At 41.4% G+C, this 144,179-nt stretch overlaps 3 protein-coding genes and 1 long non-coding RNA gene across 5 annotated transcripts in view; 1 reads left to right on the top strand and 3 right to left on the bottom strand.

The window, feature by feature from the left end:
• Nucleotides 1-21,258, top strand: part of cfap44 (cilia and flagella associated protein 44) — a 22,947-nt gene extending 1,689 nt beyond the window's left edge. The window contains exons 3-34 of the mRNA XM_028025812.1: nucleotides 1-93; nucleotides 934-1,036; nucleotides 1,100-1,316; nucleotides 2,166-2,280; nucleotides 2,851-3,015; nucleotides 3,086-3,244; nucleotides 3,329-3,376; nucleotides 4,247-4,346; nucleotides 4,449-4,543; nucleotides 5,520-5,726; nucleotides 6,043-6,153; nucleotides 6,224-6,376; nucleotides 6,465-6,686; nucleotides 7,062-7,210; nucleotides 8,673-8,949; nucleotides 9,103-9,158; nucleotides 10,110-10,272; nucleotides 10,772-10,902; nucleotides 11,592-11,803; nucleotides 11,873-12,020; nucleotides 12,628-12,781; nucleotides 13,437-13,678; nucleotides 14,847-15,060; nucleotides 15,133-15,336; nucleotides 16,674-16,869; nucleotides 16,941-17,054; nucleotides 18,118-18,248; nucleotides 18,343-18,459; nucleotides 19,173-19,374; nucleotides 19,442-19,602; nucleotides 19,693-19,827; nucleotides 20,675-21,258. The exon at nucleotides 1-93 is cut by the window's left edge and continues 70 nt beyond it. Coding sequence (XP_027881613.1) covers nucleotides 1-93; nucleotides 934-1,036; nucleotides 1,100-1,316; nucleotides 2,166-2,280; nucleotides 2,851-3,015; nucleotides 3,086-3,244; nucleotides 3,329-3,376; nucleotides 4,247-4,346; nucleotides 4,449-4,543; nucleotides 5,520-5,726; nucleotides 6,043-6,153; nucleotides 6,224-6,376; nucleotides 6,465-6,686; nucleotides 7,062-7,210; nucleotides 8,673-8,949; nucleotides 9,103-9,158; nucleotides 10,110-10,272; nucleotides 10,772-10,902; nucleotides 11,592-11,803; nucleotides 11,873-12,020; nucleotides 12,628-12,781; nucleotides 13,437-13,678; nucleotides 14,847-15,060; nucleotides 15,133-15,336; nucleotides 16,674-16,869; nucleotides 16,941-17,054; nucleotides 18,118-18,248; nucleotides 18,343-18,459; nucleotides 19,173-19,374; nucleotides 19,442-19,602; nucleotides 19,693-19,827; nucleotides 20,675-20,929 — 5,049 coding nt within the window. The 3' untranslated portion in view covers nucleotides 20,930-21,258. The remainder of the gene's footprint in view (nucleotides 94-933; nucleotides 1,037-1,099; nucleotides 1,317-2,165; nucleotides 2,281-2,850; nucleotides 3,016-3,085; nucleotides 3,245-3,328; nucleotides 3,377-4,246; nucleotides 4,347-4,448; nucleotides 4,544-5,519; nucleotides 5,727-6,042; nucleotides 6,154-6,223; nucleotides 6,377-6,464; nucleotides 6,687-7,061; nucleotides 7,211-8,672; nucleotides 8,950-9,102; nucleotides 9,159-10,109; nucleotides 10,273-10,771; nucleotides 10,903-11,591; nucleotides 11,804-11,872; nucleotides 12,021-12,627; nucleotides 12,782-13,436; nucleotides 13,679-14,846; nucleotides 15,061-15,132; nucleotides 15,337-16,673; nucleotides 16,870-16,940; nucleotides 17,055-18,117; nucleotides 18,249-18,342; nucleotides 18,460-19,172; nucleotides 19,375-19,441; nucleotides 19,603-19,692; nucleotides 19,828-20,674) is intronic.
• A 6,542-nt stretch (nucleotides 21,259-27,800) lies between these two features.
• LOC114149763 (NACHT, LRR and PYD domains-containing protein 12-like) lies at nucleotides 27,801-137,448 on the bottom strand. 2 transcript variants are annotated; one of them, XM_028025846.1, is made up of 14 exons: nucleotides 137,400-137,448; nucleotides 137,140-137,265; nucleotides 108,863-108,879; nucleotides 46,734-46,830; nucleotides 42,614-42,692; nucleotides 42,228-42,456; nucleotides 40,312-42,088; nucleotides 39,685-39,858; nucleotides 38,246-38,419; nucleotides 37,525-37,698; nucleotides 32,970-33,143; nucleotides 32,619-32,792; nucleotides 28,595-28,641; nucleotides 27,801-28,445 (listed from the first exon to the last, which is right to left on the bottom strand). In XM_028025846.1, the coding sequence occupies exons 2-14, from the start codon at nucleotides 137,193-137,195 to the stop codon at nucleotides 27,922-27,924; spliced, it is 3,696 nt and encodes a 1,231-aa protein (XP_027881647.1). In that variant the 5' UTR covers nucleotides 137,196-137,265; nucleotides 137,400-137,448; the 3' UTR covers nucleotides 27,801-27,921. The 2 variants fall into 2 exon arrangements, with proteins under 2 accessions (XP_027881647.1, XP_027881646.1); XM_028025845.1 differs by lacking the exons at nucleotides 32,970-33,143; nucleotides 38,246-38,419.
• Nucleotides 47,093-51,310, bottom strand: LOC114149843 (uncharacterized). The gene is made up of 3 exons (XR_003596609.1): nucleotides 51,300-51,310; nucleotides 47,999-48,090; nucleotides 47,093-47,144 (listed from the first exon to the last, which is right to left on the bottom strand). It is a non-coding gene; the product is annotated as an uncharacterized LOC114149843 (long non-coding RNA).
• LOC114149820 (protein NLRC3-like) lies at nucleotides 70,689-72,887 on the bottom strand. Its single transcript, XM_028025934.1, has 2 exons — nucleotides 72,608-72,887; nucleotides 70,689-72,468 (listed from the first exon to the last, which is right to left on the bottom strand). The coding sequence occupies exons 1-2, from the start codon at nucleotides 72,714-72,716 to the stop codon at nucleotides 71,018-71,020; spliced, it is 1,560 nt and encodes a 519-aa protein (XP_027881735.1). The 5' UTR covers nucleotides 72,717-72,887; the 3' UTR covers nucleotides 70,689-71,017.
• Nucleotides 137,449-144,179: the final 6,731 nt, after the last annotated feature.

The following is a 144,179-nucleotide window of genomic DNA, read 5'->3' as shown; positions in this document are numbered from 1 at the left end:
ATCGCAGGAAACCTGCTGGTGGTGCTGGAGATCTCCACCAGGCAGCAGACGTACCTGCGCTCCTGCAGCGGCGGAGGAATCGGCGGCATCGCCGTGAGGAAACTAGAATACAGCACGTTAACCTTCTTATGGATGTAAACTGTTTTAACTTAACAGAAAGAAAATCACATTTTCACATGGTTCTGCTTTTAAGTATCTTAAGTTTTATAGTGAAATGAATCAATTCAGGATTCCCAGGACTAACGATTGAATCGTTTATTTTAGTCATGAACCCAGTTACAGATTTCACTGCCTAAAATACTGTGAAATACAGAAAATATTAGGGCCATTATAGATATAAAAAACAGGACTAAATTTATGCCAAATATCTAGAATTTGGTGGAAAAAAAAGTCTGAAGTTTTTAGGTTAATCTCTCAAATTTTCGAGGAAAAAATTGGAAATTTCTCAGCCTGAAAAGTAAAACATTTGCTGGAAAAAACTCTGAAACTCAGATTAATCTCAGAAATTTTCTAGAAAAACATTCAGGTTACAACTTTACAATGTTTGAAATTTCAAAAGTTGTAAATTTTCTAGAAAAAAACTACTCAAAGGGTTATTGTTCTGAGATTAATCTAAAAAATTTTGTAAAAAAAATAAAGAAATCTGTCAGTTTGAAATACCAAAAAATTACTAGAAAAAAAAAAATTCTTTTTAAGAATAATTTCAGAAATTTTGTAGAAAGAACAAGAAAATTTCAGAACTCCAAAAGTCAGTCTTTTTTTTCTTCTGGACATTTTCTGAGTTTCAAAAATTGTTTTCTAAAGAACTTTTGAGATTAATTTCAAAATGACTGAGTTTGTTGATGAAATTTTACTCTTTTTCTTTCTATCTACAACATCCCTGATTCGCCGTCGTATAAAAACCCAAACTAAATCTGTTCTGTGTGTTTGCAGGTTCATCCGGCCGGACAGCTCTTTGCTGTGGCAGAGAAAGGAAAATATCCGTTCATCATAATCTATGGATATCCCTCACTAAGGCCGCAACACATCCTCAGAGGTAAACATGTCCATACTTTCCCATAATCCTCCCTGTGGCGGCGCTCAGTGTGAACGTGTCCAGGCGGAACGGAGCGCATGTTCAGCTTCGTGGACTTCAACCCGGACGGCAGCCTGCTGGCCAGCGTGGGCGGCGCCCCCGACTACATGCTGACGGTGTGGAACTGGAGGCAGGAGGAGGTGATGCTGAGCTGCAAGGCCGTCTCCCAGGAGGTTTACCGGGTCAGCTTCTCCCCACACAACCCGGGTCTGCTCACCTCCTCCGGCTCCGGACACATCAAGTACGCAGCAGACCCGACCCGCTCACAGCGCAGTTCAGCTTCCTGCCTCTAGGCGGCTTTCAAAGGACAACACAGGCTATTTTAACGAGAAAAACAAAAATAATTCAGAATCTAATGCGAATATTTAAAAACCAAGTTATAGAAAATGAATAGATTAATTGATGCAGGAACATTTTCACAGATTTCAATAAAGTTTTCAGATTTTGATGACTGGAAAAATCAGAAATCAACATGTTTTATGATTAATGTTTTCCGAACCACACAAAAGAACGCAAATAGAAATATGCTTAGAGAAATAAAAGGAAGGGAAACCAAAATAAATAAATATGAATTTAAATAAAACACAATTATTCAGTTCAAAATAAAATATATATAAGATAATTGTTTTAATTTTCATAATGGCATTCTATATTTTTTTATGTTAACGTTAAAATTAACATTTATGCATTACATTCAAATGAAAAATTACATTTAAATATTAATATTTAATATATATAATATTTAATGTTTACATATAAATATTTGAATTTAAATTAATATTTAAATATAGAAACATTTATTTATTTATTTATTTATTTATTCCTCTGTTAGCCTTCATCTCTTACCACAGACTGAGGATCTCTGCAGCTCCTCCAGAGTTTCAATAAGCACTTTGAAATGCCTTGCTGCTGAAATGTGCTATACAAATAAAATTTGATTGATTGATTGATTGATTGATTGAATAAGAAAACAAAGAATTTAGTTCAGATTAGAAAGTTGTTCTGTTTTCCTCTGAGACAGAAAGAATCCCAGCAACAATCAGCAACGATCCACGTTTGATTTGTTTGTTGCTTTGTTTCTTTCTGTCAGGTTTTGGAAAATGGCGGAAACCTTCACAGGTCTCAAACTGCAAGGAATTATGGGACATTTTGGGAAAACCACAGCGACCGACATTGAGGGCTACGTGGAACTTCCAGATGGAAAGGTGAGGATGTCGCTCCTGGAAGATCCTGGAATTCTGTCTTGGTTCCTTAAAAGCGTGGGTTTCTACTGATCCTGAAAACAGCTCAAGCTCTTACAAACACCATCCAGGCACTTTTGGCAATAAGTTAATTTTAAGATTTTTTTTTTCTTTGTCTTGGTGTTTGGAAAATGAGCCATTTCAGAAACCTCCTGATTGTAAGACTCCAGCTCGTTACCCAACAACCGAAGCTGAGTTCTGTTTGGACAGCTGGTTTTATGCACTGTACAATGGCTGCTGGAAAATACAAGTGTTTTGTTGTAGACTTACCATCCAGAAACCACTTGCTGCATGCTTGTTGGTTGTGCAGGAGGCTCCATTTCTGCTTTTCAAGAATGTACAGTTAAATGTTAAGCAGTCGTGTATTTGGATTTAAAGCAACAAGGTGCTGTAAAGCAGATCAAAATGCAGAACTGAGTAAACTAAAATCTCATTATCTAAGAATGATTTTGTACAAGAAATGTAATAAACATGTTTAAACAAATTATTTAGGATGGTGAAGCCATCTTCAAGAAGAGTGTGTCTTCCTATCAGGTGATCTCAGGCACAGAATGGGGCAACCTGTTGCTGTGGGAGGGCAACACCATCCGGGTGGAGATCACCCGTAAGGAGGGGCGGAGCTGCCACGTCGGGGTGGTCCAGCCCTTCACCCTGGAGGACGGGCAGCTGATGACGTTCGGTGCGGATGGAGCCGTGCGGGTAAAACGGGCGTGGAGGTAAACCCGGTCAGGGGGCGATCAGACGGGTGACGCTGCGTCTCTGACTGCAGAGCTGGGACTTTGAGAAGATCAACATGGCCACCATGAGCGACAGCAGCAGCAGCAGGTTCGAGGTGGAGCCCATCAACGAGCTGCTGGTCGGCTACAACGTCTGCCTGACCTCCGTGGTCCGGACCTGCGTGCCCGACTCCTTCATGTGGTTCGCTCAGGTCCGACCGCGCAGCTGTGGCATCCAGGGTAACCATAGCAACACTCAGGTGCACTCAGTGCTCTATGTCTCTGCTGCTTCACAGGATTCCAACGGAACCATCTGGAAACTGGACCTGTCCTTCACCAACACCGTGAGCTCGTCATCCATCCATCCATCCATCCATCCATCCATCCATCCATCCATCCATCTATTGTGCTAAAAGAAGAGCTAACGTTACATTTAGTGTTTTGCTAACTTTAAAAATGTTTAGTGCTCTTAGTTTCCCCTAAATCAGGGGTGTCAAACTCCAGGCCTCGAGGGCCGCTGTCCTACAGCTTTTAGATGTGCCACAGGTACAAAACACTGGAATGAAATGGCTTAATTACCTCCTCCTTGTTCCCCCAGCCTTGCTAATGACCTAATTATTCTATTCAGGTGTGGTGCAGCAGAGGCACATCTAAAAGTTGCAGGACTGCGGCCCTCGAAGACTGGAGTTTGAGACCTCTGATCTAAATACATTTCAATTCTAAATTCCAAAGTGCTAATTTTGTTGCCTGTTTTGTAAACTTCCACTTGAATAAAGTTCAATGTCTGTGTTGGAGTTTTGCTTATTAACTGTTAAGAATTGTTTAAGTATTTAGACGTTTATATTAATGCTCTTATTTTGAAGGGGTTGTCTTGTACTCAGAAAGCATCGATGTAGAACGAAAACATTTTAAAATCTCCTGATGTCCTAAATGTTTTCTGACTGAAGCCCCACAGCAAAACTCAACAACTATGAAACTGAAACTATGAGAATTTAGCACATTAGCATTAGCAGAACTAAAGTTTATGATTAGCACTTTAGGGTTAGCACAGCCAACATTTTAGTACGTGGTCCCAAGCAGTCCATTCAGCCATTTCCTTCCTTCTAAATCAAACCTATGTTTAAATATCTGCAATAAAAACTTTTTGAACTTTTATTTTAATTCTTCAGAATTTGAACTTGAAACTTGAATCCTGACAGTTTCTGTCTGTGTAGGCTGCAGATCCAGAGTGTCTGTTCTTCTTCCACGCCGGGGTGATCCAGGGGATGGACGTGTCCAAGAAATCCCACCTGATGGCCACCACCACTCTGGACCGTGAGCCCAACGTTGCTTCGCCTTCACACCGAATGTCAACACACGTAAAAACACAAAAACTATCAAACAGAATCTTTAGCTGCTCGTTTCCCTTCTCTTCAGGTTCAGTCAGAGTGTTTGACTTCGTGGCTAATAAAGAAGTTGCAATAAGCCGCTTCAATCAGGGAGGAACCATGGTCTGCTGGGCTCCACCGCTGGTGAGAGTTATCATGTTTTATCTATGGGTGATATGGGCGGTGGCTCAGGGCAGCATTAGGAAGGGGAGAGTAAAAATCACAGTTAGTGAGACTGAAAGGTTTTGTCTAATCAGGTGCTCAGGAGCACCACAGGGATCTGTTCTCTCACCATTCATTTGTTGACTTCAGACTTCCTGCATGAATCAGACTCAGACGACTCAGCAGTCGTCAGGTAGATTAGAGATGGACAAGAAGCTGAATATAGAAAACAATCAAATTATCACTGCAAAAACCCCCAAAAATCTTATCAAGTGCTTTTAGTCTAGTTTCTAGTACCAATATCGTACACTTAAAATAAGAGATAAAGATTAAATATCTTTGCTTTTCAGCAAGACATAGGGACTTGTTTGAAGTCCACAATAATTTAAGTGGACAGGGTTTGTTATGTACTGGAGAATTTGTTTAACTTATGATAAGACATTTTCCCATGGTATAAAGGAAATAATTTGCCAATGAAAATAGAACTTTAAAAAATCCATAATAAAACATTATTAACCTAAAATAAGCTGTATTTCTTCCTGCAACGTTATTTGAAAGTTAGTTTTGCTTTAATTCAAGTTTACTAAGATATTTACACTAGAAACTGGACAAAAATACTTTATAAGATTTTGTGATTTTGCAGGGTATAGACAACTCTCTTTATGAGTGTCTTCAGTCAGAGGGTTCTTCAGTAATACAGACTGCTACAGGAGCCATCAGCATCAACAACTCTTAGAAGAATCTTGAATAACACCAAGTTAAAATAAATGTTAATTTCCATGTGGGGGTCAATATTTTTTATTTTATTTATTTGATTAAATTTAAATAAATACGTCACTGAAATATGTCACAGGGTGTTGTAGGGGGTCAGCAGAAGGAGGGGCCCGCCCGGGGCCTCATTAGTGCTAGAGCCGCCAGAGAAGCGGCTCCTTCAGTAACTGGTTCTGTTTTCTCCCAGGTCAACCAGAGCGGAGGTTTGCTGGTGACGGGTTTTGAGGACGGAGTGGTGCGTATGCTGGAGCTGTTCAACCCGCAGCGGCTGCCGACGCCGAGCCGGGGCCCCGTGATGGACGCCGAGCTGCGCCTCAACCAGGCCTTCAAGCCTCACAACGCCCCCGTCACCGCCGTGGCGTACGACCGAAACGGAGAGATCCTGGCCACAGGGGTGAGTCGGTCCAGGGTTAGGGTTTCACAGATTCTGACTCATAAACTGTCACGACATGGTGACAGTTTTGACAGATATATAAAAATATCTACTTTTTAATAAAAGTGACATCCTGCAGCTTTAGAGTGGACTGAACAGAGCTGGTGGGAATCCATCCAGGTAACCTTAGATGTCAACAATCACTTTGTACACATTTAAGGTCATTTAAGTTCCTGAATGTCAGATCCTTTAAATCCGTTTTCAGGTCTCTGTGTTGGATGAATAAAGAGGCATGTTTACAGTTCTAATCTTTTTAAATCTCCTCTTTCCTGTTCAGAGTTTAGACTGCACCGTTTTCTTCTTCACGGTCAGTGAGAAGTACAGCCCCATCGGCTTCATCCTGGTCCCTGGTCCAGTCAAAGCCCTGGAGTGGTCTCCTCACTTCCACGTAGGTCTCAGCTCCTTCGCCTCGTTCTGCTGCAGCTGGACGCTCCTGCTGATGAAAGCTTCTGTTTCAGAGCGAGAACCGGCTGCTCATCCTGTGCCAGTCCGGCCACGCCGTGGAGGTTCCCTGCCCCGACCCGGAGGACCACGAGTCGACCAAAACCTTCCAGCTCCAGAACCTGCCCAGGAGCTCCTTCAGGTTCAAGAGCATCAAGTCCAAAATCAAGGTGTGGAAACTAACCGTTCGCCGCTGTGATCCACTGCAGGGCGGTTCTGATCCACTGCAGGGCAGTTCTGATCCGGCTCTGTTTTCAGAGAGACGAGGAGATAAGAAGACGGCAGGCGGTGAAGGACAAGAAGAGGAAAGAGCGAGAAGAGAAGATTAAAGAGCTGAAGAAGGCGGGGATTACGGTTCCTGAAGAAGAGGAGGAGGAGGAGGAAGAGGAGGAAGAGCTGCCTCCCATCTTCATCCCAAAGCCTCCCAGTCCTCTCTGCTGCGGCTTCTACTCACAGCCGGGACAGTTCTGGCTCTCAATGGTACAAACGGATCGAAACGATTCATATTCTAATTATTCTGGATAAAATCAGAAACAAACCGTCAGCTTTATCCACAGTTCATAAGTCAAACCGAAGATGCTTCAGCGACAGTAAAATACTAAAAACCCAGGGTGTCTGCGCGTCCTTAAAAAGTCTTAAATTTGCATCTAAAATTAAGACCTTAAAAAGTCTTACATTTGTTAAAAATGTAAGTTTATTTTAAATAAATTTTCAATTTTATTGTAGCAGGATTATTTGATGTATTTTGCTCTCATGACTTTTCTGTTGGGAAAATGTTATTCAAGGTGGCATTAAAAAGGTTTTAAAAAGTCTTAACTTGACTCTGAAACCTGAAGCATCTAATTGTTCCTGCAGGGAGGCTTCGACGCAGGTTTCCTGTATCACTGCAAACTGTTAGAGGATCAGGAAGAGGATGATGATGCTGCGCAGCGACAGGACGAACCCTTCGCTTTCCTACAAATCAACGACGCCGACAACGATCCGTTCTGCTCCATGACTTTCAGGTCAGGTTTTACTTCACGCTTCATCACTGTTGGTACTTTTTGTACTTCCTTTTGGGTTTCTACACGCAGCTGTTTTTTGGCATTTACATTTTTTGAAAAAATACTCAGTGTCTCTGTTTCCTTTGACCATATAACTGTGAAAATTGGAATTATGAAAGTAAGTTTGCTTTATGGAAAAACACCAATTCCAAATAAACTCACGTTTTTTTCTATAAAATAATTTGGTGGTAGGATGAGGTGGGTTTTTCAGCTGTACTGAAATTATTGTATCTCATAAAACTGAATCATGAGTCTCATGATCAGCCAGTTACTACTGGCAGAAAGGATGAAGAAGACGACGACAGGAAGTGGAAGTGAATGATGGCGCTGCTTGTTTTTTATTAACATAGTATGTAAGGCAAGGCAAGGCAAGGCAAGGCAAGGCAAGTTTATTTATATAGCACTTTAAAACAGTACCACTGACCAAAGTGCTGTACAATCACAAGATTAAACAAATAAAAATCAAAATTAAAACACATAAAAACCAACAATGCAGTGACGTAAAACACTCTATATAATACATAAACATACCCAGATAAATACAGAAAAGCAGCATCTCAAACTGAATCAAAGGCCAACCGAAAAAGGTAAGTCTTAAGAGCAGATTTAAAAATTGCTAAAGAGGGGGCCTGTTTTACCAACATAGGTAAAGAATTCCGAAGTTTGGGAGCTGCAACAGAAAACGCCCTGTCTCCTCTCTGCCTCCTGGAAGTCCTCGGCACCTCCAGGTTCATTTGGCTCGCTGATCTAAGAGCTCGAGGAGGACAGTGTATATGTAGCAGCTCAGAGAGATAGGAGGGAGCAAGGCCATTTAAAGATTTAAATACAAATAAAAGAATCTTAAACAATCCTCTATGTTTAAGATTCACCTCTATGAAGGCTTACTGGGCTCTGAATCGTAAACAAACTTATTCAAGTATTGGTTTAACTAGAAACGCCACAATTGTGAAATTGTGTGTTTTGGACATTAGCAGAATATTGAGAACAAGTGTCTTCTTCAGAGGTTTCTTTGCTGTTTCCTTCAGTGGGTCTTGGTGTAGCGCCCCTGCAGGCCAGGAGGGGACAGGTTGCTCAAAGGGTTTAGTTGGTTTGACTCAAAGCAGAGAGAAAGAGAACCACAGCAGCTGCAGATGGAACAGATGATGAAGTTTTGATCCTGAGCCGGTAGGACTATCAGGTGGAAAAACACCTGTAGTCAAATGAAATGTTTCCCTGTTCTGCAGAAGTGTTTCTTTCTGGGTATCCCTAACCCTACCCTAATCCTTCCAGAACCTCAGCTCTGTTAATTAGAAACATGCTTTTGTCCCAAATAAAACATTTTAATACCTTCATTGCACTCCTACATCCTCCAGACAGCATCCATTTGGTGACATTTTCCTGCACTGCTCTAGTGTTTATGATGGTATTCCCTCATGTTTACCAGCTCTGAAAGGAAGCTGATGCTCTGCGGCATGCATTCCGGCGCCATCAGGATCTACTTTCTGCAGCCTGAAGACTACGACCTCACCTCTATGAAGGCTTACTGGGCTCTGAGCGTCCATGACAACCAGTATGGACATCTGCGACACCTGCGCTGCAGTTTCGACGACCTGTATGTGCTGACGGCCGGAGACGACGGGAACATCTTCTCCTTCTGCCTGCTTCCACCTGAAGAGCTGCAGAAAACTCTGGACAAAGTGGCCAAGATTCCTTCACCTCGGGTCGGTTCACATTCCCTTCATGATGTTCTTATAAAGTGAAGCTGAAATCCTGCATTTACTGATACTCTGCTCTCAATCTGATGAATGAACATGTAACCATGAAATAAAGGACGTCAACATGAAAAGTGCTGCTGTTTTTCATGTAAAATGTAGGCGGGTGTGGAAACCGAGCCGTTTGCTCTGGACATCGAAGACCCAGCAGCTTACAGGTGAGTATAATTTAACTTGTTTATCATGCTCTCTTTTTTCATGGGTTGGTTGACTGGATAATTGTTTTTCTGAATAGTTTTTTAGCTACTGGCTCCCAGTATTGGGATCTGTTTACTAAAACGTTAGCTTTGCTAACCATAAAGCGCTAAGTGCTATAAGCCTTAGTTCAGTTGATGCTAAAATACTATAACAAACATGGTATTTAGTGAAAGCTGATGCTAAAACACTATACCAATACAATAGTTAGCAGAAGCTAATACTGAAGTGTTTACCATCATAGTAATTAGCAGAAGTTAATGCTAAAATGCTATACCTATGCAATATTTAATGGATGGTAATGCCAAATCTATTTAGAAATATGGTATTTAGCAGAAGCTAATGCTAAGCGCCATACCGACACAGTATTTAATAGACGCTAATGGTAAAGCGCAATACCAGCAGTATTATGGTGGAAACATGACAACATGGTATTTAGTGGAAGCTAAAGTGCAAAATTCAGCCATTTTGATAGTCGCCATGAGTCTGTGATACAACATGTGCTACAACATAACATATTGCCCTCAACAGGATTACATTTTTTATTCCACACCTTCCTGTGCAGCTTCTGCTTCAGGAAGGGATCTTTAAGCAAACCTTTCACTCATGGTTTCAGTTTTACAGTTGTTGAGTTTTGTTAACGTTGCTGCTGTTTTGGCACACAGGACATTCCTTCTATAAGAAATAATAATTGATAATAATAATAATAATAATGGAGAATAGTAACTTTATGATATTAGCATATTATTATAGCTTTATTGCTCACATATTAACCCTCTAACTACAGAGCAGCAGTAGGAGTCGGTGCTGTTTTCTCCGTTTATTTACATGTTCTTGATTTCTGAGTTTTAAACCTGGAAGAAGCTGTGGTAGCTGTTTGTCTCTCAGCCAACCTCCACCTTCACTCCACCCAGCATCGAGACGGCCAAGCAGAAGACCGAGAAAGACAGCCTGCGTCGGGAGGCCGAGCAGAAGGAAGCAGAGATGCTGAAACACCTGCTGGAGCTTCAGAAGACATTCAAAGAGATCCAGAGCGACAACGAGAGTCTGCCTGAGCACATCCTGCTGAAGCCACAGGTACTGGAACCAGCAGCAGAATTCAGCTGCAGTACCACCCTTCAACACAAAGAGGGCAGCACTGAGACAGCTTCAGGTCAAGATATCGCAGAACTAAACAAATGTACACAAAAATGTCACAATTATCTCAGAAATATAAAGATATCACCTTTAATGACCAATTTAGATTTTATTTTGGGTTAAGTGTGCCTGAATACAAATGCACACCACACTTTTCATATTTTAATTTGCGCATCTGTTTGCAGCCATTTTTACTTGTAAGTTGGGGTTTGTGATGCTGCAAAACAGTTAATTTTGACCTTAACAGACTAAAATCTCATTATCTAAATATACAATTGTGCAAAGTTAAAATTAATGAGCATGTTTTGAATAGGCCGTAGACTTATCCTAACCCGTTCAAGAAAGCATCTTCTATCAGCTTTAAACCTGTTTCCACGGCGGTGTTGTTGATTTACTGCAGTTTGTTTCTGTGCATTTGCCTGGGTTTATGTTTGTCCAGGAACTGGTGGTGGACCGGCAGTTCTACGAAGAAGAAGAGAAGGAGATAGCGCTGAGGCTGGTGGAGGTCCGGAAGCAGATGGCCTGGGAGCAGGGGCGCTGCATCATCGCGCTGAAGAAGCCGAAGGAATGGTACGCAAACAGAACCAGCACCAGGCTGTTAGACCACAAATCATCCTGGAAAAATCACCGGGAAACAAACAACTTTGGTCTTCTTAAAGAGTTCAGGTTGCGTTCACACCAGCTCAGTTCAGTTCGCTTTAATCCGACTCCAGTTCAGTTGCTAAGAAAGTCCGGTTTGTTTTGTGGGGTGTGAATTCGTAATCAATCTCTTTGGTCTGGGTTTAGTTGAAGTGAACTCTTGGTGTGGTTTAATGTAAATGTGAACACCAAGCGGACTGGAGACTGCTCCAAAAACTGGAAGTGGACTACAGAGCAGTGCATTCTGGGTAAATGCAACCAAAGCAAATGTGCTGTCATGGTGCCAGCGAGAGAAAGGGCTTGAGAAACAACTGCTAAAATCTGACGCCACTCCATTTGTTTCCATTTCAAGAATAAGGAAGTTGTGTTCAGTGTCTTTTTTGGAAGTATTTGTGTTGTTTCCTTGAGTGGTTCTTGGAGCAGCGCCCCCACAGGCGAGGAGGGGAACAGGTTGTTCAAAGGTTTTGGTTTGTTTGACTCAGAGCAGCGTGAATGTGAACTACAGCAGCTGAAAATGTAACAAACGTTGCCATGTTAATCCCAGATCAGTTTGAAAACACAGTTAGATGCAGCAAATCACATATAAAAACACCTGAATTTTAAAAGTCTGTGTGTTTCAGGTCTGACAGGTCCGTGCAGGTCGACCTCATCAGTGTTTCTGCGATACACAGCAACCACAAAGTCACAACGTACCCTCTCCCAGAGTTCCCAAAGCCTTTAACTCCAGAAGAAAATCCTCGGGTGGAGCGCAGGGTCAGCATAGCCATAGAAGCTCTCCCAGAGCGGAGGAAGCTCAGATCGGAGTCAAGCAGAGACGTGCGTCCACCAGAGGGTCGGTAGCGTCAGGCTGATGGTTATATCTCCATGTTTCAGCCTGCAGTAACGCGCTCTCTCCCTGTAGAGAAGCCGATACCGCGGCCCACCTTGACCTTGACCAAATCCAAGATCAAACTGGGAGACCGGGAGGAAGAGAAGCTCCGAAAGGCTGCAGAGAAAGCAGAGGAAGCTCGAGCCAAAATACTGAGGAGGAGGGAGGAGTGGGCCCGAATGTGAGTCAAAAATCAGGTTTCTGCTTCCGTCTGTTTACTGCAGAGCCGGAAGAAACAACTTTAAATGGGCAGTATTACATAAAATCGACATTTTTCAGCTTCCCATCATGTTCTAATGTTATTTCCCCATCAATAACATTTGATTCTTTCATGCATGTTTAAGAAATCCTTAAATCTGCATGGCCACGATTCACGTCGTCCCGCCTTCGAGTCTCAGCTCCTCCCCCATTCAGCTCCTTCAGACTAGCCAGCAGCAATTAGCAAACACCTGCTGAGCTCATTATAGGAGCTACTGCTCAGAGAAACGCTGGTAGAAACTTTGTTAAAGGGTTAATAGAGGAGAGATGTTGGGATAACGTCCTGAAGGCAGAGCTTCAGAAGGAGCAGGAGCTTCTTAAAGAGACAGAGGCCCAATTTCAAGGCATTAAATTACAAAGTCAATTGTTTTTCAGTCATATCTGATATATGCAGCATTTTTATAACAACTGAAGGTAACATAGTTACTCAAATATGCTACAAAATGGCACTTTGTGCCTAATGCTGCCCCTTTTAATCATTGGATTTATATTTGTTTTACTGATGAAAAATCAGCTTTTTGGTGTCTCAGTTACGCAGATAAGCCGGAGGAGGACTATATGGACACACAGCATGTTCAGGCCATTCAGGAGGACAAAGACAACATCAGGGACTTCATCAGGGGGAAGCAGCTGAGGGTGAACGCCGAGCAGAAGAAGAGAGAGCTGGTGGTTCTGAACGAGGAAGTACAAAAACGCTCAAACTTTATCTTTATGCACCGTTTCAGGCTTTATGAGCCAAACCATGGTTTCATTTGTCCCAAAAACAGATTTATTTTACTATTTACTGAACTTAAATAGTAAAATATGATAAAGTATTAAATTATTATAGATAGTTTAAATTTCTCCAAAATTGTATTATTTAAAATGAAAAGGTAAATAAAAAGAATACCTTTTTTAAATAAAAAATATTATATATTAACATATCATTTTATCTCCAAAATGAGGTTCTGTAAAAGTTTGAAAACTTAGAAAATGCTTGAATTTCACTGTGAGAAAAGTTTACGAACCTTGTATTTTTCTATTTAGGCAAGTTTTTTTCTGATCTGAAATTATTTTATTAAAAAAATCACATTTTTAAAAAAGTAATGTTTCTTTTACATATGTGTCAAAAATAATTTATTCCCTTCTCATGAATCAAAATTTAAAAAAATCTAACCCCTACTTTTCCTCTGGTATTTTGAAAAATTGTTTTGCTGAAATTTTTCGAGATCCCAATAAGTTTTTTAAAATAAGGGCTGGTTTTTTAAGTTTTCATTGTTAGATTTTTTTACAAAATGATTTATTTTTATTCTTAACATTAATTTCAGCTCATTATTTGATTCTGAGCTTTTTTCCCCAGATTTATGAGAAGCAGGATGAGAAGAACGAGCAGATCGTGGAGGTGCGAGACATCAAGGTCCAGCTGGTGTCGTGGACGAAGGCTCAGGCCCGGCAGCTCCACCAGGTCCATCATGCTCTGCCTGCCGACCTGCGCCTGCCGTCTCCCTCGTCCGTCTCCATGCTGCCTGAAGAAACGCCGGAGAAGAAGCTGCAGGTCAGCCAGGCCACGCTGGAGCGATACCGCGTCCTGAGACAGGAAAGGTACGCAGCAGGGCTGGATCTAAAGGGGGACCAGAGGGCACCGTGAAAATAAACAATATTTAAAGGTGACCTATTATGTTTCCTTGGACAGGTTAGGATAAGTCTATGGGTAAACAAAACATGTTCACTACATTTTCTGCATAAAATTATTATTAGAAAATGAGATTTTAGTTGTTTTAGGGCATCTTGTGACTTTAAATCCAAATAAACTCTTATGTTTACAATCACACATGAAAATGGCTGCAAACAGATCTGCAATTATACAACTGTACATCTTTCAAAAGTTGGAGCGAAGCCTCCTGCACAACCAACAAGAATGCAGCAAGTTGTTTCTGGATGGAAAGTCAACAAAAGAACACTTGTCTTTTCCAGTAGCCATTATGCAGAGCATACAGTGGTAAAACCAGCTGACCAAACATGCTGGAACCAAACTTGGGTTGCTAGGTAACGGGCGGGGTTCTTACAGTCGAGAGACTTTTCAGAGGGCTCATTTTCCAGACACCAAAAAACATGAACCTAGAAAACGGCTGGTTGTGATTTTTTTAAGTGCTTGGATTGTTTTTAGAATCAGTTGAGACGCAAATGGAAGCATAAAAACCTGCAAAATGTAAATTATTCATAGCAGGTCCCCTTTATAATATTTACCACAAAGTAGGATGTTCATATTTCCAGTCTGGAGAGTATAAAATATGGCAACTAACTAAATTAGTGTCAGTGGTACTGCTAACAAAAAGTTAGCGGTGCTAACACTAAAGCAGTAGTTATAAGTATTAGCACTGCTAATGCTAAATGCTACACCAGAGTTCTGCAACCCTTAGAATCCAAAGAGACATTTTTGTTCTCAGTCCAGCTAAATAACAACAATTACCAGAAGTTTTGAATCTTGTGTTTTCCTTGAATGTATCCATTACATTTTCTATTTTTGTTGTTTTCTTTGCTTATCTAATTGGTTATTTTTAGATGAATATCTCTGTTTGCTAGTCTGTAATGTTTGTCTCTTATTGGTGAACAAATTGAATAAAATATACAATTAAAATGCAGTAATAAATGTGTTTCTCCCTCATAAAGCTGATTTATTTCAAACTGAAGGAGAATCTGTTTTCCTCTCTTTTTCAGATTACATTTGAATCAATCTTCTCAGTTTATTTATGTTTCTTTTCTCAAACAGAATGAAGACTCTGCATCTGGGAGAGGAGGACGACTCTGAGGGTTTACTGGAGCAGCTGGAGAAAGAAAGAAAGCTGGAGGAGGAGAGAGAAAGGGACAAGGAAGAGGAGGAGTTCCACCTGGCTTTAGTAGAGACCACTGATGATGAGGATGAGAAGAGTGAGCAGGAGAAGAAGATGTGGCTGCTGCATGAGCAGGACTGTCTGCTCCACCAGGTCCATCTTTAATAACTCTCCTCTGAGTGGAGAACAGAGCAGGGTGTTTGACTTCTGTGTGTTTTCCTTCAGATGGAGAGCTCGGTCAGCCGGTTCGACAAGAAGCTGTTGCAGCTGCACTCCAAAAAGCAGCAGCTGGACAGCCAGCTGAAGCTGGCCGACCTGCGGCTGCTGACGCTGGTGCAGGAGGTGCTGCTCCTCAAGCAGTTCGACAAGAGGGAGGGCGTTGTGCAGGACAAGCTGGACGGCTTCGTGCTGGAGGAGATGAACATCATGGTGAAGGAAACACACAACCACACTGATCCCACTTCTCACTTTAAAACTGAATGAAAGCTAAAAAATATATATGTTTTCATAATTTAAAAATGTTAATATATGCAAGCTGCATATCTTAGTCTGATAATTTTCAGTAAGTTGTACTGACATAATTTAATTCTACTGTAAAACCTAATTAGCTGTAAAAATAAATGCAAACTCGTTGCCTCAAAATGTTTGTCTTGATTAAATTAACTGATTTATTAACATTAAAATAATAAATCTAAATTACCTAAACACCCAAAGTTTATTTTCTTAACCAGAAGTTACGTCTATAAAAAGAAAAATTTAGTATTTTTCTTTTTATACAGTTATTGAAACTGTTTTTCTGCCTCCTGCTTCTTATTTGTTTCTCTGCTCAAACTTACATTAAAAAGTCACATTAACTCATCAACTGACATATTTAAACCAAGTAGAAGTAATTAACTTATTATCACTACTTCAATCAGAAACTCAAACCGGTAACTGATTAACTAATGACCCAATTAACTCGATCAATAACTAATAAACTCACCTGGTAAATTATTCACACTAAGAAACTAATTTATTAACTCACTCACTAACCTACTAACTTACCCACAAACATCTCAACTAATTTACAGTTATTTCACTTGCCAACTAAATAACTTCTAACTTAAGATTAAAACTAACTCACCTGTTAACCGCTCACGTTAACTAATTACTAACCTATCAGTCACCAAGCTCACAGTTGAGTCCCTAACTAAATCATTTTTACACTGAACCAATAAATAACACATTAATCCACTTACTAAATCACTAAAACAAATTTTCAGTAACTACCCTAAAGCAATTCACACAAACTAACTAACTAACTAACTAACTGCTCACACTTACAAATTAGGTCACTAGCTAAATAATTCAAACATTTAATTTACGCAAATTTACAAAAATTTACACTAACTGCTCCCAATCTCATAACACAATACTGTCTTTGCCTTAACTCTCTCTTACTAAATTATTTATTAGTTAATTTAGTTAATATAATAAGTTGTATTAACTAACTACCTCAATAACTAACTAACTCACTCACATTATTTCACTAACTAACCCATTATTCTAATAAACTCACACTAAATCTCACAGTATAAATTACTAACTCAGCGACTGGCTCAAACTCATTTTCACTATTAACTCACTAAATTAACCAACACATTATTTTTCTGTCTATAGAACTAACTCACAATAACTCATTAACGCACTAACTCTGCCTCCCAGGTGAGTCAGTTACCTGAAGCAGAGAGTTGTTCAGTGTCTGGACTTTGTTTCTGCTCCGCCAGTCGAAGCTGGACGAATACAGCGACGTTCTGGAGATGAAGAGGGAAAACATCGCCGGGCTGCAGGAGAGAGAGAAGGCGCTGGCCGCCACCTTCAAGGCGTCGCTCGGGGAAAACAACCCGTTCCAGGACTTCCTCACCAAAGTCTTCAAGAAGAAGGTGAAGCGGGTGAGGAAGAAGGAGACGACTGGAGAGGAAGGTGATGGAAAACGATGAACCTGCAGGATTCGTTTTGATCAGGCGTCCATCTTAACTCTGGTTTGTTTGTAGGACAAGAGAAAGACAGTGACGAGAGCTCCGAGTCTGAGAGCGAGTCTGATGAAGACTACGACAGCGAGTCTGAGGAGGACGGAGCTGCTTTCGACGACACCGTTTGTCCCATCGGTCAGCAGCAAAACAACCTTTGGTCTTTCTCTACTCCGTCCGTTTCTCATATCAAATCAGATTTATGATTCTAATCGATTTCTGTTTCTTCTCGCTTTCTTTTCTAAAAAAGAAATTAGAAATGACAGGAAATATCTTCAAAAAGTGGCTTTTATTTCTGAGAGTTGTAAGATGGAGTTTTAGGGCCTGGCTACAAGAATTTCTGTTTCATTACAAGAAAATAGTTATAATATTAACAGAATTAAGACAAAACCAGAAGAAAGTCTTAAGATAAAAGGGGCCCTATTGTGAAAATTCATATTTAGCATGTTTGTTTTACTTTAATTTGGGTCATAACTGCTTCTAAAAACACACTGATTCGGTTTTTGGCAATAAATTAATGTTTTTGTGTATCTGGAAAACGAGCCGTTTCAAAAACCTCCAGAAGGTCACATTCAGCGGGTTCTGTGCCGTTACTGAGCAAACCCAGACACTTCTGCCAAAAAACCCCACAAATTTTGAGATGAATCTATGAAATCTTACAGGAAAAAACATGTAAACTTCTGAGATCCAAGATAAAAAATGTGACTTTTGAAACTCGGAAATTAACTTTTTTCGACAATTTTCTTGTTTTCTGAGTTTTTTGGCAGGAATATTTATTTAACGTAAAACCTGTCTACAAAAGTTAAACATTTTCAACTTTTAATACAGTTTTTTCTAGAACATTTCTGAGATTGGTCCAAAAAATTTTGAGTTCATTCTAGCAAATTTTCCATTTTTGGAGCTCAGAAACTTTCTTGTTTTAGCGGAAATGTTAGTCTACAATACTAATTCGCTGTTGTACATATGACTTTTTTTATAATACAAAAAAATTTGCCTATCTCTAACACTTTATTGTAGAGCTGCGCTGAATTCAAAGTCCAAATAAACATAAGCTGCCAAACAAGATGGCCGCCCTGAGTGCGTTGACATCGCGGTGAACCCAAGAAGTTCATCGGTGGAAAATAAATCCAGATTTTCCAAACCTTAACTCTTCCAACCTTTTATTTTCCGCCCTGACCTGTTGTGTGTCTGTGCGCCTCAGGCTGCGACCAGGAGCTGTTTGAAAGCACGCTGGAGCTGCGGGAGCATCGGCTGGATGTGGAGGATCTGCTGATGGAGGAGAAGAGGCTCATCGAGTCTCTGAGGAAGGAGAACGATCTGGTCATGAAGAAGGTCAGCGATGGCTGTCTTCAGTTCTGCTGCGTCTCTGCGACGCTCTGCTGATCGTCTCGGTGTTTCCGTCGGGTTTTGGTTTCTGTATTTGCAGAACAAAGTGGTAAAGAACAGCCGGAAGGCGCTGGAGGACGACATGGAGCTCATCAACAAGGAGAAGCAGATGAAAATGAACGAACTGGACGTGGTGGTTCCTCTCAGGCTGCATCAGGTGAAGAGAAGCTTCATTCACCAAGAAAACATGATGTTATGACAGTTTTATTAAGAGCTACGAGAGTAAAATGTGATAAAAAGTGTTTTATAAATCTATTTGAAAAATGATTTTAAAAAAGCCCAGTGGTGCTCTTTTTTTTCTTCCACTTCATATTTAAGCACTAATGTGACAAAATGTGAAAAGGTAAAATCATCCAAGTCAAAAGAAAACAGATTATTTTTTTAAAAATACAGTAGAATAAATATATTTTATTATTTAACAAGCTTTTAAAAAATAAAACCAAAACAGCAATAATATAAATAGATTTAGGCCGGGACAGATTAATTTTGATTAATTAATTGCAAAGATTTTAATGCGTTAAAAATTTTAACTCTTCTAATTGCTTTTTCACATACCAAAGGTTCAAGCAGAATCTTTGTTTTATGTTTCTGGTATATTATGTTGCTGATAAATCTGACGCACAAAAAACATCCACTGACAGCAGCGATGGATGATGGAGCCGCTTCTCTTGGCCATGTTGCTTTAGCATTAGCTTCTGCTAACTACCATGTAGGTGTAGCCCTTTAGCTTTAGCAAAGCTAATAATTAAGTTTAGTGCTTTAAATTCAGCATGACAAATTTTTTTAGTTAGCTGTGATAACTTCTAAATCATTTTCTTCGTCCATTTTCTCCATTCTATTTCTGTACTTGTTTCTAATTGTCCTAACCAGATAGCGTATCTCGTCGACGACTCGATGCCCTCTGACCTGAGCGAGGCGCTGGTGCTGTACCGCACCGAGCTGCACAAGCTGCAGCAGCGCGTCCACCAGCTGGAGGCGGAGAAGGTGAATGAGAGGAACCTGCACCGTCTGGCTCGCCAGCAGAGGAACAAGCTGGTCAATGAGGGCAGGGACAAGAACGGCAAGATCCAAGGTGAGCTCTTTAGCTCTCCGGAAACAGAAACATGTTTACTATCAGTCTGAACGGCGTGTCGATGCAGAGCTGGAGAGGGATTTCAACGAGCTGCAGATGACGAAGTTCGGCCGGCTGGTGGATCTGGAGACTCTGCAGATGATGACGGGCAGCAGGAAGCTGGAGGAGCTGAAGCAGGAGAAGCTGCACTTAGAATCAATTCAAGCCAAGGATGTGCAAGAATGGGAGGCAAGTTCTCCAGAAACAGAACCATCTCTCTGTCATTTAGGAACTGAAACTGCTAAGACAAGCTCTGCTAACGTTTGCTGTAAAATCCAGGCCAAGATAGAGGAGAGGCTGGAGGCTCTAACGGCAGAGATGAAGAACAGCAACGAGCATCTCTTCAACATGACGAGTCTGTGGGAGCAGAAGAAAGGGCTGGAGCCCAAACTCAACGCCAGGCAGAAGAAAATAGTCAGTTTCTCACACAGATTACATTAGCTGGGTTTCCAGCAACAACTTTTAATCCACATTCTGAAACAGTTGATGAAAAGGGGAAAATTCAAAATAACTTCCTCCATCTTGTAAAACAGTTTCCACACTAGCTTGAAATGGTTTCTGGCTAAAGGGGAGATGGACACACATGTGGTGAATAATTTCTGACATAGCGCCTTACCAGAGCCACAAACAATGAAAATTTTCATTCACTCAAGATTTGCATGACAATATGATGGAAACATGGCTACTGTGGGCAAGTACAAGGTAACAGCTTACCATATTAGCCATGTTTCTCTCAATGTTTTTTTCTGCGTATTTTGAAATATTGCATTAGAAAAGGTTGATTCAAACTTTAAAAAATCTAAATAACTTCCTCAGTTTTTATACTTGCTTGATGTAGATTTGGGCTTTTCTGGAAAAGAGTTCATGCACTAAAGGCGAGATGGAAACACTTTGTCGAATAATCTCTGACGTAACGGGTCAGCGCCTTACCAGAGGCATGAAACTCAAAAAATGTCCAAACCTCCAGCTGGGAGAGGAGGACATGTTTGCCAAACAAGATGGCCGCCATTGGCGTGCCAACATCACTCTGAAGTATGGAAACCCAAAGAGTGTATTGGTGAAAAAATATCCAGATTTTCCTTAAATTGAATCTTCAAAGACAACATTTTTTATTATTTGATAAATTGATCATCTGCGACCAAAATGACGATTTTATGCTTTGATTTTGGGTTTTCTTGACCTTTTAACCTAGCGGTAGGTTTGAGATCCAGCCAGGAAGGTTGCTGGTTCGGTTCTTAACGTCTGGTTTGTGTTCCTGCAGGGCAGACAGCAGTTCCAGGACCACCGGAGACGGATGGACCAGGACGCCATCTGGCAGTACCAGGAGCTGATAGTGAGGCAGACGCAGCAGGTTGACGCTATGTGGAGCGACATCAACCTCCTGTCCACCAGCGGGGGAAACGTGTTGCCCAATAACTGCCTCCTGCTGCCTCCCACCACCCTGCTGCCCACACCCATCGCTGACCAGACAGAAATCAACAAAAATATACCAGCAGAGGGCGCTGGTCTACTGTAGACAGCAAGATGAAGCTACAAAGCAGCACAGCTGGGGCTGCAGTGTTTTCTGTATCAATTAGAGAGATGCATACGGAAGAAGATTAGGGCCAATGTTTTAAAAAAATTTAAGAATTCTGAATTTAATCTCAAAATTCTGACTTTTGATCTCAAAAGATTAAAGTCAGAATTGTTTTTTTTTCCAGGGGCACTAATCCTCTTCCGTAGATACATGAACAAAATGAGACACATTTAACTTTTCTTGGGATTTAATGTGTGTTATTTTTTCACAAAAACTGCTGTAATTTTTATAAATAGTTATAAGTTATGAGGATTAAAGGGTTCCCACAATTCAAGTCTTCCAGCTTCTGTTTCTTACCTGTAAACAGCCCAGTTTTAGTCCATGTTCATATCATCCATGAAGTTTATGCTGGTTAGTGATGTAAAAGAGGCTCTTTGTTCTCCAATGTAATGCTAATATTTAGGTTGCTGTGCTTGTAATACTTTGCTGCCATAAGGTACTTTTTTATTTTGAGCACTATCTCAGTGAAACTTGAAGGGCTTTTGTCAGACCTGAGGAACTCCAATGCGTTTTCCACATTGTTGCAGTTCATTTTTGTTGCTGGGAACAGAACGACTCCTGTGGGGTTGGGCCCAAATCAACAGCACTCAGACTGGAGGTGTAAGCAGCGTGTCGGCGCATCCTCAAAAAGTCTTAAATTCATATTAAAAATGTAAGTTAGCCTGAAATATGTTGTTTAAAGGTCTTAATGCTTTTTCTTCAATAACTTTTTTTGTCAGGAAAAAGTTTGAGTCATGCACAGACATCTTCAGCTCTGTGAGGTGGTAGAGGCTACTGCTAACTAGCTGCTAATATACCCTTAGCTTTTTTGCTGTATGTTATTTGATCATAAAAAGTTAATATTTTTGTAAAGACTGTCACCGGTTCTGTAAGAAGGAATGGACCAGAACTCCAGCAATGCATCATGAAAACCTTGTGGAAGGAAACCAGAACATTTGACCCAAATTAGACTGAAGGAGATTCTGACCAAACCTGAGGAGATGGAAGCAAACTTCTGAATATTAAGTTATGAAACTGTCTCCAATATATATTTTTATATAACTATTCTCTTTCTTATTTCTGAATCATGAGGCTTTTCACATTCCTGGGTAAAAGTTACTCAAGACATCAAAATGTACAAATAATATGAATTCTGATTGACTAGAAGTTACCTGTGGAAAACCACAAGGGTCAGAACTGGGTCCTAAACTTTTCTTACTTTACATAAATGATTTATGCAATGAATCTAATTTGTTAACATTTACTTTATTTGCTGATACATTATTTTGATCTGGTCAGTTTGGAGCAGCAACAGTTTAATGGAAGGAGAATTACAAATATTAATTATGTGACAAAAATAGATTAACACTAAATTATGGAAAAAGTTGTAATATTTAGGAACAAGAAAATAAAAATGAAAAATATCACTTGACAAAAAATTACATTCTAATGCTTTTATTGATAAGGTAAAATCTAGAATGTAAAAATCTTGCAATAGTTTCCACAATCAGTTTTTCTGAACAAGAAATCACTTTACATGTTTTAATGTTGCCTAATTCTTCCATAAATTAATTATTGTGTGTAGATCCGGGGAAACTCACATAAAACCAACACAAACCTCCAGAAGAAAATGATTTTCTCCAAAGAGAAAAATGTTCTGCAGGTTCAGAGTTTCAGGAAGAAGTTCTGAATGAAGAATTAAGATTTTCCCACCGTATGCTTTAAAGCATTGACCTCTGACCTTCATGGGATGGGAATGTTTTACTTTAAATCAGGACTTTCTGTAAGGCAGAGTTGATGAAAAAATCTTTTTAATGCAAATATTTAAATTTGAACAGGAAAAGAACAGAATGAGCAGCAAATGAACCAAATGCAGAAGAAAAATGTTTTTATTTAAAACACATGAAGAAAAACTGCAGCAAATTTACAAAAGGAAGATTTAATATTAAAATCTGACATGTTGAGAAAAATAGGAGCCAATAGAACTTTCAATCAATTAAACAGCTGCAGCTGATCTAGAATGCTGCTGCTGGCGTTCTCACTAAAACCAGGAAGATAGAGCACATAACACCAGTTTTAAAGTCCCTCCACTGGCTCCCTGTAGCTCAAAGAATAGACTTTAAAATACTGTTGTTAGTTTATAAATCACTGAACGGCTTAGCACCACAATACATTAAAGATCTGCTGTTGTTGTATCAACCTTCCAGACCTCTCAGGTTCCGGTTCTGGTTCTGCTCTGCATCCCCAGAACCAGAACCAAACGAGGAGAAGCAGCATTCAGCTTCTATGCACCACAAATTTGGAACAAACTTCCAGAAAACTGTAAAACAGCTGAAACACTGACTTCTTTTAAATCTCAACTAAAAACCCACCTGTTTAGGATTGTATTTGAAACGTAATCAATTACAAATTTATTGATGGAACTTGACTTAATGTTGTGTTTTGATTGTTGATTCTATGTTGCTTTGTGTTTCTGTGTGTCAAGAAAATCCGAGCTCATCCCACTTCCCCATGCTGGAGATTTTAGTTTAACAGTAATAATAAATAAAGTTATCTTTAAAATGAATCACTCAAGTGACATCAAGGCCCAGCAGTAGACTTAAGTGTCAATAAAATAAATCTGGTTGTGTGTGTTGTTTTTGTCTCATGCAAACTTTGCTTTAATTCTACTTTTTTCTATCTAATCATAAGAAATCATAGTCAGACAGAGAGAGTCATGAAACAGGAAAAGCAGGTTTCCTGGAAAAAGAGGAAGTATGTTTCCAGCCTGCAGATTTATAAAAATAGCTGAGACTATTTTAAAGTATGAAAGTTTAAAAAAATTAAATCTAAACATTTTGAGTAATTTGATAAGATTCAAAGTAAAATACTTATATTAATATTGATTTACTTGTAATAATACTTACACTTACATTTGTGGGAACACTTATAAGAAAAACAAGCAAACGTAACTTTGGTATCAAATAATTAGAATAATAGATTATTCTTGGTTTCTTTTCAGAAAACATCTGTAATAACTCACATTAAGATTATAATAAGAATAATTAATAAGTTATGGTTATAAAATTATAAATGAATGCTAAATCAGAGAAGCTAAAGAAAATAAATGTGATATAAATGTGATTTTGACATTGAACTTGAAATGGTGTAAAAGGTTATAAAACTGCAATTAAACATCACTTATATGTTGGAGGTAGATGGTAGGTGAAAGGTGACAGGCTTAGGGAAAAAGGGGAACTAACAGGAGAGCAGAGATGATCAGCACCTTATTTGGACATAGGAGGTTGAGTAACCCTGAGACATTAGCACAGACATCATGACATGATGTCTCTTAAGACAGTGACGGATATGAGATCATCTGTCTAAGCAGACAGATAAACCCTATATAAGGTGGGTGCAAAAGAGGAACCTTCAGTTGGATCCTCCGGGCAGCTTCGAGCCAAGATCGAGATGGACAAAGAACTCTGCAGCTGAAGAAGAGCCGGGGCCACAGAGCCGGAGACTGTCCTGTGCATGCATGGGGACCAACCCGTCTGGCCCACAATCTGTGGCTTCGAATCGCACTTCTCTCATCGGCTGGGTTCTGACCCCAAAGACAAAGATGAAGACAAAGACAAGGAAGAAGAACTGGTGCCTTTTTTTCTGCCAGCACCAAGTCCTGTGTGACCTCACCATCCATGCGGAGAAGAAGCTCATCAGACCTACAGAGATCCCTGCCTTCGTCGATCAACTTCTTCCTCCTGCTGCAGCATCTTCTTCATCATCAAGCCAGGTCTGGGGTTCGAAACACCAAACTCTGTCCGTCTCCCTCAAAGGTTCCCTTTTTTAGTTCTCAGTGTCAGCAGTAGGGAAAGATAGACTAGATGATTGATTTTACTTATTTGATTATTTCTGCTACTGAATTAAGCTGTACTGACCCTTGCAAAAATGCCTTACTAATAAAATATTTAGCATAAAGAAAATCTAAAGATGTTGTGGACATTCAGTTAATGAGTCACCTTAAAGTTCTTTGATGGTTGTAAAATAGCTGTGATGTTTGATTCTGGAGAGGAAAAAGTGGAAAATGTTTTTAGGTTGCTGGTAGCCCATATGTAAAACATCATCCTTGGGACTCGCCCGAGTCACTAAAACCTACCTGGTTCAATAACAAATGCAAGCTGTAAAATAGAGAACGAGCGACCGTTAACAGGTGTGCTCTGTGAAACTAGTTGGCTGTAGGCTGCTCAGTCTGGCTAATTCACAGGGGGAAGAAGGGTGGGACACCTGGATGTAGGCCGTCAGATAACCAGGCGAATCGTTTCTCGAAACCAGCTTAAACAGAGTTTACTTCAGTTCTGGACAGGGTAAATCAAGTCAACAACAAGTGGCGCCACAACACGTTGGGCGCCACTTGTTGTTGCGCCACACCCCCCCCTCCTTTCTGTCTCTACTCTCTCACTCTCGTACTTCCTCTTCTGAGAGGGGAGATGTGCTACCAGCTCTCCTTCTAACGGGTTAATTGAGTTTCCTAAATCTGCTGGGATTTACCCTGTCCAGAACTGAAGTAAACTCTGTTTAAGCTGGTTTCGAGAAACGATTCGCCTGGTTATCTGACGGCCTACATCCAGGTGTCCCACCCTTCTTCCCCCTGTGAATTAGCCAGACTGAGCAGCCTATAGCCAACTAGTTTCACAGAGCACACCTGTTAACGGTCGCTCGTTCTCTATTTTACAACTTGCATTTGTTATTGAACCAGGTAGGTTTTAGTGACTCGGGCGAGTCCCAAGGATGATGTTTTACATATGGGCTGCCAGCAACCTAAAAACATTTTCCACTTTTTCCTCTCCAGAATCAAACATCACAGCTATTTTACAACCATCAAAGAACTTTAAGGTGACTCATTAACTGAATGTCCACAACATCTTTAGATTTTCTTTATGCTAAATATTTTATTAGTAAGGCATTTTTGCAAGGGTCAGTACAGCTTAATTCAGTAGCAGAAATAATCAAATAAGTAAAATCAATCATCTAGTCTATCTTTCCCTACTGCTGACACTGAGAACTAAAAAAGGGAACCTTTGAGGGAGACGGACGGAGTTTGGTGTTTCGAACCCCAGACCTGGCTTGATGATGAAGAAGATGCTGCAGCAGGAGGAAGAAGTTGATCGACGAAGGCAGGGATCTCTGTAGGTCTGATGAGCTTCTTCTCCGCATGGATGGTGAGGTCACACAGGACTTGGTGCTGGCAGGAAAAAAGGCACCAGTTCTTCTTCCTTGTCTTTGTCTTCATCTTTGTCTTTGGGGTCAGAACCCAGCCGATGAGAGAAGTGCGATTCGAAGCCACAGATTGTGGGCCAGACGGGTTGGTCCCCATGCATGCACAGGACAGTCTCCGGCTCTGTGGCCCCGGCTCTTCTTCAGCTGCAGAGTTCTTTGTCCATCTCGATCTTGGCTCGAAGCTGCCCGGAGGATCCAACTGAAGGTTCCTCTTTTGCACCCACCTTATATAGGGTTTATCTGTCTGCTTAGACAGATGATCTCATATCCGTCACTGTCTTAAGAGACATCATGTCATGATGTCTGTGCTAATGTCTCAGGGTTACTCAACCTCCTATGTCCAAATAAGGTGCTGATCATCTCTGCTCTCCTGTTAGTTCCCCTTTTTCCCTTAGCCTGTCACCTTTCACCTACCATCTACCTCCAACATATAAGTGATGTTTAATTGCAGTTTTATAACCTTTTACACCATTTCAAGTTCAATGTCAAAATCACATTTATATCACATTTATTTTCTTTAGCTTCTCTGATTTAGCATTCATTTATAATTTTATAACCATAACTTAATTATTCTTATTATAATCTTAATGTGAGTTATTACAGATGTTTTCTGAAAAGAAACCAAGAATAATCTATTATTCTAATTATTTGATACCAAAGTTACATTTGCTTGTTTTTCTTATAAGTGTTCCCACAAATGTAAGTGTAAGTATTATTACAAGTAAATCAATATTAATATAAGTATTTTACTTTGAATCTTATCAAATTACTCAAAATGTTTAGATTTAATTTTTTTAAACTTTCATGCTTTAAAATAGTCTCAGCTATTTTTATAAATCTGCAGGCTGGAAACATACTTCCTCTTTTTCCAGGAAACCTGCTTTTCCTGTTTAATGACTCTCTCTGACTGACTATGATTTCTTATGATTAGATAGAAAAAAGTAGAATTAAAGCAAAGTTTGCATGAGACAAAAACAACACACACAACCAGATTTATTTTATTGACACTTAAGTCTACTGCTGGGCCTTGATGTCACTTGAGTGATTCATTTTAAAGATAACTTTATTTATTATTACTGTTAAACTAAAATCTCCAGCATGGGGAAGTGGGATGAGCTCGGATTTTCTTGACACCCCCTCCACGAGGTCAGACCTTTCACATGCTGGGAGTCCATCACCCTCCTGCAGTTCACCGTCCTCAACCCTGGAAAGAGAAGATGTTCGTCTGGGATGTGAAGATGCAGATTCTTCATCCTCAGTTTTCACAGAGGGCTCAGTGTAGTCATCAAAACTCCACTTCTCTTGACATGTGTTTGTAATGATGTAAAGCACTTTGAAATGCCTTGCTGCTGAAATGTGCTATACAAATAAAATTTGATTGATTGATAGAAACAGAAAATGTTCAGTGATTGAGAAAAACTGATCAACATTTCAATAAAATCTGATGCATGAAAGGAAAAAATAAGAGAAACATCTTGATATTCAGTGAGAAGCTTTGACTGGAAACAAACAGGAAAACATGAGGATCCTGGAATAATCCCAGTTTCAAACTTCACAGGATGGGACGAAGGAAAAGTTTCCAAGGATTCAATCAGAATTGTTTCACCAAGAAATAGATTGTAGAGACTGAACTATCTGTTCAACAGTGAGAAAGTTTCTCTGACAGGAGGAAAATCTTTAGACTCTTTAGACTCAACTCAGCACAGAAACACTGAAGAAACAGAGCTGAACCAGAATCCAGGAATCAGAGGTTCAGTGAATGTGGTGTCGAAGGTGTGGAGGAGGATCAGTGAGTCAGAGGAAACTCTGTAGAAGGACAGAATGCCAGCAGGACAGTCCACATACACTGCTACTCTGTTAGAGACAGAGGAGGAGGAGAGACGAGTTACTCTTTCATTGTGCCTGACAGAGTAACCGTCAACATCACAGCAGATCAGACTCCAGGAATGATCATTCCATCCAAACACACAATCTCTACAGTCTCCTTTCCTCCTGATTCTTCTGTAACTCACTGATATATCAACTCTTCCTCTCCACTCAACCTCCCAGTAACAGCGACCAGTCAGACCAGTTCTACACAGCAGCTGAGGCCAAACATCAAATCTGTCTGGATGATCAGGATATGACTGAAGCTCCTCCAAATGTGTCACCTTCCTGTTGTCTTCAGACAGTTTGATCTCTCTGCTCACTGTGTTTGTGTCGATGGTGAGTTGACAGGAATCTGATGGAGAGAACAAACACAATCCAGCTGCAGTTATTGATCATTTATTGACACTTTGATGATGACTCCTGAATGAGTGATGTGACAGTTTGAAGATGGTTGAATGTGAGCTGCTTTGTTGTCATGAATCAGATGAAAAACACACTTACACTTCCTCAGACCTGGTGTCAAGAATGGGACTCCAGCAGGCTCCACCCTGAAAGGAGGAGGGGGGTCAGACCATCAGTCTCTTTCAGCAGCAAACATGGACATTACATGTCTCTCAGACACACATTGTCCTCCACTGAGACAGGAACAGTCCAACATTTGGATTGCAAACTGCAGTGGATGTAGGAAGGACAGTTGGTGCTGCTGCAGCACAACTCATTTCTCCAAAAACAGGAAAAGCTCCAACAGAGAGGAGAAAGGGAATCCCTCAGTAACAACCTGAAGAAACTCACTGAAGCCTAAAAGGACATCAGGAAACTAAGGAAACATTTCTGGAAGCTCAACCTGATTTAATAATCAGCATTAAAATACAATCAATCCAAACTCTAACACAACACCTGGATACCTGTTCCATCCACACTCCCACACACAGATGAAGGAATGAAACACTAAACAGCCCTGCTGCTGAAAACCTGCTGTGGCCTCACTGTAATATCCAGAAATACAAACATTAAAAAGGAGAAACTGCATCACATTCAACAAAGAGTTCAACAAGAATCAAAGATTTGATCTCTGAGCTCAGACTCACAAACCAGGGAGAGGCTTCCATCATCACATACCTCTGACAAACACCTCCAACCTTTCAGCACTTCCTCTACCAACCAACACCACCAGGTGGCGCTGCTGCACACATTTACAATTAGACCAAGAAGAAGCAGCATCCTGAATCCAGCAGCTGCAGTAATGGCTTGTGAAAGTGTCCAAGGAGCATCTGGAACCAGAACCAGCAGATCCAACAGTCCAGAGAGTCTTTGTTTGCATCTTTCCTCTCAGATTTCCAAGCTGCTCTGAGAGGGAAATGACATCATCATTCTACTGATGATGTCACGCTCTGATGTCACTGATCAGGAGCTGCTGGACTTGTACATTTCCAGCATGGAGGACAGAGAAGATCTCAGCTCTGATGAGGAGCTGGCCTGCCTTCAACCTGATTCAGGGTCAAAGAAATATTTCCAGATGAAGTCAGACTAAAATGTTGGATTGTCCTGCTGTTGCAATCAGAGGCCAAGAAGAAGCTTCAAGTTCTTCTCCTGTTCAGCTCTACGTTCCTGTCAGAGACTTCAGCTCCTCATGAGGAGAACAACTAAAGCCTGGAACAGACTGACACTAACATCCTGACATCTCATCCCTGAACAAAGCTTTGCAGCATCAAGGTGACTCTTAGCGCCATATATGGACAGATTTCCTCTAAAGGGGGCGGAGCCTGGATTGGAGGAACCAGCAGCAGCTTCCAGGAACAAACCTTGGGAACCTCTGGAGGAGAACATGGAGATGAGATTCCTGCTTTAATCAGTGGATTCATTGATAGAAAACATGATGACTGAAATATCTGAGAGCTGCAGCTCCATTTTCTACAGATCTGCTGGAACATCAGATAGAAATGAAGAATTTCATCATTTCACATCAAATCTGTTCATCTTCCACAGAAACAACTGAATTATTGACCTGAACTGGTTCTAAAGGTCTGGATGGTAAAAACATCCATTGTTTTTATGTCTCATTAGTTTCCAGAAAGAGTTGAAATGTTTCAGAAGCTTTTATCCAGCAGCTCAGTAAAGATCTCTCCTCTTTCCAACCTGATTTAGTCCATGAAGCAGAACATCTCTGCTGCTGCAGCAACAGGAGGAAACTTCTCCAGCTCTCAACTTCTACACTCTGACTGCTTGGAAACAGATCAGGGAGGAACAGCCTTTTCTCCAGGCTGCCTCCTCCTGACTCTAGCGCCACCTACTGGCTGTTCACCAGAGGTGGAGAAAGAACTCAAACAATGTACTGAAGTAAAAGTACAAATAAACAGACAAAAAAGTTCTCTAGTAAAAGAACCACATTAACATTTTACTTGAATATTTAAAAATACTTAAATTATTAAAAGTAAAAGTACTTGCTGAATGTATTAACTAATGGTTAATACAATATCATTAAGATTAACTATCATATTTAACTGCAATACATCAGTAATGAGCCATTTAATGATCAATGCTGCAGATAAATGATGTTTTATTGTGTTTACTCTCTGTGACAGTTTAGATTTCTGATCCATCTGACCAACATGAAGTTACTTTTCTTCTCATCTTTGCTTCTTGGTGCTGATTGGTCTGGAGCTCCATCAAATATTGTTTTAAAGTCCTTTCTGCCATTAGTAGATCATCATGGAAATCTAACTGAACTTCTATTTTATTAATTTAGTCAACTATTAAACTCTATTAAACCCATCTAACTCTTTAATTTTCCTTGTGAGCCGTTCTTAGTCAGGAGAATATTCCAGAAAACTGGGTAATGATCTCAGCCTCCAGATGAGGCGTCTAATAAATCTCATTTCACAATCAGCTGAAATCTTCCTGGACACTAGAGTTAAATCAAGGACTGATCCATTTCCTGGATCAACATCTGTTCTTGTCTCTTGTGCTGGCAGTAATTCTTCCCAGCCAGCAGGTTGTGGTGCTTTAATGTTAAGTTTGTTATTGAACAGTATAATGATTTCAGAAACACATGCATAATTGTTAGGTGAAATATATTATCATATATTTGTTGTTTCATTTATAACAATAGCGTTACTTATATGATGTTCCGTCTTATATGCCTTAATTGTTTTCTTTTCCTTCAGCATAAATAATGTTTCTGTATTGTTTGATTTACTTTATTTCCGTTTTACAAGAGGCCTCCCTGAAGGGAAGCAGTGACAACTGTGCTCACAGGGTTTATTGCTCAGCAGGACTGCTTCTTGCTTTGACCTGTTAGATAGCTGTAGAACCGTCGCCTTGAAGATGTACGACCTGTTCTGTTTTTACTCTGTCTTAATGCAAGATAACATGTGTTCAGTTAGTGATTGTCATTAGCACTGCAACTAAGTAATGAAATGTTTTGTCCCCACCCCTTAGAGTTGCAGTGTTCTCTGTGATAGGGACTCTGAAAGTAATAAAAAGAGAGGAGCAGACAAATGTGTTTCAGAGCGGTTGGAGATTTGTAACTGGAAACACATCTCTGTCCGTTCTCCTCGCGAGATCAAAAGAATCTAACTCTCTTGTCTTTTCTGTGTTTGTTCAATTTGTCTTTAATAGGTGTCAAACCTGACAATAATCTTTGACACAGGCAGTTTATCAGTCTTCATTTAATCATTCTTCATCCTGTTTTGTTGGTTAGAGAAAGTACTGCTTGTAAGTATTTTGTTTTATTTTATTATATCTGAGACAACACTGAGCTAAATTTGTGGGCATTTATGTTGCAAAAGGTTGATGTTTGTAAAGCTGATTGTGACATGTTGTTTACACAGTATTAAGTATTTGTGCCTTTGCCATTTGTATGATTTGACTACTGTTGTATTCTAAATCATGTTTTTCATCTTTATTTGCAGTTTCACTCTTATGGCATTGAAAGCAACGTCAATTAAAGTGACATATGCCTGTCAATCATCTAAGAGTTTATCTATCTGCACAACTGTTACTTGGAAACACAGTGGGAGCAGAACGTCTCTCTTAAACCATCCAGACATCATCAGTTCTTAACCTCTAAATATTCTTCTGCTGTAGAAGTTCTGACAAACTGAACTCTGATAGGAAACAGTTTCAAACTGATTTTCTCTCTCCAACCTCTTGGTTCCACATGGAGCTATATTTGGCCCCCTGCTGCTCTGACTACCATCTCATTGTGGTTCCAGTAGATGGGTCGGTTTCCCAGGTTCATTCAGCACCATGTGAAAGATTAATACAGTTTAAATGGGCGGCTGATTGCAAAGTTACCCAGTCAAAATTAACAGAAAAAACTTGAGTTATTTAGCTTGTCATAAGAGACAAAATGAGGTTAAAATTTTATCCATTAATTTATAAATGTCATGGTTGTAAACTAGATACTTAATTATCAAACTATTTAGCTTCAAACTAAATGTTTTCCAGCAGACTGACTAAAGACATTTCTCCCTCTTCCTCCTCTATCAGACCTTCTCTGGTCCTGCAGCAGGTTCCTCCATACCTGAGAGCTTCCAGTCTCCAGTGTGGATCCTTCAGTCCAGCCCACAGCAGCTTCACTCCTGAGTCTCCTGGATGATTGTAGCTCAGGTCCAACTCTTTCAGATGGGAGGGGTTGGAGGTCAGAGCTGAGGCCAGAGAAGCACAGCCTTTCTCTGAGACCAAACAGCCTGATAAGCTGCAGACACACAATTCATCACATGATGAGAATATGAGAACATTGAGGTGGAACCTAAGGTCTGAACTGATCGCTGGCTGATGGATGGATGGATTTGTAACATGTGGAATAAATAAGAAAGTCAATTAACTGCTGGGATCCGTAAGATGCAGTAATTTGTCAAGTGTCCAGAGTTACCTGAGAGTTTCCAGGTTGCAGTTTGGTCTCTTCAGTCCAGCAGAGAGAAGCTTCACTCCTGAATCCTGCAGGTTGTTGTTACTCAGGTCCAGTTCTCTGAGTCTGGAGGACTGGGAGCTGAGAACTGAGGACAGAGCTTTACAGCTTCTCTCTGAGAGGTTACAGCCACTCAGTCTGAGGAGACAGGGAGAAAATTTATTAAACAATTCTTCAAAATGTGTCTTTTTTCCTGTCAACAATGTTCCTCTTTACTGATTTAAGGTTTTATATATAATTATGTTGCCTTTTGTTGTGAACTGGTTCAGTCTATAGATGGGCCTCCAGCCATGAAGGACTGAACAAAAGGCAACAAGGAGGCTGGCAAGAGAAATATTAAATTCCTCTATGAACTAAATTAATCCCATCTCAGTTTTAACAGAAAGAGTCCAATGAAGCCTGAGAATCAAGGCTGGGCTGAAGAACAGCATCAGGCTTAGTTTGAGGATCAGCATCAGAGCTGGTTTTTTAGGTATTAATGACTGTTTAGGTTGAAAGATCTCTTGTGGTCTGTATGACAGTGAATTTTAAGAAGATTCTGACTTTGTATTATATATATTCTAGATAAATTCCTCTATTTGTTTCTCTGAATATAGATGATTATTTTAACATGTTGCTCATCCTCTTCCTGTTACTGAAACATTTCCACTTATTCTAGAATCTATAATTAATCTCAGCCATATCTCTTCAATGCCAATAATATCTGTTAATGTAATTTATCTGAACAGTCTAACTTCCTGTGCATCAGCCAATCAGCTTGTATTTTCTCAGTAGATCCATCAGTGGAAGCCCCGCCCAGCCCATGATGCTCCTGGTTTGTGAAGACAGAGAGACAAACTGAACTCTGATAGGAAACAGTTTCAAACTGATTTTCTCTCTCCAACCTCTTGGTTCCACATGGAGCTATATTTGGCCCCCTGCTGCTCTGACTACCATGTCATTGTGGTTCCAGTAGATGGGTCGGTTTCCCAGGTTCATACAGGACCATGTGGAAAATGGTGCTACATGCTAATAGGCTGTTCTTTGCAAAGTTATACAGTCAAAATTAACAGAAATAATTTTAGTTATTCAACTGTCATTAGAGACAAACAGATCTTCAGAATATCAAGTTATATTTTCACCATGTTATTCATTCACCTATAAATCTCATTGTTCCAAACTAAATATTTAATTATCAAACTACAAATTCAGCTTCAAACTAAATGTTTCCCAGCAGACTGACTAAAGACATTTCTCCCTCTTCCTCCTCTATCAGACCTTCTCTGCTCCTGCAGCAGGTTCCTCCATACCTGAGAGCTTCCAGTTCTGTAGGTGATAAAAATCAACATCAGTCACATGTACAATGGATTAGGAAGTCTAACAATTGCTGGGAGGGAGGATCTACAATAATGCTCCTTGTGTGCATCATGATGCAGCAATCTGTCAAATATCCAGAGCTACATTATCAATGTTAGCCTGAACCCAACCTTTCTAAATATCTCTCTTCTTGGTTCATTCAGGCTGCAGTAAAGGAAAACCAGCCATGTTTGTGTGTGGAGACTGAGCATGGTTACCTATCTCACAGGAAGACATCTATAACAAAAAAGAAGGAGGTGTGGCTTCAATATTTAAGAATACCATAAATTGTAGTAAAATCTCTTTGGGTCACTTCACCTCTTTTAAGTATCTTGGAATTGAGGTAAAAGGCCACAAACGAACTTTGACAGTAACTCTATACAAAACTCCAACTTTTGTGGAAAATTTCTTTACTGACTTGAATGAGCTTCTATCTCTTATATGTATTGATTATGATTGTTTAATAATTGTTGGTGATTTCAACATTCATGTTGACAACCCCCAAGACAGAGGGGCAAAAAAGCTTGCTAATATTTTAGAGACTTTTGGTCTAACACAACATGTCGAACAAGCAACACACACTCAAGGACACACACTGGACCTGGTTATCAGTAAGGGTGTGAATATTTCCAATGTCTCTGTAACTGATGTCGCCTGTCACATCACTTCCTGTTATCTTTGAAAGTTCTTTATCTTTTAACCCATTTGGACAAACAGCAACCATCACAAAACGTTCTCTCACTGAAAACACAGCAGAAACTTTTAATCAAATCTACTCTTCTTCCTCACCCTTAAGCTGTAATGACATAGATAAGTTGGTAAATGATTTTCAGTCTAAAGTCTCAGATATCATTGATTCCATTGCCCCAATTAAAATGAAGGTTGTGTCTGATAAAAAGAAATCTCCATGGAGAAATACACAAACAGTTAGATCTGCAAGACAACTCTGCCGCAGGGCAGAACGAAAATGGCGTAAAACTCAACTCCACGTTCATTGTGACATCTATAAAGAAAAACTACGTAACTATCATTTAACACTAAAACATGCAAGAGAGGCTTTCTTTGCGGATGTCAAAAACAAAAACATTAACAATGCTCCAGCTTTATTTGCAACAGTTGACAGAATCACAAACCCTCCTGTGACGTTACCGCCTGAATTCCAATGTTTTGCCGCCTGCAACCAGTTTTCCAGCTTCTTTTCAGAGAAAATTTTAAAAAATCAAAGCATTAATCTGTACATCCACTATAAAGTCAGTACCAATGCTGTGCCCAAACAAAACAAATACAGGAAAAATGACCCAATTCCAACTACTTAATTATAAAACCCTACAGGAAGTTATAAGTCAACTAAGCTCCAGTTCCTGCTGTCTGGATGTCCTAGATCTATAACTCTAGAACATTTCTTTAAGAAAGTCCTGCCTGTTGTTGCTGCTGATCTGATCCAGATAGTAACTCATCGCTCTCATCAGGCGTTTTCCCCCAGGCTTTGAAAACAGCAGTAATCAAACCACTGATAAAAAAGAACAATCTGGACAAATCACTACTGCAGAATTACAGGCCGACCTCTGACCTCTGACCTCTCATTCATCAGCAAAGTTATTGAAAAAGCTGTTTAAACAATTAACTAGCTTCCTAACTATAACCAACCTCTTTGACTCCTTCCAGTCTGGTTTTCATGCTCACCACAGCACAGAGACCGCCCTCGTAAAAGTGTTCAATGACATCCATATAAATACGGACTGTGGGAGAACCACAGTGCTGGTTCTGTTGGACCTCAGTGCAGCTTTTGACACTGTTGATCATGATATATTACTGAATCGACTGGAGAGTTGGGTCGGACTCTCCGGTCCAGTGCTTAACTGGTTTGAATCTTACATAAAGAACAGGGATTTCTTTGTTTCAATTGAAAACTTCTCATCAAAGAGGTCATAGGTCACATGTGGGATACCCCAAGGTTCAATCCTAGGACCCCTTTTATTCAATATTTATATGCTCCCACTAGCTCAGGTTATAACAGGAAATAATATTAGCTACCATAACTATGCAGATGACACACAGCTCTACATTACGATGTCACCAGGTGACCTTTGACCCCATCCAATCACTGAACAGATGCTTAGAACAGATAAATGTGTGGATGTGCCAAAACTTTCTCCAGCTGAACAGAAACAAAACTGAAGTTATTATTTTTGGATCTAAAGAGGAACGATCTAGAGTTATAGATCTAGAGTCATAGATCTAGAGTTATAGATCTAGAGTAATAGATCTAGAGTCAATGCACAGCTTCAGTTATTAAACTGAAAACCAGCGATCAGCCCGAAACCTGGGAGTAGTGATGGACTCTGACCTGAACCTCCAGAGCCACATAAAGACAGTTACAAAGTCGGCCTTCTATCACCTGAAGAACATTTCCAGGATTAAAGGACTAATGTCTCAGCCAGATCTAGAGAAACTCATCCATGCCTTCATCTTCAGTCGTATTGATTATTGCAACAGCGTCTTCACAGGTCTGTCCAACAAATCAATCAAACAGCTGCAGCTGATCCAGAATGCTGCTGCAGGCGTTCTCACTAAAACCAGGAAGATAGAGCACATAGCACAAGTTTTAAAGTCCCTCCACTGGCTCCCTGTAGCTCAAAGAATAGACTTTAAAATACTGTTGTTAGTTTATAAATCACTGAACGGCTTAGCACCACAATACATTAAAGATCTGCTGTTGTTGTATCAACCTTCCAGACCTCTCAGGTTCTGGTTCTGGTTCTGCTCTGCATCCCCAGAACCAGAACCAAACGAGGAGAAGCAGCATTCAGCTTCTATGCACCACAAATTTGGAACAAACTTCCAGAAAACTGTAAAACAGCTGAAACACTGACTTCTTTTAAATCTCAACTAAAAACCCACCTGTTTAAGATTGTATTTGAAATGTAATCAATTACAAATTTATTGATGGAACTTGACTTAATATCGTGTTTTGATTGTTGATTCTATGTTGCTTTGTGTTTCTGTGTTTGTAATGATGTAAAGCACTTTAAAATGCCTTGCTGCTGAAATGTGCTATACAAATAAAATGTGATTGATTGATTGATATAATTATTTTACTCTACTATTGCAAAAACATTTACATCCTAACTGATAGAATGTAATGGACAGAAATCTGGTTTCACCAGAATTGAGGACATTTTACCTGAGAGTTTCCAGGTTGCAGTTTGGACTCTTCAGTCCAGCAGAGAGAAGCTTCACTCCTGAATCCTGCAGGTTGTTGTTACTCAGGTCCAGTTCTCTGAGACTGGAGGACTGGGAGCTGAGAACTGAGGACAGAGCTTCACAGCTTCTCTCTGAGAGGTTACAGTCACTCAGTCTGAGGAGACAGGCAGAAAAACTCTGTTATTCAGCAAATGACAAAAAATTATTTCTTTATTTCAAGTCAAGAATGTTCTTCTTGGAAAGATTGAAAGGACTTTTAACTTCATATATTTTTATGTTGACTTTTATTGTGAATTGGCTCATTTTGTAGATGGTTCTCCTGTCTTGAAGGATTGAACAACAGACAACAAGGAGGGTGGCAAGAGAAATATTACAATCCACCATGAACTAAATTTCAGTGTCAGTTTTAACAGAAAGAGTCCAGTAGAAATCTAGGCTGAAGAAAAGCATCAGGGCTGGTTTGAGGGAAAACACCAGCTTCAAGCAAAGCAGAGAGAATCTCAGATTTCATCTTATCCTTTTTGAACTGCTTTGATACAGAGATGGAAAACTGAGCAGCAACTGACAAAAGCTGTTCCTTTGAGCAACAAGCTAACTATTCAACTTCAAACTAAATGTTTCCCAGCAGACTGACTAAAGACGTTTCTCCCTCTTCCTCCTCTATCAGACCTTCTCTGCTCCTGCAGCAGGTTCCTCCATACCTGAGAGCTTCCAGTCTCCAGTGTGGATCCTTCAGTCCAGCCGACAGCAGCTTCACTCCTGAGTCTCCTGGATGATTGTAGCTCAGGTCCAACTCTTTCAGATGGGAGGGGTTGGAGGTCAGAGCTGAGGCCAGAGAAGCACAGCCTTCCTCTGAGACCAAACAGCCTGATAAGCTGCAGACACACAATTCATCACATGATGAGAACATTGAGGTAGAACCCAAGGTCTGAAATGGTCATCTTTACAAAAGGAAAAAAGTCAATAAATTAACCTGAGAACATGAAGTAACACCCTTATTCCGTTACATGAGTAATAAAAATCAACACTTGTCACCTGAAGAACGGATCAGAACAGAAACATCTTTCATTTTTCCACAGCAGGGAGTTCAGGTTTACCAGCAACAAGTTTAAGGTAAATGGAAAAATCAGATATTCAAGATAAAGGTAAAAACAAAAATAATAGGAGACTGTAGAGTAAGGACACATTTACAATAGAGGAATAACAATGCTGTACATTTACTAAAAACAGCATAATCAGTTTGAAAAATGTGCAGCTGAGCAGGGCAATTTATAATAATATGTAAGATGTGTATATTTGTATGTTGAAACAGCAATAGACTATTTAAAAGACATTTAAAAAGACTGCGTGTAACAGCTCTGCAGAACAATCAAAAAACCCTCCAGTAAGTAAATACTTAAAGCAAAAGACATGTAACACTTTTTATTTACTTTCACTGCTCAATAGGAAGAAACACACTAACAAAAATCAGACCACAGTTTGTTCATTTCATTACTTCGGCTGAATCTTGATAAACTGCATTGTTATGCCTTAAATCAAAACTGGCTACATTGATTTCATAGACTTAGCTTCTTTTTCTATTGAATGTGGCCAATATTTCAATTATATTTAGCTCTCTAACTCTTACTGTAATAAAAAGAGTTTGAAACTGGAGGGGCTGAGTGTTACCACTAGCCGACAGCTCCGTATGTGAGCCGAGAGCAGAGGGGTTATTGAAGCTGATAGTAATAGAAAATAAAGTATGTCTTTATTTATTATCATCTTCAGTGTACAACCTTTAAAACCACAAAATAAAATTGAAAATGTTTCTATAAAACTCTGGTGCTCAGCCTTACGTTTAAGTTATGATACTTCCCAAATACTTAATTTGTACTTATTTATAGGTTCTCAGCCATCCAGGACATGAAAAAAAAACCACTTATTGCACATCCTATCACAGTTCCACTCTGAAATTAAGTGAGTTCCTGATAGCAACCCATCATTTCACAAATGTTTTTAAAAACAGTCTACATGTCTAGGTGCTTACTTTGGAAGTTATTGGAACACCTGATTTTGATCATTTGGATGGGTGGTCAAATACTTTTGGCAATCTCTACTAGCAACTAGTGGATAGAAATCACTAGGATTGAGAACATTTTACCTGAGAGTTTCCAGGTTGCAGTTTCTACTTTTCAGTCCAGCAGAGAGAAGCTTCACTCCTGAATCCTGCAGGTTGTTGTTACTCAGGTCCAGTTCTCTGAGACTTGAGGACTGGGAGCTGAGAACTGAGGACAGAGCTTCACAGCTTCTCTCTGAGAGGTTACAGTCACTCAGTCTGAGGAGACAGAGAAAAGTCTGTTATGAAACAATTCCTCAAAATTTATGTTCTATCAAATCAGCGATGTTTTTATTGGACAGAGAAGGAACTATATTATTATACACGAACTTTGTATTTGTTGTGAACTGGTTCATTCTACAGTTGGACCTCCAGCCTTAAAGGACAGAACTACAGGTAACAAGGAGGTTGGAAAGAGAATTATAAAATTCCACAATTAACTATATTAATCCAATTTCAATTTTAACATAAAGTGGAGGAGTTTTGCTGCTTGAATATGTAAAATTATGCTCAGCTTCTGAACTAAGTTTGTTACTTTTTTGCGCATCCACCCCAATGGGACACTTTAAAGAGACAATGCAGCAATATATAAACTGAAACATGAGTATTTACCTCATAATTAGCAGATTTCTATCTATCAAATATAAATGCAGTAACAATCTGTGACCTTACAGAGCTTTGTTGGAGGCTTTAACCACTGGCAGCAGCCTCAGAAGAACCTCCTCTGAAGCAGAGTATTTCTTCAGGTCAAACACATCCAGATCTTTTCCTGATGACAATAAGATGAAACCCAGAGCTGACCACTGAGCAGGAGACAGTTTATCTGTGGAGAGACTTCCTGAACTCAGAGACTCAACTAGAGAACGATCATTCAGTTCATTCAGACAGTGGAACAGATTGATGCTTTTCTCTGCAAATCCATTCTCTCTTATCTTCTCCTTGATATATTGAACTGTTTCCTGATTGGTCTGTGAACGATTTCCTGTCTGTGTCAGCAGACCTTTTAGGAGTCTCTGATTGGACTGCAATGAAACTCCCAGGAGGAACCGGAGGAACAAGTCCAGGTGTCCATTTGGACTCTGTAAGGCCTGGTTAACTGCTCTCTGATGGAGATAATTTATATTTGATCTGTTAAATGTAGAGAAATATGATGGTGTATTTTCTTCCATCAGGTTGACACCAGAGTTGATGAAAGTCAGATGAACATGAAGAGCAGCCAGAAACTCCTGAACACTCAGATGGATGAAGCAGAACACCTTGTCCTGGTACAGCCCTCTCTCCTCTTTAAAGATCTCTGTGAACACTCCTGAGTACACTGAGGCTGCTCTGATATCGATGCCACACTCTGTCAGGTCTGATTCATAGAAGATCAGGTTTCCTTTCTGCAGTTGATCAAAAGCCAGTTTTCCCAGAGACTCAATCATCTTCCTGCTCTCTGGGCTCCAGTGTGGATCTGTTTCAGCTCCTTCATCATACTTGACCTTCATCACTTTGGTCTGAACCACCAGGAAGAAGATGTACATCTCAGTCAAGGTGCTGGGCAGCTCTCCTCCCTCTCTGGTCTCCAACACATCCTCCAGAACTGTAGCAGTGATCCAGCAGAAAACTGGGATGTGGCACATGATGTGGAGGCTTCGTGATGTCTTCATGTGGGAGATGATCCTGCTGGCCTGCTCCTCATCCCTGAATCTCTTCCTGAAGTACTCCTCCTTCTGTGGGTCATTGAACCCTCTGACCTCTGTCACCATGCCAACACACTGAGGAGGGATTTGATTGGCTGCTGCAGGTCGTGTGGTTATCCAGAGGAGAGCTGAGGGAAGCAGTTTCCCCCTGATGAGGTTTGTCAGCAGAACATCCACTGAGGTGGACTCTGTAGCATCAGTCAGGATCTCCTTGTTGTGGAAGTCCAGAGGAAGTCGACTCTCATCCAGGCCATCAAAGATGAAAAGAACTTGGAAGTGTTCAAAACTGCAGATTTCTTTGGTTTCACTAAAGAAATGATGAACAAGTTCCACCAAACTGAACTTTTTCTCTTTCAGCACATTCAGCTCTCTGAAAGTGAATGGAAATATGAACTGGATGTTCTGGTGGGCTTTGCCTTCAGCCCAGTCCAGAGTGAACTTCTGTGTTAAGACTGTTTTCCCAATGCCAGCCACTCCCTTTGTCATCACTGTTCTGATTGGTTGATCTCTTCCAGGTGGGACTTTAAAGATGTCTTCTTGTCTGATTGTTGTTTCTGGTCTGTGTGTTTTCCTGGATGCTGTTTCAATCTGTCTGAATTCATGTTCATCATTGACCCCTCCAGTCCCTCCCTCTGTGATGTAGAGTTCTGTGTAGATCTGGTTCAGAAGGGTTGGACTTCCTGCTTTAGCAATCCCCTCAAACACAGACTGGAATTTCTTCTTCAGAGCAGATTTAAGTTGATGGTGACAAACTGCAGCAAGATGTTCTACGTTAAAAAAACAGACATCACAAACAAATCAAAATCATATTCTGAAGAGGTTTGAATAAATGTGATTCCATCTCTTCATACATCAGTAAATGTGTGATTTATCCATCAGGTTAAATCTTTGTAGAAATCCTCTTACTGATCTGCAGACAGTCAGCCAGCTCCTCCTTCTTCATCCTCCTCAGGAAGTTCAGTGTGATCTTCATCACTGCCTCTCTGCTGATCCTTGTCTGTTCTTCATCATCACCTTCCAACACCTCATCATCTTCTCTCTGACTCTCTGAGCATTCTGGGTAATCTGGATTCAGAACCTTCTGGATTTTCTTCAGCTCGTTCTTCACAAAAGTGACAATGTTGTTCTCCAGTAGCTGGAACATAATAATAGATTAAGGTAAAAGACTGACATCATGGAGCCAAACACCAGATGGATGTTGAACAGACTGACAGTCCTCTGGTCTACAAATGCAGCATGGAGGTGACTGTTAACAGGACCCATGGAAAAGTAGTTCTTCTACATGTACAGACCATAAATATGGAATCCAGCTTTGTTTGATGTTGCTGGGCAGACGGACCACTGGCAAACTCTGAGCTCTGCTGGTCCACTCTGTGGAGGAACCAGGAACAATAAGACAGTTAGGAAATATTCATCCAACAGTATTCACAGAGGAAATAACAATAACAGTTTTGCAATAAGACTACTTAAAGCAGAAGAACAGAGCATCACATGAACAAAATACAAAGAATTTAGAAAGATGAAGATGAACTACAATGATGAAGACCAGCAACACCAGAATCACCCAGTAGACATTTTAAAATGTTGGTGCTGAACTTTGGCTTCAAACATTCCACACTTTCAGCAGATCTGATGCTGGTGGAGACAGTTTCCCAGAGCTTGGGAACAGTGGAAGTGAAGGCTCTTTCCACACAGGTCTTCAGGACAGTGTGGGACATCCATCAAGTTCTGATGACTAGATCTGAGGTGATGTGAACATGGAGGAGGTCTGAGATATGTGGGCGTGTGTCCATGTGGGATCCTCTCTTGGATGTTATAGAGAGGATTTAAAATGGATCCTGTAGATCGGTGGAAGCCAATGAGTTCACATTGCATCTGTCCACACAGAGACAATTAGAAGTTAAAGGTCCATGAAGTGATATCTGAATACTGATCCCGCCACTGGCCCATCCATCTGTCTGGGCCATCAAGAGTCACTCTCATCTCATCAGTCCATAAAACCTTTGAAAAATATGACTTCAGATATGTTATAGGCCCGTCTTGATGTTTCAACTTATGTGTCTTGTTCAGTAGTGGTCTGATTTCAACCTTCCCTACCTTGGCTATGTCGCTGAGTTCTGAACATCTTGTACTTCTGGGTGCTCAAGGTTGGAGGTCTCGAATATGATGGCTTCAGGAAGATAATGGCTTCCTGGTAGCTTCACGTTTGATTTTTCTCAAATTTTTGGCAGTTAATTTACATCTTTTTTTTCTCAACATGTTTCTTGCGACCCTGTTTACTATTTGGAGCAATACATTTGATGTGATAATGCCCCAATATCTTAGCAATTTCAAGAGTGCTGCATTCTTCTGAAAGACTTTTACAATTTTGGACTTTTCAGAGTAACTTAAATCTATTTTTTGGCCCATTTTGCTTGAAGAAAAGAAGCTTTCTAACAATTATGCACACCTTGATATAGGGCAGTGCTTCTCAATTCCAGTCGTCAGACCCCTCTACTCTGCATGTTTCAGTATATTTCAGAACAGCTGATTCAGATGATTGCATGGCATCTTCTTAAGCCATCAAATACCATAGAAGGCTGTTAATCACCCATAGATTCAATCCAGGTGTGTGGCAGAAGGGGAAAATGCCCAAAACATGCAAGGCAGGGGGGAACTTAGGACCAGAATTGAGAAACACTGATATAGGGTGTTGATCTCCTTAGGCCCCATCCTTCCTCATTAAACAAATACACATTAGCTGATATTCAATAAGCATTCCATGTTTACTGCTAGGAGTTGAAATATGTGCATAAAAATGATATGATCAAAACTAAAACTTGCCTAATAATTGTGCACACAGTGTAGGTATAGTGAAGCATTCAGACCAGAGAGTTTCTAAACTCGTCATTAATTTGTTCAGCTCTGCAATGTTGTCTGAAGCTCAAATGAGATATTTTGAATCCAATTATATATTTAAAAAGAAAATGCTGCACCTTTAAACTCATGTAATGAAATAACCCCAAGTCACTGGTTAAGTACATGTAATTGTTTGAAAATTGTGAAAACTGGTATAGAGGGGTGAGATCTCTCCAGTAAATGCCGAAAACAGATCATAAGGGCCTGAGAGATATAAGTAATCTTGCATTTTGATTTACTAATGATTATAAATCACGTATTCTTGTATGTTAGGACGTGGAATTGTCCTAAAAGTTAGGACAATTCCAAGGGCCCCTGGCCAACAGGGGGGCCCCCCCAACAATAATTATAATTTTTTTGTTCATATAAATAAAAAAATGGGGCCCCATCAACTATAAAATTAATTATGTTGTGTTTTCTGAAATAGTTTTTAGCAGTAAAAATTAAATGTTACCACTCCCAGACCTAAAAACACACATCCACATTTTCCCTGAACCCCCCTGGATCTGCATGAAATGGTTCATTCCTGCTTAGCACTCTTGACAGTTTTCAGCAGCAGACAGTGGAAGACAAGAGTGACTGTGGCAGTTACTGTGCTGCCAATAAAAATTATAAAATCAGGTTTTCAAAAAAAAAAAAACAGAGAGGGAGAGAGAAAAAGGTAAAAGTGTCATTTTGTAACCCAGTTTTTCTCAGAGAGGTGGGTAGACTGTGAGAGATTATCACCCATTTAGCATAATTAGCTTAGCTACAGACTGTTTGCCTCCATTTCACTAGCATTTAATGAATAAAGGAAAAAAATTACCAACATATTCATATATTTAACTGGTACCTGTACATTTTATTATTATTGTGTGTTTGTTTATTTTATTTATTGTATATATTTGACTTTTTGCACGGGAGTTGCAATAAAAATTTCGTTGAATTCTGTTCAATGACAATAAATGCTATCTATCTATCTATCTATCTATCTATCTATCTATCTATCTATCTATCTATCTATCTATCTATCTATCTATCTACTTAACAGATGAGTCAATCAGTAGCAGCTCTAACCCACGTTCCTCCTGACCTGCCCTCTCCTAAGTGAAATTAAAGGTGCAGTATGAGACTTTAAAAAATATATATTTTTACATATTTGTTAAAACTGTCATTATGTTGTGACAGTATGGTATGAAAGATAATCTGTGAAAAATCTATTTCCCCTGTCTTTTCCCATTCACATTTTATCTGTTTCATAGCAAACTGTCACGACATGGTGACAGCTTTAACAAATATGGAGAAAACATATTTTTGATTAAACTTATATATTGCACCTTGAATAAAATGCAACTACACAGCATTTTTTTGAGAAGTCTGGAATGTATATTTTGCATGTTGTCTGTGACTGTTGTTCATGGGGAGAGACATTTCAATAATCTAAAATTAATAGAAAAAATTTAAGCAACCTACTTGCAGATTGTTGCATGTAAAATTCATGAGCAGTAAATATTGTGCTAGTATCAGTTTTGGACCAAAGAAAGCAAGGCAGTTACAAGCCTTTAATATTGTGACGCTTTTTATGGGTCAAATAGACTCAAAAAATTGTAACAGCAGCTGCATGGGGGGCCCAATCTAATTTTTTGTCATGGGGCCCAAGATTCCTGGTGACGCCCCTGCAGACAGATCCAAATGACTGATGAACTTGTGTAGATTTCTCTGCAGATGCGACCAGGAGGAATTTGTGAGGCTGTATGTTCAGACCCAGCAGCTGAAGTTCTGGTATTTTCAGTGCAGTCGTTTGATTTAATTTATTGTAAGTTATTGAGGCCACAGTCAGTGGTTTTTCTCACTGAGGAGAAAAAGTTAGAAGTTCATCTGCTATATGTGTGATTGGATCTGGATTCACGGTTCAACTAAGTGAATATTAACTAAATCATGCGGCTGAATAGCTCATGTTAACATGATTATAATTTAACAGGTAAAAATAATACATGACATGTTTCAAAAACATGTCATGTCATTGATCCTCCTGAATAATGTCCAGCCTTGTTTAAAGAGCAGTAAAATCTGTTTCTGAAACAAACATGGTGGTTTGAAATGACTGAGAGAAGTTTGGTGATGTTAGTGTTGAGCTCTGACATGGAGAAGAACCAGGAATCATTTCCACTCTGACCATCCAAGGAGGATCTGATCAGAACCAGATGGTCCGTTAGAGACCGTCTGGTTCTGAAAGATATCCACATGAGATATTTTTTTTAGATTAACTGTGGAAATTGTTAATAATTCACTACGTTGGATGATGTTTGAACCACAGAAATGAAACTGGAATCATGAAATTAATTCATAAAAGCCTTTTTCTTTCAGCATTACTTTGTCTGGAAAATAAATTAAATTTAGATTTAGAGAACAATCCAGATGTCAATCTAGAAATTAAACTCACTTCTGCCTTTTGTGTTTGTGTGTTAAATTAATATTGGATGGTCATAATAACAGATATAAACAGAACAGTTACAGTAGTTAGAAACAGCTCACCTCTCTGATGGTGGAGATCCAGGAGATTTAAAGTCAATGAAATCTTCCTTTGACCTGTCGCTCTTAAAGGACACACAGCTGGGTTCTGGTTCTGGTTCTGGTTCTGGTTTGAGTCTCTGATGTAACCTGACAGAAACATGATGATTAAAAGTTAATCTGTTCAGTCTGGATGAAGCAGCAAAGAGGAGCAGCAGCAGCTTCATCACCACGTCTGTTCTGGCCTGATATAGTGAACGCTGTGTGAAAAGGGCTGTGGACAGTTAGAGATGGTGACCTCACCTCTGACCTTTGCTCTGGCTCTCATCTTCCCCACACAGAGTGGTTTTAGAGGGAGGGACTCCCTCCTCTCTGTCCTCACACTGATCCATGCTGCTGAATTCACATCAGCTCACACACACTTTCTACCTTCACCTGCAGAGGAAACACACATCATTCATCTGCACATCAACTCTGATCATCCTTTACATCATTAGAGCTGGAAAAAGATCAGCTGCTCCTCCTCTGATTGGCTCTTCTTCTCTGCTTCATATCAGTGTCAGGTGAATGCAGTCAGACAGCAGAGAGGCAGAGGAAGCTGCCATCAGCTGCTGCACTTCTACTATCAGTCCACTAGATGGAGACATGGAGCAACATTTACATTCACTGATTCAACCTGAACAACAAGAAGTATTTTAGTTAATTATTAATAAACTCTATAAGTGGATTATATGTTCCATCAAACATTAGATATTTAATAATCAGGCTGAATCAAAGACTAAGACTAAACATTAAAAATAATATTTCATTTTAAATGTAAGCAACAAGAAATTGTTGTTTCTAACTTCAATGGTGGAGACCAGAGTTTGATACCATGAAATAAAATTATGAAGCAGTTTGTCCAGAGACGAAAAGAAAGAAACATCAGCTGTTTGTCGTATTTGATTTTAGTTCATCAATAATTTATTAATCCTGTAGATTAACCTTCAAACAGAAGAGAGATGAAACTTTGAGCTGAAATCAGAAGTTAACATCAGAGAGCAAAAACAAACATGAAAAGTCCTGTAGACAAAATAGAAGTAGGAAAAGAAGCAAACTTACAGTTTGTTCAAATGACCCAAAGAGTTAAAGAAGAACAACACATTGAGACCCAACCGAATCACAGAACCAGAATTGTGCCACACCTGAACAGAGACACAGAAGAACTGGACTTTTAAATGACCTGAACAACTCAGAGTTCAAAGTCAAGGTGTTATAAATGTTGAATAACTGATTATGTGACAGCTCACCTGGTTTGTAGTTTCTTCTTTCAGAGCAGCAGAAGGTTTGCTGTAAAATCAGAGGCAGGTTGATAAAATCTTCATGAGGAAGGAGAGAAGTTCTGATGAAAATGTTTCATGATGGTTATTGATGATAATTCTGCTACCACTTGATTGTTTTTCTTTGTGCTAATATTTTATTATGTTCTTAAGTTTTTTTAATCTTGTGTTTTCATGGTTGTTATTTATGCAACATAATTTGAGGAGAAATGAGTCCAGAGAAAAAAGCAGCTGGTTGATTCCTGCTGCAGTAACTGGTCTGACTATAAATACAGTCAGAATATGAACAAAACATTAAACAATCTAAACTGTAGTCCTTAACATCACCACAGTACTGCAGCTAAAACCACACATTGTTCTAATGTAGATTATTCCTAAAGCTCCTATATAATCATTGATCATTATGTTAGTGTGGTGAGCAGAGTGAGGACAGTCTCTGTTTAAAACCAGGATCAGCTGAGGAGATTCTGCTGATCCAGGTTGAAACCCTGATTTCATTTCAATCATCAACCTGAATTTAAAGTCAGAGTCAGATCAAGCAGCAGAGAGGTGGCAGCTTGTTCCAGACTCATTATTTACACATGCAGCTGTTTTCCAGCTGTTCTCCACAGCTGGAGGGAGGGGGGATGTTTGGGAGGAGAGAACCTGAACATTCAACCTCCAGGTTTCACAGCTGGATTCTGACCTCAGCAGCTGGAACAATGACACAGATGAAACCAGTGACTCCTGAAAAATGGGATGTTTGGATCTGAGCAGGTCTGCAGATTCCACTGACTGGGATTTATTCAGAAAATGTCTCAGAGCTGAGAAGAGCTGAGCTTCTTTAGACTGAATGCTGAATGTTCCATACATCCGTTTTAGTTTATATTAGTTTAGAAAATAACATAATTAATATATTAAACTAATGATTGTTGCTTCAGAATAACAAGTTTACACAGTTTAATTTGTTATAAAGAGCAGCAATTTTTAAAATTTAAGATGGCGAATTTACTCAATTAACAGCAGAAGTACTATTACCACTGTTAGTGGACTAAATTGCTGATGTTTCCAATTGTTTTTAAAGCTCAGAACCTGAACATCACTGAATGGGAGGAGAGCAGATTTCCCAGCATTCAGACTTGACTTTGAACTCATGTGGTTTATGTCAGGTAAAAGTCCAGTTCTGTTTTGTCTCTGTACAGGTGTGGCATTATTTTGGTTCTCCTGTGGTTCTGTTGGGTCTCAGTCTGTTGTTCAGATGTTCTTCAACTCTTTGGATCATTTGAACAAACTGTAAATTTGCTTTGTTTTCTACTTGAAGTTTGTCCACTGGAACTTTCCAACTTCTTTCTGTTTTATGATGTTTGGAGAAAATGTTCACTTCTAAATTCAGCTCAAAGATTCTTCTTCCTGCTGCTGGAAAGTTAATCTGCAGGATTACTAAATTATTGATAATGTGGAAGAAAAGATAACATGAGGAACAGATAATGTTCCTTTATTTTCTTCTCTAAACAAACTGCTTCATGATTTTATTTCAATAAATCAAACTCCAGTCTCAACCAGTAATGTCAAACCCAACAGTTTTTTGCTGCTTCATTTCAAAATAAAATATTTTTCTTAAAATGTCTTTGATTCAGTCAGATTATTAAATAGTTACCATTTGATGCAGCAGATAATCCACTTGTAGAGATTAATAATTAACTAATTAAAATACTTCCTGTTGTTCAGGTTGAATCAGTGAATGTAAATGTTGCTCCATGTCGCCATCTAGTGGACTGATAGTAGAAGTGCAGCAGCTGATGGCAGCTTCCTCTGCCTCTCTGCTGTCTGATCAATCCAGAAATGTTTAGCAGAGGGGCATTGGCTTGATTTGGGGGTGCAGGTAAGGGGGCAGACTAAACTAGCTATTACTTTAATATAAAAACATAAACAAATAATATAAGTATAGATATTTATGGAACATTTCAAATAAAACAACTATGTTTAATACCACAAAAATAAGAATATAAACAGTGACATGTTTAATGTTGAATAATTAAGCTGAAATTAGCATAAACAGCTCATATGTTACTGAAATCTAAGGTTTCCAATTTCTTGAGTCTATTTCTTTGAATGCAAAATCAATCTATTCAAGAGAAGAAATAATATTACTCAAGTACAAGAAAAATAAAAACAGTTCAGTAAAACTAATCTTATAAGTACCTTTTTCCCAAAAAAAGTTACTCAAGTACATGTAACCAATACAATCCATTTTTGAACATAGATAACAACAATATTAGTCTATTTTTGTTAAGAAGCAAAGTGGCGGCTACAGAATGATTTTCTGCAGGTGCTAAGGGGGAGCTAAGCATTTTACTGAGGAAGCTATGAAGGATCTATTTATAGTTATCAACACACAGGCATTAGTATTGTTATTTTAATCAGACTGATTTGTGTTTATTTGATGCTTAGACATCAGCATGAAGCCTTGAGCCATTAGCCAGATTACTTCCAGATAATATTACATTGTTTAGGTTAAAACAGCATTTATGGCAAAGGGGAAACCCAAGTATTGACCCTTTGCAACTACGTCACTTAACCATTCGAAGCGCCATGATGTAGATCGGAAGTGAGAATCTGGAGTATTGAACTAAACGGATGAAGTTGTTTTCCCAAGTTGTTTTTGTCAGTTTATTTCTGGTTTCTACTTGTTGGAGTTGAGCTAATCTGTCTGTGAACGTAACACACCTGGTTGGGGTATTTACAGAAGCCTGAAACAGCTAGCTTACAAACCGACCCAAACCTCCTCCCTCCTGACGTGTTGATCAAATTACCAAGTTTGCCTGAATTCACACCACATGATTTATGTCACTGTGTCATAAACAGCGTTTCCCCTTAAACCGGAGCAGCCTTAAAAACGTACAGAAGACGAAACGCTAATCATTTTTTTCAATACATGCTAGGCTACATGATGGCGTGGCATTGTTTCCATGGTTACTGATGGTTAGATGCTACCTTCTCCATAATGTGACATTTGATATCTTTCTAATCATACTTACTAATACAGTATATGAACGTTAATCTTCTGACCTTGTATAAAGTGTTGGCTGTAAATCCGTGGTCACACCGAGAGCTGCCAGTCATTATGATTGACGGCTGCTATCCATCGCTGCATCTTTCCTTGTTAAAATAAAATGACGAGCTTGGTTTGGACCAGAAACCAAGGTACAGAAAGAGCAGCAACGTTCTGTATCCTTGTGCAGGTTTTGTTTTGCAGGGTAGCACCGCTGGAGAAGTTTGAAGCAAACATCACCAGGTTTGTTCGTAATGAAGGATTTGGAGGGCAGAGTCCAAACCGTTGTCCATTTGAGATCAGAAACAAACTGTCTCCAGTAGTGGGTCACATAAGGTGTAGTAGCAATGTCCTTCTGAAATAAGGATCTTATATTCCTGTTTCTAGTGGAGGGTTTAGAGGAGGAACAAATTTTACCCACAGCAGATTCAGAAACAGAACAATGTATGTCTGCAGCTCTGTTCTCCCCAGAATGATGATGGACCTTAAAGAGCAGAACTTCTTTAGGAACGGCATCCAGAACAATAGCAAATTCCCTGGAGGGAACTGGGATCCAGTAGGTGGATAAAAATTCAGAGTAAGACTTTAGGTACCCGAAAGAGTTAAATAATTGTTTTACAAAAGTAATATTATTATTAAACCACTTAGGGAAAAACAGAGATTGGTTTTTGTAAAGAATATTTCAGTTATTCCAGATGAGAAATGTGTGAGGGGAGAAAAAATGTTTATAAATTAGAGACCAAGCAAGGAGCATCTGTTTGTGATAAGTGGCTAGTTTTAGTTAGACTAAATAGTAATATAGAGTAGTTTAGTTAACCACCAAGTTTAGAGAAAATATAATCAAGGATAAAATTCCACAAAGAGTTCAATAAAACATTTCTGATCCAATTGATTTTAAATGTGTGATTTAAAGATGAGAAATCTAAAAAGTTTAGACCACCTGAGTCTACAGGGTTTAGGAACACAGAGTCTTTGATGTAATGTGTTTTATTCTTGAAGATAAAATTGTAGAGCATTTTATCAATAGTTTTACAGGTAGCAGTATCAACATTTAACGTTAATGCAGCATAAGTTAGTCTGGATATTCCTTCAGCTTTAGATAACAATATTCTTCCTCTTAAAGATAAATCTATTTGAAGCCAGTGGTTTAATTTCTTTTTGGTTTTATCAATTGTAGGGTCAAAGTTAAGCTTGCATCTTTCTTTGGCATCTTTTGTGATAATTACCCCAAGATATGAAACTTGTGTTTTAACAGGAATGTTGTAAAGATGGGATTCGCTACAAGATGATATGAGAAGAAATTCACATTTGTTTAAATGAAGTTTGAGGCCTGAAGCATCAGAGAAAGTTTGGATGAGCTTAATAACAGGAATCTGGTCAGCATCTCTCAGAAACAGTGTTGCGTCATCAGCAAATTGACTAATACAAATTTCTCTATCAGCAGCTGAGATACCACAGATATTGTTTTCCAGAATAAATGTTGCAAGATGTTGAGCTGCAATCAGGAATAAATGAGGGGAAACGGGGCAAACCTGTCTCACTCCTCTGGATACTGGAAATCTGGGACAGGAGCCATGCTTCAGTTTAATACAGCAGTTACCTTTCTGGTAAAGAGTCTGAATAGATTTTATTGAATATTGCCCAAAAACAAAATTATCTAAGGCCCGATACTTAAAGCCATGATCTATAGAGTCACAAGCCTTATAAAAGCCTAAAAACCAAATAAAGCTGTTATCATTTATTAGTTGTGAATAGTCTAGTAGATCCAGCACAAGCCTTAAGTTGTTTGTGTTTGTGGGACATGAAACCTGATTGAGATTCATCAATAATAGAACTGAAGGTTTGTTTAATTCTTCTGGCCAAAATAACAGTAAAAACTTTATATTCATTGTTCAGTAAGCAAATAGGTCTCCAGTTGTCAATGAGTAATTTGTCTTTGCCAGCTGTTGGGATCAGAGTAATAAGGCCTTGTGTTAAAGTAGGAGGCAATTCTCCACGACCAATAATTTCTGAAAGAGAGCTGAGAATAAAGGGACTAAGATCTTTGACACATTTCTTATAAAGCTCACTTGACAGCCCATCACTACCTGGTGATTTGTTGTTTTGAAGACTTAAAATAGCCTCTTCTACTTCCTGTACAGTGAGGTTAGCATCACACATTTTGTTATCAGCCTCAGATAAAACTTTACAATGTTTCATGGAGTCAATCAGTAAAGAAGCTTTTTCATCTGAGTATTTAGAAGAATAGAGGTTGTTGTAAAAATTGGAACAAAATGAACCAAGAGTTTTATGATCTGATACAATCTTGTCATTAACTTTAAATGTGTCTAAAGTATTATGAAGTTTAGATTTTTCTAAACCAGAAAAGTAGGAAGAACACTGCTCCACTTCCTCCAACCATCTCGCTCTAGACCTGACAAACGCGCCTCGAGCTTCTGTTTATATATTTCATCAAGTTTAGTTTGACATTCACTAAAGAGAGAAAGGTCATCATCTTTAAGGTTATTATGGCTAATCCTGGATAAAGAAGCTATCTGAGAGCAAAGACTTTCTGCCTCTTGCCTTCTCTTTTTTGCAAGGTTACTACGAAAGGATCTCATAAATTTTCCTATGTCATATTTTAACAGTTCCCAAAAAGGACTAAAGGAGTTTTGTCTCCAGGCTTCCTCCCAGCGGGATTTAATCAGGGATCTGATGGTTTCAATAACATCCTCATATGAGAGACTGTTGTTCATCTTCCAACAGACAGCTCTAGGAATGCCGGGCGCCGAGAGTGAAAGGCTTAACATGATTATTTTATGGTCAGAGAAAGGAGCAGGGTGCGTATCAATATTAACAGCAGCAGAATCGACTTGCTTTGATACCAGCCAAAAGTCAATACTGGACTTTTTAGAAAGATCTTTGGTAGGGAGGCTCCCATCAGGGTTATTGCTGCCGATTCCGATTCCGATCACCCATGAGGCCGATCTTTGCTGATCGCCTGGATTGACTGTTTATTTTTTGCATTAGTTATAAATGATACTATGTGATGTGGAAAATTAAAAAATGATCTGGTTATAAATTCACCTAATTAACATAAACATACAACAAACTTGCAGGAACAATACAGCAGCTACTCAGTCAGAAGAACAAGTGAAAAACCTGCAACCAGTTAAACAACATTTAACAGTAAAGTTCTCTGGACCATAAATTATACATGAGTCAAATAAATCTCACAACACTGAAAATAACAAATAATGTCTAGTAAAAGAGGGAAACATTCATTCAAAGTCAAATGCAGGTTGCATGAAAATAAACAATCCTAAGTTACTGAATCAAAACTTCCTAAGAGCAGCTAGTTGATTAATTCTGGTTCTGATTGTTTCTGACTGAGCCGAGTTATTCTGCAGAACACAGGAGGAGGGAGATGAGATCAATTATTATTTATTTATAAATTATCTCTCATGTTTGGACATAGCAAAAGTTTTAATATGTGAAATCTTTGTTGTTGTTTACGTTAGTATTTAATCCTCTTGTCTCTGTTAGGTGGACAGTGGAGAAAAAGAAGCAGAAAAAAGCAGAACTAAGAACTGGGACATGATGGAAACCAGAACTTTCTGACCTCAGATCTGGAAAACAAACTTTAACTGAGACGTTACTGAAGCTTGATGTTCAGTTGATCCAAATCTAAAGCTGGTCTGCAGGGACGACTTTAGGGTTTGTTTGTTTCTGCTCACCTGGAGCACCAGCCGGGTGGAGTCAGTCTGAGTTCCTTCATCATCTAAAGAGAGCTGGAGAACATTGAAGATCCTCCTGGAAAAAATGGGAGCTTTGGAAAGAAATGAGCAGGAAGAGAAAGAAAAATGGATCTTCATCACTTCTGAAGTGGACGACATCAGAGTTGGATTCAGTGGAGTCACATGAAGAACAGAACACTGAGGCTAGAATAATAAACATCATGCTAAATATTAGCTGCAGCTCTGTCAGAAGAAGCTTCAGGTTGAATCTAAAGGAGGCTGAAGATCTCAAAGTGGATGAGAGGAAACCTGATGAGCTCTACAGTCCACTAGATCCAGATCAGAACCTGGAGAACATCTACGCTGGAAGCAGAACCACAAGCTAGAAAAATATCCAGGTTTCTATCCAACCTGAACACAGGAAGTCCTTTCTTCTTCTGCTGCAGCTGAGAAGGTCCTGCTGCAGAACTGAAGCCACACAGTTCCTCCACAGCAGAACAGAGGAGGTTCTGGAGGAGACCAGGGTCCACATCTGGACTCAGAGTTCTCCTGAGCTTCAGCAGAGCTGCTGGGTTTGGTTCTGATCCGCCTCTGTTCTGGTGTCTGATCTTCAGAGACCATCTGAACCGACCCATCAGAACTCAGTTGAGGTGGTGGAGGATGAGGATGGGGCGCGGCGAGGAGGAGGAGGAGGAGGAGGAGGAGGAGGAGGAGGAGGAAGAGGAAGAGTGCCATAATCCATCTCTCTGCTGTGGAGAACCTGTTTGTCACTGATTTCACCTTCTTGCCTGTTTGGCTCTTTTTTTCAGCCAGCATTAAAATGCCGCTAATTCAGTTTGGTATTCAGTCAGCACTATTATTATTTCAACATTATGATGGTCCCAAACCTATCAGTTCTTCTACTATTCTGGCTGCATACAACTTCCTTGTTCTGAGGACATTGAGTCTGTGAAAAGCATTAAGACAAACAGACAAATAAGAGAAACTTTTGTGAGGAGATTCAGAGTGCAGTGGAAGAAGGAGAACAAAACAGAGACAATGTGATTGATGAATGTTGGATTCTTGCTCCTGAACCTGAAGCTGTAAAATTACAGTGTGATGAGAATCTGAGAGATATTCTGATGAGGACAAAGAACAGGATATTGCCCCCGACTACAGTCATCAGTCTGATGCTGGAACAGAAGTCAGAGTCATCAGGGAACAGCCTTCAATTGATCCAGCTGTGTTACGCACAATTGATCAGAACCTGAACCAGAACCAGAACCAGAACCAGGCCTGTGTGTTCTATGCAGTAAGAGACTGGTGTATTCAGTGTTTCTGTGCTTTGAACCCTCATCCATTTTACTTCTATGTCAACGGTGGAGCAGGAAGTGGAAAATCCCACCTGATTAAATGTATTGACTCTGAAGCAAGCACTGCTCTGGATCATCAGATCCATCAGTAGCCTCTTCTACTGATGGAGAGGAGGCTGACATATCAAATCAAACTGTCATGTTGACTTCATTTACAGGAACAGCAGCTTTTTCTATCAATGGCTGTTTGTTACATTCACTGCTCAAACTACCCAGGAGTCTAAAACCTCCCATTCAAGGACTTGATACTCAACTAGATGAAGTCAGATTTGAGCTTTTAAATGCTGAAATTATTGCTACTGATGATATTTCAGTGCTTTCAAAACCTCTTTCTACTGATGTGGATGCAAGACTGAAAGAAAAGGAAATCACTGAGATTTTGGAGGAACGTCTGTTTCAGGGTCGTTGACGTATCAGGATTTCCATCAGGGGAAATTAAACATGTAAAAATATGTTTATCCATTGCAATTATTAGAACATTTCAAATGTTGTAAATACAGAAATTATAATTAAAAATTAAAATTAGATGTTTTCAGAGGTTTTTTATCAATATGATTCAGCTGTGGTCTTAAAAAATGTCATGTGGTGCGACCGTGATTTATCTTAAAATAAAGTATTTTCCATCATTTATTTATTTATTTACTTTGTATTTTTCTGATAATTATGACAGTTTTTCCCCAAAAAATGAACCAGTTTTATTTATAATTGTCTTATATTTTTCTTCACCATTTCATCAAACTGTGTTAAAAATAAATAAACTCCAGTCACTTGAGGAAACTGTATTAGTGATTAATATTTCTGCTCCAGAAATTAGATATTCCATTTTTAGTTCAATACATTTACTTTTTAATTGGTCACCAAATGATTTATAGAATAAATGTCGGCCAGTAAACGGGTCAAAATCCTTTAAAAAATAAAAATAGTATTACATCCAGTAACAGTTCATTACTAAAAACACAAATTAAACACACCAATTTAATTCAAATCAAAATTAATGCAATAATCAACTTTGTAACAAACATTTCAAACAGATCCTCATAAAATCAGAAAGTTCAGTAGATTGATTTTATTTTCTGAACTTTTTCAAAGTTTTATGTTAAAAACTTAATAAAAACAGAAATGTTCAATCTCCCAAATGTAAGAACAATAATGACAATAGAATAATTCAGTTGAATTGAATTATTTTAAGCAGAACCAAGTATGATAAATAATGTAATCATTCACAAGTTCCCCAAATGTGAGCTTCTTTCAAAACGGAAAAGATTTCAATGAACTTCTAAACCATCATATTACTCCTGGGTAGAGACGCTCCCATCAGGGTTTTTCCTGCCGGTTCTGATCACCATGAGGTCCGATCACTGCCGATCACAGATACCGATCACATGGATTGGCTGTTAATGTTTGGCTTTAGGTAGAAATGCTACTATGTGATCTGGCAAAATGGAGCCATAAAATCACCTCATTTAGACAAAAACATGTCCAATACTTGCAGGCTCACGGCTAATTGTTCTGGTTCTGATGGCTTGTTTCTGACCCAGTAGAGTAATTCAGCAGAACACAGGGAGGAGGCAGAGGAACTCCATTTGTTCTCTCAGATTATCTCATGTTAGGACATAGAGAAAGTTACATTAAAACTTTTTTAAAGTTTCCTCCTCAGTACCGCGTAGCGATGGTCCAACAAAGAATTATTGTGATGATTAATCAGGTTAAAAATTGGCTCATTCTGAAGATTTTTAACCATTTACACCGTTTTATACAGTTTTATACATTAAAAGATACAAAAACAGATGATTAAATCACTTATTAGAATATATTTACAAAGTTTTTCCATCTATTTTTAAACTTTCTAACTTCTTTTCTGCAGTTCCAGGGTGAGTCTTTCTTCATGACTCTTTAAGGAATGAGAAGCTCAGCTCAATGTTTTTATCCAACCTTGTTATTAATCAGTGAAATAAGTTGGAGGAGAGACGTTTGGTTCCTGTTGCAGCTCAGTGTTAATCTGGTTAATCTGAGAGATGAGCTCCAGTCTAACACTGCAGTGAGGATTAAAACCGGCCAGACAAGGTGAGGGACGGAGGAGAGGTCACCATCAGGAAGTTTGAACCTCTGCAACAAACTGCATTTTAATCACAACCAGCTGCTGATTTTACTGGGTTTTGCTTTTTCCAATTAAATCCTTTATTTTCCGGTTTGGGTTGAATCAGGTGTGGCCCACGTTGGCGCTGTGGCGGGTCATATCCATGTTGGTTTATTCACTAAAAACAGGTTTACTTTTTGTTATCAGATTTAAATGTAAAATATAGCAGAGATGCAGCGATCAGACCTTTTCTGTCCAACACTGATCTCCAGTTTTCATTCTGCTCTGATCTTCCAGTTCCTGGGATTTTTTCTCCAAAGAGAAAAATGTTCTGCAGGTTCTGAGTTTCAGGTAGAAGTTCTGAATGAAACAGAAAATATGAAGATTTTCCCACTTTAGGCTTCAAAGCATTGACCTCTGACCTTCATGGGATGGGAATGTTTTACTTTAAATCAGGACTTTCTGGAAGGCAGAGTTGATGAAAAAATCTTTTTAATGCAAATATTTAAATTTGACCAGGAAAAGAACAGAATGAGCAGCAAATGAACCAAATGCAGAAGAAAAATGTTTTTATTTAAAACACATGAAGAAAAACTGCAGCAAATTTACAAAAGGAAGATTTAATATTTAAATCTGACATGTTGAGAAAAATAGGAGCCGATAGAAACAGAAAATGTTCAGTGATTGAGAAAAACTGATCAACATTTCAATGAAATCTGATGAATGAAAGGAAAAAATAATAGAAACAACATCTTGATATTCAGTGTGAAGCTTTGACTGGAAACAAACAGAAAAACATGAGGATCCTGGAATATTCCTGGAATAATCCTGGAATATTTCTAGCTTCCATCTTTATGGGACGGGAAGAAGAAAAAGTTTCCAAGGATTCAATCACAATTGTTTCACCAAGAAATAGATTGTAGAGACTGAACTATCTGTTCAACAGTGAGAAAGTTTCTCTGACAGGAGGAAAATCTTTAGACTCTTTAGACTGAACTCAGCAGGGAAAAACTGAGGAACCATAAGAACAGAACCCAAATCCAGGAATCAGAGGTTCAGTGAATGTGGTGTTGAAGGTGTGGAGGAGGATCAGTGAATCAGAGGAAACTCTGTAGAAGGACAGAATGCCAGCAGGACAGTCCACATACACTGCTACTCTGTTAGAGACAGAGGAGGAGGAGAGAAGAGTTTGTCTGTTATTGTGACAGACAGAGTAACCAACATCATCAGAGCATCTCAGACTCCAGGAATGATCATTATATCCAAACCAACAGTCTCTACTGATTCCTGTCCTAATGATTCTTCTGTAACTCACTGATATCTCAACTCCTCCTCTCCACTCAACCTCCCAGTAACAGCGACCAGTCAGACCAGTTCTACACAGCAGCTGATTCCAGTCATCAAATCTGTCTGGATGATCAGGATATGACTGAAGCTCCTTCACACATGTCACCTTCCTGTTGTCTTCAGACAGTTTGATCTCTCTGCTCACTGTGTTTGTGTCGATGGTGAGATGACAGGAATCTGATGGAGAGAACAAACACAATCCAGCTGCAGTTATTGATCATTTATTGACACTTTGATGATGACTCCTGAATGAGTGATGTGACAGTTTGAAGATGATTGAATGTGAGCTGCTTTGTTGTCATGAATCAGATGAAAAACACACTTACACTTCCTCAGACCTGGTGTCAAGAATGGGACTCCAGCAGGCTCCACCCTGAAAGGAGGAGGGGGGTCAGACCATCAGTCTCTTTCAGCAGCAAACATGGACATTACATGTCTCTCAGACACACATTGTCCTCCACTGAGACAGGAACAGTCCAACATTTGGATTGCAAACTGCAGTGGATGTAGGAAGGACAGTTGGTGCTGCTGCAGCACAACTCATTTCTCCAAACACAGGAAAAGCTCCAACAGAGAGGAGAAAGGAAATCCCTCAGTAACAACCTGAAGAAACTCACTGAAGCCTAAAAGGACATCAGGAAACTAAGGAAACATTTCTGGAAGCTCAACCTGATTTAATAATCAGCATTAAAATACAATCAATCTAAACTCTGACACAACACCTGGATACCTGTTCCATCCACACTCCCACACACAGATGAAGGAATGAAACACTAAACAGCCCTGCTGCTGAAAACCTGCTGTGGCCTCACTGTAATATCCAGAAATACAAACATTAAAAAGGAGAAGCTGCATCACATTCAACAAAGAGTTCAACAAGAATCAAAGATTTGATCTCTGAGCTCAGACTCACAAACCAGGGAGAGGCTTCCATCATCACACACCTCTGACAAACACCTCCAACCTTTCAGCACTTCCTCTACCAACCAACACCACCAGGTGGCGCTGCACACATTTACAATGAGACCAAGAAGAAGAAGCAGCATCCTGAATCCAGCAGCTGCAGTAATGGCTTGTGAAAGTGTCCAAGGAGCATCTGGAACCAGAACCAGCAGATCCAACAGTCCAGAGAGTCTTTGTTTGCATCTTTCCTCTCAGATTTCCAAGCTGCTCTGAGAGGGAAATGACATCATCATTCTACTGATGATGTCACGCTCTGATGTCACTGATCAGGAGCTGCTGGACTTGTACATTTCCAGCATGGAGGACAGAGAAGATCTCAGCTCTGATGAGGAGCTGGCCTGCCTTCAACCTGATTCAGGGTCAAAGAAATATTTCCAGATGAAGTCAGACTAAAATGTTGGATTGTCCTGCTGTTGCAATCAGAGGCCAAGAAGAAGCTTCAAGTTCTTCTCCTGTTCAGCTCTACGTTCCTGTCAGAGACTTCAGCTCCTCATGAGGAGAACAACTAAAGCCTGGAACAGACTGACACTAACATCCTGACATCTCATCCCTGAACAAAGCTTTGCAGCATCAAGGTGACTCTTAGCGCCATATATGGACAGATTTCCTATAAAGGGGGCGGAGCCTGGATTGGAGGAACCAGCAGCAGCTTCCAGGAACAAACCTTGGGAACCTCTGGAGGAGAACATGGAGATGAGATTCCTGCTTTAATCAGTGGATTCATTGATAGAAAACATGACGACTGAAATATCTGAGAGCTGCAGCTCCATTTTCTACAGATCTGCTGGAACATCAGATAGAAATGAAGAATTTCATCATTTCACATCAAATCTGTTCATCTTCCACAGATACAACTGAATTATTGACCTGAACTGGTTCTAAAGGTCTGGATGGTAAAAACATCCATTGTTTTTATGTCTCATTAGTTTCCAGAAAGAGTTGAAATGTTTCAGAAGCTTTTATCCAGCAGCTCAGTAAAGATCTCTCCTCTTTCCAACCTGATTTAGTCCATGAAGCAGAACATCTCTGCTGCTGCAGCAACAGGAGGAAACTTCTCCAGCTCTCAACTTCTACACTCTGACTGCTTGGAAACAGATCATGGAGGAACAGCCTTTTCTCCAGGCTGCCTCCTCCTGACTCTAGCGCCACCTACTGGCTGTTCACCAGAGGTGGAGAAAGTAGTCAAACAATTTACTTTTAAGAATAATTATATATTGTTATTCTTACATTAGCAGTTTTACTAGTTTGTTTTTCATTCATAAGTTTAGTATTCACACCCTAGAGAGGAGGAATTTGTTAAACCGTGTGAAAGACAAAACTTGCTTTTTCTCCTAAACCTTGAACCTGCAGTTGCTTCTTATCTTGGGATACTCCTTAAACTGCTTGTGTGTAGAATGTAGTTTCTATGTTCCTTCTTCCTTGTTCAGAATAGCCCCCTTCTTTTATTTATTACTCTGTCACATTACACTCTCAACTCCCTTCTTTTCTCCTTTTTAATAAAGACAGGCTCTTCTGCAGAGTCAGAACGCATGGCAAACACTTTGGAGAAGTGGTTTACTATGTTTTCTCCTTTTGCAAAAGACTTGATTGAAAACTAAAACATTGTCTGTGGTTCTTTTTTAATGAAGGTTGAGAAAATACCTATCATCTCGGTGCCATGACCCAGATCTCACCATACCTGTTTGCTGACAGACAAAGAACGACGCGCTGAAAACAGTGCACGGCCACAGTCAACAGGACTTGGAAACAAAGTCCTGGGAAGTAACGTCTTCACTGTGTCTGTCAACGGCGGGTTGATGAGATCCGAACGGACAAGATGAACCGACAGAAACGTGAGTTGACATAGTGCTATTAATTGGGTTATAGTCCCTAAAATTATGGCAAACAAATAGGTATTTTTACTCTTTTTTTTTTCACCTAAAGAAAGAAAGTAAATGTCCAAGAGAGGAGTGGGTTTGAGTGCCCTCCTCCCCTTGGAGCCGGCAAGAAATGTGTGTGTGGACGTGTGCATAGTGCCTTATTCTCTGGGAGTAAAACTTTCTGTTATTGGAATTAGAATCCAAAGTAAAAGTCGGTCAAACTTAGTTTGACCTAGAAGCCTATTCTTAAGCACTCACCTAGAGCACTTTCTTTGAAGAAACAACACAAAATACCTACATTAAGCTAAATCACAAGGTACTAAAATAATGGGAAATAAGAGTTGTTGTAATTCCTCACTTGCTGAGGATCCCGAAGTGGTTCCGGAACCTCAAAGGAACTTTCCTTTGTAGCAGCCTGACTGTTTTGCATGCTCACAATGGAATTATGACTTTCCTAAAGAGAAAAGCTGAAGCGTAAATTAATTTTAACAGGTGCAAAAACAACTTGATGAGAAATGGAAAGAAACAATAAATAAAAAACAAAAACATTTTCTCAGAGAACAATGTTTTTTAATGTATTGATTACAAAATCAGTACATTAAATCTAATGTATTGATTACAAAAGATTATAACACCATCTTGGTGCTATGATCCTTTGGCTGTATGTCTAGAGGGGTCAGCGATCAGAGTTTGGTTCAAAGTAATTCATTGGTCTCTGATGAAATGTTTACTCAGACTAAGTTAATTTAAACTTAAATTAACTTACATTCTACATTTTAAAATCTAACATGGCAAAAAATAAAGAGACTACGGGTTTAACATGTTTCATGTTTATATGTGTTTCAATTAGTAATTGATTTATGACTTCTAAATAAAAATGTTGGGTAATAAGTGGCTACAACTATACAATCAAAAGAGAGAAAAGTTATATATGAAATAGATTTAGAAATAAAAAACACAGAAAGAAAGACAAACCCTAATTGACTCCTATTTGCTTCTTTCCTTTTTCCTCTGTCTGAGCCTCGCTGCGGTGCGTCTGACCTCTGACCTCAACTCGAACCTGTCCTGCCATGGATCAGATGAAGTCTCTTCCTCATCACCAGCTAATGACAGCGATCAAGAAGACAAAGAAGAGTTTCATAACCTCCAGACACTGAAGTGTCTGATGATCTTAATTTCCTGACAACTGGGAACTGCCATTCAGCAAATTACTGCATGGTGTCCTGCTGGACATTGGACTGAAACTACATTCCTGTGTTTGGATGCAACTGAACTCTTACAACCTCCGCTGATCTACTCCCTGACATCAGCATGGAGAAGGGAAGGATAACGTGCTTCAGGGATGAAGACAACAAACTGAACTATTTGACGCTTGTTTCATTTGTGGACAACATGGACATTAACTGAGGGACAGTCTGGACAACTCAAAGATCCAATACCAGCACCAGTTGGACTGACAGGAAACTGGAGAGAGAGGAGGAGTTAGGACTACACCCCAGCGACGCCGGCAGCAGGAGCAGGAGGGAGAAGTAAAGACAGAAACATCCAAGATAAGTTTATACACACAGCTGTACATATCCACACTGCTGCTACAATGAAGACTTGTTTGCTTGCTAACCCAGTTTACATATTATCTAGCCAGAAAAGGAAGTCTTAGAGGCTTTTATGTTCAAGATAGACAAATTCTCTTAGTTTGTCCCTGTTAACTCTGAGTCCTGAACAGCAGGACCACTGCTAAGGATCCTCTTAGGGCCCACGTGTCGGGCGCCTCTGCCATTACCTGCTAGTTCCTCCGCTCCGCTCTAGATGTCCTCAGAGAGCAGGATGGATCTGAACCTCCTCGATCCTCCTCTGCACACCTGCAAGCTTTTTCCCCTCATCAGCGGGCGCATAAGAAGAGCCGGCGACCGATCCTCTGATGCCAGAGTGTCCGCTTATGTGGTAACTCCTGCCCCTCGGTGTCTCAGGTCTCGTCTGTAAGTCTTTCAGTTTTCTGCTTATTGATACTTGTGTCCTGCCTTCCTAGGAATTCTCCAACGCCGGATTCCCGTCTGATCATGTGGTCCGTCCTCTTGTTTGGAGCGTCCCTTGGCAGATCTTAGCCCCGCTGGTTACCTCTCTACACTCTGTGTTGTCGCTTTCTGGCTGACGGCTCCCCGGCTGCTGGTTCCATCGTCCCCTAGTGCACTTCTCCTCCCGCTTCGAGCACCCAGATTTTCCCAGAATTAGAACCGTTGTAAATAAAGGAAAGTACTGCTTTCACTCCTGATGGTTTTTTCTTCATGTGGGTTAGACGAATTCCCAAAACCATGACACCACGAGCCATAGGTTGGGAAACCGTGAAGGGAAAACTGCAATCACTAAAAGTTGAGCTAAGAACTAATGAAAATTATGCCACAAAATTACACCAACTAAAATTTATTAAAGATTCTAAGCTAATAATGATTTGCAATTTTTTTTTTTTCCTTTTTAAAGAACTATCCTGGTAATACATGCTAGTTTGGATTTAAAATTAAATATCTCTAAATGTTAAAACTAATATCTATCTATCTATCTATCTATCTATACTGTATATATATATATATATATATATATATATATATATATATATATAATTGATACTGCAGTGTTTGTATACCATGAGTATTTGTTGCAGTTACATTGAACAGTTAATTTAGAGTTTACTTTTTCAATGAACTTACATTTTATGGAAATGGGTGAAGTGTTCCAGCAGCAAGAAGTTCAGTTATTGCTGGATTCTAACATATGTCTGAGATAGCTCTTTTAAAATGTGCATGTTACCTAAAACAGTTTTGTGCTACCCTCCGATCTGTCAGACCTCTTTTGTTTCGGCATCTGCTGATGTCAACCAGCGGGTGACCCATCAGCTGTTCAGTTAGTGAAACCACAAAACAGCTAATAAACCAGCGACCTGCCAGAACCGTGCACACTGTAAAAAGCTCAGGCAGGCTCTTAGAACTACGGGAGGTTCAAACTCCACTCATTCATGTCTAGCTTACAGAAAAACGCCAACCCATGAAAAAAAACAAAAGTAAACTGACCAATAAGATTTCAGCTTTGGCGTGCCCCACCTCGCCCATCACGGACTGTACACAGCAGTGTGTACAATATCTTTTGACACAAAATATCTTTTTTTCTCCACAATTTTGCTAATAGTAAAGAGGGTTAGAAAATAAAACATGCAATAACTATTCTTTTATTTTTTTATTTAAAGGAAAATCTCTAGGTACTCACAGTGCTTACAGCCGTGCAGCTGCAGGCGTTACTGCACCAATCCAGACTCTCAGTCACTTGTGGAGAATTTAGAATCACATAGAAAACCTCCAAAAGGGAATGAAACTTAAAACTCTGTGAACTAAGAACGTCTGATCACATAATAGCAATTAACCTTAGGTGTCCATACTGATAACTATTGTGAGTAGTTCATAACATTAATATGACCAGGCAGCATGTAATCATATATACATATACAGTACAGACCAAAAGTTTGGACACACCTTTTAATTCTATGAGTTTCCTTTATTTTTATGACTATTGACATTGTAGATTCACACTGAAGGCATCAAAACTATGAATAACTTATGTGGAAATATGCACTAAACAAAAAAGTGTAAAACAACTGAAAATAGCCCTTATATTCTAGTTTCTTCAAAGTAGCAACCTTTTGCTGTGATTACTGCTTTGCACACACTCTGCATTTTCTTGATGAGCTTCAAGAGGTCGTCACCTGAAATGGTTTTCACTTCATAGGTCAACCTGCCCTGTCAGGTTAATAAGTGGGATTTATTGCCTTATAAATAGTCATGAAAATAAAGAAAACCCATTGAATTAGAAAGGTGTGTCCAAACTTTTGGTCTGTACTGTATATGTATATATGATTACATGCTGCCTGGTCATATTAATGTTATGAACTACTCACAATAGTTATCAGTATGGACACCTAAGGTTAATTGCTATTATGTGATCAGACGTTCTTAGTTCACAGAGTTTTAAGTTTCATTCCCTTTTGGAGGTTTTCTATGTGATTCTAAATTCTCCACAAGTGACTAAGAGTCTGGATTGGTGCAGTAACGCCTGCAGCTGCACGCCTGTAAGCACTGTGAGTACCTAGAGATTTTCCTTTAAATAAAAAAATAAAAGAATAGTTATTGCATGTTTTATTTTGGGTTTTCTCCGTAGGGTGTCTGAGCTCTCCCTTAGAGATGGGGTGAGAAGCTCAGTCATCCGGGAGGGACTCAAAGTAGAGCCGCTGCTCCTTCACATCGAGAGGAGCCAGTTGAGGTTGCTCGGGTATCTGGTCAGGATGCTTCCTGGATTCCTCCCTGGTGAGGTGTTCCGGGCACGTCCCACCGGGAAGAGGCCCCGGGGAAGACCCAGGACACGCTGGAGGGACTATGTTTCTAGGCTGGCCTGGAAATGCCTTGGGATTACCCCAGAGGAGCTGGAACAAGTGGCTGGGAAGAAAGAAGTCTGGGCCTCCCTTCTGAAGAAAATGGATGGCTGGATGGACTTTGCGTGCCCTTCTCAAATTTTGATTGTGTCATTTTTCTGATTCAATGCAACGCAACGGCGCCTGTGGCTCTTGCCGTGGCGCGCACAGTAAGTCACGTGATGTCCACTCCACTAGATCACTGAGCAGACTTACCATTTATGTTTTACAAAGGAATTTTAAAAAGCATTACCTGGCTGTTAATGCTTAGAATACAATGTGCAGCTGCTGTCGAGTTACATAGATGGAGGCACATAAAGACAAAAAAAGGTGCAGGAAATATTGGTGGGGACTGTCCCCTTAATACCAGAGTTGGTGGGGACATGTCCACACCAGTACTTCAGGAAATTACGCTATGGGTATAGGAGACTAAGTGGTCTGAAAAACAACCATTGGGTGGCGGAATGGTTCGGTGGCCAGAACCAAGAAGCAAGACGGAGCGTCCCAGTGGTCTGCCCTCTGAAGTAAGTAGAAGTTAAACCTACAGGCTTTGCTCTCCAATTATAATGAGACATGGAGTAATTATAAATAATTTCAGATTACGTTTTATATGTCTGGTATTTTGATAATCTGTCCTCCTCATATGTTTCTGTTAGTGTGAGCTAATGTTTATGTGAGCTATGCTACTTTAGCTGTTTGCAGTTAAGTCCGTGTATTTTTAGTGTCACACTCAGCACAGTTTGAGAGTCTATCTTCAGTCTTAACTTTAACCCAGTTTGATCTAGTTTAATGATGCTGAAGTCAGCAAGCATCTTCAGGAGATTATGGCAGTTATGGATATTGGTCACTATCACTGAAACCGTATTTTGTTGCTTAAGCAGAATGGAGGGTAGACCTGCTCCTGCAGGAACATCGTCTGCTTCTAGACTTTATTCATGAGAACAAACAGAAAGGTTCTTCATTTATGTTGACTTCTCGACATATTTAAGGATTTACTCTAATGTTCACACATAGACCTGTCACAATAATCAATACATCAATTAATCGGATAATAAATTAAAACAAACTCAATCATTTCCATTGGCCTGATTAATTGTTTCTATTGTTTTCTTTCTTTCTACCAAAAACTGGATGATAAAAGTCTTCAGTCTGGTACTTTGGTCTCAAGTAGCCCTTATTTTGAAAGGCAATTTTGTTTTACAAAGACTTCAAATTTAGTTGTTTTATTTATTTTGGATATTAAAAATGTTTTCCAGTTCCAGTGTTAAATGTTCATTAGAATTTAAAGTTTAATGACCTTTGAGAAGGTGTTCTTTCATTATTTCGTCATTACCATTATATTAATTAAAACATTGTCTTTCAAATGTCTTTCAGATCAATTTGATTAGGAATTTTGATCATATTTCACATCTTATTGTGTCATGTAGCACGGAGCGCTGGTCTTGGTCTTGATTTGGTCTCGGAGCCTAAAAGTCTTGGTCTTGTCTTGGTCTCGGGTTAGGTGATCTTGACTACAATGTTCAGCACCATGTGAAAGATTCTTACAATTTAAATGGGCTGCAGTTTGCAAAGTTACAAAGCAAATATTACCAGAAATAATATGTGTAATTGAAATTACTACAGGAGACAACAGGGGGTTCAAAATAGGATTATAAATGCTATGGTTGTAAACCAAATATTTAATTAACAAGCTAACTATTCAGCTTCATACTAAATGTTTCCCAGCAGACTGACTAAAGACATTTCTCCCTCTTCCTCCTCTATCAGACCTTCTCTGCTCCTGCAGAAGGTTCCTCCATACCTGAGAGCTTCCAGTCTCCAGTGTGGATCCTTCAGTCCAGCCGACAGCAGCTTCACTCCTGAGTCTCCTGGATGATTGTAGCTCAGGTCCAACTCTTTCAGATGGGAGGGGTTGGAGGTCAGAGCTGAGGCCAGAGAAGCACAGCCTTCCTCTGAGACCAAACAGCCTGATAAGCTGCAGACACACAATTCATCATATGATGAGAATATGAGAACATTGAGGTAGAACCCAAGGTCTGAACTGGACATTTTAATGTAAGGAAAAACATCAATAAATTGTGCTTAACCTGTCAATTAGATGAAAGAAAAATAATGCTCTAATTTTGTTTCTCTGAGTAATAAAAATCAACATTTGTCACATGTAGAGTGGATTAGAAGAGAAATATCATTCATTGTTCCACAGCAGAGAGTTCAGGTTTACCAGCAACAAGTTTAAGGTACATGGAAGAATCAGATATTCAAAAATAATAGGAGACTGTAGAGTAAGGACACATTTAGAACAGATGAATAATAATGCTGTACATTTAATAAAGACAGCATAATTAGTTTGACAGATATACCCGTTGCAAAAAAGGACGATGGAGTCCTGCGAGAACAGGCGCTTATATTCCGTGACAAAATTGTATTTGAAATGTAATCAATTACAAATTTATGGATGGAACTTGACTTAATGCTTTGTTTTGATTATTGATTCTATATTGCATTGTGTTTCTGTGTTTGTAATGATGTAAAGCACTTTGAAATGTCTTGCTGCTGAAATGTGCTATACAAATAAAATTTGATTGATTGATTGATATGCAGCTGAGTAGGGCAATTTATAATCATGTATAAGATGTGTATATTTGTGTACAGAAAGAGCAATAGACTATTTAAAAGAAATTTAAAAAGTTATAACAGTTAAAGTTATAGCATATAACAGCCAGGATGTATATAATTATTGCGTTTGTTAGGAGCAGTTTTGGTTAGAAAGTCTTACAACTGCAGGACGAAGGATCTGCAATGATTCTCATTTGTGCACCGAGGATGCAGCAATCTGTCAACTATCCAGAGTTCACTGGAACTCAATCAATGGAAGCCTGACCGTTGCTTTTCTAAATATTCCTCTTTTCTAGGTCCTTTCAGCCTGGAGTAAATGAAAGCTAGCAACATTTATGTGAAGAAACTTGTTAGCCACATGTTAGTGATAGGAAGCTTGTTGCACATCCTATTCACTTAGTTCCTAAAAGAAACCCATTCTTTCACAATTGTTTGTAAAAACATTCTGCATGTCTAGAGGCTTACTTTCATACACCTGTAGCCATGGAAGTTATTAGAGCATCTGATTCTCATCACTTGGATGGGTGGTCAAATACTTTTGGAAGTATAGCTAGTGGACAGAAATATGGCTTCAATAGCATTCAAAACATTTTACCTGAGAGTTTCCAGGTTGCAGTTTGGACTCTTCAGTCCAGCAGAGAGACGCTTCACTCCTGAATCCTGCAGGTTGTTGTTACTCAGGTCCAGTTCTCTAAGACTGGAGGACTGGGAGCTGAGAACTGAGGACAGAGCTTCACAGCTTCTCTCTGAGAGGTTACAGTCACTCAGTCTGAGAGAGAGAGAAAAATCTGTTGTTAATCACTTCTTAAAAATGTATATTTTTCAATGTTTTTCTTGGACATAGAAGGAAAAATCTTATTTTACACATATTTATGTTGCCTTTTGGTGTGAAATGGTTCATTCTATAGTTAGTCTTCCAGCCTTATAGTTTAGAACTACAGACAACAAGGAGGTTGGAAAAAGAATTATAAAATTCCACAAATAACTAAATTAATACAAATTAAATTTTAACATAAAGAGGATGAGTTTTGCTGCTTTATTATGTAATAGTATGTCCAGCTGCTGAAGTACAGTAAGTCTTTGTCTCCTTTACACATCCCCCCAGTGAGACACTTTGAAGAGACTATGCATCAATATAGTCTCATGACTATATTCATGAAACATGAATATATATTTACCTTATCATGAGCATATTTCTATCTAAAAAAATAACTGCAATAACAATCTATGTCCTTACAGAGCTTTGTTGGAGGCTTTAACCACAGGCAGCAGCCTCAGAAGAACCTCCTCTGAAGCAGAGTATTTCTTCAGGTCAAACACATCCAGATCTTTTCCTGATGACACTAAGATGAAACCCAGAGCTGACCACTGAGCAGGAGACATTTTATCTGTGGAGAGCCTTCCTGAACTCAGAGACTGTTGGATCTCCTCCACTAGAGAGCGATCATTCAGTTCATTCAGACAGTGGAACAGATTGATGCTTTTCTCTGCAGACAGATTCTCACTGATTTTCTCCTTAATATACTGTACTGTTTCCTGATTTGTCTGTGAGCTACTTCCTGTCTGTTTCACCAGACCTTATAGGAGTCTCTCATTGGTCTGCAGTGAAAGTCCCAGGAGGAAGCGAAGGAACAAGTCCAGGTGTCCATTTGGACTCTGTAAGGCCTGGTCGACAGCTCTCTGATGGAGAGATTTAAGGTCAGATTTATTAAGTAATGGAGACTTCTCCGATCTTTGCGTTTCTTTCATCACATAAGAACCAGAGTTGATAAAGGTCAGATGAACATGAAGAGCAGCCAGAAACTCCTGAACACTCAGATGGATGAAGCAGAACACCTTGTCCTGGTACAGCCCTCTCTCCTCCCTAAAGATCTGTGTGAACACTCCTGAGTACACTGAAGCTGCTCTGATATCGATGCCACACTCTGTCAGGTCTGATTCATAGAAGATCAAGTTTCCTTTCTGCAGCTGATCAAAAGCCAGTTTTCCCAGAGACTCAATCATCTTCCTGCTCTCTGGACTCCAGTGTGGATCTGTTTCAGCTCCTCCATCATACTTGACCTTCTTCACTTTGGTCTGAACCACCAGGAAGTGGATATACATCTCAGTCAGGGTGCTGGGCAGTTCTCCTCCCTCTCTGGTCTTCAACTCATCCTCCAGAACTGTAGCAGTGATCCAGCAGAACACTGGGATGTGGCACATGATGTGGAGGTTTCGTGATGTCTTCATGTGGGAGATGATCCTGGTGGCCTGCTCCTCATCTCTGAATCTCTTCCTGAAGTACTCCTCCTTCTGGGGGTCATTGAACCCTCTGACCTCTGTCACCATGTCCATACAATGAGGAGGGATCTGATTGGCTGCTGCAGGTCGTGTGGTTATCCAGAGGAGAGCAGAGGGAAGCAGTTTCCCCCTGATGAGGTTTGTCAGCAGAACATCCACTGAGGTGGACTCTGTAGCATCAGTCAGGATCTCCTTGTTGTGGAAGTCCAGAGGAAGTCGACTCTCATCCAGACCATCAAAGATGAACAGAACCTGGAAGTGTTCAAAGCTCCAGATTTCTTTGGTTTCACTAAAGAAATGATGAACAAGTTCCACCAAGCTGAACTTTTTCTCTTTCAGCACATTCAGCTCTCTGAACGTGAATGGAAATATGAACTGGATGTTCTGGTGGGCTTTGTCTTCAGCCCAGTCCAGAGTGAACTTCTGTGTTAAGACAGTTTTCCCAATGCCAGCCACTCCCTTTGTCATCACTGTTCTGATTGGTTGATCTCTTCCAGGTGGGACTTTAAAGATGTCTTCTTGTCTGATTGTTGTTTCTGGTCTGTGTGGTTTCCTGGATGCTGTTTCAATCTGTCTGACCTCATGTTCATCATTGACCTCTCCAGTCCCTCCCTCTGTGATGTAGAGCTCTGTGTAGATCTGGTTCAGAAGGGTTGGACTTCCTGCTTTAGAAATCCCCTCAAACACAGACTGGAACTTCTTCTTGAGACCAGATTTAAGTTGATGTTGACAAGCTCCAAGAAAAATTTCTAAAATAACACAAAGTTAAATTCAGGAACTAAATCATTGTCTAAAGATTAAGTGAATGAATGTGATTCCATTTCTTCATACATCCAAAAATGTGTGATTCATGCATCAGCTTAAATTTTAATCTAGAAATCATCTTACTCTGCAGATGGTCAGCCAGGTCCTCCTGCTTCATCCTCCTCAGGAAGTTCAGTGTGATCTTCAGCACTGCCTCTCTGCTGCTCCTCCTCTGCTCTTCATTCTCACCCATCAACACCTCATCATCTTCTCTCTGACTCTCTGAACATTCTGGGTAATCTGGATTCAAAACTTTCTGGATCTTCTTCAGCTCGTTCTTCACAAAAGTGACAATGTTGTTCTCCAGTAGCTGGAACAGAATAATAGATTAAGAAAACAGACTGAAATCATGGAGCTAAACACCAAAAGGATGTTGGACAGACTGACAGTCCTCTGGTCTAAAAAGTGCAGTATGGAGAAGACTGTGAACAAGTCGTTGTACATGTACAGACCCTAAATATGAAGTCCAGCTGTGTTTGATGGTGCTGGGCAGACGGACAACTGGGAACCTCTGAGCTCTGCTGATCCATTCTATGGAACAATTAGGAAGTCAGGAAATATTAATCCAGCAGTATTCACAGAGCAAATAAGAGTTTCACAAGAACAGAGCATCACATAAACAAAATGTTAGAAAAATTATCTAAGTTCATTTACTTATGAGTTTATTTGAAAGGTTATGTTTTCATATTATTATTCTGTGTGTTGTTTACTTGGCTCCATTCTCTTGTGGTACATTATTAACTGTTTTTTGGATATTTGCCTGAAGGCTAGAAACATTTACACATTCCTGTGTTAACAGCTTCCTGATGAAGCTGATTTGTAACAGTCAGCCATGTGCCCTTGTAATGGCATGTCCATAAAAGCTTCCAGAACATCTTGTGGTAAAGGTCTTTGATCAATTGTTTGTGTGACTGTGTGGAAAAGCACAACCTCTTTCCTTGTAATCATAATAAAAGGCATTTGGGGACTGAGAGCCGGCTGACTTGACCCCAGACAGTATTTGATGGCGGTTCTCTGCATCTGGCTCTGCTCTCCTCTTCTGCAGAAAAGCAATTTGTGTTTTTGGTTGATTCCTAACAGGTTAGGAACTAAAACAGACCCAACAAAATACAAAGAAGTTAGAAAGAGGAAGATGAACTACAATGATGATGACCAGTAACACCACAATCACCCAGTAGATATTTTACAAAGTTGGTGCTGAACTTGGACTCCAAACATTCCACACGTCAGCAGATCTGATGCTGATGGAGACAGTTTCCCAGAGCTTGGGGACAGTAGAAGTGAAGGCTCTGTCCACACACATCTTGAGGATAGTGTGGGACATCCATCAGGTTCTGATGACTAGATCTGAGGTGATGTGGGCATGGAGGAGGTCTGAGATATGTGGACATGTGTCCATGTGGGATCCTCTCCTGTATGCAAACTTTTTCCTACACTACTGCATGAAAAAACTGTCTTCTAAAAACTGACAGTAGGTTTGGGAGTTGATTTTGAATCCATCTTCAACCTAAAAAGGTCCAACCAACTTGTGTTTAATAACACCAGCCCAGACTAGTACCTTGCTGGTGTCTGATGTGAAGTGGAGATCTGTGGCCATTACTGATCCATCTACAGGCCCATCCATCCATCTGGGCCATTAAGAGTCACTCTCATCTCATCAGTTCATGAAACCTTTGAAACATCTGCTTTCAGATATGTTGTGGCCCCGTCCTGATGTTTCAACTTTGTGTCTTGTTCAGTAGTGGTCGGGTTTCAGCCTTTCTTACCTTGGCTATGTCTCTGAGTTCTGAAAATCCTGTACTTCTGGGTGCTCAAGGTTGGAGTTCTGGAATATGATAGCACTACAAGATAATGGCTTCCTGGTAGCTTCAAGTTTGATTCTTCTCAAATTTTTTGCAGTTAATTTACATCTTTTTTTTCTCAACATGTTTCTTGCAACCCTGTTTACTATTTGCAGTAATGTTTCTGTGATAATGTCCCAATATCTAGGCAATTTCAAGATTGCTGCATCCTTCTGAAAGACTTTTTACAATTTTGGACTTTTCAGAGTAACTTAAATAAATTTTTTTGGCCTATTTTGCTTGAGGAAAATAAACTTTTGAACTTTTGAACCTTGATATAGGGCAGTGCTTCTCAATTCCAGTCCTCGAGCCCCCCTGCTCTGCATGTTTTGGTATAATCTGACTCAGCTGTTCAATTTCAAAACAGCTGATTCAGATGATTGCATGCCCTCTTTGTAGAGGAATATAATTATATTAATAATTAAAAATTATGTTGTTTGGTTGGTTTGCACTAAGATATGTTTTAACCTAAAAGAAATGTACTGTGTCAAATTGACTGAGTCAATCTGACCTAGAAGTCAGGAAGGTTTTCAGATTTTTAAAGATGTAGAATAACAATCACTTAAGAAAGGAAAGATGTTAGTTGGGGCCAGCCCATAACAATACATAGGGAGAGCAGTGACTGACATGCAAAGCAAGTCAGTCACTGCCTCCATGCATTGCATGGCAGGCACCTATTGTTCTACACCCAGTAGAACATCTCTCTATTTATTTATTTTTCTTCCATCACAGTTAATGCAGCTCATACTGCTGCATGCACCCCCACAAAAGTGGCATCAAAATGCGCAGCTCTATCCCAGGAAGGGAGCTATTATTAAAATGTGCATTATTAAAAATGAGAGTTTATTAAAAATGGGCCTAAAAATGATATGGTCAAAACTAAAACTTGCCAAATAATTGTGCACACAGTGTACAGTAGGTGTAGTGAAGCAATCAGACCAGATAGATTCTAAACTCGTTGTCATTAGTTTGGTCAGTTCTGCAATGTTGTCTGAAGCTCAAATGAGATGTTTTGAATCCAATTATATATATATAAGAAGAAAATGCTGCACCTTTAAACTCATGTAATGAAACAACCCTAAGTCACTGGATAAGTATGTGTGATTTTTCCAACTACTGGTCAGTAGTTTGCAAATAAATCTTTAAGCAGATCTCCTGAGAGTATCTTTGCATGTGGGTTCTGAGAGTTCAAAACAACATGACATGTATAAGATAAACAACTTTGGTCCCAGTACTGAGCCTTAGGGAACACCACAAACAATGTCCAGGCATGAGGACTGGAAATCACCCAATTGTACAAATTGTTGCCTGTTGCTGAGATAACTTTTCATCTACTGAAAAACTACTCCTCTTAAACCATAGTGCTTGAGTTTATTGATGAGTATTTCATGAACAATTGTATCAAATGCTTTTTTAAGTCAATAAATACCCCAACAGCAGGTTTCTTTTTATCTAATGCACTGGTCACCTCTTCTATTAAATGAATAACTGCCAACGCTGTGGATCTTTGTGACCTAAATCCATACTGACTTTTAGTGAGTACTTGGTGTTTACTAACAAATCTATCCAATTTAGCAACAATTTTTTTCCAAAATTTTGGAGCCTTGTGGAAGTAATGAAACAGGCCTGTAATTTGTGAAATTATATCTATTCCCAGGTTTATATAGTGGGATGACTTTTGCAATTTTCATTTTTGTGGAAATATACCTGTTTGAATTGACAGATTACAAATATGGTAGCGGCTGAATATTTTCTACAATTACCTTCTTTATTATTATCATGTCAATACCATTGCAGTCAGTTGACCTTTTATTTTTACATTTATTTACTATATCTATAATTTATTTTCTTTCCACTGCTGTGACAAACATGGAATCTGGATTTCTACTAACTAATGTGTCATTTAGTGTTTCGTATACTGTGGGCTGCGGGATTTCCTCAGCCAATTTAGGCCAAACACCTACAAAATATTTATTAAAATTATGAACTATCTCTTCTATGCTATTAAGGTTTTTATCACGATTTGTATCAATCAATCAATCAATCAAATTTTATTTGTATAGCACATTTCAGCAGCAAGGCATTTCAAAGTGCTTTACATCATATCAAACACAGAAACACAAAGCAACATAGAATCAACAATCAAAACACAACATTAATTCAGGTTCCATCAATAAATTTGTAATTATTACGTTTCAAATACAATCCTAAACAGGTGGGTTTTTAGTCGAGTTTGCATCCATAGAAGGTTTACCTGTTACACTCCTACTGTGTTATATGGAACAAAATACCTGTTGCTATTTTAATTCCCACTCACGCTCACAATCACACAGTTTAAAATGATGTAGACGCATTTTAATGGGTTTCTGGCACAAGGCTCCGTACACCTCTTTCACAGAATTTCGCTCTCGGACTCCGCCGTCCCTCACAGATTTTTGTGCAATTCTATGGTACCTCTTAGTGTCTAGAATTTACAGGGTTTGTGTTACGCACAGTGATCCTCAGTCACTCGCCATTTTTCTTCTGGCACCAGGCTCCATACACCTCTCACGGAATTTTCTCTCTGGGATTCCTATGTCCCAGAGCGAATTGTAGTGTTTATTAAATTTGTAAATATATTATCCATTAATGTAGTGCTGTTAGATGTGATTCAGCTAGGTCTTGTAATTTGAGGGAAAAGGCTCAGACTGCTTATAGTGTTAATAAACTCTTCAGTCAATTTGTGATTGTTTACATTCAGCAGATCAATATCAAAGTCCCCACAGATAAAATAGTTCATTGGAGTAGTAGTTGTGTAGGTTTTCTCAAGCCATTCTGTAAAGAGGTCCATATTAGAACCAGGAGCCCTATATATACAGCTAACAATTACATTTGTAATTTTGTCCATATATATTTCAACTGTTATACACTCAAAATAATGTTTAACCACATTAGTCATGTTTTCAATTGTATTATATGTATATAAAACTGCTGTCCACATATACAGCTACTCCTCCACCAGTCTTCCTCTCTCTATTAATATAGCTGAATTCATAACCATCTAGTTCAAAATCTGCTCCCTTCTCAGAATTAAGCCAGGTTTCAGAGATAGTTATGACACTGAAAGGTTGATTAAACTGGCTTAAACAGTCTTTGATGTGGTTAAAATGTGCATATAAGCTTCTACTGTTGAAATGTATAATGGAAAATTTATTGTCTGCTTTAACTGTCGAGTTGTATTGCTGAGTAGAGTAGTAGCAACAGCTGTTCACAATGTTATAGAAGAAGTTATTTTCTGGATCCAAATCATTTTCCTTGTCTTGATTTTTATATTCAGTGTAGTCAAATGTTTTCAGTTCCAGGTAATCGACATTAGAAGAGGTGTTAATGTTGTGTTCATAGTTGATGAAGACAAAATCTTGTTTAATTGAGACATGGTGACTGTGTGCCATGTGCGATCCCCTGGGCTCCCAATTGTCATTCATAGCATTCAGTTGTAATTGTCCAGTTCAGCAATGTCCCGAACAACCAGAACCTTTGCCTCCTCCGGAGCTCCATTCGATTTGATAAAGACCTTACAATTTGTTGTCCAAGTTGACTGAATCTTTTTCTGCTAACAAACTTGTATTTCCTCTTTGTAAATCTCATGATAATGGCAGGTTTATCTTCTTCTTTTCCCCTTCTCGGAAGCGGGTGGCATGCTTCCACAGTGTCGCAGTCCACCTCTATGCCCTTGGTCCGGAGGAAAGAAGCCACCTGTTTCTCTGTGAAGTCAAGCACTTCAACTGATGGTACACCAGCATTACTGGGTGCAGCCACTGCGTTGGCATACGTACAGGGCTTGACTCTAAGTCCAATGATGATCACATCATTTATCCTATTGTATTGCTCCAAAGCGGCCACTTGGTTCTCCAATACCGCAATCCGTTTGTCCTTTTCCTCATTAAGAAGTCTCAACAACTTCACTTCTTTTACCAGGTCCAAAATGTTTTTTGATGGAGCCGTAAGCTGCCACTTCCTCAGAAAGAAAATCCAAGGATCTCTTATGTGATCAAGATCCTTCAATGCTTGAGGTGGGTGGGTGAAGTGTCTCTCCTAAGGAGACAACAGAGGAAGGTGGAGCAGGGATTGAACCAGCAACCTGCCAATTGTCACTACGATTGCCCTGAGAGAGGTGAACTGAGCCATCAATGCTGTGGTTCTGGAGAACGCCCCATACACACCATTTCACACAGGGGTGCAAAAAATGAATATGCAGTGTATGCAACGCATAGGGGCGCTGCACTAGAGGGGACGCAAAAATGATGTGGGGAATTTTTTTTTCTGGTCAGCATTTTATGTACTTAGCAGCTGTTTGTGTATGAAATGATCAATAACAGAGGATAATATAGGATAATATAACAGAGGATTAGCACTGATTAGGCACCCCTCCCCTCCTGCCAGCCACTCTCACCTCCCATACAGGAAGCTTGAGGACGTGTCCCTTCCAGAACGTGCTGAGGCGCGTTTTTTTTTATTAGGCCCGAGCAGCAAAGCGCTGCGAAGGCCTATTGTATCTGTGCTGTTTATTATTATTAGGCCCGAGCAGCAAAGCGCTGCGAAGGCCTATTGTATCTGTACTGTTTATTATTAGGCCCGAGCAGCAAAGCGCTGCGAAGGCCTATTGTATCTGTACTGTTTTATTAGGCCCGAGCAGCAAAGCGCTGCGAAGGCCTATTGTATCTGTGCTGTTTATTAGGCCCGAGCAGCAAAGCGCTGCGAAGGCCTATTGTATCTGTACTGTTTATTATTAGGCCCGAGCAGCAAAGCGCTGCGAAGGCCTATTGTATCTGTACTGTTTATTAGGCCCGAGCAGCAAAGCGCTGCGAAGGCCTATTGTATCTGTACTGTTTTATTATTATTCTTCCCACCTCTTCGTGTGCCTTTTTGGGGGCTTTATCATATTCAAAAACTCACCAAACTTGGCGGTCGCGACTAGAAAAATTCAAAATTTTGAATTTTAAGGTTGTCGCAAAAATCGCAAAAGAAATTGCTCAACGCCGGCAACTAGCAATTTTCTGTTGACACAATGGTATGAACGTACTTCATCGTAGAGACATGAAATTTGGTACACTTGTAGAGCTCACCAAAAGACTCAGAACTTACATTTAATGTTATAAGCCAACTATCACAGGAAGTCGGCCATGTTGTATTGAACGTCCATTTTTTACCTCGATTTTGACGTTTACAGCCTTCGTATTTGATCGAACTCCTCCTAGGGATTTCGATTGATCGGCTTCAAACTCGGTCAGTCTGATCATAAGGCATGTCTGATTTAAAGTTATCAAATTGGTGAGTTTTGGAGCATGTTGAAGGGGGGTTAGCAGGGGTCAAAGTTCACCTACTCGCCATGAAACACGAAACTCGTATATTTCCTATACAAAAGCACATAGAGGGACCAAACTTTCAGAGATTGATGGTCATTGGGTGTCCTAAAATACCCTGTGGTAAAATGATGACATCACTTAGGCCACGAACCCTGAGAACAGGAAGTGTCATGTTTTACTGTGAACGGTCGCTATCTTAGCCCTTTGACCTAATCAACATGAAGCTGTGTCCAGAGACAGAAGACATGTTGGTGTGTTGAGTATTCCAACCCCGACCGGCTGCGATGAAGCAGGTGGGCGTGGCGGCGTTGCGAACGCCGTCGAATTTCGTTTGGCTCTGAATTCCACAATTTCGGGCCCAGCTGCTCCAAACTCACTAGGATGGATCCTTATCCACCCACCGACAGGAATTCATAACAAAATTTGGTGGGCGTGGCCTAATTTCTCTATATCGATCCCTAGAGTATTTTAAATGAACAGCCCCAAGTCATGCTGTATCCTAGAATTACGAAACTTGGTACACATGTGTATCTTGTCAGGACGTACAAAAAAGTCTATTAGAGCCATGGTCGAAACCCAACAGGAAGTCGGCCATTTTGTATTGAAGGTCCATTTTGGACCCCGATTTTGACGTTTACAGCCTTCATATTTGATCGAACTCCTCCTAGGGATTTCGATTGATCGGCTTCAAACTCGGTCAGTCTGATCATAAGGCATGTCTGATTTAAAGTTATCAAATTGGTGACTGTATGAGCTTGTTGAAGGGGGGTTAGCAGGGGTCAAAGTACACCTACTCGCCATGAAACACGAAACTCTTATATTTCCTATACAAAAACACATAGAGGCACCAAACGTTCAGTGATTGATCGTCATTGGGTGTCCTAAAATACCCTGTGGTGAAATGATGACATCACTTAGGCCACGCCCCCTGAGAACAGTAAGTGTCATGTTTTACTGTGAACGGTCGCTATCTTAGCCCTTTGACCTAATCAACATGAAACTGTGTCCAGAGACAGAAAACATGTTGGTGTGTTGTGGATTCAAGCCCTGACCGGCTGCGATGAAGCAGGTGGGCGTGGCGGCGTTGCGAACGCTGTCGAATTTCGTTTGGCTCTGAATTCCACAATTTCGGGCCCAGCTGCTCCAAACTCACTAGGATGGATCCTTATCCACCCACCGACAGGAATTCATAACAAAATTTGGTGGGCGTGGCCTAATTTCTCTATATCGATCCCTAGAGTATTTTAAATGAACAGCCCCAAGTCATGCTGTATCCTAGAATTACGAAACTTGGTACACATGTGTATCTTGTCAGGACGTACAAAAAAGTCTATTAGAGCCATGGTCGAAACCCAACAGGAAGTCGGCCATTTTGTATTGAAGGTCCATTTTGGACCCCGATTTTGACGTTTACAGCCTTCATATTTGATCGAACTCCTCCTAGGGATTTCGATTGATCGGCTTCAAACTCGGTCAGTCTGATCATAAGGCATGTCTGATTTAAAGTTATCAAATTGGTGACTGTATGAGCTTGTTGAAGGGGGGTTAGCAGGGGTCAAAGTACACCTACTCGCCATGAAACACGAAACTCTTATATTTCCTATACAAAAACACATAGAGGCACCAAACGTTCAGTGATTGATCGTCATTGGGTGTCCTAAAATACCCTGTGGTGAAATGATGACATCACTTAGGCCACGCCCCCTGAGAACAGTAAGTGTCATGTTTTACTGTGAACGGTCGCTATCTTAGCCCTTTGACCTAATCAACATGAAACTGTGTCCAGAGACAGAAAACATGTTGGTGTGTTGTGGATTCAAGCCCTGACCGGCTGCGATGAAGCAGGTGGGCGTGGCGGCGTTGCGAACGCTGTCGAATTTCGTTTGGCTCTGAATTCCACAGTTTCGGGCTGAGCTGCTCCAAACTCACTAGGAGGGATCCTTATCTATCCTCAAATAGGAATCCACAGCGAACCTTCGAGGGCGTGGCCTAATTTCTCTACATTGCCCCATAGAATATTTTAAAAAATCAGCCCCAAGACATGCTTTAAGTTAGAATTACGAAACTTGGTACACATGTGTATCTTGTCAGGACGTACAAAAAAGTCTCTTAGAGCCATGCTCTAAACCCAACAGGAAGTCGGCCATTTTAGATTGAAGTTCATTTGACCTCGATTTTGACGTTTACAGCCTTCGTATTTGATCAAACTCCTCCTAGGGATTTCGATTGATCGACTTCAAACTTGGTCAGTCTGATCATAAGGCATGTTTGATTTAAAGTTATCAAATTGGTGAGTTTTGGAGCATGTTGAAGGGGGGTTAGCAAGGCTCAAAGTTCCCCTGTAATCGACTGTGTAATACAAAGGGCTTTGTCATGTGTAGGGCAATGCTGCCCTCTGGTGTCGAATTACTGAAATAATGAAACCATTTCAGTAATTTCAGTAATTCGACACCAGAGGGCAGCATTGCCCTACGGAATGACAGTTCAATGTTGAATTGAACAGGAAAAAATTAAATAATTTGTAATTCTAACACAAAAAATCACAGAGACACCAAACTTTCAGCCGTGGATAATCATGGGGTGTGCAATAATATCCAATGGTCAAAAGATGACATCACTTAGGCCACGCCCCCTGACAACAGGAAGTCTCGTATTTTACTGTGAACGGTCGATAGCTTCTGCACCAAACTTTGCCTGAGTGAATCTGGTGGGATGCTCGTCGGACCTACGTCATCATATTATGACGTCATCTAAGCCCCGCCCCCTCGGAACAGGAAGTGCCTTTTTTTTCCTTGGATAGCTCTGTTTATGGCTCTCTTGACCTAATCAAGGTGATTCTGTGTTGGATGACAGATAGGAAGTTGGTCTCGCTTGCTTTAAAGTGCCAAGAGTTTTCAATGGCGGCAACGCCGTTCGTATACGTTTGCCTCTACATTCCACATATTTTGACCGAGCTGCATCAGACTTGGCCTGAGTGATCCGGGTGGGATGCCCGTCGATCCTACGTCATCATATTATGACGTCATCTAAGCCCCGCCCCCTCGGAACAGGAAGTGTCTTTTTTTTCCTTGGAAAGCTACGTTTATGGCACTCTTGACCTAATCAAGATGATTCGGATGATGAGCTCTGTCAATGCTCGCTTCTGGCTGAACCGGGTGGGCGTGGCCAAATGGCGAATATCAGTCCCTCGCCATATTCATACGTTTGGCTCTAATTCACACATAGATCATCCGATGGGCGCCAAACTGGATATGTATGACCTTTGTTCACCTCTAAAGAGCCCAACGAGTTTGAAATGTAATTTGGCTCCACTGCGCCCCCTAAGTTAATTCATCGGCCGTGTCTCCTCGATGCATCGACCAATCTGCACCAGATTTTTTGACGGTCGTCGGGGAGCGCCGCCTAACGCATTCACGCGTGTGGCCCAGTGGACGGGCGGGTAAAATGCGCGACAGCTCCTGCGGCGGCTAGCGGGCGGCGGTGCCGGAAACTGCGGCAGAGCTTCCGCGGTGGGGAGCGGGCTGCGGCTCTGGAAAACGCGCGAGAGCTTCTGCGGTGGCCGGAACCCCCGCGGTGGCCAATAGGCCGGAGCGGCGCTTGCTGCGAGGGCCGCCCGAGGCTGCTTGCAGCTTTAATTATTATTATTATTCTTATTTTTCTGCCCCCCCAAAGAGGCGCCTTTTTGGGGGCTTTATCATATTCAAAAACTCACCAAACTTGGCGGTCGCGACTAGAAAAATTCAAAATTTTGAATTTTAAGGTTGTCGCAAAAATTGCAAAAAAAATTGCTCAACGGCGCCAACTAGCAATTTTATGTTGACACAATGGTATGAACGTATTTCATCGTAGAGACATGAAATTTGGTACACTTGTAGAGCTCACCAAAAGACTCAGAACTTACATTTAATGTTATAAGCCAACTATCACAGGAAGTCGGCCATTTTGTATTGAAAGTCCATTTTTTACCTCGATTTTGACGTTTACAGCCTTCGTATTTGATCGAACTCCTCCTAGGGATTTCGATTGATCGGCTTCAAACTTGGTCAGTCTGATCATAAGGCATGTCTAATTTAAAGTTATCAAATTGGTGAGTTTTGGAGCATGTTGAAGGGGGGTTAGCAGAGGTCAAAGTTCACCTACTCGCCATGAAACACGAAACTCTTATATTTCCTATACAAAATCACATAGAGGGACCAAACTTTCAGAGATTGATGGTCATCGGGTGTCCTAAAATACCCTGTGGTGAAATTATTTTTTTAAGTAGGCCACGCCCCCTGAGAACAGGAAGTGTCATGTTTTACTGTGAACGGTCGCTATCTTAGCCCTTTGACCTAATCAACATGAAACTGTGTCCAGAGACAGAAGACATGTTGGTGTGTTGAGTATTCCAACCCTGACCGGCTGCGATGAAGCAGGTGGGCGTGGCGGCGTTGCGAACGCCGTCGAATTTCGTTTGGCTCTGAATTCCACAATTTCGGGCCCAGCTGCTCCAAACTCACTAGGAGGGATCCTTGTACACCCACCGACAGGAATTCATAACAAAATTTGGTGGGCGTGGCCTAATTTCTCTATATCGACCCCTAGAGTATTTTAAATGAACAGCCCCATGCCATGCTTTGTCCTAGAATTACGAAACTTGGTACATATGTGTATCTTGTCAGGTCGTACAAAAAAGTCTATTAGAGCCATGGTCGAAACCCAACAGGAAGTCGGCCATTTTGTATTGAAGGTCCATTTTGGACCTCGAGTTTGACGTTTACAGCCTTTGCATTTGATCGAACTCCTCCTAGGGATTTCGATTGATCGGCTTCAAACTCGGTCAGTCTGGTCATAAGGCATGTCTGATTTAAAGTTATCAAATTGGTGACTGTATGAGCTTGCTGAAGTGGGGTTACCAGGGGTCAAATTTCACCTACTCGCCATGAAACACGAAACTCTTATATATCCTGCACAGAAACTCACAGAGACACCAAACGATCAGTGATTGATCATCAATAGGTGCCTTAAAATACCCTGTGGTGAAATTATGACATCGCTTAGGCCACGCCCCCTGAGAACAGGAAGTGTCATGTTTTACTGTGAACGGTCGCTATCTTAGCCCTTTGACCTAATCAACATGAAACTGTGTCCAGAGACAGAAGACATGTTGGTGTGTTGTGGATCCAAGCCCTGACCGGCTGCGATGAAGCAGCTGGGTGTGGCGGAGTGACCTGTAACGCCGATGCCATACGTTTGCTTCTAGATTCCACATGTTTCGACCGAGCTGCACCAAACTTGGCCTGACTCATCCTGGTGTGATGCCTGACAATGCTATGTCATCATATTATGACATCATCTAAGCCCCGCCCCCTCAGAATGAATTAGAGAGATCTTCTGTGTAATTACATAATAAACAGTCCATGTTCGTTGTTTGTAGGGCAATGCTGCCCTCTGCTGCCCACTGAAATAGTTTCATTATTTCAGTAATTCGACAACAGAGGGCAGCATTGCCCTACGGAATAACAGTTCAATGTTGAATTAAAGAGGAAAAAATTAAATAATTTGTAATTAACACAAAAACTCACAGAGACACCAAAGTTTGAGTTATTGATCATCCTCGGGTGTAGAATAATATCCAATGGTCAAATGATGACATCACGTAGGCCACGCCCCCTGACAACAGGAAGTCTTGTATTTTACTGTGAACGGTCGATAGCTTCTGCACCAAACTTTGCACGAGTGACCCTGGTGGGATCCCTGACGACCCTATGTCATCATATTATGACGTCATCTAAGCCCCGCCCCCTCAGAACAGGAAGTGTCTTTTTTTTCCTTGGAAAGCTCCGTTTATGGCTCTCTTGACCTAATCAAGGTGATTCGGATGATGAGCTCTGTCAATGCTCGCTTCTGGCTGAAACGTGTGGGCGTGGCCAAACGGCGAATATCAGTCCCTCGCCATATTCATACGTTCGGCTCTAATTCACGCATAGATCATCCGATTGGCGCCAAACGGGATATGTATGACCTTTGTTCACCTCTAAAGAGCCCAACGGGTTTGAAATGTAATTTGGCTCCACTGCGCCCCCTAAGTTAATACATGGGTTGTATCTCCTAGACGCATCGACCGATCTGCGCCAGATTTTTCGACAGTCGTCGGGCAACGCCGCCGAACGCATTCACGCGTATCGCCCGGTGGACGGGCGGGGAAAATGCGCGACAGCTTCTGCGGCGGCCGGCGGGCGGCGGTGCTGGAAACTGCGGCGGAGCTTCCGCGGTGGGGAGCGGGCTGCGGCTCTGGAAACCGAGCGAGAGCTTCTGCGGTGGCCGGAACCCCCGCGGTGGCCAATAGGCCGGAGCGGCGCTTGCTGCGAGGGCCGCCCGAGGCTGCTTGCAGCTTTAATTTTTTTTATTTTTATTTGAATTGTAGTAATGCACTCGACAACAGGGAGCTAGAGATGGGGCAGCAGAAAAAAACTCCGGGGTACAAAACAGAAAACGGGAGAGGGATAAAGATGTTGGAGAGACAAAGAAAAGCTTTTCAAAGTGGTTGAAAGACAGAAGGTAATGTTAGTGTATCAACAAAAGAGTTGTAAATATTTAGGTTAGCTTAAGCTAGCCTAAAATGACAGGTGGTTGTTGTCTCCACCCCGTTTTGAACCAATACAGGACGTGATTTATTCCGTATTGCTATAAACATCTGATAGACACACCTATCACACACATCTCAACAATAAATGTAATGGGCGTGCCGTGGTGGCGTAGTGGTTAGCGCGACCCACATTTGGAGGCCTTCAGTCCTCGACCCGGCCGTCGCGGGTTCGACTCCCGGACCCGACGACATTTGTCGCATGTCCCCCCTCTCCTTCCCCATTTCCTGTCAGCCTACTATCATATAAGGGACACTAGAGCCCACAAAAAGACCCCCTGGAGGGGTAAAAAAAAATAATAATAATAATAATAACAATAAATGTAATAAAAATGACCAAAGCCCGTGAAATATTAAGTTCAGCTAAATTAGCATTGCGGGACCTAAATATGATCCCTCCAACCTCCACGAACTAACGCTGTTGTCACGGTTGCTTAGAGACGGACACTAAGTAGCCGCGGTGAGCTGCTATCAACCCATGTCTTTTTAAAATGTACACTCGATACTATACCGTCTTTAGAAGCAAAACTTCTGGCAAAAATACAGATGGTCAGGTGCGATTCTAGCCCTGCACCCCTCAGCACCCCTGAATAGGATTACCACCCCTCTGTAAAATACTGTTAAATGTCATGTCTCGCATTGAACCGATACATAATTGTCCGATAGTGTCAAGAAAACTGGTAGGGGGTTTGAGATCTATCCAGGTACACGCAGAAACAGGTGCATGAAAGCCTGAAGGAAATAAAGCAATCTTGTGTTTTGATTTATAATGATTGAGTGTTTTGATAATGATTAAGTTGAACATGGATGAATACAATAGGTAAAATGACTGTATGTAAGTAATCACTGAATGATTCACTGAATGATTCTGAAGTGTACGAATCATGATCTGTAATAACATGACAACAATGAAATGATTAAGGTTTGATGATTTATAATAAGTGAAAGAGGTGATTAATGCTTATGATTAATGCTTAATGGAAATCAGCACATAGTTTTTAATATTTGACTGTGTTTAAAAGTTAATCAGAGAAAAGCACATAGGTTTTAATGTTAAAAAGAAAAAGGGAAAAAGCAGAAGGGGAACTTGTGAGTTCCTGCTGTCGCAAGCAGTTCTGAACAGATGGCCAGATGCACAGGATGGGTGGGGCGGTATGGTTGGCTAAGAACAATGCTGAGGAAAGGACGGTACTTTCCATTCCAGCCAGCAGACAGGAGGGGCCGAAACCACGTAAACTAACACTCCCCATACACATATATGGCAGAGAACTGTATATAAGCAGACGGAAAAGGAGAAGTTCTTGTTCTTTGTCTGCGGCACCGAAGTAGAGCTAACACGAAGAAGCAGATCGAGGAAACAACAGCAGACCACACCCTGGAGCCACGGGAAAAGCTGAAGCTTCTTGCCGCCAAAGGAAGACAAGTTCCAATCGTCCAACCCGGGTTCCTGATTCGATTGTCGGTCTTGCCTCAACCCAAACATTGCAACAGACTTGGAGAAAAGACAAAGGTTCCGGAGGGTTAAGGAGTTGGGTTTTCAAAACAATTGAACCCTCTCTACTTTGCTTCTATTCTAAAGAGGATTTTCCACACAAAGGACAAAGATTCAGACCAAGGTTTTCGGACGTTCCTGTTGCTAAAGATCCACCACCAACTGGGTATGAGTCGAACTTGCTTCCTAAAAAGCTATCTCAGAATCTGCGACATAGGTTAGGGAAAAGAGACAGTAGGGTATGATTGTACATGTTGATCTTATTACACTGCTCTTGAATTATATACAATTGATTATTGATTTGTATGTCACATATCCCTGCTTAAGCTTGCTTAATAAATTCATGCTCTAAAATTCTAATGAGGTTGGTGGACATTGGAATTAATTGAGTCATTTACTAATTTTTCAGTTCTTTTAATAAAGGTAAAAAATAATGTACATGGTTCTAGAAAAGAGGAGGCTTCATAATTTCCTTTGGCGAGAGTAAAATAATGACCCAGGGACTTACATCCAAGTCACTAAATTTAATCTAGCCGGTTCCAAGAGCAAGTTATATTTTAGAAAGCGAGCTACCGTTAACAGGAGTGGTTATTGGAATTATGCAGCTGTGAGGGCTACTCAGCTGACTGTTTCTTAACTGAAAAGGGTCGTAACTTCTGGATTGGAGGTAGTTTGAGCTAGACGAATCGCTTTCGATACCAGTTTGAATAGATTATCTCTTATAGATCTCATTTAGGGTAATACCCAGGTCTTAGAGATTTTCCGGACCTGTTAGACAGAGAACTGGTCAGTAGTCAGCCCCGGAGGGTTGTGATGAAGTAGGCGGGGCTAGCTATTGCAGGATAACGGACATGGCGCCCAACGTGGGGCGGAGCCAAGTAGGCGGGCCCTAATAAACCAAGTCAGTAAAAACAGAAGTGTGATTCTGAATAGCTCACTTGGATGGTTAACTCTGAGGGAATAGAGTTAACGGTGACTGATAAGGCCGTCGGTCACAAGCCTTGCAGTAACTGTATAGCATGCAGGTGAGGGAAAGCTTCTACTGAGGATAAGTGATAATATCCAGACAGTGAAGCCAGTAGCCAACACAGCCTGGACCCATCCCTACTCAAGAGCGCAAAGAGAGGCTTTGGGGGATAGGCAACTCGAAGACAAAGACAACTATGGATGACGAAGAAAGGGGGGAATTGGATCCCCCGCAAGAGCCAGCAAAGGGACAAGAGGCAAGCAACATCAGCCGGGATGGAGAGGGTCATCAATCCCATCTTTCCCAATCCACATTATCACAATTGCCTGTATCGTTGATATTACTCGGTGATGGATTGGATTCCTGGATTGAGGTAATTAGGAGGGTTTTCTTTGAATCTCACTACACCATCAAAGAGGACATGGCACGGAACTTAATGAAGTACCTGGTGCAGACTCGGATATACTTTTGCACACAGCTTAAACATGGTCACCGACTGGGAGTCGTTAAATGCCCGGTAAAGATAACCAAGAAATCGGAGATCAGAGAATGGCTGGAATGGTTCGCTGAACTCCTTGAAGGATGGACGATTGGTGAGCTGCGGATGGTCTACAGCCCCTCCGAGAAATATGACAGCCTAGTGAAGACAGCTACATTGGCAGCGGGCATCGAAGGGATCCTGGTGAACCCTCTCGCCAGTGGGCTGCGCAAATACAAAGAATATACCGAGGTTCTGCAGAGACTTTCGGCCTTCAAAGAGACCCGAGGAAAAGAGCAGGCCCCAGACAAAGCGGAATCGGAGGTGGCTGAGGCCCCCTCTCGACTGCCCAGCAGAGCCACAACACCGACTAACCAGCCGAAGCAAGATCAGCAGGACCTGATAGACCTGACGGAAGGCGATGACGATATCCCAGCTCGACCGGGAGCATCGAGGAACGACGAGATCCCCTCTGAGCAGTCAGAAGAGGAAAATCACGAGGGATCGCTCATTGACGGTTTCGCTGAGGAACAGTTGGAGCAAGCGGCCAGGGATTGGTCCCCTCGACGGGGTCAGGAGTTCGGGTTTCATCCCCGAGTCCACAGCACGGAAAGGAGGCAGCTACTGCCACCTACGAAGACTCCAGCGGGCAGCAGCTCCGACGAGGACGGGGAGGAATCGGATGAGGAGCTATGGGACCCCGGCCGCCCTAAAAAGAAGACCCAGAAGTCGGATGTTTGGAGGAGCACCCGAGAGTTGGCCAAAATACCATCAGAGACCATCAGCTTAAGGCTACAATCCGGGCTCATGATTTACCAGTTTATTGGAGGAATATGGGACCTTGAAGGTGACGGGCTGATTGTGTTCACCAATGATAAATACAAGATCTACAATCGAAAGTTTCGACGCAGCCTTAAAAACCAAGCTGGGAAATATTACCAAAAAGATTCAAAGGTGTTGGAGGCTTCCTGTAGTGAAAAAACTAGAGGAGATGTAGTGATGATGAGGGGCTACAGTCTTCCTTATGGTGCCGTAATCCTGGTCCCAATTGATGTTTACAAGAAAGGAGAGAGTCTGGAGGAGTATCGGAAGAAGATGTGGCATGGACTCGAAAGGGGCCTGGTGACCGCCAGCAACGAAAGCATGAGAAGGGTGATGGTGAGCGTGCAGGGACTAAGATCGGCAGATTTGCCAGGGGACACCGCCAGGGCGGTCACAGAGAACGGAGTGGTGAACATAGCCAAGACCAACAGTCATTTCTTTGTGTTCAAAGAGGTGGTGGTGGTGGTTGACCCCCGTATGCATCGACTCCGTACGGAGCAAGGTGTACGAATGGCAACTGAAATGGAGGAGCAATGCCGCATCAGCCACCCAGCAAAGGAGATCAAGAAATATCCCTTAAAAATACCCCAGAGTGGAGTTTCAAACACCACCCAGACCGACAAGGCCAAGGTTATGGAGCCACTCAGGATAAAGTTAAGGGAAGCACCAGTCGGGCCAGAGTCCCAGGCCGCAAGATATGTCAAAGAATTCTCATTCGAGGGAAGCAGCAGTGAACTGAGGCAACCCAACACGGACAGAGTCAAGAATGAGCAGCCGACGGTCCAGAAAGAAGTAGGACCGATGAAACCAGCCAGGATTCAACCGCTGAACTCCCCCAGGAGGGAACCTCTTCGACAACAACAATATGAGGACATCAGCGACTCGGAGGAAGGAGAAGAGCAACAGGAGATCGAACATTCTGAAGAAGAAGAAGAAGAGAGTGATCACGGCAGCATCTTCTCCGACCCAAAGCAACCACCGACAGGGCATAAGACGCTCCGAACAGGACAGCACCGAGGAAAGAAGAAAGAAATAGAAACCTTTGACATCGAGGGTTCTTCTGAGAGACTGGCGAGAGACGTGACCTGGGGCCCCGTACAGGCTAAAGACGGACGGCGTACGTATGTACCAGAGGTCGGTCAGACAGAGTACCAGATTCCAGCAGGATGGGCCAGCAGGCTGGGAGACAAGGTGCTGCTCGAGGTAGAAGCGACAGTCGGGGAGTGGGCTAACATCCTGATGACACCATCCTGCTCTACCCTGACAGCACACTATTCCCTGACCACCAACTTCAGGAACGCATACATGGGAATTATGTATGATGTGATGCTGCGACGACTGAAGAAAGCGGCCTACAAGTACTCCAAGGAGACTCGACAGAAGCTGGACGAGGTGTCGGCTGATGAAGAGGAGCCGCAGGCGACGTCTTCAGAGCCAGGACCACAGATCCCGCGGGGACCACAAGGAGTGTCAGCCCAGCCACCGGCCACTACTACCGGACAAGATGCATACGCAGAACTAAAGAATCTAAGGCTGGTGATTCAGAGTAAAAACGCAGACGAAAATAATGAGGAGTATTTGAAAGATGTCTGGCCAACCGTGCTATCTACCACCAACCACGAAGGAGCCAAAAAGTTGTGGCTGACCAGCGTGACTGCGGACCCGATGGTTGGAACAGAGTCAGCACAGAGCAACTATGAGAGATTGGTGTTGGAGGACATGGACGACGAAGAGTCCCAGGTGAAGAGGGCTAGAGGACGGCTGGACAAAGGAAGCCGGTTGGAACCGCTTTGGCACACACTAAAGCAAACCGTTTCTCCCGCGAGGTATGTGAAGGTGCTGCGTGAGGTGACAAAGGGACGAAGAGGAGAGATTGTGTTTGTGAAACTACCAGTGAGAAGCACAACCGTGGCCCAGATGGATGTGGCAGTGCAAGGATTCGACCTGGAGCAGCAGTACTACGAGGACAAAAGGAAGAAGGAGGCTAGCCAACCAGCCAAGCCACCTGGAAGGGTCAACATCAGACAGCCATCCAACTTCCAGAACAGGCCGTTCCCGCAAGGCACACAGCCATCCAACTTCCAGGGCCGGCCGTTTCAACAGGGAGCACCACCGTCCAAGTTCCAAAACCGGCCGTTCCAGCAGAAACCACCAGGACCACAAGGAAGACCGACCAACCCGCCGGCTTCACAAAATCAGCCAGGGAAAGGTCAGTTCCTGACGGATGAGGAATATAGGAAATTGAGCCCAGAACAAAGGACGGCCCTCCGTGAGTCCCGTAAAGCCGGGGCCGGAGGGTCACCAAAGTAATGGCGTCCAGGTCGCGGGTCATTTTAGAAAATGCCTACTGGGAAGGGGACGAAATCTACGCCAAAGTGGAGGGAGTACCCTACCTGGTGGACACCGGAGCGGAGGTGTCTATGACCCGCAAAGACCTAGAAACAGCAGGACACCTGAAGGTTCAGTTTGCTAATGGAAAAATAGAAGAAATGCCATACGGGACATGGAAAGGAGTAGTGTGGGTGAAAGGTCCTTACAATCTACTCACAGTAAAAGACTTAGATGAACTCAGTAAAAAGAAAGGCACACATCGCCGACTAGAGCGAAGGCTAACGAGCTTGAAAGCAAGGTTGGTGAAAGTCGGCCCGACCCAAACCGGATCCGGGCAGCAGGACTGGTACAAACCGATTGACATACCGACGGTGACAGAACAGAAGATCGCAGAGAGTGACTTTTCCCCGGCTGGGAAAGAGAAGCTGCGTGAGATCATCGTTACAGCGCAAGTGGCACGGTTTAAGAACGATTGTGGGGATTTGGGTCCAAAGTTTGTTCATCACATCGAAGGTGGGGTTCATCCACCTGTTCGGCAGTACCCGCTGAATCCGGGAGCAGTCGAGGAGATGGACAAGATAGTGAAGGAGCTGAGCGCCATGGAAATCATCAGAAAGGAGCTCAACCCGATCACCAACAGCCCCATCCAGGCGGTGAAGAAACCTGAATCGGCTGGAGGGGGTTGGAGACCAGTTATCAACTTCAAGGCCCTGAATCGGAGAACAATAGCAAACCGAGCCAGTCTAATCAATCCCCAAGGAGCGCTGAAAACTCTTCGAGTCAAGAAGTTCAAGTCATGCATCGACCTAGCCAATGGATTTTTCTCTCTACGCCTTGCCAGACAATCGCAAGGTAAAACTGCATTCACCCACAAAGGCAAGAGCTATGTGTGGCAAAGGTTACCCCAGGGATACAAGAACTCCCCAAACGTGTTCCAGTCAGCAGTGATGGAAGTACTGGGGGACGTAGGTGCAACTGTGTACATTGATGATGTCTTTATTGCTGATGACACAGAAGAAGAACACCTACGAAGACTACAAAAAGTGGTAGAAAACCTCACCAAGGCAGGCTTGAAGCTAAACCTCAAGAAATGTCAATTTGGACAGTTCCAAGTGAATTATCTGGGTTTCCAAGTCACGTCGGACTTGGAACTCTCAGATGGGTACAGAGAAAAGCTGATGAACATTCAACCACCTCAGTCAGAGAATGACTTACAGAAAATATTAGGACTATGCAACTACGTCCGGGACCACGTACCCAATTATCAGAAGTATGCCAAGCCTTTGTACAAATGCCTGAGAAAGAGTGAGGAGGACGAAAAGGACGGAAAAAGACCCTGGGTTTGGACAGCAGCGAATCAACAGAACCTGGAAGAATTGAGAAAAGCCATTCAAGCAGCTGTGAGACTGGAGCCAAGAAGTTTGTCAGAAAGACTGGTGGCAGAAATCAGCTGTGAGAATGACGATGCCATGATCAAAGTGAGTAATGAAAATGGAGGCTTGGTTACCCTGTGGAGTTACACCCTGACTTCTGTTGAGAGGAAATATCCGCAGGAGGAGAAAGAGCTAGCGGTGTTAGCTCGTTACTGGGGTGTGCTGAAGGATCTAGCACAAGGACAACCAGTTAAAGTCATCACACAGAGCCAAGTTCATAAGTATCTAAGAAAAGGTACCGTGGAAAGTACTAAAGCAACTAACACATGGTGGGGAAGATGGGAAGACATCCTGCTGGACCCGGAGCTTGAGATTGGGCCAGCACAACCCACCAGTAAGAAGAAACCGCCAGAGACATCTGAGAAGCCAAAACAACCGGAATGGACAATCTACACCGATGGATCCAGAAAGGGGTCCGACCAGTCGGCATACTGGGGATTTATTCTGAAGCAAGACGGCAAGGAAAAATGCCGTCAGAAAGGAAAAGCTCCCGGTAGTGCTCAAGCCGGAGAAGTAACGGCCGTACTGGAAGGATTGCTGGAACTGGTGAAAAGGAAAATCAAGAATGCCAGGTTAGTAACCGACAGTTACTACTGCGCTCAAGCCCTTAGAGAAGACTTGGCCATTTGGGAAGAAAATGGTTTCGAGACAGCGAAGGGCAAGCCAGTGGCACACAGAGACTTGTGGAAAAAGATTGCTGAGCTAAAACTACAACTGGAAATAGATGTTGAGCATCAAAAAGCACACACGCATGAGGGAGCTCATTGGCGTGGGAATGATGAAGTGGACTGTTATGTCCAGCAAAGAAAGATCGTCTTTGTCGGTACCGAGAAGTGGGACAGCACTCCCAGAGGACGGGAGGTCCCAGAAGAGTACGTGGTTGAGGTCGTGCGGAGCGTGCATGAGGCCCTTGGACATGCAGGCGTACGACCTACCCGTAAGGAGCTGGAGGAGCAGGATCTTTGGATCCCAGTGAAACAAGTCCAACGCGTGCTAAGGGACTGTGAAGTATGTGGACAACACAACGCAGGTCGCCGAGGGCAGCGGATGGAGGGGTTATCCATCAAAAGCACGGTCCCCTGGGGTTCAGTCTGCATGGATGTTGCAGGCCCCATGGGGATAACAGGAAGAAGAGGTGAGAAGTACCTCTTAGTGCTGGTGGATTCTATGTCGGGGTTTGTAACTACAAAAGCAGCCAGGAAAGCAAACGGCAATAGTGTTGTCGGCATGCTGGAACAAGTATGCAGTGCCCTGGGAATCCCGAAAGAGCTGCGCACGGATAATGGGACTCATTTCCGTAATTCACAGGTTGACCAATGGTGTCAGAAGTTTGGAGTAATGCGAGTTTACTCTCCACCCTATACCCCACAAGCTAACGGAGTGGTGGAACGAGCCATAGGGTTAGTGAAAAGCTGGATAGCTAAAAATGCTAACACCAACAGTTGGAGCACACAGGCGGTGGAAATAGGGCAGGCCCTGAACGACAGAAGCAGAGCCGAGAGGCCCGCCCCTGCAATGGAGCTCAACCAACGGCCGTTCACCACGAAGGAAGTGGGGCGGAGCTCCAGCGACAAAAAGGAGAAGCTGACGCCCAGAGTGCCATTCCGAGAGGGACAGCGCGTGTGGGTCAAAGCAAGAGAGCAACCTGTAAATGCAGCAGTAAAACCCAAGTTTGAGACCACTGACATCGTCAAGCAAGTACTGGATAGGAACACAGTATTGCTGAAAAGAAAAGGGATTCAAGGAGTTGAGCAGCTCAAGCCAGTTCCTGACTAAAGTGAAACAGAAGCCGGTGAAATGGCCAGTGAATCATGTACCATTCCACCCTATATCGGACTGGCCACCGTGAAAGGGGTGGTTATAATTAGAAGAACACCTTCAGGGATTTGGGCAGGACGAGCCCTGAAGAAATTGGATTGGGCTAAAAAGGGAGTCCTGTCGGAGGAGCGAGAGATGCTGATATGGGCAAGAGCTAAAAGTTGCTGTCCGGTTTGTTTAGTAAACAACCCACTCCCCATCACCTGGGAGGGACCGGGCCGTGAGAAACCCAGGCAACAAGGAGCCACCGCAGAGATACTACAACATCTCCGCGTCTCTCCGGTTACGGTTTTGAACAACACCATCTGTGGGAACTGCCGGGTAGGTTACCTGCCCCGACTTCAGTTGGAGACCCAATGGAGCTGGCAGAATGAAGAACCAAAAAGCTGTTATTGCGTCTGGGATGGGGACGATCTCCATCACTGTTCTACTTGCGAAGACCAGCTGGGGAGAGGAGAACTGACTTTGACAGGTCAGGCTGAGGGATGGCAGGTGACGAGGTTTTACAGCTCGCTGCGATATTACAGAACATATGGACAAGTACAACCAAATCACGGGAGCCCCATACCGATAATATTACCGGGACCTTCAGCTCCCCCAAACACCCCGGAAGAAGCGGATCCATGGGTGTGGAGGAGGGAAGAAGGGCCCCATGATGTCCTGTGGGATTCTGTTCATGCTGCCTGGCCATATGAAGCTGCCGGAGCATCCCTGTCATTTCCACCATTGAACACCAGCCACTCCCCTGTGATCTTCCGGGTGCATCGGCCTCACGCGTACCAACCATCAGCTGAGGGGCTAAGTGCACTCCCAGATGACACCAGAGACCAAGCCGTTAATGGGGGGTGGACAGGCCCCTGGGAGCTGACCACCTGGGCACATCTGATTTTGGAAGTCATCAATGACTGCACAATTCCTGTGGTGGACTTACCGGACGTGCCAAGGGAAGATGGGGTGCGTTGCTCGGATATGTATTACTACACCACTGAGGTGGACGGGTGGGGCAGCAATGCGGTAAGACCTAAGGAAAAGTCTTGCCTGTACTGGATAACAGCGGAGTCTCAGTTTCGGGATGGAGTATTGCAACACCCGGGAGGCGTGGCTCACAGAGCGGGTACGCCCTCCGATCCTAGCACCTCCTGCCAGATTCAGCTGTCAGTGCGCATGATCACCGTCCCCTTTAAAGGAATCTACTCCGTCGGAGCAGCCATCAAAGTGGTGCCAGACGAGCAGAATTACGCCACCGTGTCCTACACCGAACCGGAGCCTCCTAAGAAGAAACCCAAGACCCACGCCTGGCAGAAGCTCGCTTCAGCATTTCCATGGAGGAAGAAGAACCAAGACTAACGGATAAACCGGAAGGGGGAAAACGAGTCGCCAAGTCCAAATGTCAGTCAAAACCCACAAGACAGAAAGGTACAAAAGTTTTTGTAACTAAAATGTTCAAAGTAGGAGCTGGAGTCTCGTCGGGACTATCAGATAAAGGTCCGTTTCTAAGACTCCCTACTACCTCTATACTACTTGATATGCCGAGAGAAGATTTCACTCCTTCCAATCCGCTCACCGAAGCATATTTTCTCAAGTACCTCATATATCTTCGACCCACTGATTTTCAGAACACAAAACAGGTGGGGGAAAGTGAAGAGTACACGTCACCCCCTCCAACGAAGCCACATTTATTCATCCCTACCGCACCGCCTGCTTGGCAAGGACGAGGATCCAGTAACACGGTCCATTATGCATCAATTTCACCTATGAGCCCAAGACCTCTGCCATGGACTTTTAATACAGTGTATCACAGGGTACAGGGGATCGAACTACGGCTACGGTGGGGTCCCCATTACCTTGAACCACTGCAAGGACTGTATTGTGAGATTTCACTTAATGACATGATTATTTGGACCACATCACCAAGTATGGCAAAAACCATAGTAAAGAGGGAAATGAATCCAGAACGTTATATATTTAATAACACCAGGCTTCCATTGAAATTGGAAATAGACAGGGTCTACCCCAATCCACCACACCAGAGGATTTTTACCCCGTCAACCTGGGGGTACCGCACCAGACTAACTTTGCATGGGCAACCTTTGTACACCTACATCTCAGTACCCGCCCCAATAGGGTACAATCACGAATCTTGGTATGACCAGGCGTTGAAAAACGGCACCGCGCAAGGCCCGTTTCCTCGGCCGCACTATTGGAGGGTGTTCCACTGGAAGTGGGTGTGGAGGGGGTTGGAGCCCGACTTACCCTACCCCTCTCCTATATTTACAGCCTTGCAGCAGAGAAGAGCCACCAGACGGGTTGCACAGAACCTTGCTCACCGAGGCTGCATCAAGGCTTTAAGAAAAATTTGTACAACGCCTGATGCACCGGATCCCAGAGAATCACTAATCTGGCCAGGATGGATGCCATCGGCATGAGGCGCAAGCCTACAGACCAGGGTTGGCTGGACTCAACATCGGATTCGGACAGCTCTACTGACACTGACGACGACTCGGACACCTCTAACAAACCTTTGCTACGGAAAACGACTACGATAACAGGAAAATCCCTTTGCCTGAAAGGGCTGCTGACGCTTCTTGCTCTGCTTTTTGCTGCTGCTGTTCTCGCTACGATCTTCTACTTCATCGGAGTTGGACCGTGGTACCTTACGCATACAAAGGTCACTTATGGACATTCCAAGTATGCCACCTTCAACTGCTGGAATACAAGCACCACGGCTATTTTTGTGCCATGGGACAACGAAACTTCTGCCCAGAATCGAACCGGATTATTCGCCAAAGACAAAGGCAAAAAGTATGTGGAACGCCGAGCCTACAAATTGAACGACTCCTCCCTAGACGACCTCTTGAATCGGACTTGGGAGATCTACGCCTATGACTTCCTCGACACCGGAGCGCTCTGCTGGATACGGGTTCTACAGCGCCAGGAGCGACGGACCGTGAGATGCAACTGGATTCATCCAGATCGAGGCTTTCCACAATGGCATTGCAATATGGCCTGTCGGTCACTACTACTTTTACCGGAACAGGGATACTGGGATACCGAAGTTATATACCCGGCCCCGCACAGGTCCTCAGGCTGTCGAACCTGGCTCCCACGAGGGGAGTTTTGGGGAGACTATCACCTAAATTGCAGAGAAGATGCCAACATCACAGAGCGAGCGCGGATCAACAGAACCTCCCGAAACGACTTTCGTGACTGGGTCACGAGGCCGCCCCCCAACAATAGTTTGGCTAATATTACGGCTTTCCTGATTCGACAAGGTCCGACACGGTTTATGTACCAAGCTGACCAACAACATTGTTATACGCACCACTTTAGGTGGTTGAATGCCTGCCTCTGGAATAAGTTCGTCAAATGCAGGGGCCAAAATTACATTGTGACAGCCGTAGAAGAATACTGGACGGATTTATGGCACTCTGTACGCTCCGTACGTACAGAAATTGAAGTTTGGCTGAATAACACATTCCCATGGACATATATAGCAACGGACCAAACGTTCTTTGTGGGGGACTTCCCAGAGGGAGCGGTTCGCTCTCCTGCTGGGTTAAAGGAGCTACACATTGCCAACTTGCGTACCCAACGCCTTCCAACTCCTGAAGATCTTCTGAACGCTCCTAAGGATGATTTTGCAAAGATTGATAAGTGTGTCGCCAAGAGGATCTTTGACAGCCTCAACGATACTTATTGGAGGAAAACCCTATCTTCACCGCGATGTGACCTCTTACAAGAAAGCCATACTTTATTTTCCGTATGGAAGTATCACTGCCCCGATCCCGACACCTTTCCTACCGCTAAATGGGCTCTACAAGCCTGCTATGAGGATTATTATCGAGATTGCGATTGGGAATGGTGGGGACTCCAACAGGAAGAACTTTTTTTTCCTTGGAAAGCTCCGTTTATGGCTCTCTTGACCTAATCAAGGTGATTCGGATGATGAGCTCTGTCAATGCTCGCTTCTGGCTGAAACGTGTGGGCGTGGCCAAACGGCGAATATCAGTCCCTCGCCATATTCATACGTTCGGCTCTAATTCACGCATAGATCATCCTCTAAAGGAGGTGATCATCCTTTGTTCACCTCTAAAGAGCCCAACGGGTTTGAAATGTAATTTGGCTCCACTGCGCCCCCTAAGTTAATACATGGGTTGTATCTCCTAGACGCATCGACCGATCTGTGCCAGATTTTTCGACAGTCGTCGGGCAACGCCGCCGAACGCATTCACGCGTATCGCCCGGTGGACGGGCGGGGAAAATGCGCGACAGCTTCTGCGGCGGCCGGCGGGCGGCGGTGCTGGAAACTGCGGCGGAGCTTCCGCGGTGGGGAGCGGGCTGCGGCTCTGGAAACCGAGCGAGAGCTTCTGCGGTGGCCGGAACCCCCGCGGTGGCCAATAGGCCGGAGCGGCGCTTGCTGCGAGGGCCGCCCGAGGCTGCTTGCAGCTTTAATTTTTTTTATTTTTATTTGAATTGTAGTAATGCACTCGACAACAGGGAGCTAGAGATGGGGCAGCAGAAAAAAACTCCGGGGTACAAAACAGAAAACGGGAGAGGGATAAAGATGTTGGAGAGACAAAGAAAAGCTTTTCAAAGTGGTTGAAAGACAGAAGGTAATGTTAGTGTATCAACAAAAGAGTTATAAATATTTAGGTTAGCTTAAGCTAGCCTAAAATGACAGGTGGTTGTTGTCTCCACCCCGTTTTGAACCAATACAGGACGTGATTTATTCCGTATTGCTATAAACATCTGATAGACACACCTATCACACACATCTCAACAATAAATGTAATGGGCGTGCCGTGGTGGCGTAGTGGTTAGCGCGACCCACATTTGGAGGCCTTCAGTCCTCGACCCGGCCGTCGCGGGTTCGACTCCCGGACCCGACGACATTTGTCGCATGTCCCCCCTCTCCTTCCCCATTTCCTGTCAGCCTACTATCATATAAGGGACACTAGAGCCCACAAAAAGACCCCCTGGAGGGGTAAAAAAAAAAAAAATAATAATAATAACAATAAATGTAATAAAAATGACCAAAGCACGTGAAATATTAAGTTCAGCTAAATTAGCATTGCGGGACCTAAATATGATCCCTCCAACCTCCACGAACTAACGCTGTTGTCACGGTTGCTTAGAGACGGACACTAAGTAGCCGCGGTGAGCTGCTATCAACCCATGTCTTTTTAAAATGTACACTCGATACTATACCGTCTTTAGAAGCAAAACTTCTGGCAAAAATACAGATGGTCAGGTGCGATTCTAGCCCTGCACCCCTCAGCACCCCTGAATAGGATTACCACCCCTCTGTAAAATACTGTTAAATGTCATGTCTCGCATTGAACCGATACATAATTGTCCGATAGACATGCCTGTCACACATATCAACACTAAATGTAACAATAATGACCAAAATAAAACACAGGAAATATTAAGGTCAGCTAAATTGTCGTGGCAGGAGCTAAACAGGACCACCAGAACGCTACGGACCGACGCTGCCATCACAGTTGCCTAGAGATGGACACTACGCAGCCGCGGTGAGCTGCCATCAATCTTTTTAAATTACCACCCGATACTCCACCGTCCTTAGAAGCAAAAACTGGCAAAAATACAGATGTGAGGAAGAAGACACACATTCCAGGCTGAACAATGTCAGTGAGGATGGATAATGTGTCCATCGATGGACAAAAAAGTGTCCGTCGTGGCGCAGTGTGTTGCTGCATGATAGACAGAATGGATCAGGAGAGGAACTGCTGATCCGTCAGAACCTAAAGAACCAGACATCAGAGTCTCTTCATTCTCAATCATCTTCTGAGGCTGATATGGTACAGAACATTTTATTATTGATCAGTTTTTTATTGAGCTTTAAGTAGACTATAATGGTTTGATTATTTGCTTAGAACGCCGAGTTTGGATGATACTTTATTTAATATGTAATAGGATTTTAGCCAAAATAATATAGCCAGAACAAATCATGCTAATAGATTAACAGTACATACATATTTCCAACATTAAAAAAGTTTGTTAGGACTTTCTGTGTGTTTTATTCAGAAATGTTGATATATTTTATGAAGACATTGGTCAGTGGTCATTTAATGCATTATTTCACTATTATTTTATTAACGTGGTTTACCAGTTTGGATAACTTTACTTCCCATCAATGAAGAAAAAACATGCTAACCAAAAATGAACCAGACACAGACCTTTAACAATGAATTAAAAAAAATTAGTACTGCAGTGTTGTATTGAGGATTAGGGCTGAAGTGATTCGAGTACCTCGATTATAAAATTCCTCAAGGAAAATTTATCTACCTTGAAGCTTCGTTAAGTTATGTTTTATTATTTAATACACTGTGTTCTGGCTGGGTTATTACTTGTGATGTGCAGCACTCTCACTTCCACCTGAGTTGTTGACAAAAGCTAAGTGTTAGCGGCATGAGGTCCAATTTTCAAGTTCGGCCTGGGAGGATTTTATTGACTCATGATAATGTCCGGGCTTTTGTCATTTTTGGGGGACCAATGAGCATCCTTAAAATGATGGGAGCGATGCTTGGAGTACGGCAGCTTTTCCTCACGGAGCAGCTGGTTCAGAGCGAACGGCGAGATTCTTTATACAGATGAGCAGATAGACTGAACACTGTGGTCGGCTCAGCTTTAGATGCGTAGCTTTACGGACGAACCAGAAAATAAATTTCATATCATCCCGGTCGCCACTAATGGGTGGCGTTACATAACTGGTAGATGTTTCTGTGTGTAAGACGAACAAAGGTGCCGAATCCAGTCGCTATTATTGCTGAACACAAAGCTATAAATGTCTGGGCAAGGTGAGAGTTCATCTATTGAACTGACCGTAGATAAATACATAAGCCAAAAGCTGAAGTATAGACATTTTTTACAAGCGTATTTGTGAGCCTGTCTCTTTATTATTAAATTGAATATAATTTCAGAATTTTGTGCAACTTTTCTTCATTTTAACTTAGAAAGTGATCCATTATTGTTACAGGTTAATTTTCTAAACTACAGAAAAGTTACTGTCAGGAAAATTCAAATGTGAAAAATTGGACTGATGTTGATATGCAATAGTAATATTGCTATGTTAGATTTACCGATATTTTTTCATCCAATTACTCGATTAATCATAAAAATAATTGATAGATTACTTGATTACTAAAATATTAATTTACAACAGCCTTGATAGGATCACATTTTCCATCTGCTAGGTCAGGGATCTGCATCCTGAGTCTCTGGAGATGTTGGGATCTGTGTTTTTCTGTGCGTTTATTTCGAGTTTGCCCGTGTCTCTGTGTTTCCGTTTTGTCCTTTCTCCCTTTGATTAGTTCCTAGGTGTGTCTCATTCCCTGACTACCTCCTGTGTATTTAGTGTCACCTGTGTCTCTGTGTCTTTGTTGGGTCCTCGTCTCATTTGACATCTGTTCTGCCGTGTGTCAGGTTAGTCCATTCGCGTTCTCTATTGCTACCTGTGTTGAGCCTCAGCTTCCGCTCAGCAGTGCTGCTAGAGATTTGGACTGTGCAATTCTGGATTATTTAACATTAAATCATCATTATTCACCTCTACCTGGGTCTCAAAGCGTTCTGCCTCACCATCTACACCGCAACTCAAGGACCCGACCAAACAGTACTGTGAGGAATGCAAAGAAAATAAACAACATCAAGATGGACCCAACACGCGGTAGTGAGTTAAAAGAAAACATCAAGGACTTCAAAGAAATTATGGCCGAGCCATATTTTGTGTATAGACACCTCGGAGTTGCCATCAGGCTTCTCCTGGTTTTGGAGGACTGGTCCGCCCATCTCCGTTTGCTGGGTTTGGTGGAGCTGCAGGAGGAGGCAGAGTGGGAACGCCAGGCAGCCTTTGCCGTCATGGCTGGCGAACCTCTGCCTCCCAAGTCGGACCTTCGCTCCACCAGCCCAGCACCAGCATCTCTGGGACCAGCACCTCAAGTCGGCGCGCCCGTTCCAGCCGGCGTTCCAGCCGGCGCACCCAAGCTTGTTCCAGCTGGCTGTCGTGAAAACTGGCATAGGGTTGTGAGATCTTTCCAGGTACATGCAGAAAACGGACCATAAAGGCCTGAGAGAAATAAAGTAATCTTGCAGTTTGATTTAAGTATAATTAAAGATAAATAAATATGTATGTGCACATTTAAACACTGAATGATTTTCTGAAATGTATTTTTGTATCTTAATCTGTAATGATTATAAAAACATGATAAGTATGTATGTGATTTACGATCGTGTCAATGATTTATAATGAATTAATAGAAATGTGATGATTTAAAGAGAAGGAATTAAAATGATGGGTGAGGTCCTGTTCTCAGACTGTGTCGCAATAGGCAGGCTGAGTAGAGCGAGGGAGCAGGAGAGTTTTAAGGAAGTACAAATTGCGAAAGACACCAGCTGCCTTGCAAAAAGAGGAAGTTCACATGATGTTTAACGCTGTAAGTCACGCAGGGGCTGACGGTTGGGAAAGGTTGGGACTTTCCATAGACTCATCGAACGTTCGAGAAGTCACTTACACCATCTCCCCATACACAACCATGGGCGGAGATAGTATAAAAGACGGCAGAAAGAGGAACAAACTGTTCTTAGTCCACGGCGCTGAAGACGAGTCAACAGGAGGACGAAGAGGAAAGATCAGCAGAGGACAGCACTTTGGAGCTACGGGGAAGTTGAGACTTCGCACCGCCAAGAAGGGACAAGATCCTTCAGCCCCCAGCCCTGGCTCCTGATTCTACCCTTGACTCTGCCTCAACCCAACGATCTCAAACTCACTGCTACAGACTTGGAGGAAAGACAAAGGTCCCGGAGGGATAAAGAATTGGGCATTCAAAGGATAATGACCCGTTCTGCTTTGTTTCTATTCTAAAGAGGATTTTGCCACACAAGGAGCAAAGACTCTGACCAAGGAATTGAAGATTTCTGTTGCCGAGATCAACTGCCATCTGGGTATGAGTTGAACTGCTCCCCAAAAGCCTCTCTCAGTTTATTAGTGACACAGGTCAGGGAAAGGAATTAGGATAATATGTTTATGTTGATTTTATTATTAAATAGTACTGTAATCTCTAATAATTAATCTGTATGTCACTTATCCCTGCTAAAGCTTGCTTAATAAAAAAATCCTTTTAAAATTCTGTAGAGGTTGGTGGACATTGAAATTAATTGAGTCATTGTGTATTTTAATTTCTCCAATTAAAGTAAAATTAGTGTGCATGATTCTAGTATTGTGGTGGCTTCGGACTTTCCTTTAGTGAGTATAAAAATAACGACCCTGGGACTTGAATGTAAGTCACTAAAACTAATCTAGCTGTTTCCAAGTGCAGGTTATTTTAGAGAGAGGGCTACCGTTAACAGAAGTGGTTATTGGGACTACGCAGCTGTGAGGGCTACTCAGTTGACTGTTCCATAACTGTAGAGGGTCGTAACTTCTGGATCAAAGGTAGTTAGAGCTAGACGAGCCTCTCTCGCCACCAGTTTAAACAGATTATCTCTCATAGACCTCCTTTAGGGTAAGACCCAGATCTTGGAGATATTCCGGACCTGTTAGATAGAGAACTGGTCAGTAGTCAGCTCAGAGGAGTTGTGAGGAGTGGGCGGGGCTGACTATTGCATAGTAACGAACACGGCGCACCTGCAACTCACCTGCCAGCTTTCCCAAGCCTCACACCCCCGCTCCAGAGACTGCTCCAGCCAGTGTCCCCATGGTGATGGGGTTCCAGGTGGCCTGCCTGGCTCCAGGCCTACAGGCGGCACGGTTAGTGGGTTTTCCTGCCCCAGTTAGTGAGTTATCGTCTCCAGTTAGTAGGTTATCGGCCCCAGTTAGTGGGTTTTTTGTTCCCTCGTTGATTCCCAGTGCTTCTTCCAAGTTTCCCAGTGCTACTTCCGAGCTCCCTAGTGTCCCCTCTTAGCTTCCTAGTGTCCCCTCCGAGCTCCTTAGTCTCCTCCCTGAATCCTTTAGTGCTCCCTGTGTTCCCTCGTTGTCCCCTAGTGTACCCTCTGAGTTCCCCAGTGCCTCCTCTGAGATTCCTAGTGTTTCTCCGTTGTTTCCTAGTCCCTCCTCCGAGTACCCTTGTGCATCCTCCTCGTTTCCTAGTGCCTCTCCCGAGTCTCCACCTCTTAGTGCTCCTCCCGAGACCCCGCCTCTTAGTGCTCCTCTCGAGACCCTTCGTCACCGCCTCCGGACGGCCCCTAAAGCTCCTCGCCATCGCCCACCATCTACACCGCAACTCATGACAGGAGACACAAGTGGCTCTTTCATTGACTTAATATATTTATATATATTATGATATATTGCAATGCTTTTTGTGTAATTCGTGTTCCCCATAAAACACACTGACTACAATGTCCCCTGTGGTAAATTGGGTCTACAGCCACCCTTTAAAAAACAGTGAAGATAATTTTATAGATTTTTTTAACCAGCTATAAAGGGCTAGAATTGTATCATCAGCACCTTTATTCAGAAGGCAACTTGTAATGCAAATATTATGCATAGCGATTTTTTGCAAAGGGCAATGCAGTACTTAATTTAGAATTATTTTTGCGATATTTATGAATGGAAATTGTGTACAGCATTGGCTTTATTCGTGTGAATATCATTTTGTAGTTGTTCAGTATAAAATGTTGTATGTGTGCAAAAATATTTGGATAAATAATGTGTTAGTCTGATCCTGGTCTTTAGCCTTGTTAATTACTCTTGTTGCTCTTTTTTGAAGTTTGATTAATGACTGTTGTGTTGTTTTGTAAGTAATTTCTCAAACCTCTCTGGAGTCACTTAAATAAGGAAAGTGGGCTTGTGTGCTTACGGGTGCATGTATGTGTGTGGTGTGCGTGTGGTGAAATATGGTTCACAGCTGCAAGGAAACATAGAATTGGACATTTTTCTATCTTTTTTAACCTTCAGCTTTACTGCTGGGTCAAATTGACTTGAACAGTATCTATGTAAAAAGTAGACGCAGGTGGGGGGCTACAAATGTGTAAAATGAATACATTTTCAATTCATATGTAGAGTGCACCTATTAAGACAAATAGAAAACGTTTAATGCAAAAAATATTTCCAACTATTTTTAAACATTTTTTAAACTTTAAAACAGGTCAATTTCACCCGCAACATAACAGGAGGGTTAAAGAACAAATCATACAAATAGTTTAATAGATTAATAAATAAATGAATAAATATTGTGACGAGAAACCATTCATTTTTTCAAGATTAAAAATGTTTGTTAGGATAGTGTAGGAAAATCGTTGATATATTTTATAAATACAGTGTATTGTGGTCAATTTTATTTCACCATTTTATTAATGCGGGTGGCCAGTTTGAATAAGACTTCCTATCAAGGTATAAGAATGATAGAAAACATGCTAACAAAATGCCTCAGACCTGCAGCCCATAGATGGTTCTAGACACAGAGCATTTAGATGGCGGAATGGACTTTATTCCATTTTCCTGGAATACTGGAGTCTGGAAAAATGTAAAAGAGGATAAATGCCTGCAACCGACCTAAGAACAGCTGAATACAGAGATCGACGGTATTAAAACACCATGTCTGTATGAAGATTTTGTCATCATTACATCATTGGTGTGAATGCACCAGCACCCGGTGAAACAGTTGTCCAACCGGGTGACCCGTCAGCTCTTCAGTTCACCAAACCACACACACACACAAAAAGCTTATAAACCGGCAAACCGCCAGAACCGCGCACATGGTAAAAATCTCTGGCAGGATCCAAACGACCGCTCTTAGAACTACGGGAGGATTCAAACTCCACTCATTCATCTTTAGCTTACAGAAAAAGAGCCAAGTGTGATGGAAAAATTACATTAAGGTAACATCTGCTAGTTATGTTATATGAAATGCTTGTGAACTCTCACCAAAAGAACTATTTGGGTTACATGTAGAAGGTTGGAAGTTGTTTTCTACAGCTGCATCAGAACCAGACTGTCTCACCCCTTGTTGTTAATTCTTTATCCTTGGTATAAAACTCATGTGTTGTCTCTGCCTGACAGAGCTTTTCATCCAGACCCGCTTCATTACTGATTGTCTTATGAGCTCTCTGTATTGTGCACAATATATGAATAAACCTGACTGAGTGATTTCACCTGAACAGTGCTTGGAAATAATTTTTTTTCCACGACACCAAGCCACCAAATTTACAAAAGTAAACTGACCAATAACATTTAGGCTTTGGCGCATGCACCTCCACGGACTCACACAGACTCGCTATGTACAAGATGTTTTGACACAATTTTTTTTCTCCTAAATGTTGTTAATAGTAAAGAGGGTTAGATAGTAAAAAAAATATATATATATTCTTTTCTCTTTTACTTAGAGGAAAATCTCAAGGTACACAGTGCATACAGCTGAGGGCGCCCTGTGCTCAGCTACTTATTACAACTCCAAAATACAGCTTGGAGTATTTTGAATTTAGTAATATCACAGATAGATATGACTAAATTCACTACTGGTCAAATATTTGGAACATTAAAATAATAAATAAAATAGATGTCAAATATCCTCCAGCAAAGTCAATTTAGAGCAGCAGGACAACCCAATGGTTCCAGCACATCATCACGTTACGGTGCAGCAGCGCTATCTGGATGCTGTGGGTCTAAAACCAAAAGGCAGCACAGATTATATTTGCTGCATGTTCCACAAATTGTGCCTGAAAGAGATGTCTGATTGGGACAGATGACCAGTCAAACTGCTGACAATATTTTTGCATTAAAAACAAAATGAAAAACATCATAAAATAAACTTTAATGTCCTTGTTATTTAGCAGACAAAAATGAATTTCAACAGCCAACAGAGACCTGAAAACCATCAGTGGCCATCAATATTTATGGCTACTGATGGCTGATTGGCTTTTGGGAGAGCAAAGAAGAAAAAAAATTCACGCAATTATTTTTTGACCTGAGCAAAAATAATCTGCTCTACGCAAAGTGTGGGGGAGTATTTGGACTGGACCCGTAAACAGACATGGGTCCGATGTTCTTTTTTTTTTCACAACAATGCCTCAGAAAGTCGGCATTGGACTACTTTCTGAACAGTTCGTACAGTTACAGCAGTTAGAAACATCTCACCTCTCTGATGGTGGAGATCCAGGAGATTTAAAGGTAATGATCTCATCCTTTGACCTGTTGCTTTTGAAGGACACACAGCTGGGCTCTGGTTCTGGTTTGAGTCTCTGATGGATCCTGATAGAAAAACTCTTATTAAAAATTTTCGGTGATTAAAAAATAATCTACTCCACAAACAGATCATCAACCAGATGTTTTAAATTATTCCCATCAGAACCGGTTCAATCCTCCAACATGTTCCTGATCATTGATCCTCCTGAATAATGTCCAGCCTTGTTTAAAGAGCAGAAAAATCTGTTTCTGAAACAAACATGTTGATTTGAAATGACTGAGAGGAGGATCTGATGGAGCTTCATTCAGAACCAGATGGTCAATTATAAACCATCTGGTTCTGGATGAGATCCACATGAGATAATCCACCATGTTGGATAATGTTTGAAGCTCAGAGTTGAACCTGAAATCATGAAATTAATTTAAAACTTTTTTTCTTTCAGTATTAATCTGTCAGATTTAAAGAACAATCCAAATATCAACCTAGAAAAGAAATTCACTTCTGCCTTCATGTTTGAGTGTTAATATTAATATTAAACTAAATAAATGAGTCTGTTTCATCTGGAAGAAAATAGTTTGATGGAGAAAAGGATAAAACACATTTAAATATTTTGTGCTTCAAGTTTCATGTCAATATAATACTTAATATAACTATGTCCTTATTTGTTTATTCTTTATATATATTTTAGAGGTTATAGCAGAAATGTATGTTGATTCTGGTTAAATATTTTGTTTCCTGTGATTCACTAGCAGTATTATTTTACTTATGGTCTCAATATCTGGCCAGTAGGGGGAGTATCACTATAAGAATGATGATTAAATTGATCTCAGTAAAACATCAGATCAGACATTGAGACTTCTGTTAACTAGATGGACCTGGATAATGTAATGTAAAAGGGGGCTGCACAGTGGCGCAGTTGGTAGCACTGTTGCCTTACAGCAAGAAGGTACTGGGTTCAATTCCTGGCCTGGGGCCTTTCTACACAGAATTTTCATGTTCTCCCTGTGCATACGTGAGTTCTCTCTGGGTACTCTGGCTTCCTCCCACAGAGATTAAGTGTAATAACAATAATTAAAACTTCTCAATGTTTGACATTGTCTAGCAAAAATGTTTTTACGTCAAGCTACATAGCTGCTACATGGATGAGCTACTCTAAGCTGTAGTTGGGGATTTGTTGTTTGCTGCTGAGCATAATTATTTTGTGGCTAAAACAAACATTATTTTTACATCAACCAGGGGGGAAAAAAGTTAGGACAATTCCAAGGGCCCCTGACGAACAGGGGGGCCCCCAAAAATAATATATATATTTTTTGTTCATAGAAATAAAAAAATGGGGCCCTGTCAACTACAAAATTAATCATATTGTGTTTTCTAAAATTGTTTTCAGCAGTAAAAATTAATTGTTACCCCTACCAGACCAAAAAACACACATCCACATTTTCCCTGAACCCCCCTGGATCTGCATGAAATGGTTCATTCCTGCTTAGCGCTCTTGACGGTGTTCAGCAGCAGACAGTGGAAAACAAGAACGACTGTGGCTGTTACTGTGCTGCCAATAAAAATTATAAAATTAGATTTTCAAAAAAACAGAGAGAGGGAGAGAGAAAAAGGTAAGAGTGTCAATTTGTAACCCAGTTTTTCTCTGAGAGGTGGGTAGACTGAGAGATTATCAACCATTTAGCATAGTTAGCTTAGCAACACACTGTTTTCCACCATTTCACTAGTATTTGATGAATTAAGGAAAAAATTACCAAGATATTCATATATTTAACTGGTACCTGTACATTTAACCACACTGAACAGATGAGTCAGTCAGCAGCAGCTCTAACCCACGTTCCTCCTGACCTGCCCTCTCCTAAGTGAAATTAAAGCTGCAGTATGTAACTTTTATTAAAAAAATATATATTTTTAATATTTGTTAAAACTGTCATTTTCTTGTGACAATATGGTATGAGGGATAATCTGTGAAAAATCTATTTCCTCTGTCTTTTCCCATTGCTATCTAGAAACAACCAATCCGTGGCAGGTGAGTTTTATCGCTGTCAATCACAAACTCATGTGGTGCTGCTCATCCCTATGCCTGTTGTGAATGCTCAGTCTGGCTAGCATAACTACCAATGACAGCAGATAACAATTTTTCCTTTAATGATAGGTTGTTTCTCCACCATTAGCACATTTAGCAGTGAGTGAATGAGGTTGATTGACAGCGCTAAGACCCTCCTCCTGGTTCTGATTGGTTGTTTTTGGTCAGAACGGTGCATTGCTTTAGCTAGCAATAGTAATTAAGGGATGAGGTGGAGGAGATTGGTTGTTTTCACAGATTATCGGTCTCGTAGCAAACATATCTTTTATTAAAGTTATATACTGGAGTTTGAATAAAATGCAACTACACAGCATCTTTTGAGAAGTCTAGAATGTTTTATGTATATTTTGCATGTTGTCTGTGACTGTTGCTGGTGGGGAGAGACATTTCAGAAATCTAAAATGAATAGAAAAAATTTAAGCAAACTACTTGCATATTGTATGCAGATTGTTGGATGTAAAATTCATGAGCAGTAAATATTGTGCTAGTATCAGTTTTGGACCAAAGAAAGCAAGGCAGTTACAAGCCTTTAATATTGTGACGCTTTTTATGGGTCAAATAGACTCAAAAAATTGTAACAGCAGCTGCATGGGGGGCCCAATCTAATTTTTTGTCATGGGGCCCAAGATTCCTGGTGACGCCCCTGCAGACAGATCCAAATGACTGATGAATTTGTGTAGATTTCTCTGCAGATGCAACCAGGAGGAATTTGTGAGGCTGTATGTTCAGATCCCAGCAGCTGAAGTTCTGGTATTTTCAGTGAAGTCGTTTGATTTAATTTATTATAAGTTATTGAGGCCACAGTCAGTGGTTTTTCTCACTGTAGAGAAAACGTTAGAAGTCCATCTGCTATATGTGTGATGAGATCTGGATTCACGGTTCAACTAAGTGAATATTAACTAAATCATGCGGCTGAATAGCTCATGTTAACATGGTTATAATTTGACAGGTAAAATAGTAAATTACATGATTCTGTTCATTGATCCTCCTGAATAATGTCCAGCCTTGTTTAAAGAGCAGAAAAATCTGTTTCTGAAACAAACATGTTGGTTTGAAATGACTGAGAGAAGTTTGGTGATGTTAGTGTTGAACTCTGACATGGAGAAGAACCAGGAATCATTTATACTCTGACCATCCAAGAAGGATCTGATCAGAACCAGATGGTCCGTTAGAGACCGTCTGGTTCTGAAAGATATCCACATGAGATATATTTTTTTAGATTAACTGTGGAAATTGTTAATAATTCACTATGTTGGATGATGTTTGAACCACAAAGATGAAACTGGAAACATAATATTAATTCATAAAAGCCTTTTTCTTTCAGCATTATTCTGTCTGGAAAATAAATTACATTTAGATTTAGAGAACAATCCAAATATCAATCTAGAAATTAAACTCACTTCTGACTTTTGTGTTTGTATGTTAAATTAATATTAGATGAAATAAATGTGTCTGATTTGTTTGAAAAAATTAAGTTGATGCCAAACAGAAGAAAATGCAGCTAAGTGTTTGTGGCTAAAAGGTTATGTCAATGTAATAGTTTATGCAAATTTGTCCTGATTGAAAAGTGAATTTATTCAGCTTATTTTTCCCCTGTTATTCATCAGCAGTAATTGCTTATGTATGGTGTCAATAACTGGCCAGTAGGGGGCAGTGTCACTACCTGAATGATGATTAAATGGATCTCAGGGAAACATCAGATCAAATATTGAGATTACTCTAAACTACATGGACCTGGGGAAGCTCTGGGTACAGACTGTGGATCTAAATGGACCTGATTATTACTAAGAAATTATTTCACTAATTTTTGCAGTACCAATTATACATTTGGACTTCACTGTCTCCATGGTACCATGTTATCTTGGAGACATCAATGTCGTTGATGTAATACATATGAAGGTAAAATAACCTGAAATTCTGTGTAATATCATGATAATGTTATTGTCACATGGCCACAATGACAGATAAATATTGAACAGTTACAGCAGTTAGAAACAGCTCACCTCTCTGATGGTGGAGATCCAGGAGATTTAAAGTCAATAGGAGGACCCTTTGACCTGTCGCTCTTAAAGGACACACAGCTGGGTTCTGGTTCTGATTGCAGTGTTTGATGGATCCTGACAGAAACATAATGATTAAAACTTAATCTGTTCAGTCTGGATGAAGCACCAAAGAGGAGCAGCAGCAGCTTCATCACCACGTCTGTTCTGGCCTGATATAGTGAACGCTGTGTGAAAAGGGCTGTGGACAGTTAGAGATGGTGACCTCACCTCTGACCTTTGCTCTGGCTCTCATCTTCCCCACACAGAGTGGTTTTAGAGGGAGGGACTCCCTCCTCTCTGTCCTCACACTGATCCATGCTGCTGAATTCACATCAGCTCACACACACTTTCTACCTTCACCTGCAGAGGAAACACACATCATTCATCTGCACATCAACTCTGATCATCCTTTACATCATTAGAGCTGGAAAAAGATCAGCTGCTCCTCCTCTGATTGGCTCTTCTTCTCTGCTTCATATCAGTGTCAGGTGAATGCAGTCAGACAGCAGAGAGGCAGAGAAAGCTGCCATCAGCTGCTGCACTTCTACTATCAGTCCACTAGATGGAGACCCTGAGGTGTAAACCACTTTATCAAATACAAAAACACAACGACATTAAAAAAACGGAAAGTGTATATCCCAGTTGGAGACCTGAGAAATCGTTGATTGGACGACAGTGCTACTGATGTCTCAGATAACCGGAAGTTATGAAGAGATAACTTCCGGTCGGCCCGTTGTTGCGATACTCCATGGGTGCCCAAAGTCGATCCTCGAGGGCCGGCATCCTGCATGTTTCTCTTCCTGATTTAACACACCTGGATCCAATGATGGCTTGTTAGAAGGCCTAAGAAGAACACTGACATGCTGAAAAGGTCATTGGTACTACCAGGGGGAGAACTAAAATGTGCAGGATGTCGGCCCTCAAGTACCGACTTTTGGCACCCCTGCGATACTCTATAGCGTCCACTATAGTGTAAGTGGCTTATCTGCCAGCAAGTTAATACAAGTAAATGGACCGAACTTCGTAAAGTGCCGTTCTGCAAAGTATTTTAAGTTAAAGAATGTCACTGACACAATATCTCACACACTATTATGTATATTAATAAAAAACAAAAAACAAAGGACAACATTTTGAACTTTTTGATGTGATTATTTAAATGTTTTGGGACACAATAATTACATTTCATACAGCTGATTCTGATAAATCGGTTTTATTGATGAACACACACACACACACACACACCCACACACCCACACACACACACTAACCTTTACAGTGATGTATTCATGAACATATTAACACAATTCCATAATTCAATGTGCATTTGTTATTTCAAGATATGAATAAAAAACTTAACTTCATTAACATTTTTAGGCATTTTATTGTAAAGATAAACTTTGATAATAGTTGTCAAACTTTAGCTACATATTTTTACTTTAAAAAATATTGATTACAGTCTAATATGTCAAATGTGCCATAGACAGCAGTGTGAACGAAATCTAACAGACAAAGTTATTTTTAATTTCTTTAAATAAACTGTCATAATACCCTAATACTTAAAATTGATAAAGAAAAGTGAAAAAAAAGTGTACAGTACATTACAAATTTATTTATATTATTCTGGCAACACAGAGGTTCAGTCTGCTGGTCAAACTGGGAGGAGTTCAGTGACTGGACCTTCTGAGACATCTGGCCAGCTACAGGTTAAAGTGAATGATAAAAATGATCTAACAGTGAAATACAAAATACATCCCTGTTTCATTCACATTCACAAAAAAAACATATCTTCACCATACAGGGACATTGACTTAGCATCTAAACACAGACATTATGGAAATGAGCTGCAGAACAGAAGTCTGAAGAAAAACATCTCCAGCTCTTTATGGACGTGTCCTGATGAAATCCCCCGGTTTCTGCGCTGCTCTCTGGGTTAATGTTCTTTCAGTCCACTTCAAGTTTTCTGTTACATCAAACAAAGAAACATCTTACAGACAACTGACGTACCTTAAAGTAACCATGTTTGACCACAGACAATCAGCGACTTGTCTTTACTAGGTAACCATGGCAACAATAAAAAGCGGCAATTGCGCCTGTTACAGGTTTCTCATTGCCTCTCCCTCTTTAGAAAAACTACACAGTATAAAAAAGTTATCTAAGCTAAGAAAATAATCAGAGTAGTTAAATGGGCCAATTTAGCTACAAAGAAAATATTTCTGTGTTGTTTGTGTCAGGAAGCGGTTTGGTGCGAGGTGGTGAGGCAGATGCAGCGGACCCAGGTATGATGAATAATGAGATTTTAATGAAAATAACTTAGTCCAAACAACGAGCAGGAGTAACACACACTGACCACGAAGAGACTAACATTGATGAGGACCCGACGACGAACAAGGAACACAGGTGGAGTTAAATACATGGGAGGGTAATGACAGAACGAGACACACCTGGGAACAATCAAGGGGAGGACAGGACAACGAAGAGACTTAAGGACACAGAAAACTCTAAATAAACACAGAAAAACACAGATCATGACAGTACCCCCCCTCAAGGGCGGCTACCAGACGCCCAAGAAAAAAAACCCCAAAAAAACCCAACAAGGGTGGGTGGAGGGGTGCTGGATGGCGGGCCAGAGTCAAACTAACAAAAAACAACCCACCATCGTGGGCGGAAAAACAAGAAGGGCCAAGAGTCCATAAACAACAACAAAAAAACTACCCACAGGGTGGGTGGAGGCAAAGGAGGCGGGAACCACTGAGGTGGTCTGGCGGTCGTCCGCGGCGGCGGGAACCACGGAGGTGGTCCGGCGGTCGTCCGCGGCGGCGGGAACCACGGAGGTGGTCCGGCGGTCGTCCGCGGCGGCGGGAACCACGGAGGTGGTCCGGCGGTCGTCCGCGGCGCTGAAGGCGGGAACCACGGAGGCGGTCCAGCGGCCGTCCGCAGCGCTGAAGACGGGAACCACGGAGGTGGTCCGGCGGCCGTCCGCGGCGCTGGAGACGGGAACCACGGAGGCGGGACCCCCGGAGGCGGTCCAGCAGCCGTCCGCAGCGCTGGAGGTGGCAATGGGGAGTCCCGGGGGCCGCCCACAGACGGCGATGACGAGCCCCCCGAGGCAGGGTCTCTGGTGGAGCACAGGGGGTCTCAGTGGGAACGCGGGGAGTCTGGGTCTCGGTAGGAATGCAGGGAGTCTGGGTAGGAACACGGGGAGTCTCGGTAGGAATGCAGGGAGTCTGGGTAGGAACACAGGGAGTCTCGGTAGGAACGCAGGGAGTCTCTGGAGGAACACAGGGAGTCTCTGGAGGAAGTCCAAGGCGAAGCCACGGAACCGGCTGCGGTGGAGAGCCGGGGCGGAGCCTCGGGGCCGGCTGCGGGGGCGAGCCGGGACGGAGCCTCGGGGCCGGCTGCGGGGGCGAGCCGGGACGGAGCCTCGGGGCCGGCTGCGGGGGCGGGCCGGAGCGAAGCCTCGGGACCGGCTGCGGAGGTGGCGGCTCAGGAAAGCGACGAGGGACTGGATCTGCCGGCGGCTCACGTCGCCGTCACCGGGCTGACCGCGGAGGTCGCGGCTCCGGAAAGCGACGAGGGGCCGGGTCCATCGGTGGCTCCCATCGCTGTCTCCGAGCTAGCAGCGGAGGAGGTGCTTCTGGAAAGCGACAAGGGGCCGGGTCCACCGGCGGCTCACGTCGCTGTCTCCCCGGGCGTAGGTAACGGCGGGGGCCGAATCCGGGGGGCTCTGGGGTGGTGACTGGTGGGATCCGCCGTTGGCTAATCGCCAGGGTGTAGTCCGACTCCAGTCCCATCTCTTCCAGCAGCAGCGGAGATGGCAGGATCTCTACGTCCCTGTAGAGATCCCGCTGAGCCAACTCCAACTGCTGCTGGAACCATACCTCCAGATCGTGCTGCTGTCTCACCATTTCGGTATGGTCGGGTCCTTCTGTCAGGAAGCGGTTTGGTGCGAGGTGGTGAGGCAGATGCAGCGGACCCAGGTATGATGAATAATGAGATTTTAATGAAAATAACTTAGTCCAAACAACGAGCAGGAGTAACACACACTGACCACGAAGAGACTAACATTGACGAGGACCCGACGACGAACAAGGAACACAGGTGGAGTTAAATACATGGGAGGGTAATGACAGAACGAGACACACCTGGGAACAATCAAGGGGAGGACAGGACAACGAAGAGACTTAAGGACACAGAAAACTCTAAATAAACACAGAGAAACACAGATCATGATAGTTTGGAAGTTTGTTCCACCACGGAAATGCACAGTACCGGCCACAAAGTCAAGGAACTCTGCTTGTAAATTTACGTTATTATTATCTTTAATTCTTACCTGTGAAAGGTAAAGGAGGTGGGTCCACTTTGTACTGCAAAACCGTTGAAATTAGTCAATGCAACACGTTTTCTCCACTGCCACTTTCAAGATGGCGGCGACGTAAGTAGGACTCAGCGTATTTACGTATTAATGCCTATTGTCCAATCAGCGATTTCTCAGGTCTCACACTGGGACAAACCTCTTCCATTTTGTTAATGTTGTAGCGTTTTTGTAATTTGTAATTGTGCTATGTTAATGTTGTTTCAGGGCTCTGAGTTAAAATTGATAAAGTGTCAAAATGATCCTATTTCTATCTGCGGTCCTAATCTGCTTTGAATTTTGTTGTGTCATCATTAGTGACCAGTAGCCTGATGTTTCTGTTCTCTTGGTTTGTTGTGCTTCATGTCTGATTGATGAATTTCAGAATGACAAAGTCTGTGGTGGGGAAACTTGTAATCTCCGCTGTTGTAGGCATGTCTGTTTTAAAGTTATATTATCATGAGCTTTATGATTTGGGTATAAAGGACCCGGTCATTAGCCCCGCCCCCCGGCCCAACTCTGACTTGTTCCGCTTGTGGACAGCTCACCTGGTTTGTAGTTTTTTCTTTCAGAGCAGAAGAACCAGGAAGCAGAAGATCTGCAGTGAAACAGACTACAAGTGGCTTATGTGATCTGAAAAAAACTAATATTCTGACTGAATCAAACACATTTTAATATTTTATTTTGAAAGGAAGCAGCAGGAAACTGTTGTATATGAATTTAATGGTGGAGAGCTCTCTTACAAAAGTCTGATTCAGATCCAGGATGAGACATAAACCCAAGCTTGACACATTAGTTCGTTCTAGTTTTATCCGTTTCACACAAACAAAACCAAACTACGGAGGTGTGACTATGTTGAGCCAGGCCTAAATAAATCAGATGAATATGCTTTAACAAATGTCTTAAAGAAACCATGACTTCAGTCACAGACTCACTGATGCTACGCTAGATAAATGACATTCGCCAAACCGCACACCAAACAAATATTCCATAAAGATTCCTCATATCTTGATGGAAGATTATGAAGAATTGAAGAACATCATACTCACGACAAAAATCTGCTGCTACAATAGTAAACAATAGTGGATTGATTGATTGATTGATTGATTGATTGATTGATTGATTGATTGATTGAATGCATCATTTGCTCAAAGTTCAAATTTTCAAACAATTTCTAACTAAAAACCATCATAATCATGCCAACCATTTGCTCAAATAAACAACTTTAAATTTATAAATCAGTAGTGGAAGTCAATATTATAATGTGCGGACCTGATAGTGTTTATTTTTTTCTCTTTTTCTCAGTGAAGCAGATGCTTTTATTCTCCTATTACTTTCCTCATCTGCTCTGCGTTCTGCTCTGTGTATTGTACTATCACTTTTGGATCATCTCTCTGCATGTCTTCCTAACTGTAAACTATGGATCTGGGTTTGACGAGGAGAAGGAGCAAAGAAGAGCCTTCCTGCCCCACCAGGACATTTATATCTGGATACATGATGAATTCCTAGGGGAAGTGGAAGACCCTGCATCTGTCCATAATGTTGGTTGAGGATTTTTAAGATGTATATATATAACTCAATTTTTGATAACAGGATTTCTGCTTTTTGGACTTGGCTGTTATCTGGTATATCATGAGATTCAGAAAACATTGGCAGCTGTTCTGCCCATTGAGATGCTGCCTGTCTCATACAAGGAAATGCCTTGCTGTAAACACTCAGACTCAGTTGCTGTGTGAGCAGAACCACAAACAAGAAGTGATTCTTACTGAGAGAAACATTTCAGTTGAAGTTCCTGAAACCTAATGGCAGAAGGAACAGGAACAGAAATTGGAAGCTCGGCTCAGCAGGACTGATCATGAGTTTGGCTGTCTTGATTTGCCATTGAGGTTTATCAGTGAGAACAATTGTTGTCATGTGAATCTGGCTCCCCACTGAGATGCTGGCGTCGCCGGCTCCCCTCCCTCATTCTCCCACAGATCAGTAACCCAGGCTGTTGCAATGCACCAGGTAGCTGAGTTGCTCACTGGGGCAACTTCATTTCTCCGTCATTTCTCCTTCTCCCAAACCACATGTCCTGTTTTTATATTGACAACATGTTGTTTTTCATACGCAGAGGTTTTTTGCAGCTTCACACTGTGTCCTTAGACAAGGTTAGAACAGCAGTCTTCAGAAACAAACAGTAACATAAATCTTTATAACCTTGAAAATAGTGTTTTCTACCATCATAATGTTAAAAATAATAATAGTACATGACTGAATGCCAGAATGAATTTGCATCATTTTATTTCAGGGAGGGAAAAAAGATCAAGACATGCAGACAAGAAGGTGTAATTACTGACAAACACATTGGATTCTGATGGGTTTGGGCCACCAGGCTGAACTAAGAGCAGCAGGTTACTGGCAGAGGATTAATTACCATGTAACATATGTGCTGTTGGTTTTGTGAAACCAAATCAAGGTTTAATTAAGTCAGGATACCTGATAATTCATGGTTTAATCTTCTATCCTTTTTTTGGGAAACATCACTCAAAGTTTGAATCCAGCAAATAGAAACATGAAATAGTTTGTTCAGAGAAAAACCAAAGAAACATCAGCTGTTCATGTTGTTTGATTGCAGTTCATCAATAATCTAATAATCCTGAAGAATAAAAGGAAGAGATGAAACTTTGACCAGAAATCAGAAGTGGATGTTTTCTAAAAACATCAGAGAGCAAAAACAAACAAGAAAGTTCCTGAGGTCAAAGTTCAAGAAGGAAAATAAAGAAAACTTACAGTTTGTTCAAATGATCCAAAGAGTTGATGAAGAAAATATGAACAACAAAATGAATCTAAACTGAAAGTAAATGTGAGGGATGTGGTGGGACTGATGACATCACAACTCACATGATTTTAGTTTCTTCTTTCAGAGCAGCAGAAAGTCTGCAGTGAAATTAGAGGCAGGTTGATAAAACCTTCATGAGGAAGGAGAGAAGTTCTGATGAAAATGTTTCATGATGGAATCATGAGGAGAAAAGAGTCCAGAGAAAAGAACAGCTGATTCCTGCTGCAGTAACTGGTCTGACTAGAAATACAAACAGGAAATAATCAGAAAGATCTAAATAAATAATCAGTAGTTCCTGATATCACCACAATACTGCAGCTGAAATCACACATTATTATAATATAGATTATTACTAAAGCTCCTATATACTGTCTCCAATATATATTTTTATATAATTATTATCTTTCTTACTTCTGAATCATGAGGCTTTTCACATTCCTGGGTAAAAGTTAGTCAAGAAATCAAAATGTACAAATAATATGAATTCTGATTGACTAGAAGTTACCTGTGGAAAACCACAAAGGTCAGAACTGGGTCCTAAACTTTTCTTACTTTACATAAATGATTTATGCAATGAATCTAATTTGTTAACATTTACTTTATTTGCTGATACATTATTTTGATCTGGTCAGTTTGGAGCAGCAACAGTTTAATGGAAGGAGAATTACAAATATTAATGATGTGACAAAAATAGATTAACACTAAATTATGGAAAAATTTGTAAAATTTAGTAACAAGAAAATTAAAAAAATGAAAGTGCATACTTTAAAATGTTATGATTTAGTTTCCTGGGGGTCCACATTGAGCAGGGCCTCACATGGAACATGAACACCTTGGAGCTGATAAAAAAGGCCCAGCAAAGACTGAACTTCCTGAGGGTTCTCAGGAGGAACAGCATCAAGGAGAAGCTGCTGGTGTCCTTCTACAAGTGCTCCATAGAGAGCATACTGACCTACTGTATCTGCGTCTGGTATAACAGCAGCACTACGGCTCAAAGGAAAGCTCTCCAAAGGGTTGTGAATACAGCCCAAAAAATCATTGGCTGCCCTCTCCCCTCACTGGAGGACCTGCACAGCGACCGCTGTCTAAGAAAAGCACAACACATCACAAAGGACACTTCTCACCCCGGACATTCTCTGTTCACACTGCTGCCTTCAGGCAGAAGATACAGAGCAACCAGAACCAGAACCAACCGTCTCAGAGACAGTTTCTACCCGATTAGTTTTTTGGGGGGGTTTCTTACCAGTTATTTGTTATTTCTTACATTGTGTGTGAATTGTGAGACAGTTATTTTTTGTTTTTAAGCATATGCACTGACTGATGGCACCTTTTAAATTTTGTTGTCCTTGTGACAATGACAATAAAGATTTATCTTATCTTATCTTAAGTGAATTTAAAGGTGCACTATGAGAGTTTAATAAAAAAAATATATACTTTTTTACATATTTGTTAAAACTGTCATTATGTTGTGACAGTATGGTATGAAAGATAATCTGTGAAAAATCTATTTCCCCTGTCTTTTCCCAATCACATTTTATCTGTTTCATAGCAAACTGTCACAACATGGTGACAGCTTTAACAAATATGGAGAAAACATATTTTTGATTAAAGTTATATATTGCACCTTGAATAAAATGCAACTACACAGCATTTTTTTGAGAAGTCTGGAATGTATACGGGCTGCACAGTGGTGCAGTTGGTAGCACTGTTGCCTTGCAGCAAGAAGGTCCTGGGTTCGATTCCCAGCCGGGGTCTTTCTGCATGGAGTTTGCATGTTGTCCCTGTGCATGTGTGGGTTCTCTCCGGGTACTCCGGCTTCCTCCCACAGTCCAAAAACATGACTGTCAGGTTAATTGGTCTCTCTAAATTCTCCCTAGGTGTGTGTGTGTGTGTGTGTGAATGGTTGTTTGTCCTGTATGTCTCTGTGTTGCCCTGCGACAGACTGGCGACCTGTCCAGGGTGACCCCGCCTCTCGCCCGGAACGTAGCTGGAGAGGCACCGGCAACCCTCCCGACCCCATTAGGGACAAGGGTGAACAGAAAATGGATGGATGGATGGAATGTATATTTTGCATGTTGTCTGTGACTGTTGTTCATGGGGAGAGACATTTCAATAATCTAAAATTAATAGAAAAAATTTAAGCAACCTACTTGCAGATTGTTGCATGTAAAATTCATGAGCAGTAAATATTGTGCTAGTATCAGTTTTGGACCAAAGAAAGCAAGGCAGTTACAAGCCTTTAATATTGTGACGCTTTTTATGGGTCAAATAGACTCAAAAAATGGTAACAGCAGCTGCATGGGGGGCCCAATCTAATTTTTTGTCATGGGGCCCAAGATTCCTGGTGACGCCCCTGCAGACAGATCCAAATGACTGATGAACTTGTGTAGATTTCTCTGCAGATGCAACAAGGAGGAATTTGTGAGGCTGTATGTTCAGATCCCAGCAGCTGAAGTTCTGGTATTTTTAGTGAAGTCGTTTGATTTAATTTATTATAAGTTATTGAGGCCACAGTCAGTGGTTTTTCTCACTGAGGAGAAAAAGTTAGAAGTTCATCTGCTATATGTGTGATGGGATCTGGATTCATGGTTCCCAAACCAGATGCTCAGATCTTCTCATCTGGAACATCTGGGAGAGCTTCTGACTAAAACTACAAACATCAGGTTCAATGAGGATCTGATAGATCTGAGAAGGTGAACGATGATGTATTACATTTTTTATAAGTTGAATTTTATTTAAGGTGTTTAAAAACAAAGTTTTTAATTTTGTTTGACTTTTTCTGACAATTATGACAGTTTTTCCTTAAAAATTGAGCCAGTTTTATTTATAATTGTCTTATATTTTTCTTCACCATTTCATCAAACTGTGTTAAAAATAAATAAACTCCAGTCACTTGAGGAAACTGTATTAGTGATTAATATTTCTGCTCCAGAAATTAGATATTCCATTTTTAGTTCAATACATTTACTTTATAATTGGTCACCAAATGATTTATAGAATAAATGTCGGCCAGTAAACGGGTCAAAATCCATTAAAAAATAAAAATAGTATTACATCCAGTAACAGTTCATTACTAAAAACACAAATTAAACACACCAATTTAATTCAAATCAAAATTAATGCAGTAATCAAGTTTGTAACAAACATTTCAAACAGATCCTCATAAAATCAGAATGTTCAGTAGATTGATTTTATTTTTTGAACTTTTTAAAGTTTTATTTTAAAAACTTAATAAAAACAGAAATGTTCAATCTCCCAAATGTAAGAACAATAATGACAATAGAATAATTCAGTTGAATTGAATTATTTTAAGCAGAACCAAGTATGATAAATAATGTAATCATTCACAAGTTCCCCAAATGTGAGCTTCTTTCAAAACGGAAAAGATTTCAATGAACTTCTAAACCATCATATTACTCCTGGGTAGAGACGCTCCCATCAGGGTTTTTCCTGCCGGTTCTGATCACCATGAGGTCCGATCACTGCCGATCACAGATACCGATCACATGGATTGGCTGTTAATGTTTGGCTTTAGGTAGAAATGCTACTATGTGATCTGGCAAAATGGAGCCATAAAATCACCTCATTTAGACAAAAACATGTCCAATACTTGCAGGCTCACGGCTAATTGTTCTGGTTCTGATGGCTTGTTTCTGACCCAGTAGAGTAATTCAGCAGAACACAGGGAGGAGGCAGAGGAACTCCATTTGTTCTCTCAGATTATCTCATGTTAGGACATAGAGAAAGTTACATTAAAACTTTTTTAAAGTTTCCTCCTCAGTACCGCGTAGCGATGGTCCAACAAAGAATTATTGTGATGATTAATCAGGTTAAAAATTGGCTCATTCTGAAGATTTTTAACCATTTAAACCTTTTTTATACAGTTTTATACATTAAAAGATACAAAAATAGATAATTAAATCACTTGTTAGAATATATTTACAAAGTTTTTTCGATCTATTTTTAAACTTTCTAACTTCTTTTCTGCAGTTCCAGGGTGAGTCTTTCTTCATGACTCTTTAAGGAATGAGAAGCTCAGCTCAATGTTTTTATCCAACCTTGTTATTAATCAGTGAAATAAGTTGGAGGAGAGACGTTTGGTTCCTGTTGCAGCTCAGTGTTAATCTGGTTAATCTGAGAGATGAGCTCCAGTCTAACACTGCAGTGAGGATTAAAACCGGCCAGACAAGGTGAGGGATGGAGGAGAGGTCACCATCAGGAAGTTTGAACCTCTGCAACAAACTGCATTTTAATCACAACCAGCTGCTGATTTTACTGGGTTTTGCTTTTTCCAATTAAATCCTTTATTTTCTGGTTTGGGTTGAATCAGGTGTGGCCCACGTTGGCGCTGTGGCGGGTCATATCCATGTTGGTTTATTCACTAAAAACAGGTTTACTTTTTGTTATCAGATTTAAATGTAAAATATAGCAGAGATGCAGCGGTCAGACCTTTTCTGTCCAACACTGATCTCCAGTTTTCATTCTGCTCTGATCTTCCAGTTCCTGGGATTTTTTATCCAAAGAGAAAAATGTTCTGCAGGTTCTGAGTTTCAGGTAGAAGTTCTGAATGAAACAGAAAATATTAACTATTAACTCAGCAGAGAAACACTGAGGAACCAGAAGAACAGAACCCAAATCCAGGAATCAGAGGTTCAGTGAATGTGGTGTTGAAGGTGTGGAGGAGGATCAGTGAGTCAGAGGAAACTCTGTAGAAGGACAGAATGCCAGCAGGACAGTCCACATACACTGCTACTCTGTTAGAGTCAGAGGAGGAGGAGAGATGAGTTTCTAAGTTATTGTGACAGACAGAGTAACCATAACTATCAGAGCAGCTCAGACTCCAGGAATGATCATTCAATCCAAACCAACAGTCTCTACTGATTCCTGTCCTAATGATTCTTCTGTAACTCACTGATATCTCAACTCCTCCTCTCCACTCAACCTCCCAGTAACAGCGACCAGTCAGACCAGTTCTACACAGCAGCTGATTCCAGTCATCAAATCTGTCTGGATGATCAGGATATGACTGAAGCTCCTCCACAAATGTCACCTTCCTGTTGTCTTCAGACAGTTTGAGTTCTCTGTTCACTGTGTTTGTGTCGATGGTGAGTTGACAGGAATCTGATGGAGAGAACAAACACAATCCAGCTGCAGTTATTGATCATTTATTGACACTTTGATGATGACTCCTGAATGAGTGATGTGACAGTTTGAAGATGGTTGAATGTGAGCTGCTTTGTTGTCATGAATCAGAAGAAAAACACACTTACACTTCCTCAGACCTGGTGTCAAGAATGGGACTCCAGCAGGCTCCACCCTGAAAGGAGGAGGGGGGTCAGACCATCAGTCTCTTTCAGCAGCAAACATGGACATTACATGTCTCTCAGACACACATTGTCCTCCACTGAGACAGGAACAGTCCAACATTTGGATTGCAAACTGCAGTGGATGTAGGAAGGACAGTTGGTGCTGCTGCAGCACAACTCATTTCTCCAAACACAGGAAAAGCTCCAACAGAGAGGAGAAAGGAAATCCCTCAGTAACAACCTGAAGAAACTCACTGAAACCTAAAAGGACATCAGGAAACTAAGGAAACATTTCTGGAAGCTCAACCTGATTTAATAATCAGCATTAAAATACAATCAATCTAAACTCTGACACAACACCTGGATACCTGTTCCATCCACACTCCCACACACAGATGAAGGAATGAAACACTAAACAGCCCTGCTGCTGAAAACCTGCTGTGGCCTCACTGTAATATCCAGAAATACAAACATTAAAAAGGAGAAGCTGCATCACATTCAACAAAGAGTTCAACAAGAATCAAAGATTTGATCTCTGAGCTCAGACTCACAAACCAGGGAGAGGCTTCCATCATCACACACCTCTGACAAACACCTCCAACCTTTCAGCACTTCCTCTACCAACCAACACCACCAGGTGGCGCTGCACACATTTACAATGAGACCAAGAAGAAGAAGCAGCATCCTGAATCCAGCAGCTGCAGTAATGGCTTGTGAAAGTGTCCAAGGAGCATCTGGAACCAGAACCAGCAGATCCAACAGTCCAGAGAGTCTTTGTTTGCATCTTTCCTCTCAGATTTCCAAGCTGCTCTGAGAGGGAAATGACATCATCATTCTACTGATGATGTCACGCTCTGATGTCACTGATCAGGAGCTGCTGGACTTGTACATTTCCAGCATGGAGGACAGAGAAGATCTCAGCTCTGATGAGGAGCTGGCCTGCCTTCAAACTGATTCAGGGTCAAAGAAATATTTCCAGATGAAGTCAGACTAAAATGTTGGATTGTCCTGCTGTTGCAATCAGAGGCCAAGAAGAAACTTCAAGTTCTTCTCCTGTTCAGCTCTACGTTCCTGTCAGAGACTTCAGCTCCTCATGAGGAGAACAACTAAAGCCTGGAACAGACTGACACTAACATCCTGACATCTCATCCCTGAACAAAGCTTTGCAGCATCAAGGTGACTCTTAGCGCCATATATGGACAGATTTCCTCTAAAGAGGGTGAAGCCTGGATTGGAGGAACCAGCAGCAGCTTCCAGGAACAAACCTTGGGAACCTCTGGAGGAGAACATGGAGATGAGATTCCTGCTTTAATCAGTGGATTCATTGATAGAAAACATGACGACTGAAATATCTGAGAGCAGCAGCTCCATTTTCTACAGATCTGCTGGAACATCAGATAGAAATGAAGAATTTCATCATTTCACATCAAATCTGTTCATCTTCCACAGATACAACTGAATTATTGACCTGAACTGGTTCTAAAGGTCTGGATGGTAAAAACATCCATTGTTTTTATGTCTCATTAGTTTCCAGAAAGAGTTGAAATGTTTCAGAAGCTTTTATCCAGCAGCTCAGTAAAGATCTCTCCTCTTTCCAACCTGATTTAGTCCATGAAGCAGAACATCTCTGCTGCTGCAGCAACAGGAGGAAACTTCTCCAGCTCTCAACTTCTACACTCTGACTGCTTGGAAACAGATCATGGAGGAACAGCCTTTTCTCCAGGCTGCCTCCTCCTGACTCTAGCGCCACCTACTGGCTGCTCACCAGAGGTGGAGAAAGAACTCAAACAATGTACTGAAGTTAAAGTACAAATAAACAGACAAAAATGTTCTCTAGTAAAAGAACCACATTAACATTTTTACTTGAATAAATGTTTAAAAATACTTAAATTATTAAAAGTAAAAGTATTTGCTGAATGTATTACCTAATGGCTAATACAATATCATTAAGTGTACCGATCATATTTAATTGTAATACATCAATAATGAGCCATTTAATGATCAATGCTGCAGATAAATCATGTTTTATTGTGTTTACTCTCTGTGACAGTTTAGATTTAGATTTGTGATTCTATGCATCAGAATATCAGGATGACCTGCGTCTCTCTAACAGTCCTTAACTACAATCATTTTCAATAAATTAGAATATTTATAAAATGTATTTCAGTAACTCGGCTCACAAGTTAAACACATCATACAGATTAATTCCCCACAAACTGTTTTAAAGCTTTTATTTATAAATTATCATGATTTGTTGCTTACAGTTAATGAAAACATGACATTTCTGATTAGATTGCAGAACAATAAAAAACCTTAATGCAGAAATGTGGGTCTAATGAAAAATATGTTTAATATCTGCTTAACTTCTTTTAAAATCTGACAAATGAGCCTCATGGGAACCAATATTCTAATTTATTGAATATGACTGTAAATGTAAATATGAGATGGAGATTATTCACATTAATTCAGTAACCAGGATGTGGAGGAGTTTAACGTTACTGGGACATTCATGGCAGGAGACGCTGCGCTCCATGCGCCCCGACCGCAGTAATCAATGTTACTGCCAGTTCAGCTGCTTACAACTATTTAATTGTTTTATTTATTGCAGTCGATTTAAACTAGAAGCTGGTAAGATTACATAAAACTTCTCTAACCTAAATCAGTTTAACATCCAAAACTCAGACAGCGTTTAGCAGCTTAACTTTCCTCGATATGTTTTTCAGATTTGATGGTGAATTTTTGAAAGCTAGCAGTTCATGATATCAGGGAGGCAAAGGCAGCACCAGAATCATTGATTACTTTCAAACTAAAGAACAAATCAAAAAGAGCAAAGCGACTTGGATGTAACTTGTAACGCAACGCTTTATAGAAATGTAGTGAAGTAGAAAGTACAGATACTGTAAAATGTAGTGGAGTAAAAGTTCCCACCATTAAATCTACTTACGTACAGAAACATGAAAAATGTCCTTAAGTTCAGTAACAAAGTTCTTGTCCCAACAACCAGGATCAGGTGAAGGACCTCTGCAGTCCCATGATGCTTCCTCTCCCTCTTCTAAACCATCTGATGGGCTGATATCATCCCTCTACTTTATCAATAAAATGTTTTTCTTTCTCTTATTATGATTCCATTATTTATCCTAAATGTGACGTCAGAGCTGGAATCTGGAATCTGATTGGTCGGATGGATATTTCCCAGGTTTTCTCTCCTGATTCTTTTCATTCTTTTGATCATTTTCCAGATGTCGCCTACTGGTGGAGACGAAACTACTAAATGGATGAAATTGAAAAACATCTCACTTTCTTTCTTTGCCTTATGAACTTTTTTGAATTTTATATTTTATTAAATCATGAAAGTTGTGAGGTTTGATAAAAATCTAAAGTTCTTTATTTTTCTCTCTCAGAACTTTAAACATCCATTCTATCAACATGAAGTTACTTTTCTTCTCATTTTTGCTTCATGGGGCTGATTGGTTTGCAGCTATATCAAATATTGTTTTAAAGTCCTTTCTGCCATCAGTAGATTATCATGGAAATCAGACTGAACTTCTGGGTAATGATCTCTGCCTCCAGATGAGGCATCTAAATATTTAATTATCAAATTAAATATTCAGCTTCAAACTAAATGTTTCCCAGCAGACTGACTAAAGACATTTCTCCCTCTTCCTCCTCTATCAGACCTTCTCTGCTCCTGCAGCAGGTTCCTCCATACCTGAGAGCTTCCAGTCTCCAGTGTGGATCCTTCAGTCCAGCCGACAGCAGCTTCACTCCTGAGTCTCCTGGATGATTGTAGCTCAGGTCCAACTCTTTCAGATGGGAGGGGTTGGAGGTCAGAGCTGAGGCCAGAGAAGCACAGCCTTCCTCTGAGACCAAACAGCCTGATAAGCTGCAGACACACAATTCATCACATGATGAGAACATGAGATAATTGAGGTAGAGCCCAAGGTCTGAAATGGCTGGCAGAGTAGATGGATGGATGGATGGATGGATGGATGGATGGATTTGCAACATGTGGAATAAATAAGAAAGCAAAGCAACTGCTGGGATCTGTAACTATGCTTCTTTTTGCACCTAAGATGCAGCAATTTGTCAAGTGTCCAGAGTTACCTGAGAGTTTCCAGGTTGCAGTTTGGACTCTTCAGTCCAGCAGAGAGAAGCTTCACTCCTGAATCCTGCAGGTTGTTGTTACTCAGGTCCAGTTCTCTGAGTCTGGAGGACTGGGAGCTGAGAACTGAGGACAGAGCTTTACAGCTTCTCTCTGAGAGGTTACAGCCACTCAGTCTGAGGAGACAGGGAGAAAAATTGGTAATTAAACAATTCTTCAAAATGTGTCTTTTTTCCAGTCAACAATGGTCGTCTTTTACTGATTTAAGGTTTTATAAATAATTATGTTGCCTTTCATTGTGAACTGGTTCAGTCTATAGATGGGCCTCCAGCCATGAAGGACTGAACTAAAGGCAACAAGGAGGCTGGCAAGAGAAATATTAAATTCCTCTATGAACTAAATTAATCCCATGTCAGTTTTAACAGAAAGAGTCCAATGAAGCCTGAGAATCAAGGCTGGGCTGAAGAACAGCATCAGGCTCAGTTTGAGGATCAGCATCAGAGCTGGTTTGAGGGAAACACCAGCTTGAATCAAAGCAGAGCAAAGCTGGAATTTCATCTTTCCATTTTTTAACTGTTGGATACAGAGATGGAAACTGAGCAGCAACTGACAAAAACTATTTTTGAACAAGAACCAAATTGCTCAATAAAATGATTGTATAAAAAACTTCTTTTCTGTTTGAGAAACAATTACAACGAAACTAATGTGGGAAAAAATAAAAACAAATTTGCTCCTTAAACAATCCAAAAACAAGCACTAGCCAAACATTAAATATTAACCCAGTATTTAAATGAAAGAGTTCTGAAAACACCCCACCAACCTGACACTAAAAGTTACTAAACACATAGAAAACACACTTTCAGAAGTTACCACAATTAAAACTGCATTCATAAACATCACAACATTGAACGGCCCTCCAAATATGAGTTTAAACATTTTGTAGGAATAGGATGGGCCACCAATATGTTATGATCCTCATGTCATCACACAGAACTCACAAAATACAAAGTCCAGACTACATTATGTTTTTAACAAAGAGGTTAAATTAAACCCAAGTCTGGACACAAAGTGGTTCTGGCAGTCTTGGTAAAATAAAAGAGTGAGAGAACGAACAAATAAGGCAGCAGTTGGCCGTCTGATTCAGGCCGCTGTGGGGCTCATACTGATTCTAATCTAATATTCATAATAGTTATCTCTTCTTTAATTTCTAATTATTTATTATTCTTTCTATTGGTTTACTTCAATTCAAATAAATACAGCTTATTGACCCCAAAAGGAAATAAAATCTTCTTATAACTCATATTAATTCAAATTCTTCAAAGGGTTATTTTAGATATTAATGACTGTTTAGTTTAAAATATCTCTTGTGGTCTGTATAACAGTGAATTTCAAGAAGGTTCTGACTTTATATTATATATATTCTAGATAAATTCCTCTACTTGTTTCTCTGAATATAGATGATTATTTTAACATGTTGCTCATCCTCTTCCTGTTACTGAAATATTTCCACTTATTCTAGAATCTATAATTAATCTCAGCCATATCTCTTCAATGCCAATAATATCTGTTAATATAATTTATCTGAACAGTCTAACTTCCTGTCTATCAGCCAATCAGCATCTTGTATTTTCTCAGTAGATCCATCAGTGGAAGCCCCGCCCAGCCCATGATGCTCCTGGTTTGTGAAGACAGAGAGACAAACTGAACTCTGATAGGAAACAGTTTCAAACTGATTTCTCTCTCCAACCTCTTGGTTCCACATGGAGCTATATTTGGCCCCCTGCTGCTCTGACTACCATGTCATTGTGGTTCCAGTAGATGGGTTGGTTTCCCAGGTTCTTACAGCACCATGTGAAAGATTCCTACAGTTTAAATGGGCGGCTGTTTGCAAAATTACACAAAGCTAACAGAAATCACTTTAGTTATTTAGCCTGTCATAAGACACAAAATGAGGTTAAAAATTTTATCCCTAAATTTACAAATGCTAAGGTTGTAAACTATATATGTAATTATCAAATTACATATTCAGCTTCAAACTAAATGTTTCCCAGCAGACTGACTAAAGACATTTCTCCCTCTTCCTCCTCTATCAGACCTTCTCTGCTCCTGCAGCAGGTTCCTCCATACCTGAGAGCTTCCAGTCTCCAGTGTGGATCCTTCAGTCCAGCCAACAGCAGCTTCACTCCTGAGTCTCCTGGATGATTGTAGCTCAGGTCCAACTCTTTCAGATGGGAGGGGTTGGAGGTCAGAGCTGAGGCCAGAGAAGCACAGCCTTTCTCTGAGACCAAACAGCCTGATAAGCTGCAGACACACAATTCATCACATGATGAGAACATGAGATAATTGAGGTATAACCCAAAGTCTGAAATGGCTGGCAGAGTAGATGGATGGATGGATTTGCAACATGTGGAATAAATAATAAAGCCAAGCAACTGCTGGGATCTGTAATTATGCTTCTTTTTGTACTAAAGATGCAGCAATTTGTCAAGTGCCCAGAGTTACCTGAGAGTTTCTAGGTTGCAGTTTCGACGCTTCAGTCCAGCAGAGAGACGCTTCACTCCTGAATCCTGCAGGTTGTTGTTACTCAGGTCCAGTTCTCTGAGACTGGAGGACTGGGAGCTGAGAACTGAGGACAGAGCTTCACAGCTTCTCTCTGAGAGGTTACAGTCACTCAGTCTGAGGAGACAGAGAGAAACATCTGTAATGTAGAAACAATTCTACAAAATTTTAATTTTTTTTTACAAACATCAATCTATTTCTTAGACAAAGAAGGAACTATCTTATTTTACACATGCTTATGCGTTTTTTGTGAACTGATTCATTTTATAGTTGGGTCTCCAACCTTAAAGAACAGAACTACAGACAACAAGGAGTTTGGAAAGATAATTATAAAATTACAATAAACAAAATTAATTCAATTTCAATTTTAACATAAAGATGAATTTTGCTGCTTTTATATTCAACATTCTTTCCAGCTGCTGAAGTAAGTCTGTTTCTCTTTTGCGCGTCCACCCAGAGTGGGACACTTTGAAGAGACAAAGCACCAATATATAAACTGAAACTTTAATATATATTTATCTCATGATTAGCGTATTTCTATCTATCAAAAAACCAGTAACAATCAGTGTCCTTACAGAGCTTTGTTGGAGGCTTTAACCACTGGCAGCAGCCTCAGAAGAGCCTTTTCTGAAGCAGAGTATTTCTTCAGGTCAAACACATCCAGATCTTCTCCTGATGACACTAAAATGAAACCCAGAGCTGACCACTGAGCAGGAGACAGTTTATCTGTGGAGAGACTTCCTGAACTCAGAGACTGTTGGATCTCCTCCACTAGAGAATGATCATTCAGTTCATTCAGACAGTGGAACAGATTGATGCTTTTCTCTGCAGACCCATTCTCACTGATCTTCTTCTTAATGTACTGAACTGTTTCCTGAGTGGTCTGTGAGCTACTTCCTGTCTGTTTCACCAGACCTTGTAGGAGTCTCTGATTGGTCTGCAGTGAAAGTCCCAGGAGGAAGCGGAGGAACAAGTCCAGGTGTCCATTTGGACTCTGTAAGGCCTGGTCAACAGCTCTCTTATGGAGAGATTTATGTTTAGAGTCTCTTAATAATAAAAGGTTCTCAGATGTTTGCGTTTCTTTCATCAGGTTGACTCCAGAGTTGATGAAGGTCAGATGAACATGAAGAGCAGCCAGAAACTCCTGAACACTCAGATGGACAAAGCAGAACACCTTGTCCTGGTACAGCCCTCTCTCCTCTTTAAAGATCTGTGTGAACACTCCTGAGTACACTGAGGCTGCTCTGATATCGATGTCACACCCTGTCAGGTCTGATTCATAGAAGATCAGGTTTCCTTTCTGCAGCTGATCAAAAGCCAGTTTTCCCAGAGACTCAATCATCTTCCTGCTCTCTGGACTCCAGTGTGGATCTGTTTCAGCTCCTCCTTCATACTTGACCTTCTTCACTTTGGTGTGAACCACCAGGAAGTGGATGTACATCTCAGTCAGGGTTCTGGGCAGCTCTCCTCCCTCTCTGGTCTCCAACTCATCCTCCAAAACTGTAGCAGTGATCCAGCAGAAAACTGGGATGTGGCACATGATGTGGAGGCTTCGTGATGTCTTCATGTGGGAGATGATCCTGCTGGCCTGCTCCTCATCTCTGAATCTCTTCCTGAAGTACTCCTCCTTCTGTGGGTCATTGAACCCTCTGACCTCTGTCACCATGCCAACACACTGAGGAGGGATCTGACTGGCTGCTGCAGGTCGTGTGGTTATCCAGAGGAGAGCAGAGGGAAGCAGTTTCCCCCTGATGAGGTTTGTCAGCAGAACGTCCACTGAGGTGGACTCTGTAGCATCAGTCAGGATCTCCTTGTTGTGGAAGTCCAGAGGAAGTCGACTCTCATCCAGACCATCAATGATGAACAGAACCTGGAAGTGTTCAAAGCTGCGGATTTCTTTGGTTTCACTAAAGAAATGATGAACAAGTTCCACCAAACTGAACTTTTTCTCCTTCAGCATATTCAGCTCTCTGAAGGTGAATGGAAATATAAACTGGATGTTCTGGTGGGCTTTGTCTTCAGCCCAGTCCAGAGTGAACAACTGTGTTAGGACTGTTTTCCCAATGCCAGCCACTCCCTTTGTCATCATTGTTCTGGTTGGTTGATCTCTTCCAGGTGGGACTTTAAAGATGTCTTCTTGTCTGATCGTTGTTTCTGGTCTGTGTGATTTCCTGGATGCTGCTTCAATCTGTCTGACCTCATGTTCATCATTGACCTCTCCAGTCCCTCCCTCTGTGATGTAGAGCTCTGTGTAGATCTGGTTCAGAAGGGTTGGACTTCCTGCTTTAGGAATCCCCTCAAACACAGACTGGAACTTCTTCTTCAGACCAGATTTAAGTTGATGTTGACAAGCTGCACCAAAATGTCCTAAATTAACACAATAACAAAAATCAGACATGAAAGAAAATTATCTTTTGAATTTGATTACATCACATTAGCAAATGTGTGATTTATGTATAATTTCAAATCTCTGAAGAAATGCTCTTACTGCTCTGCAAACGGTCAGCCAGCACCTCCTGCTTCATCCTCCTCAGGACGTTCAGTGTGATCTTCATCACTGCCTCTCTGCTGATCCTCCTCTGCTCTTCATCCTCACCTTCCAACAACTCATCATCTCTCTGACTAGCTGAACATTCTGGGTAATCTGGACTCAGAACTTTCTGGATCTTCTTCAGTTCTTTCTTCACAAAAGCAACAATGTTGTCCTCCAACAGCTGCAACAGAATATTAGATGAAGGAAACATCAAGAGCCAAACACCAGATGGATGTTGGACAGACTGACAGTCCTCTGGTCTACAAAGTGCAGCATGAAGATGACTGTGAACAGAACTCATGGAAAAGTAGTTCTTGTACATGTACAGACCATAAATATGGAGTCCAGCTGTGTTTGTTGCTGCTGGGCAGACGGACCACTGGGAACCTCTGAGCTCTGCTGGTCCACTCTGTGGAGGAACCAGAAACAATTAGGAAGTCAGGAAATATTCATCCATCAGTATTCACAGATGGAAACACCAAGAGTTTGACATTAAAATTCCTTCACATCACATAAAAATAATATAAAGAACTTAGGAGGAAGATTAACTACAAAAGTTTAGACCAGTAACACCAGAATCACCCAGTAGACATTTTACAAAGTTGGTGCTGAAGTTGGTTTTCTAACAGTCCACACTGTCAGCAGATCTGATGCTGGTGGAGAGAATGTCTGAGAGCTTGGGGACAGTGGAAGTGACAGCTCTGTCCACACAGGTCTACAGGACAGTGTGGGACATCAATCAGGTTTCTATGAATAGATCTGAGGTGATGTGGACATGGAGGAGGTCATGGAAATGTCTTCCACAGATTGACATGGAGCCAGGAAGCAGAAGCACATCATCATCAACACCCCAGAGATGAAGATAAGATGGTGTTTTCATTAGAACAGAGCAGCTGATTTTTCCAGATAATGGATCAAACCTCTGTAAATATAACTGGGAACATCTGGGTTCTTACCGGTTCTATTTCTACAGTTACAACAATTAGTAACAGCTCACCTCTGATGATGGCGATTCAGGAGATTTAAAGTCAATCTTATTGTGGCACACAGGCCATTTTGATGAAATAGTTGAGGTAAATTAATACTGTTTTTGTGTTTTTTGTGTGTGTTATTTACTAGTTGTGTCGCAGTTTGACATGGTTGCGAAGGGGGGTCAATATCACTTCGCCGTTGCTAGGTGACGACGGTGGTGGAACGGATGTTTTGTGTGCTCTTTTTCTAACAGCTGTGTAGCGACACCACTAACTGAGTTACTTTGTAACAATTATTAAATTAAAATGTTGGGGACTCAATCACAATATATTGTTGATTGTTTGCCACCGTTACATTACGATCCATTGAATCATTGCTTTTAAAGGAAAACACAGCTGGATTCTGGTTCTTCTTCTTGTGTGAAAGTCTGATGGAACCTGGTAAAACAACTCATTAAAAACTTTCTGTGGAGTTCTGTTTTAAAGATTAATTTTATTGTGACCGTTTGTAAAATACAGAGTTGTGAGACACAACAGAACCAAACAGATCATCAACTTGATGTTTTAAATGATTCTCATCAGAACCGGTCCAATCCCCTAACATGTTCCTGATCATTGATCCTCCTGAATAATGTCCAACCTTGTTTAAAGAACAGAAAGATCTAATTCTGAGATAAACATGTTAGTTTGAAATATATGAGAGAATAGTTTGGTGATCTTAGTGTTGAGCTCTGACATGGAGCAGAACCAGGAATCATTTCCACTCTGACCATATAAGGAGGATCTGATGGAGCTTCATTCAGAACCAGTTAGAGACACTGAAGTCCACTGCTGAATCAGATCGGCATGATAATTTATTTAGTTTAACAGTTTAACTGTATAAATGGTAGATAATGCATCATATTGAATGATGTTTGAAACACAGAGATGTAACTATAATCATGAAATTAATTCATAGAATTATTTTTGTGTTAATATTAATATTGTACAAAATAAATGAATACATTTGTTTTGAAAAAAATAAGTTGATGCTAAACACAATAAAATGCAATTAAATGTTTGTTATTCAAAAGTCATGTCAACATAGTAGTTTATGGAATTGTGTCCTGGTTTAAAAATGAGTTTATTCTGGTTAATTTTTTCCAGGATTCATCAGCAGTAATTGCTTATGTATGGTGTCAATAACTGGCCAGTAGGGAGCAGCATCACTACCTGATTGATGGTTAAATTGATCTCAGTGAAACATCAAATCTAATTTTAAGACTTCTGTAAACTAGATGGACGTGTAGAACCTCTGGGTAAAGATTGTTGATCTAAATGGACCTGATTAATACTCAAGTTATTTAATTAATTTTAATCCATTTGGACTTTAATGTCTCCATGGTATCATGCTACTATGGAGACATTAATATCATTGATGTAATGCATATGAACAAAAAATAACCTGAAATTCATTCTAATGTTCCCATAACAACAGATTTAACGGAACTTGGTATCATCACATGGCCACAATAACAGATATAAATTGAACAGTTACAGCAGTTAGAAACAGCTCACCTCTCTGATGGTGGAGATCCAGAAGATTTAAAGTCAATGAAATCATCCTTTGACATGTCACTCTTAAAGGACACACAGCTGGGTTCTGGTTCTGGTTCTGGTTCTGGTTTGAGTCTCTGATGTAACCTGACAGAAACATGATGATTAAAACTTATTCAGCAAAGAGGAGCAGCAGCAGCTTCATCACCACGTCTGTTCTGGCCTGATATAGTGAACGCTGTGTGAAAAGGGCTGTGGACAGTTAGAGATGGTGACCTCACCTCTGACCTTTGCTCTGGCTCTCATCTTCCCCACACAGAGTGGTTTTAGAGGGAGGGACTCCCTCCTCTCTGTCCTCACACTGATCCATGCTGCTGAATTCACGTCAGCTCACACACACTTTCTACCTTCACCTGCAGAGGAAACACACATCATTCATCTGCACATCAACTCTGATCATCCTTTACATCATTAGAGCTGGAAAAAGATCAGCTGCTCCTCCTCTGATTGGCTCTTCTTCTCTGCTTCATATCAGTGTCAGGTGAATGCAGTCAGACAGCAGAGAGGCAGAGGAAGCTGCCATCAGCTGCTGCACTTCTACTATCAGTCCACTAGATGGAGACATGGAGCAACATTTACATTCACTGATTCAACCTGAACATGAAGTATTTTAGTTAGTTATTAATAGCCAGAAGTGGATTAAATGCGATTAAGATTAAGTATCAAGTAATTTGACTGGACTGAACACATTTTACTATAGCAGCATTTAATTTTGGAAGGAAGAAGGACAAACTTGTTGTGTCTGACTCTAATGGTGGAGACCAGAGTTTGATAAAAAAATCATGAATCAGTTTGTTCAGAGAGGAAAAAAAAAACATCAGATGTTCATCATGTTTGATTCTAGTTCATCAATAATCCCATAGATTAACCTTAAAACAACAGAGATTAAAGTTTGATCTGAAATTAGAGGTGAATATTTTCTCCAAACATCAGAGAGAAAAATAAGAAACAGACAGAAAAGTTTCTGAAGACAAAGTTTATATAGAAAACAAAGCAAACTAACAGTTTCTTCAAATGATCCAAAGAGTTGAAGAAGAATGTGTGATCAACAAACTGAGACCCAACAGAACTAGACTGGTGCCTCACCTTAACAGGTGAGTTTAAACAGAAAGTAATCTGAGTAGAAATGAGGCCAAACTGGTTTCACTGGTTAGACTGAGAACTGTCAGAGGAAAGTTTATCTGTTGATGTTTGAAAACATAAAATCTACTCATGACTCCCAGTTTGAACACAAACATTCTGCTGCTGTTATTCTGCTGATCCAGGTTCTGTTCAGCTCTAATGGAACCAGAACCTGTTTTAACTTGGAACCAACAGAAATCTTCATTGGTGGGGATTTGTCTCCCTCTGGTGGGCAAACAACAACCTGAATGATGTCTGATTATTAAACAGATGAAGTGTTTTTAAATCATCCAAATAGGTTTTAAAAAAGTGGCCAGAACCAGAACCAGTTCTGCTGTTCATTGACCAGCTCATGAATAAAACATCATTTGTTCCTCAGCAGCTCTTAAAATGAACTCAATACAACAGCAGTAAATATTACATTGAGTCATTATTAATTGGCCTGAATCAAAAGACTGAGTGAAAAACTAAGCCCATCCTTTCTGGTTCCACAGCAGGTCAAAGGTCAGCATCTGCTGATCTCATAGAAATCTCAACTTTAACCACTTTTTCTCTTTAGCACTAAACAGCAATTATTGTTCGGGTTCATGGAATTATGGCAAACAAACATTTACATTCACTGATTCAACCTGAACAACAGGAAGTATTTTAGTTCACATTTATTGAACTACCAGCTCCATCAAAGATTAACTATTTAATAATCTGACTGAATTAAACACATTTTAATAATATTTTACTTTGAAACTGTTTTGTTTAACTTTAATGGTGAAAACTAGAATTTGACTCCAGGAAATAAAAACATAAAAAAGTTTGTTCATGAAGAACATCAGCTCTTCATCAAGAGGTGCTGGATTCCAGTTTACCAGTAATCTAATAATCCCTTAGATTAACCTTCAAACAGCAAAGAGATGAAACTTTGAGTTCAAGTCAGTAGATTTCTGTTCTCTAAATATCAGAGAGAAAAATAAGAAACAAACAGGAAAGTTCCTGAAGACAAAGTTCAAGTAGAAAACAAAGAAAACTTACAGTTTGTTCAAATGATCCAAACAGCTGAAGAAGAATTTCTGAACAACAAATGGAGACCCAACAGAACCGCAGTAGAACCAGACTGTGCCAGAACTGAACAGGTGAGTTTAAACTGAAAGTTTTTAGAGGAGAAATGACCCAGACTGGTCTAACTGGTCAGACTGACTGTGAGTGAGAGGAAAGTTTATCTGTTCACTTCTGTAAACATCAATTCTTCTCATGACTCCCAGTTTGAACACAAACACTCTGCTGCTGTTATGTTAGTGATCCATGTTCTGTTCACCTCTAAGGAGCCAGAATTTGTTTTAGCTTGGTATCAACGTTTTTTTTTTTTATTGCATCAAAATGTCAATACAATGTATAGAATGGGGGAAAATGGAAAAAATATGCCAGGGGAACAAGGGATAAAAACAATAGAAAGTACAATAAAAGGAGCACAAACAGAGATAAGAGTGTTTCAGGTAATACAGTTAAATAATTTTAGGGCTTCAAGAGTCTTTACAGCTTTGGGATTGTAAAGGTCTGTATAGTTACTGCATAGTGTTGTAATTCAGATAAAAACAGACAAAATAGAGGCTTTTTGCCAGAAAATTTGCATTTATGAATATGAAATTTAACTAGAATTAACAATAGATTAATTACATAAAATTGATTCTTATTAACAGGACAGACATTGTAGAAACCAAAAAGTACATCTGTGTATAAAAGTGAAAAACTATTGAGAATATGAGATTGAAAATAATAAACAAAATTTTCCAGAATGAGACAGTGAAGGAGCGTCTCCAGAATAAGTGGACTGTTGTCTCAATGTCCAAATGACAGAAAGAGCAGCAACGTTCTGTATCCTTGTGCAGGTTTTGTTTTGCAGGGTAGCATCGCTGGAGAAGTTTGAAGCAAACATCACCAGGTTTGTTCGTAATGAAGGATTTGGAGGGCAGAGTCCAAACCGTTGACCATTTGATATCAGAAACAAACTGTCTCCAGTAGTGGGTCACATAAGGTGTAGTAGCAATGTCCTTCTGAAATAAGGATCTTATATTCCTGTTTCTAGTGGAGGGTTTAGAGGAGGAACAAATTTTACCCACAGCAGATTCAGAAACAGAACAATGTATGTCTGCAGCTCTGTTCTCCCCAGAATGATGATGGACCTTAAAGAGCAGAACTTCTTTAGGAACGGCGTCCAGAACAATAGCAAATTCCCTGGAGGGAACTGGGATCCAGTAGGTGGATAAAAATTCAGAGTAAGACTTTAGGTACCCGAAAGAGTTAAATAATTGTTTTACAAAAGTAATATTATTATTAAACCACTTAGGGAAAAACAGAGATTGGTTTTTGTAAAGAATATTCCAGTTATTCCAGATGAAAAATGTGTGAGGGGAGAAAAAATGTTTATAAATTAGAGACCAAGCAAGGAGCATCTGTTTGTGATAAGTGGCTAGTTTTAGTTAGACTACATAGTAATATAGGTTAGTTAACTATATTATAGTTAGACTTAAGTAAAAATGAAAGGCCACCAAAATTAGAGAAAATATAATTAGTGATAAAATTCCACAAAGAGTCAGAGTTCAATAAAACATTTCTGATCCAAATGATTTTAAATGTGATTTAAAGATGAGAAATCTTAAAAGTTTAGACCACCTGAGTCTACAGGGTTTAGGAACACAGAGTCTTTGATGTAATGTGTTTTATTCTTGAAGATAAAATTGTAGAGCATTTTATCAATAGTTTTACAGGTAGCAGTATCAACATTTAACGTTAATGCAGCATAAGTTAGTCTGGATATTCCTTCAGCTTTAGATAACAATATTCTTCCTCTTAAAGATAAATCTATTTGAAGCTGTCATGATCTGTGTCTTTCTGTGTTTATTTAGAGTTTTCTGTCCCCTTAAGTCTCTTCGTTGTCCTGTCCTCCCCTTGATTGTTCCCAGGTGTGTCTCGTTTCTATGATTACCCTCCCGTGTATTTAACTCCACCTGTGTCCTTTGTTCCTCGTCGGGTCCTCGTCAATGTTAGCTTCTGTGTCGTCAATGTTTAGTCTCTTCGTGTTCAGTGTGTGTTACTCCTGCTCGTTGTTTGGACTAAGTTATTTTCATTAAAACATCATATTCATCATACCTGGGTCCGCTGCATCTGCCTCACCACTCTCACCACCCGCACTTCCTGACAGAAGGACCCGACCAAAAGTACGGTGAGGCACGCTAATTACATCATGGACCCAGGGGGCTTGCGGAAAACCATAAAGGACTATGTCGAAGAGGTGGCAAGGCCATACTCTGCCCGTCACCGCCTGAATATAGCCACACGCTTGGTGATTATGCTGGACGAATGGATCCCGCGACTTCCGCATCTGGGGCTGGCGGAGTTGCAACAGGAGGCAGAGAGGGAGTGCCTGACGGCGGCTGCCGTGCTGAGAGGTAACCCTCTGCCTCCCAATCCGCACAGTTTCTCCGCCAGCCCAGATCCAGCTCCAGCTCCGGGACCAGCACCCCCAACCGGCGCAGACGGCGCACCGGAGGCCGTTCCAGCCGGCGTTCCTGCCGGCGCACCGGAGACCGTTCCAGCCGGCGTTCCTGCCGGCGCACCGGAGGCGGTTCCAGCCGGCGTTCCTGCCGGCGCACCGGAGGCCGTTCCAGCCGGCGTTCCTGCCGGCGCACCGGAGGCCGAATCAGCCGGCGTTCCAGCCGGCGCACCGGAGGCCGAATCAGCCGGCGTTCCAGCCGGCGCACCCGAGGCCGAATCAGCCGGCGTTCCAGCCGGCGCACCCGAGGCCGAATCAGCCGGCGTTCCAGCCGGCGCACCCGAGGCCGAATCAGCCGGCGTTCCAGCCGGCGCACCCGAGGCCGAATCAGCCGGCGTTCCAGCCGGCGCACCCGAGGCCGAATCAGCCGGCGTTCCAGCCGGCGCACCCGAGGCCGAATCAGCCGGCGTTCCAGCCGGCGCACCCGAGGCCGAATCAGCCGGCGTTCCAGCCGGCGCACCCGAGGCCGAATCAGCCGGCGTTCCAGCCGGCGCACCCGAGGCCGAATCAGCCGGCGTTCCAGCCGGCGCACCCGAGGCCGAATCAGCCGGCGTTCCAGCCGGCGCACCCGAGGCCGAATCAGCCGGCGTTCCAGCCGGCGTTCCTGCCGGCGCACCGGAGGCCGTTCCAGCCGGCGTTCCTGCCGAGACCCTGACCTCCAGCGTTCCACCCGAGACCCTGACCTCCAGCGTTCCACCCGAGACCCTGACCTCCAGCGTTCCACCCGAGACCCTGACCTCCAGCGTTCCACCCGAGACCGAGACCTCCAGCGTTCCACCCGAGACCGAGACCCTCAGCGTTCCTCCCGAGACCGAGACCCTCAGCGTTCCTCCCGAGACCGAGACCCTCTGCGTTCCCTCCGAGACCCCCTGTGCCCCACCAGAGACCCTGCCTCGGGGGGCTCGTCGTCGCCGTCTGTGGGCGGCCCCCGGGACTCCCCGTTGCCACCTCCGGCGCCGCGGGCGACCGCCGGACCGCCTCTGTGGTTCCCGTCTCCAGCGCCACGGACGGCCGCCGGACCGCCTCCGTGGTTCCCGTCTCCAGCGCCGCGGACGACCGCCGGACCGCCTCCGTGGTTCCCGCCTCCAGCGCCGCGGACGGCCGCCGGACCGCCTCCGTGGTTCCCGCCTCCAGCGCCGCGGACGGCCGCCGGACCGCCTCCGTGGTTCCCGCCTCCAGCGCCGCGGACGACCGCCGGACCGCCTCCGTGGTTCCCGCCTCCAGCGCCGCGGACGGCCGCCGGACCGCCTCCGTGGTTCCCGCCTCCTGCGCCGCGGACGGCCGCCGGACCGCCTCCGTGGTTCCCGCCTCCAGCGCCGCGGACGGCCGCCGGACCGCCTCCGTGGTTCCCGCCTCCAGCGCCGCGGACGACCGCCGGACCGCCTCCGTGGTTCCCGCCTCCAGCGCCGCGGACGACCGCCGGACCGCCTCCGTGGTTCCCGCCTCCAGCGCCGCGGACGACCGCCGGACCGCCTCCGTAGTTCCCGCTGCCACGGACGACCGCCAGACCACCTCAGTGGTTCCCGCCTCCTTTGCCTCCGCCCACCCTGTGGGTAGTTTTTTTTTTTTGTTGTTTATGGACTCTTGGCCCTTCTTGTTTTTCCGCCCACAACTGTGGGTTGTTTTTTTGTTAGTTTGGACTCTGGCCCGCCGTCCGGCACCCCTCCACCCACCCTTGTTGGGTTTTTTTTTTTTTTCTTGGGCGTCTGGTAGCCGCCCTTGAGGGGGGGTACTGTCATGATCTGTGTTTTTCTGTGTTTATTTAGAGTTTTCTGTCCCCTTAAGTCTCTTCGTTGTCCTGTCCTCCCCTTGATTGTTCCCAGGTGTGTCTCGTTTCTATGATTACCCTCCCGTGTATTTAACTCCACCTGTGTCCTTTGTTCCTCGTCGGGTCCTCGTCAATGTTAGCTTCTGTGTCGTCAATGTTTAGTCTCTTCGTGTTCAGTGTGTGTTACTCCTGCTCGTTGTTTGGACTAAGTTATTTTCATTAAAACATCATATTCATCATACCTGGGTCCGCTGCATCTGCCTCACCACTCTCACCACCCGCACTTCCTGACAGAAGCCAGTGGTTTAATTTCTTTTTGGTTTTATCAATTGTAGGGTCAAAGTTAAGCTTGCATCTTTCTTTGGCATCTTTTGTGATAATTACCCCAAGATATGAAACTTGTGTTTTAACAGGAATGTTGTAAAGATGGGATTCGCTACAAGATGATATGAGAAGAAATTCACATTTGTTTAAATGAAGTTTGAGGCCTGAAGCATCAGAGAAAGTTTGGATGAGCTTAATAACAGGAATCTGGTCAGCATCTCTCAGAAACAGTGTTGCGTCATC

Source organism: Xiphophorus couchianus, chromosome 8 (genome assembly GCF_001444195.1).
Source record: "Xiphophorus couchianus chromosome 8, X_couchianus-1.0, whole genome shotgun sequence".
Classification (NCBI taxonomy): domain Eukaryota; kingdom Metazoa; phylum Chordata; class Actinopteri; order Cyprinodontiformes; family Poeciliidae; genus Xiphophorus; species Xiphophorus couchianus.
Note: the sequence above shows the minus strand (reverse complement) of the source record. Positions and strands in the feature narration are given on the sequence as shown.

Excerpts from the sequence above, each read along its gene's own strand:
- LOC114149763 (XM_028025846.1), bottom strand. The coding sequence starts at position 137,195 with ATGTCAAAGGATGATTTCATTGACTTTAAATCTTCTGGATCTCCACCA. Across the intron at positions 38,420-39,684 it reads TGCAACCTGGAAACTCTCAG|CTTATCAGGCTGTTTGGTCT; the intron begins GTAAAATGTTCT and ends GTGTGTCTGCAG. Across the intron at positions 28,446-28,594 it reads GACACCAGGTCTGAGGAAGT|ATTCCTGTCAACTCACCATC; the intron begins GTAAGTGTGTTT and ends TCTCTCCATCAG.
- LOC114149820 (XM_028025934.1), bottom strand. The coding sequence starts at position 72,716 with ATGGGTGAGAATGAAGAGCAGAGGAGGAGCAGCAGAGAGGCAGTGCTG. Across the intron at positions 72,469-72,607 it reads CCTGGCTGACCATCTGCAGA|AAATTTTTCTTGGAGCTTGT; the intron begins GTAAGATGATTT and ends GTGTTATTTTAG.